The sequence below is a fragment of the Schistocerca serialis genome, chromosome 1 (assembly GCF_023864345.2).
Source record: "Schistocerca serialis cubense isolate TAMUIC-IGC-003099 chromosome 1, iqSchSeri2.2, whole genome shotgun sequence".
NCBI lineage: Eukaryota > Metazoa > Arthropoda > Insecta > Orthoptera > Acrididae > Schistocerca > Schistocerca serialis.
Genome location: NC_064638.1, coordinates 334,003,534 through 334,147,712, shown reverse-complemented (window position 1 = coordinate 334,147,712; position 144,179 = coordinate 334,003,534).

Below are 144,179 nucleotides of genomic sequence, written 5' to 3'. Positions count from 1 at the left end.
ATATAAAATGTAGACTGGCAATGGCAAGGAAAGCGTTTCTGAAGAAGAGAAATTTCTTAACATCGAGTATTGATTTAAGTGTCAGGAAGTCGTTCCTAAAGTATTTGTATGGAGTGTAGCCATGTATGGAAGTGAAACATGGACGATAAATAGTTTGGACAAGAAGAGAATAGAAATGTGGTGCTACAGAAGAATGCTGAAGATTAAATGGGTAGATCACGTAACTAATGAGGAAATATTGAATAGAATTGGGGAGAAGAGGGGTTTGTTGCACAACTTGACAAGAAGAAGGGAACGGTTGGTAAGACATGTTCTGAGGCACCAGGGGATCACAAATTTAGCATTGGAGGGCAGCGTGGAGGGTGAAAATCGTAGAGGGAGACCAAGAGATGAATACACTAAGCAGATTCAGAAGGATGTAGGTTGCAGTAGGTACTGGGAGATGAAGGAGCTTGCACAGGATAGATTAGCATGGAGAGCTGCATCAAACCAGTCTCAGGACTGAAGACCACAACAACAACAACCACATCCCTGTAATTTTGAAAATTAATCCTAGGAGACAAATAATCAACGCTTACTTTGCAAAATTATAAACATATGGTACTCTCTATTTTTTTTAAAAGTGCTGCCAAAATATGACCGTGAGGCTGAAACTATTTTACAACAAAATGACAAGAACAATATTGAAATCACTTGCCCTCACTAGGCACGTGCTTCTACACGTGCGTTCACCATCAGAACCTTTTAAGATTACTTGATTGAAAGTATAAGCCAGTGCTCTACACGTCTTTCAGCGCATCATCAAGACAGTCATGGAGAGACGAGGAACGCCTTTTACAGTCGATTAATCTTTTCGACCACAAACCGAGTGCATGTTCACGAAGCAACGCGTCTCGCCATTTATGTTTATCTCATACGACACAACATTACAATTTACACAAACGCACCAACGACATTATTTCCCCGGAATTACTGTCTTCGAAAAATTCAACATCATATTTGGCATCTTTCAGCATAGGGCCATTAGCCGTAAATAGTTCTGATTCTTTCTGCTGGCGGCAGCATTAATGCAGCCTATTATTTGCTGTAATTTTTCCTTTTAATGACAATTTCCTCTGAAAACTATGTTGCGGTCCGTATCCAAAGACGAGGTGTCATAGGTACACTCATCGAATACGAGAGCTGCTTTAACTTACGACAGTTCGATGATGACTTTTCATTTGATGCAGTTTCTTTTCTTAATATTTTTACTTCGATTAAATATCTTCACATTTCCAAATTAAATGATAAGGAAATTTTCTCATTTGGAAAAATTAAATAAATATAACCTAGTCTCTTTTGATGAGTATATCCTCCTTCAGTCTTAAACTTTAATTTCATCGTCTTTTGAAGTACTTTATGTCGTCTTTGTTGTAAAGCTGAAACTTTCGCTTCTTTATCAATGCACGAAGTCCGATATTTTGTCAAAATCCAATCACTTCGATGTCTGTACAACTGGAATTCTTTTTTGGTGTTAGGAAAAAATAACAATTAATGAAATAAAATTTTTTTTCTTTGTTGTAGCATTTTTTTCCTTTTTAGCACCTTTATTCTACATCGAGTGCGTAATTTGCATTTTATATGCATAACTGTTGATCTCAGTTATGAAATAAACAGTAGCAGTCTCAGCAATCTGTACTCCAGTCACAATATCTGAGTTGCAGGATACCATGCTCTTATGTGGTTTGCAAAATTTTTTTAATTCCGCGTTCGGTTAATGTTAGTCTATACTTAAATTACCATAAACTCGGTGCTTCTGATGTATCACATTACGTACAAACTGGTCCCCTAGCCAGATAAGAGCGTATTATTTTTCTGGCCTGGATATCTCCGTTGTCCGGTGTCACAAATTCCAGTATCTTGTCATATTGCGTTGCCGTTCTCGGTAGTGACCCATGTTTTTGTTGCGCCCAAGATACCGCGTGCGTGCTGACATATGTATCGGTTTATAAGTGTTTCCGCTGCACTACGTTTGTCACAACTGGACGAATCCGCTAAATTGATGCAATATAGCTCTGTGGTCTCCGAAATCTTTTCATTGACGACTTTATGCCACGTTGTCCTAACATTTGATGTAAGCTGGTTGCTTTGAATGTTCTTCCACGGGTCAGGCCAACTGACCTGAGAATACGTAGGTTCCATTCTCTTAGGACTTAACCTTTTCTTAATATGGTGGTACTGTATCGTTGTACTGCAAATTTTGTCGCCCTGATTTACGTAGATGTTTTCTACTATGGTGGTTCTGAGAAAGCTAAACTCTGAATTTATTTTGATAACAATGATGGGAGCTACTTGGCTTTCTGTCAGAATGTTTTATAGAAAGACTTTATAGAACTGAATTATGATCTCTTAAGGACATTAGTCTATGGACTAATAGTGCTTTGCTTATTGCGTCAGTGACTGTTAATCCCCTCCTACCTCCTTCAAAGGATAGTGTTAGTGTGCTGTATCTTTCTTTGATAGTATTTCCACGACATATGACACACCCAATATCCTGTAGTAGACTTTTGACTATTGGCACTGGTACTGGTAAAATAGACACTATGTAATACACGATGAATAAGATGAACTGTTTCACTAATTTAACTTTTTGGATCAAATTGAAACTCGCATGCAATGTAGCTGTCTGTTGGATATAATTTCGTTCAACATCGATTGACAATTGGCAGTTTGCATTCTTTCTATGTTTGATCTATCACTAAACGTCGTATTTTTTTCTGTGGGTAACCATTGTTGTTCGTCCAGCAGTAAAATTTCGCCTAATTTCATTGTCTTGGATCTGATACAGTTGATCATTGCTTATGTTGGTGCGCAGTAAGTGTTCAGTAAAAGGTTTGCTTACTTTGCCGACTCAAATGTCCTCAGAAAAACTGTAAATGCTGTAAGTAGGCTGTTTAGGTTTTTTTATTGGTAACGCCACCTCTGTATGAAAAATCACTGGCTGTGCTGTGTGCAGTCTGTGGGTAGTTTGCATTGTTGTCTGCCATTGTAGTGTTGGGCAGCGGCAGCTGGATGTGAACAGCGCGTAGCGTTGCGCAGTTGGAGGTGAGCCGCCAGCAGTGGTGGATGTGGGGAGAGAGATTGCGGAGTTTTGAAATTTGTCATGAACTGCTATATTTATATATGATGATATCAAGGTAAATACATTGTTTGTTCTCTATTAATATCTTTCATTTGCTAACTATCCCTATCAGTAGTCAGTGCCTTCCATAGTTTGAATCTTTTATTTAGCTGGCAGTAGTGGCGCTCGCTGTATTGCGGTAGCTTGAGCAGCGAAGATTTTTGAGAGGTAAGTGATTTGTGAAAGGTATAGTTTAATGTTAGTCAGGGCCATTCTTTTGTAGGGAATTTTGAAAGTCAGATTGCGTTGCGCTAACAAAATATTGTGTGTCAGTTTAAGCACAGTCATGTATAATTGTTCAAAGGGGACGTTTCATATGTCGACCCTTAGCCGAGGATACCTCACTGGAATCTTCTGATTTTTCCTTGTAGTTTGTGTAATTAGTGTAGATTTTGTTTATTGCTAGCGCGTAATTATAGAGAGAATTTCCTTTGTAGTTGTAGTTTTTCATTGTTGTACACAGTTGTGGCATGCGTGTAGATTTGCACCTAGTATTTCGCAGCTGCAATTAACTAGATATTATTTTCAGTGCTATGTTAATGTGTTCTCTTTTTTTTTCTCTTCAAATTGTGCTTTTCTGTGTTATCGTGTGAAATATTGTGACAATAATGGCGTGTGAAAAACGTAACACTAGGCTCCAAAGTAAACTGAGAAATAATAGTGACGACGAGCGTAGCTTGCCAGCACCACTGTGTAAGGAATTAACAGACGTTCAAAGTAGTAATTTGGTAACTGTGCATAGGGAAATGGAGCGGGCTGCAAACAATGGCGTAGACAGTGAAACAGGTAGTGAACAGGGAAGCATTATCGATCGATCGCTCGGCAACAGCTCGCCTCAGGAATCCGAAATGACAGGACACAATTTCGCAAATACTGTAGATTCAGGTTTTGGGTCATCACCGTTTTCTCAAATAAGTCAAGACACATTTTCTGCTTGTCAAAATGTGAATGTTGCCGGTGCAAATGCACTGCCGAAAAGTGTAGAGAAACAGATTCCAGATACTAATACATTATTATTGCAATTAATGCAACAGCCGGCCGAAGTGGCCGTGCGGTTAAAGGCGCTGCAGTCTGGAACCGCAAGACCGCTACGGTCGCAGGTTCGAATCCTGCCTCGGGCATGGATGTTTGTGATGTCCTTAGGTTAGTTAGGTTTAACTAGTTCTAAGTTCTAGGGGACTAATGACCTCAGCAGTTGAGTCCCATAGTGCTCAGAGCCATTTGAACCAATTTGAATTAATGCAACAAATGGAACAAAATCAGAGACAAATGGGACAAAATCTTAAAAAGTTAGACACAGTGGAACAAAATCTTAAAAAGTTAGACACAATGGAACAAAATCAGAGACAAACACAGCAAAAGCTTCAAAAGTTAGACACAATGGAACAACACCAGAGACAAACACAGCAACAGTTAGACGCAATGGAACAAAATCTTCACACCACGCTTGAACAAACACCTGAAGATTTAACAACTGAGTTACATAACATCGAATCGAAATATCAAAAAGTCTGTAATGACGTAAAAACACAAATTTGTGAGCATTTCCAACCTATTTTTTCGCGTCATGAAAATGCATTACAGAATCATGAAGCAGCCATAAAAGAACTGCAAACTATTGTTCATGAAAATCACAACACCTTGCAAGCTAAAATTGACTCAGTTGCATCTACCGATTCGGTTACGCAACTTGCAAAAACTCAAGAAAACTTAAAGGACACAGTAGATACGATTTCAACACAAATGGACACTTTGAAACTTGGTTCAGAAAGACACACTGAGGAAATAAGTACACTATCGGAGAAAGTAGCCGAACTTTCGGATCAGGTCACTAATCTATCTACGAAGGTAGATGATAATCTGAATGACACAGAAGAGTGCAAACAAATTAGGAAATTCAAACAAAATCAGAATCAGATTAATACGCAACACCAAAGAGAAATCCGGGAAGTACAAGATCAGCTGACACAGTTAATACAAGAATTACGTATTTCAGAGGATACTCACGCCCCAATACGGGAAGAGGAACACAGAAATACGGAACAGCCACAAAATAATAACACAGGGCATTTCGGAAGTTATGAAAGAAATTGGCAATGTGCACCGAATTTTGAGATGGAGCGGCCGACACGACCTAACAATGACCGATATGCGACTCGCCGACATGATGTTTTTCACTATAAGCTGTTCATTACTACACGTAAATTCAAAACATTTAAGAATTCTGGCAACGACATTCATCCACAAGCATGGCTCCATCAATTCTCGCATTGTTTTCCTCCCAACTGGTCGTTAGAACACAGATTAGAATTTATGTGTGGCTACTTGGAGAATGAACCAGCTGTAAGAATGCGATCGGTAATTCACGATTGCCACAGTGAAGGAGAGTTTTACCATGCCTTCCTCTCAGCATATTGGTCTCAAGCCACACAAGACCGAGTAAAACATAGCATCATAATGATGAAACGTTTCAAACAATCTGAATTTTCGAGTCTTGTGAAATATTTTGAAGACATGTTGCATAAGAATCAGTATCTTTCAAACCCATACAGCCCCTCAGAACTCATCCGCATTTTCTTAATCAAACTGCCTGAACATTTACGACATATTATTTTGGCAGGACGTTGCAAAGACGACATTGAAGCATTTCAGGGACTCTTACAAGAATTAGAAATTGACACTGACAATCGCGGAACGCGAAACCAGGAACACAACAATTACAGGTCACATCCGTCGCAATTCCGCGATGAAAGAAGTAATAACTTGACACGACAAGGCTATTCTCACAAAACAAATCGTGACCAAAACAGACACCACCCGTATGACAACCGTTGGCAGAGTAGTAATAACTACAGGGAAAGATCACCTCTCCGTGGTAATGACTATCACAGAGACAATAAGAGAAACAGACAATATGGGAACCAAAATAAATACTATCAAGGAAGACAGAATAACTTCAGACGCAGCAGTTCAGCGCGCAGTTACGATTCAGGGAGAAATTCTCCACCACTTGACCGACAAACAAGAAACTATGTTAACAACCGACAAAACGACAGACCTGAATTGTATCAGAACTGGCGGGATTCAAACAGAGCAGGGCCTTCTCGTCACGGTGAATTTGTAGAAGTTAGGTCTCCAAACCCCAATAACGGCGCGCGCCAACAAAGAGGCAGACAATGACTCGCACAGCAGGCAGCCGCGTGCGTCGGCTGGCTCCGAGAAAAATAACATAAGACGCTAGCCTTGAGAAAAATTTTAGCATTCTTTACCGATGTATACAACATGATAATTGCTTTGAAGTTGAAACTCTGTGCACTAGGAAGAGCAAAGGTTTACGCCACATTTCACATGTAAAACCGTTTATTGAAAGATAATCTGCTTTTTAACTTTGTCATTGCCATAAAACTTTTCACTTTACATTACTAGTATGCTTGTCAGACTTAGAATCTGTTAACATGCAACAATGTTTGAAGTTAAATATACAGTCAAGAACCAAGAGAACTTATTGAAACAGAAATGACGAATGCATTGTTATAGTGAACAGACGTCACAGTGTTATTGTGTGTGTACATTCTTGCTTGTTAGTTGCACGATTATGGAACGACTATAAGGCTTACATACTTAGAACATTTACCAGTACTGCTAATGAGATTTTAATGCAACATTTTGGTTTACTTGAAAATATATTCTGGATTTAAAGTACTTTCAGTGAGATACCAGATGGCACAGTGGTTAGTTTATGTGACAGCTACACGATTTTATCACGACGCTACTAATGAGTGACAATTTACAATGTTGCTTTTGCAGTGTTTCTGTTTTATATCTGTACAGTTTTCTGTTTTATTCTGGAAAGTAAAACAGGTTTTAGTAGTAACTTTTGTGGTATAGCTACAATGAGACTGCCTTTTCTGTAGCACAACAATACGTTATAGCACAGTACTTTCCTCATCACGGCAATAAGAGTAATAACTAAGACATTTATACGCAAAGCATTTCACTTTTGTGTATTATGAGGTAAGTACATTGACTTCTGCAGAACTTAGCTTTCGGAGGACGATAACTACGACACTTCCACACAGATTATGTTGCAACAAGACGCACATTTAGCGCTACAGTACACGTATTTGAGTGATTGATTTTGTACTTAAAACATTTATTTTTAAAGATTTTTGAATTACAAAGAAAGTTTTCCGTGATACATTTCATTCCATTGCTGTAATCTGTAACACCTGAGGGTATAATTACATTAATCCTCAGGGGGGTACACGCTTACTTTGTGTACCATGCGTGTGGCAACCACAAGGAACCCTAGCTAATATGGTATTTGCTTATACAACTTTACACATCGGTACCATATTTCTCTAACACACAAATTACACAGCTATCTGATCATTTAACTGAGAGATAAACATTTTTTTACTACATCAGTGACACATGTTTACGCAATACACAGTTGGGTAACTTCACACTTATGATACTGTATTTTGTCTTTACTTTGTAAACTGTTCATATTTTTTCGGAATCATTGTGATACTATGAGAGCTTTGAATGATGTATTTGGTAAGGAAGCATGATTTTAAAGTACGTTTGAGGTAGATGACACTATTGAAATGAGCAGAGAATTTTTTTTAGGTTTTGAAATTATTGGAGGAAGCTACGACGATTTTGAGATTTGACTGAGGTTTTATGATGTTATTATTACGACGACGATGTGTACTATGCTGTTGAGATATGTTTATGATCAATAAGATGATGCTACCGTATATGAGGAATAAGAAGTATGTTGGAAACCAAGAAGCGTACTTTAAGAGTTATGAAATGTGCGTAAATGCGTGACTGTATCACAATGCTGATGAATATTTTATTTGGACACTTATAGTTATAGGGTTTTGTTTCTACACATTTGCAACGCAAATTCTCGACCCGTGAAATTTTGTATATGAGACTGTCACAGTAGCGGAAACTGCTGTTGTAAATATTTCCGTAAGAAAGTTAAGTGACCACCTGCACGTAATGCGTCGTGGGCACGCAGCTGTGTCAGACGCCGGGAGAACAAGTCATTAGTGAGTGCCTCATCAGAAGCACAGGTAGAATAAAAGAAAGGGGAGGCCATTGTCCTAGCTATTGACATTTCCTTATTGAAAGCATACTGTGGAGCTCGTAATTTATGATATTTACTAAAATGCCTAATGAAATGATTAGAAACATTTTACATCTATTGTCTTTGTAGTTAAGAGATTGCTCATTTTGTTTAATATCTGGTTTCCAGCTGTGTTGCAGCATTGGTTTTATAAAATAAACTTAAATGCATCTGCTAATGTGAACACTTTCTGTCAACAGATTTATTAAATAAGTATTTTCTGATCCACATTCTTCGAAAAAGGAGCTCTTGGAATGGAGAGAACAATAAGAAGGGACTAATAACAGTAACTGCATCTATAATTTTCTTTTCAAGTACTTGGTAATTTCTTTTGTAGAATAATTTGTGGTGCACCACTTTAATTACATAGACATTAAGATGTGAATATACATTTCCCTTATCTGCATTGTTGTTTTTACTGTAATATTTTTTCTGCTTGAGCTATGTCATGTTTAGATATAAGCTGCTGTTTGCCAGGCATAGTGCTACTGAACTTTAATTTGTGTTACTCTGCTAAGCCAGATTTATTTTTTTGTTTGCTGCTCATTGCCTTATATTAGTTGTAATTTATGCTGCTTGCTTTGCGCTTTGTATTTTTTATCATTGCTGTTAGTATTAATTGTTTTGTGCTGCTGCATTGCCTCGTCCCTTAGTTTAGCATCTGAGCTCAGTAGATTTAAGTTAGCTTAGGAGGGGGTCATTCAGAAGTTATACAAAAAAAAGTACAGAAAACAGGTTTAGGTAGGATTTTCTTGGAAATAAATGTTGAGGTAAGAAATGTGTGAACATATAAATACAGAAAGCATGCTTAGATAGAATTTTTTTGGTGGAAACAAAGGATGAAATAAGAGGAGAGATATATGAAGTTTTGGGTTGGACTGCAGAACCACATGTTACACTGAAAACGAACCCTGTCCTTTCCTATTGGTGCTATCCCACTATGTGTTTGTGTACCCTTGTGTAGTTGTTTTCTTCCTGTCTCTGTGTAGTTTCATAGAATTTTTTCTTCTTTTAATATTAAGCTACATTCACTATGATGAGGAATACTGTTATCCTCAAATATAATTGGCATTAATAATATGTTATTTACCTTATAAATATGCTTACATATTATTTATTCTGTTTTGTGTTAATGCTCATGTGTGAAGTTGATGTTTCGAAAGTTATTCTGATCTTTTATGTATGTACTTATGTCACTATTTTTGTACCACTGATGTATATGTTTATTTCTATTCTTTTGTAAGGCCCCTATTACTACAAATGTTATCTGTATTATTATGTTCTTTAATGATGTATTTTGTACCTTTGTTATCGTATTTTTATGTTACCAAATTGTAATTGTTACCAGTTCTTCAAATTAAGTAACATTTCACTGCGCACGTTTCTGTTGGTCATAGTACATGGACAATATGTGAGAAGTAGGGACTGTTAGTGTTTGCACGTGTGTTACTAATTCAGCAAGGGGCTGGATAACAGCATTGCTGGTTCTAAGGACAATTCCAAAAACTTTGTGAGTGCACAAGTGGTGGTTTATGGACTTGCTATATTCTCCGCAAGACTCTTCGATGGTGAATGTGCACCTGCACAATCGCAACAGGTGGCTGCTGGCCATCTCTACAAGGACTACAGTGGGTCTGCATCTATGATGACCCACCAACGCCATTATTTCTACAAGGACTGCAGTGGGTCTGCACCTCTGGTGGCCCACCAACACCACAATCTCTACCAGGACTACAGTGGGTCTGCTCTGTGATGACCTACCTACCAATATTCTTCAAAACTTCGAATGACTCTGCTGTGGGTTTGCTCCATTGTGGCCCATTACCTGTCAGCATGTCAAGAGTCAGCACTGTCTTTCCGTTGGAAGGACAACACTACTTCTTCAAGACTGCATGGAAATCCACTACTTCTGTGTGCAATTTCTCTTACTAATGAGACTTTGCGTAAAAAAACCTGTAATTACTATTATGATGAATGATCAGGACTATCATTATGGACTGTGAGAAAATTTTAGCTTTTGACCAACATTGTATCAATAAGTGTGTGCATTTGATTTCTTTGTTATTGTAATTATAAAAAAAAATTTCAAATCTGTATTGGCCACTGCCCAATCCAATTTGTAAAATTTTTTGTGGGGAGCATGGGGGCTATGTAAGTAGGCTGTTTAGGTTTTTTTATTGGTAACGCCACCTCTGTATGAAAAATCACTGGCTGTGCTGTGTGCAGTCTGTGGGTAGTTTGCATTGTTGTCTGCCATTGTAGTGTTGGGCAGCGGCAGCTGGATGTGAACAGCGCGTAGCGTTGCGCAGTTGGAGGTGAGTTGCCAGCAGTGGTGGATGTGGGGAGAGAGATTGCGGAGTTTTGAAATTTGTCATGAACTGCTATATTTATATATGATGATATCAAGGTAAATACATTGTTTGTTCTCTATTAATATCTTTCATTTGCTAACTATCCCTATCAGTAGTTAGTGCCTTCCATAGTTTGAATCTTTTATTTAGCTGGCAGTAGTGGCGCTCCCTGTATTGCAGTAGCTTGAGCAGCGAAGATTTTTGTGAGGTAAGTGATTTGTGAAAGGTATAGTTTAATGTTAGTCAGGGCCATTCTTTTGTAGGAAATTTTGAAAGTCAGATTGCGTTGCGCTAACAAAATATTGTGTGTCAGTTTAAGCACAGTCATGTATAATTGTTCAAAGGGGAGGTTTCAATGCTCGACATTCGATTTTGTTTCCTAATAAGATCAAGCTTTGCAGTGGACTGTTAAGTTTCCGTAGGAGAGGTTCAAGGGCAGCTGCGTATTGTGGCACCGGTAGTGTGAAACCCTGACGCTTTTTCTTCCAATTGGCCAGCTAATTGTCCATGCTGCATGCTGACCACATACCCTCCATAGCGCTTGAGCATGAGGCTACAAGGCAGAGGATGACACGGCGGCCGCTCGACATCCCTTGGGCCTCCACGACCTGGACGAAGAGTTGGTTTTATTAGTGGTAACGTGTCACAGTATGGATTACACAACAGACTGCCCAGGGGATGGTATCTACTTTCTGTTTAAGTGAGGTGCATTTTTGTGAAAGATTTATCAGGTATTTGTATTTACTAAAGGTTTAATAAAACTTATTATTATTCTGAAAACTTGAATACGCCATGAAGTCCTTAACTCCATTTGTGAAACTGGGAATATTGCCTGAATCCCACTAAGCATATTCTGAATTGCATCACGTCTGTTGCATCCTGCCTCATAAACGCCATTGTTACCATTCGTACTCAAACTGCTATTCCCTATTTCTATTTCACTGTGGTTTCAAGAGCTCTTTCTGCTGATCGGGAAGGATCTATCATACAATGAATTGCGGAAATAACTCTCCAGAAATGAAAAAAATTCCCAAGAAGTCGTTAGCTCCACTTGTGCAGCTGGGAATATTACCACGCCATCTCTCAGCAAACACATCCAGCCAGCAGGATTATATACAACAACACTACAGTGAAGGTCTCCTTTTCAATCAGGCATACTTTATAATTTGCCACCATTTAGGAAGTGAGATGGTGTCAGTGCCATGTCACTCTCTCCGTAAGTGATGGGACTTGAGTTTACTGTGACTTATCTTCCTATCAAAAATGTACACTCCATTCACCTACCTGAGAGCGACAAAACACCTTTCTGAAGCAATGCTTGACATAGACCATCATGTATTCCCATCAGCCTGTGGCGAAAAAGAGACTCGCACGCCATGCGTTGGTGTCGTAAAGAAAAGAGTGGACTGTGTTGCTTTCAGCAGCGTATGTATATATTGTATTGAAACTGAAATGGACGCTGGAAATAAATGAGTCTGCTGAAAGTTACTGTGTTAAATTCCTTTATATACTAGTGAGAACAATAATGTTAATTGGTGCATGGTTCAAGCATGATGCAGTGTACGACAGGAAGGGATATCTACAGGAAACAAACAGCAAAAAGAACATGATGTGGGAGGTAGGGAAGGTGGTTGTAGATATTTCCCAAGAAACAACTGAAGGAAGTGGCAAATATCCAGAAAGAATTCAGTGGCATACCCTACCTCCCCATTCCTCCCTCTCTCCACCCCAGCCTTTTCACCAAACACAAAAATAAATGCTGCAAGTGCCTTATAATTCCTGCATACGCTTCTATTAATACCAAGAATGCTAAGTACAGCCCCAGCTTCTCTTGCCTGTATGCTGTTGGTGTTATATTTATTTCTACTCTATGACTTCGAGATTTGGTCTCCTATGGATTATGTGAGCACAGAGCAAGCAAGACTTCTGGTCTTTGGTGCTGCCAAAGAAAGACAATACTCTCTCTCACACATCCAGTGCTGTCCACGTAATGTTTGTAAAGTGGTGTCAGGAGTGGTGTGGTATATATATATCTTTTGCAGTGGTTGGCGAACTGATGCAAGCCAATCTGTCAGCCACGCATGACCAGATGTTGTACTGAGCAAGAGATCTGGAGAGCATACTGGCCACAATCACAGTCAAGCACACTGTGCATCTATGTAGGTGAGCACAGCATGGACAATATGCCGTCTAGCGTTATCTTGTTGTAATACAACGTCACAGAGACCTCGAAGATAGAGCACAGCCAAAAGCCTCAACACGTCAGAAACGTAACAACTTATGTCCAAATTACCGGCTGTGCAAATCAGAGATAACCATGTTGTATGCGCAGTGGCATCCTGTAGTATCAGACCAGAGGTTGGACCTGTATGACGATGATGAATGCAGCGTAGTAACGCTCATTCTCTTTGGTGGCACTAAACACGAGTACATCCATCATGATAGCGTTAGTCTGCATGGGAGATCGAACAATATGCCTGTCATCTCGAGCGTGACTTGCATCGAGCCATTGAGATGCTGGATGGCGTTGAGTATGAGCCTTCTAAACCATAGATTCCCTGGCAGTCGTGTGGTCGCTACCAAGGCAAACGAAAATATCGCAGAACTATGAATCACAATGTCAGTATATCACGGTACTACTACTGTCTAAGTCCGCCATTTGTTAGAGCTCTTTCTTACGTGAGACACGGCACTATCTTTTGACTGACAGCCAACATTCAAATACGATTTCTGAATGGACAACCCATTGTGTAATCTTCCTTATCTAAAGAAATCAGGTGGCGTTACCTGTGCCGACTTCATGCAACTACGCTGAAATGCCTAACAGGTAATACAGCTCATGTTAGTTTGACGGTTGTTGTATAACGCCTTCGCAGTGCCGCAGGTTTAATGGTCAGCATAGAGCACAGCAGTAGGCGTCCCTTGCGTAGGGGGTCACCACGCAAATTAACACGACACTGACTGGCGTGTCTTATCGAGGGAGGTGTTCCAGAGTATTTCACGTAATCTCAGACTTGAAAAGCTTGCGCTTCGCTTTGTGAGAAAGTTAAAGCGCTAGCGAGAGCAGCGAGTGTTGGCGGCAGAAGCAGGTGGTTGAGCTCCCCGGGCCGAAGAAGGGCGTGGGTGGTGGTGTCGCCATGGAGACGCGCGGCGCCACTGCCGGGGTGGGCTTTGTAATTAGCTGCCCTATGCTGCGCCTGCAGGGGCTCAACAGGCACGGGCAGCGGGCAGCGGGCAGCGGCCGCCATCATGAAACCACACGCCGCGCTCAGGGAGCGGCTAACGATCAGCTCACGGCCGCTGCAGCCTCTTTAATGAGTGCGCGGGACACGGCGAGGGGTGCGCCGCCTCTCTGTTTAGCTTTCACAGTTTTCAACCTGCAGCTTGAGTTACCAGCTGGGCAAACTCGATGGCTGAGAAACTGCTGACTGTTTCCTTTTAAGCAAAAATCTCTATTAATTTGTCTATAGAATATGAAATGCGTAAAAATCTATTCGTGAAGTCTTTAAGAGGAGATCATTTCCAGCTTTCAAACACTATTTTCGGAACCATGATTTGGCACAACAGATACACTATGTGATCAAAAGTATACGGACACCCCAAAAACATATGTTATTCATATTAGGTGCATTGTGCTGCCACCTGCTGCCAGGTACTCCAGATCAGCGACCTCACTGCTCATTAGACATCGTGAGAGAGCAGAATGGGGCCCTTCGCGGAACACACGGGCCGCGAAAGTGGTCAGGTGATTGAGTGTCACTTGTGTCATACGTCTGTACGCGAAATTTCCACACTCCTAAACACCCCTAGGTCCACTGTTTCCGATGTGATGATCAAGTGGAAAAGTGAAGGGACACGTAAAGCACAAAAGCGTACAGGCCGACCTCGTCTGATGACTCACAGAGACCGCCGACAGTTCAAGAGGGCCGTAATGTGTAATAGGCAGACATCTATCTAAACCATCACACAGGAATTCCAAACTGCATCAGGATCCACTGCAAGTGAGAGTTAGGCGGGAGGTGGGAAAAATAGGATTTCATGGTCGAGCGGCTGCTCAGGAAACACAGATCACGTGCGTGAATGCCAAACGACGCCCTGCTTGGTGTAAGGAGCGTAAACATTGGACGACTGAACAGTGGAAAAAACATAGTGTGAAAGACTGAATCACGGTACACCATGTGGCGATCCGATGGCAGGGTGTGAGTATGGCGAATGCCCGGTGAACGTCATCTGCCAGCGTGTGTAGTGCCAATAGTAAAATTAGGAGGCGGTGGTGTTATGGTGTGGTCGTGTTTTTCATGGAGGGGGCTGGCACCCCTTGTTGTTTTGCGTGACACTATCACAGCACAGGTCTACGTTGATGTTTTAAGCACCTTCTTGCTTCCCACTGTTGAAGAGCAATTCGGGAATGGCGATATCATCTTTCAACACGATCGAGCACCTGTTTATAATGCACGGTCTGTGACGTAGTGGTTCCACGACAATAACATCCCTGTAACGTACTGGCCTGCACAGAGCTATGACCTGAATCCTACAGAACACCTCTGGGATGTTTTGGAGTGCCGACTTCGTGCCAGGCCTTACGGATGTCTGCGAGAGTGGAAGCTGTCATCAGGGCTAAGTTTGGGCCAAAACCGTATTGAATTCCAGCATCACCGATGGAGGGCGCCACGACCTTGTAAGTTATTTTCAGCCATGTGTCCGGATACTTTGACTACATAGTGTATATGTCACGGGATGTGCGCCCAGTCATTTGTGTGTAGACTAACTTTATACATCAACTGAATAGAAATTATTAGTGCAGGAATTTACTTAATTTATACGTTAGGCAATAAGTTAGCGGGGCGTAGCACAAGGACAGTATCTTGTGATATAAGAGATTTCACTTTTGTTTAGGTCCAGTTATCATTTCGCTGATCTAATGCTGCTGCTTTCACACTTTCCATGGAATAGGCACAGTTAATCGATTACGATGTGTTCGTCATTAATTTTGTATCATTGCTTCTATTCCTGATGTGCCACAGATTATTTAGTATATCATTGTACACATATATCTTCTCGTTTCAGCTTGCTTTCTTGACAACAGAAAGTTCGTCTTTTCATTGTCTGTTATAGAGATCAGTCAATGAATTCTTTACTCGAATGCCAATTCCTGTCTGTTGTTTATCCTTTGTTGAAAAAACCTTCAAAGGAGGTTGTGTATCAGATTTTTAGCAATACTCAGTTTTCACTGAAATAAAGTGGCTGCACCACATCAGACACCTTACCATAGCAACGGATGTCATTTTTCATTCTGTTTTCAAGATGAGCTACTTGAATTTGTAAAGTTGACCATATCCATCTGAGTAGATCAGACACTTCATCATAAATTATATCCCTTGAATACATTGACCAAGATATATTAAATACAACCATTATATTGCTGAAGCCGGAGCTACTGAGGAATCAGATACTATAAATGCATAATCTATGATACCGTTTAGTCAATTTCTTGATTAACTCCGTACCTGGAAACGGACTGTTCATAACATTAGAAAACTGCACGCTTTCGTAAGTATGGGAGCTTCAATAGCAATGCAACTGTTACTGCACAGTAGAGATGAGCACCATACTCCTGAACTGATTAAAAGAACCAGATCTTTCTCAATAGCGGATAACGGATGATTTGCAGAAAATGAGTGGAAGCTCATCTGATTTCAACACGCGTTTCTGTTGGCTGTAATGAGCGGGAAGAAAATTCTGCGCTATGCTGCTGCAAAGGCGCCACACGTCACATTCTTAAGAAAACGTTTCCCAAGCTACAAAAATCTGTTGCAAATCTCATTTTCTCATTGATGAAAACAGAAAATAAATAAAACTCCGTTTTATTTCCAATTTATGGCTGTCTGGCAGTATCCATTCAGCCATCTCAGTAGTAATGCTAATTACGACATATGAAAGTAAGCACAACGAAACACTCAGACTGAGAGTGGAAAAAAATTTTATTTAGCTGAGAACCGAACCTGTGGACCTCACTTCGTATTCGGCCGCACTGACCACGCAGCTACCAAATCAAACGGAAGTCGAGATCATCAGAACGATACATTAGCGGAGAAAACACTTCCAGCATGTTTCCATTCTTGGTTTAAAAAGAATATCTCAAATTTCAGAGGCTCAATAAACGCGTACATGCTTTTGAGCGAGTAATTCTCATCATTTGACTTATCATCGGATTCGTAATGTTATGCAGCAATCATAAGAGCTGCGGTCTTCGGCCAGTGCGTGGTCGGAGGATGACGCAAAGCGATTCAGGCATCACTTCCCTCCCTATAGCTCAGCGCTCGCCACCACTCCCACCGATTGGACCACTAGCTCACTGCTCCCCACCACTCAAAGGGATCAGACTGCAAGGTAGTTCACTAGCTCATTGCTCCACTCCATTCTTAAAGATCGGATTGCAAACTAGCTCACTGCTCCCCACCAGGGCAACTAGCTCTCGTGGACTAAATTGCATGGAGCAGACCACACGACGACTTGAGGTATCACTCTGTTCTCTGCACTCTTGGCACAGTGAAACAGCCTGCAACTCGGCTTCATGACTGACCACGTCTCCATCCGAGTTCAGCTCTTAATTCATTGTATCCTTATTTGATTTGTTCTAGTCCTCATCTTCTTGTGTTGTTGCTCTTCCGTTTCCTTGTTGTGTGAATGTTCTTGTTAGGTGTTCTATTATGTCTGAGTCTATGTCTGTTGCATTTATAGTTGCTTTTGTTGTTGCATCGGTAACCTTTATGCACCTTTTAATTACTATGGGTGGACAGGGTACTACATGTAACGGTTATTTTAAAAATTACATGATAGTCTATGTTTAGAGGTTGTTCCATATAGGATTTGGTCTTTATATTTTATATTACTGTATTGAAATGTTACTGTATTGAAATGTTGTTTGATTGACTCTGTTTGCTTTCTGCTTGTAATAATTTTCATTTTCAGTGGCAGGATTTCATTTGTGAGTCCAATGTGCAGCGTCTCCAACATTCATGGACTGTTTTAGCTTTTCCGTTAGCCAAGGTGCTGGTGTTCAGGTTTCCAGTCTTTGGGGGAGCATATTTATTACGTAACAGAGTTAGTTTGGTAACGCTTTTGTGAGATGCTATTTCAGGTACGAATTTCTTTGCTTGTGGATTTCTGGCAAATACACTCCTGGAAATGGAAAAATGAACACATTGACACCGGTGTGTCAGACCCACCATACTTGCTCCGGACACTGCGAGAGGGCTGTACAAGCAATGATCACACGCACGGCACAGCGGACACACCAGGAACCGCGGTGTTGGCCGTCGAATGGCGCTAGCTGCGCAGCATTTGTGCACCGCCGCCGTCAGTGTCAGCCAGTTTGCCGTGGCATACGGAGCTCCATCGCAGTCTTTAACACTGGTAGCATGCCGCGACAGCGTGGACGTGAACCGTATGTGCAGTTGACGGACTTTGAGCGAGGACGTATAGTGGGCATGCGGGAGGCCGGGTGGACGTACCGCCGAATTGCTCAACACGTGGGGCTTGAGGTCTCCACAGTACATCGATGTTGTCGCCAGTGGTCGGCGGAAGGTGCACGAGCCCGTCGACCAGGGACCGGACCGTAGCGACGCACGGATGCAAGCCAAGACCGTAGGATCCTACGCAGTGCCGTAGGGGACCGCACCGCCACTTCCCAGCAAATTAGGGACACTGTTGCTCCTGGGGTATCGGCGAGGACCATTCGCAACCGTCTCCATGAAGCTGGGCTACGGTCCCGCACGCCGTTAGGCCGTCTTCCGCTCACGCCCCAACATCGTGCACCCCGCCTCCAGTGGTGTCGCGACAGGCGTGAATGGAGGGACGAATGGAGACGTGTCGTCTTCAGCGATGAGAGTCGCTTCTGCCTTGGTGCCAATGATGGTCGTATGCGTGTTTGGCGCCGTGCAGGTGAGCGCCACAATCAGGACTGCATACGACCGAGGCACACAGGGCCAACACCCGGCATCATGGTGTGGGGAGCGATCTCCTACACTGGCCGTACACCACTGGTGATCGTCGAGGGGACACTGAATAGTGCACGGTACATCCAAACCGTCATCGAACCCATCGTTCTACCATTCCTAGACCGTCAAGGGAACTTGCTGTTCCAACAGGACAATGCACGTCCGCATGTATCCCGTGCCACCCAACGTGCTCTAGAAGGTGTAAGTCAACTACCCTGGCCAGCAAGATCTCCGGATCTGTCCCCCATTGAGCATGTTTGGGACTGGATGAAGCGTCGTCTCACGCGGTCTGCACGTCCAGCAGGAACGCTGGTCCAACTGAGGCGCCAGGTGGAAATGGCATGGCAAGCCGTTCCACAGGACTACATCCAGCATCTCTATGATCGTCTCCATGGGAGAATAGCAGCCTGCATTGCTGCGAAAGGTGGATATACACTGTACTAGTGCCGACATTGTGCATGCTCTGTTGCCTGTGTCTATGTGCCTGTGGTTCTGTCAGTGTGATCATGTGATGTATCTGACCCCAGGAATGTGTCAATAAAGTTTCCCCTTCCTGGGACAATGAATTCACGGTGTTCTTATTTCAATTTCCAGGAGTGAATATGCATGGGGCAGCACCACGGGGAGGTGCAAGCTGAAGTACTGTTGCGTTCGAAGAAGAAACTACACACTTGAATTTCACAGTGAAGGGGCAGAATATTTATGTTAGTGTTCCCAGCATAATTTGTTTGATACTAGTCGAAACGAATTTTGAAAGGTCTGTTTCTAAATAGTCTTACTTTCGAAAGTCTGTAGAGGACACAAATTAGGCAAACTTTTTGTAAGGGATTTGATATCGACGAACATATATCTTTCTTATTTGTCAGCATTAGCACTGGATGTGAGCAGCATGGTCGATAATAAGTTCAAAATTGGTTCAAATGGCTCTGAGCGCTATGGGACTCAACTGGTCATTAGTCACCTAGAACTTAGAGCTAGTTAAACCTAACTAACCTAAGGACATCACACACATCCATGCCCGAGGCAGGATTCGAGCCTGCGACCGTAGCGGTCTCACGGTTCCAGACTGCAGCGTCTAGAACCGCACGGCCACTTCGGCCGGCCCGGTAATAAGTCAAAGTGTTTGTATGCCACTCCACCTCCTCAACTGTTACTTCTGTGATGTCTTAGGACAGGGGACTCTATGTTTAGGCACAGGAGAACACTCTTGGCTTGAGGCAGGTGTCCAAGTTCGTTAGAAGAAAGACATGGATGTCGATATCCTGAGATATATTGCGGAGTTCGTCGAAATGAGTCGACAGTCATGGCCAACTATGTTCGACAGAAACAATGCGAACACGCTGGTAGAAACAGTCGCTGCATGACTGGACAGGTCCGTAGCTCCTAAAGGACAGACTTCTGAGTTCATTTGCACTGCTTTTTTCGAGCCTTTATCCACACCATTATCCTGTCATCTCTTGTTCACACGCTATGTAGCCGAAATTCGAATATCACATTATTCAAAATTTTTATCTTTCAGTAGTGAAATCCTCGCATATTGTCAGGCTTGTCTGCACCAATTTCTTAATCACTATGACCGTCTCAGACCTTTTCGTAACTTCAGACTTCACGATGTGGCTCTAGGTTTCGCCGATCTCAACTTCCTACTTCCTACTCTATAATTCCTAATTATAGAATGTGCTGCATGTATATCTGCACTCACTTTAAGCTTTTACAATGTTAAAGAGCTATGTTATATAGTAAATGTATTAATTTTACCCGTGTGCTTTCAATGCTGCACAACAATATGTTATCCACATTGCCTTCGCCTAGAAGAATTACGAGCGTTGTTCGGTTCCATTTTACCAAAATGGAAGAGAAACAAAATTGCCGCTCCCTTCAGCAGGTGATTGTCATGGCTCCTCGCTCCTCATCAAACGTGAAGAGACATCTAAAATCGAAGCATCCTACAGTATCTCCGGAACTATGTGGACCAGGAAGCCTATCACAATCGCCGTCAATCGATGCAGAAATTCGAGAGATCATTTCTGGTGAACTGTCATCGCCGTTGTCTGCTTCCACCTCGTGTGAAGGATCCTCACAAAAACGGAAATCGAGTCTCAAGCACGATCCAGCCCATCAGCGTCGTAAGGTTCTGGACCAAGTCCTGATTAATTTCCTTCGTGGCATCCTCACCCTCAACTGATTTTCATTTACAAAAATCAATAAGAATTTTTTTTAATATTGTAAAGCCGTTCACATTAAGTAAATGCACGCCACTAGATGTACAGTTTTTCAAAATGATTTGCAGTAAAAATTAAAAATATTTCTACCACCGAAAAGGCAGTCTGCCGTACGTCTGATGCATGTGCGAGTGTAAGTAACGTTATTTTGAGAAAAGTGAACTGAAGTCGTATCTTCTAGAGTAGTGACAACTCGAAGACATTTCGCAAAAAACATCTCAAACTGGGCAAAACTCTGTTATCTCAAATACAATATCGATTTGAAGCAAACTTACTGAAATGCAAGAAAATTTAGAAAAAAAAAAATACAGACTAAAAATGGAAACAAGATGTCCCAACCAGATGGAACTACTTAGGAAATATTGAAAAGATTTACTTTAAATAAAGATCGCATAATTTCGTACCTCGCTATTTTAGGTTGAAAATCGACTTACACTTAAAAAATACAGACTGGGATATAATGCAGTAGGCTTTACAGCTTTTGAAAGTCTTTGATGAGGTAACCAAGAGGTGCCCTCACAGAAAACAGGTCTCAATAATGAAAATCTTGCTAGGGTTAACGGAATTGCAACTAAAGTCTTCTAAAGGATAAAATAAAGAATATTCTCAAGAAACAAAGACATTGGTTGATAACTTCCTTAAAGGGTTATTAAAATGGTTTGCTGCTATCTCCAGCAACGAAATGATTAGTCAGACAACGTTACTGGACCCCTGATCCAAAGGCAAAGATTTTCAGATCACTAAACGTTTCAGGACTGCTACATGAAGGCTGTTGCAAAAATGAAAGCGTTGGTTATTCAGTAAGAAAAAAACAGAGCTCATGTCTCAACCAGTTACCACCATTACATATGATACTTCTTCAGTCTGGTACGAGTTCAATGAAACTATCAGTCAACTTCTAGTAAGTCACAACACGGAAAATGCAGTAATTGTCGAAATGGATAAATATTTAGTGGAGGATATTGCCCTAGAAACATTGAATTGGTGGGAAACAAAAAAATTGCTGTCGCCAACGTTGTATCAATTGGTTCTAAAAGCATTATGTATCACAGCAGCATCAGTGGACTGTCAACGAATATTTCCAAAAGCAGTACCAATGTGTACTGAGAAGAGAAAGAGACTCACCTAGACTAAATGGGTCAAATTTTGTTCATAAATGACAATATTAATTGATTTATCTTCTAAGGAAAAATATACGGTAATACAGGCTGTAAATGATGACTGCACATACACTTCAGTTATAGTTGTAATTCTTTTGTGTTTTTTTCAATAAAAATATCAAAATATAACACGAATCAGTCTTTATTCTTAAAGTTTTTTCACTTGATAAAAATATTTAGAATTTGTTGTAGTATTTATAACTTTAGCAATAGACGAAATCGAAAACTTTTGTATCTGACAATTACTAGGGACATAACGCAAAATTATTCTCCTCTTCATATATTTTCTTACAACACAGGACAAAATCATATAAAAATACAAGGTTATTAACCTGAATTAAAAAGACAATCTACCTTTCTTTCACTTACTTTTATGAGTGAATGGTGAGTGGTGAGTCACGAAAACGAACTTGTTCATTCCATTGAGTGACCAGTTCTTATCAATCTCTCAAAAAGAACAGTTTTGCCCATCTCCAAGGCACAGTGTGCGTCTGTCGCCTCTAGCGTATGGAGCATGAACGAAGACATTCTAATGACAAGAAAATTTATTGGTGGAAATTAGTGAACTAAAAACAGTAAGAAATATGTCCCTCACACGTTCTCCTTACAGTGACAGAGTGAGTTAGGGCACTGAATACGTATTCTGGAGAACCTGGATTCAGTTGCTCTTTCAAGAATCAGAGTTTAGGCTTTTTGCTGTCGCTGTTTTTGACGAAGGCTCTCAGAAATTATCGATAGTATCCAACACGGTTTTTAGCTTCCGGAGAACCTGCAGCGATGTGGAAATCGAAAGAAACGAGCAGATTTTTTCCCGCAAAGGGGGTTTTGCAAACAGGCCCTACAGTCGGGCGGTGATGCTATGTGTCACGCTACACAGTTTACGTGAAACCGTTACTAATGACCTATTCGTATATCATAACGCGAAGATCGCTAGATTGCGAGACGATGATGTGAGTTCTCGGCTGGTCCACCATCTTTGCCTCATAAAATGCGATATCTGAAAAGTTAAAATTCGGTAACACATAGAACAAAGTTAAAATGATTCACAAACCATGGACGTAGACGACCGTTTCTCTTCCTCTCCCTCTCCTTCCCCCCCCCCCCCCCCCCAAATTAGGCTGATGGGTGTGGCATCAGGAGGTGCATCTGGCCACAGAATTAAAAATGAAACGTATCTGCCAGATCATGGAGATGGAGACCCCCATACGACGAGATAAAAGCAAAGGCAGATTATAAGTTACTATTATTGTCGCTGGTGTTAGTTAGCTTAATGTAGGCCTAAGCAGTGCCTCAAAAAGTTTTTTCGGACACAAAGACTTCGAAAATTGCAACATAAACGCAGTAAGGAAGCAGTAGTTCAGGTAAAATGCGTGGAGCGAGTTGAGAGACCATGGTGTCAACGAATTTAGACCCGTATTCTTCAGAAGAACAAGAAATAGACATAACATTAGCAATAAGTCAGTTAGTAAACCTATCTAACTTCTCCACATGACATGTGTCGTCAACGGTCTGTACATCCACTTGTAAAAGTTAAGGCCTCTGAAAACAAAGGCTTGTTACATCAGTAAAATCAATCGTGTAAAATGACAGACCGTTTTGAGAGCTACATGCCGACTTCAGTCCAAATAGGAGACTGATCCGGACTGTTTTGCCAATGTAGAGACCGTCATGACAATTTTTCGACTATAGGCTACATGTCTTATGGATACACCGTGTGAGTTTTTAGTGCCGTGGCTTCGATTACCTTCTGTATCCTTATGACACTGATTGTTGCTGATTCATACGCCTTTATGGGGCAGTTTCCCACTCCAAGTACAGGAGAGTGCTCTGAACCGCTGTTCTCTCCTTCATCCTCTTTGACAAGACGGTTCGCAGACCGAGGTTGACTTCTTTTTGACTTCTTATGCCGGAAGTCTTAGGCCGCCATTGATGACGATTTTTATACAGTATTATAGCACCGACTGTGTTCGAACCTGGCACACAGTGGTTTCTTATTATGAGTCAAATACACTTACCTTAGACTAAAGGTATCGCAGTACATAATATCTGAGTTACTAAAATAAGACTGGTAGTTCAGATAATCTATATATTGTGTGTGACAGCTTACTACTGAGGATCGCTGCAATAATTGTGAATAAAACACACACACACACACACACACACACACACACACACATACACCCCCCCCCCTCCCCCAACATTTACGGGTGTTAGGGGGCAATATACTACTGACCTGTGACTGTCTTTTATGTGATAAAATACTACACTGTGACTGGAACAGGGGTTCGTGACTTACTGTCATCCTGGTTTGTGATGTCACAGATAAGGAAGAGCGTGACGTGTCACGTGATAGATATGGAGATGTTGCTTGCCACCATCTTTAAAATCGGAGGTCAATTGCTTTCAACCGCTGCTGTCCGAGCCGTCACTTGACACAGTCCAATGAATGACGAGTGTGCATATTTGTTCCAGAATGCCCACTGTCTTCCTACTAATCCTACCTATGTGATCTAAAGTATCCAGACACCTGGCTGAAATTGACGTACAAGTTCGTGGCGTCCTCCATCGGTAATGCTGGAATTCAATATGGTGTTGGAGCACCCTTAGCCTTGATGACAGCTTCCACTCTCGCAGGCATACGTTCAATCAGGTGCTGGAAGGTTACTTGGAGAATGGCAGCCCATTCTTCACGGAGTGCTGCACTGAGCAGTGGTATCGATGTCGGTCGGTGTGACATGGCACGATGTCGGCGTCCCAAAACATCCCAAAGGTGTTCTATAGGATTCAGGTCAGGCCTCTATGCAGGCCAGTCCACTACAGGGATGTTACTGTCGTGGAACCACTTCGCCATAGGCCGTGCATTATGAACAGGTGCTCGATAGCGTTGAAAAATGTAATCGCCATCCCCGAATTGCTCTTCTACAGTGGGAAGCAAGAAATTGCTTAAAACGTCAATGTAGGCCTGTGCTGTGATAGGTGCCACGCAAAACAAGGGGCACAAGTCCCCCCCCCCCCCCCCCCATGAAAAACACCACCATACCATAACAGCACCGCCTCCAAGTTTCACTGTTGTCACTACACACACTGGTAGAAGATGTTCACCGCGCATTCGCCATACCCACAATCTGCCATCGGATCGCCACATTGTGTACTGTTATTCGTCACCCCACGCAATGTGTTACCACTGTTCAATCATCCAACGTTTATCCTCTTTACACCGAGCGAGGCGTCATTTCGTATTTACCGGCGTGGTGTGTGGCTTATGAGCAGTCGCTCGACTATGAAATCCAAGTTTTCCCACCTCCCGCCTAACTGTCAGAGTACTTGCAATGGATCCTGATGCAGTTGGGAATTCTTGTGTGATGGTCTGGATAGATGCCTGCCTATTACACATCACGACCCTCTTCTACAGTTGATGGTCTCTGTCTGTCAACAGACGAGGTCGGCCTGTACGCTTTTGTGCTGTACGTGTTACTTCACGTATTCACTTCACTATCACATCGGGGAGAGTGGACCTATGGATGTTTAGGAGTGTGGAAACCTCGAGTACAGACGTATGACACAACTGACACCAAATCACCTGAGCACGTTCGAAGTCTGTGTATTCCGCGGAGCTCCCCATTCGGCTCTCTCACAATGTCTAACGACTACTGAAGTCCCTAATATGGAGTACCTGGCAGCAGGTTGCATCGCAATGCACCTAATACGAAGAACGTATGTTTTTGTGGGTGTCCTGATACGTTTGATCACATAGTGATAAAGTTATTGTTATCATTGGTGTCTAATATGTACCGACTTCGGTATGCGGTATGTAAGTTGTTTTTTCTTTGCGTCTAACAGTCTTCTAGCAAGCACATTGCTTAATTTACTACCTGATGTTGGGTGCACGGTCGTAACTGCATCGCGAAGTGGACTACGTCTGGCAGTTCAGACTCTGCTTTTTCCTCCACAGAATCATGCGTCAGTACCTGACCGGCTGACCAGCCGAAAATAAACTTTAATGACTTGCTTCTGCCATGTTCGTGTAAATGAAGCAACTACTTATGTGGTGCTGTTCAATACACGATCCTCAGTCATCACTAGAAATATCTTTCTTACACCTCTAAGACAATGCATAGAGTGTAACGGGTGTAAGTGCCAATACCCTATATGTGCTATCTTAATAGATACACACTTCATTCTGTTGATTGTATTTTCTCTGTGTCAATCTTCCAGCAAACACGTCACATAATTTGGTACTTGATTTTTTCTGCACACTCGTAGTTGCACCACTAAGTGGGCTACACCTGTCTCTATAGACTAATCGGTTTGCTTCCACACGTCCACTCTTCAGCACTTGCCCTGAGAAAATAAGCATTAATCGCTTGCTCTTGCCATATGCACTCAGAGATACTATCCAACCTCAAAACATAGAAAGATATTCGCAATAAGGTGGACTGATAAGAGAAGATATGGGGCTTCCCGTAGAATCTGCTAGGAAAAGAACAGGTCGAAAACACTGGCTACGAAAATAGGTAATTTGATTGGACATGTGTTAATAGATCTAGGAACAACTTGAAGGCCTAGTAACTGCAGCGGGTAAAAGCTGTAGGGGAAGACAGATATTGGAATACTTTCAATATGCAACCGACAATGTTGCATGCGCGTTATTCTGTGAGAGAAAGAAACTGGCACAGGAGTGGAACTCGTGAAGGAGCTCTTCAAAAGACCCAGAAGAAAAATTACCCAAAAAAGTCGCAAATTGTTGCTTTTCTCGTAGCTACACATCTACATTACAAAATACTGAAAATACTCGCACCATAGTCTCGAAGGATGACAGAACAGAGGCAAAAACAAAATGATGTAATCAAATAAACAATGGGGCGCACGGTGCCGTCTCTTCCGTTTTATGTGGCAGTGGACATTTTTCAGCTCTGCGAGACCACTCTAAACGGCTGACCAAGCTATCTGGACTGGCTTGACACAGCTGCATCATTTCTGCTGCTACCGCTAACGTATTACTAAGGAAATCCTGAGTTTCAAATTCGCCTACCGAATGTCTGACAGTTTATGATACCGCATTATATCCGATCTTAGTGCCACCTAATTTAATCTGCTGCGTTTGAGATATCAAATTTCCTATTTTCTCGTAGTAGCTGATCTTCAAAGTATACAGCGCAATGTGTCTGGCATTCAAACAAGTTCATACCGACCAGGGCGCTATGATACACCTGAGTCCGTGGGAAGTTGCGCAGTTGGTACGGGACGTCAACATCAATGTAACTAACGTTGTAGATGTATCAGGATTGTATATCGTTTCTAAGGTCCATACAAATAGTGCTGAGGAAATCTAGTTTATAAATTTATTTCATTAGCTGTCTACTAGCAACATTTGCTCAATCCTTCCAACTCGTACAGTCATATTGTAACATATTGTTCAAATGTGTGTGAAATCTTATGGGACTTAACTGCTAAGGTCATCAGTCCCTAAGCTTATTCACCACTTTACCTAAATTATCCTAAGAACAAACACACACACACCTGTGCCCGAGGGAGGACTCGAACCTCCGCCGGGTCCAGCCGCACAGTCCATGACTGCAGCGCCTAAGACCACTCGGCTCATCCCGCGTGGCCTAGAACTTGTAATAGCTATAATTATTACTCTGCAAATAACGACGTGATGTTGTTCAGTATACTGTCCTCAGTCAATAAAAGAAAAATCTTCACTTACACCCGTTAAACTCTCAATATAGAGAAATGTTAACAAGTGAAAGTATATCTACTCCTCGCTGAGCTTTTTAAATCATACCTGAGTTACTCTTTACTTTCTCAATTACAAACTGAGGTATGTAAGCGAATACGCTAGACACATGTACGACGTCACTTCCATTTGTATTCATTGAAAAATTTGTGCAATTTGCGAGTTTGTGCGAATTGAATGAAATGTAACATTACGCAAGTGATTCGAGTGGGACTTGGCAACTTTGCCCTCCTCTCTACATGCGTCAGCACAGGCGTCAATTCTTAAGAAATTTAGAACAGTGTGTAGCACATCTATACCCAGAGGGGCTAATCCTCGGCGACCTCCTGCCATCAGTAACAGTTGTTTGGACGCAGCCTTCCGCCGGCCGGGGTGGCCGAGGGTTATAGGTGCTACAGTCTGGAACCGCGCGACCGCTACGGTCGCCGGTTAGAGTCCTGCCTTGGGCATGAATGTGACTGATGACCTTAGAAGTTAAGTCCCATAGTGCTCAGAGCCATTTGAACCATTTTAAACCCAGCCTTCCGCTTCCGTCACACACAGTGTACCTGAACTGCGAAAGGAGCAGGCGGACACTCAGATCCTTCAAGACTGAGTCCTCAGAAGGACCTGATGTATGCAGTTTGGTTGCAGACGGCAGACAAGAATCTGGAGTGGCCGGGCACAGTGGAATGTGGCAGCGAAGCGTCAGCTCCAGCGCTCGCCGCTGCCCAGCGAAGTCCCGCAGCGCTATCGCTCTTATCTGCGGGCGTTACTGCCGTTACTGCCGAAAGCGTGTGATGTACCGGCCTATTTATCTTTACAACACAATGCACCGGCACGCATGCAGAAAAACGATAGCGGCCCTCTCTGTCCGCCTCCATACCGCGACCCCCGCCCGTGCTCGGAACGGCCATTCAGATTGTCCGCGACCGGCTTTATCTATGCGGCCGTCGCTGCGACCGCTACACAGCTCCACGCCTGCGACAACAGCTGGAATTTTTATTGCGGCCGCCGCATATATATCATTACCCTCTCCCCGACACTTGCTGTGTATCCACTGCCCCTATTTGCTTTGCCTGCAATATTTGAAACCCGTCTTCTAACCCGACAGTTTCACCTCTTTCTCAGCGTATTTCTTAAACACACACGCGTACACTTGTTCATACACTCATTGAAATATACGACTAAGAGAGAGAAAGGCAATAATGAAAGGGTTGTATGGCATTTATGGCCGAAATACCAATGTCTGTGATGCAAGTCTTTTTAGATGATACTGCTTCGGCGACTTGGGTGTCGATGATGATGAAATGACGATGAGGTAAACACAACACCCAGTCCTCGAGCGGACTAAATCTCCAACACGGCCGGGAATCGAACCGGGGCCACCTGCATGGCTATCAGCCGGCCTGACAACTTTTTCTTCTTTTTCTAAATCAGTTTCAGGTTGGATGGTGGTGTTGTCACGATGCCTGCACCCTGCCTGTTACCGTGGTGGTCCCCCACATTGTATTGGTCTTTTCTATTTTTATCTTTATTTTTTTATTTTTCAAAATTTTCTCTGAATACTTATAACTTGCTACACAAAAATAGGAAAAAAACAAGAAAAAGAATCGGAGTTCATCCTACATGTCTTCCGCAAATTAAAAAAGAAAAGATATCTTTCCATTTGTTGCCTGCAAAAATTTAGTTTTCTTTTTATTAATTAATGAAGAAAAATAAGATATACAGGGCCACAAAAATTAAATAAACTGCGTAACAATATTGCTGAACGGGACCTTGACGAGAATACCACAAGAATTAGTGAACTCAACGGATACCTTTACGACGAAATACAAGGTTCTTCATTTTTGGTGAATAAGTAGAGATACTGTGTCAGGTGCAAACATTTCCAATATGCAGTGGTCCTATATTGGTGCACTATCTCTCCCTCCACCCACAATGTAATGAACATAGTGGCCCAAAAGCCATACAGCAGCATTTGACTTTTCTCATGGAATGTAGGAGGGTCTGGACGCAATTGGATACCAGACCGAATTAGAAACGCTAATTCTTTTTTAAGCGATGACGGGTAAGACTATATTCTAGAGCACCTACATTGATCCATGACACTATGTCCAATATGAAATAGGTGTTCACTGGCGAACAGCAGATTGTTTACATCGTGCCGCCCGGAGTGGCCGAGTGGTTCTAGGCGCTTCAGTCTGGAATCGCGTGACCGCTGCGGTCGCAGGTTCGAATCCTGCCTCGGGTATGGATGTGTGTGATGTCCTTAGGTTAGTTAGGTTTAAGTAGTTCTAAGTTCTAGGGGACTGATGACCTCAGATGTTAAGTCCCATAGTGCTCAGAATCATTTGAACCATTTTTTTGTTTACATCGTGATACCATGTGGACGCTACAGCCACTGGTGGACCAGGAAGGTTAGGATGAAACAGCACTTCCGTTCAGGTGAATACGTGGCTATAAATAAAATATGGGGACGGTTTTAGTAATGAATAAGAAATTAGGAATTCCGGTAAGCTACTATGAACAGCACAGTGAAAACAGTATCGTAGCCAAGATAGACACGAATCGCACGACTGCCACGGTAGTACAAATTTACATGCCAACTAGCTCCACAGATGATGAAGAAATTGAAGAAATGTACGATGAGATAACAGAAATTCTTCAGACAGTTATAGGAGCCCAATTTGGATTATGACGGCGGACTGGAAGTCGACAGTAGGAACAGAAACAGGAGAAAAAGTAGCAGGTGAATATGGACTCGGGGAAAGGAATGAAAGAGGAAGTCGCCTGGCAGAATTCTGCACAGAGGATAATTTAATCACGGCTAACACTTGGCTTAGGAAACATAAAAGAAGACTGTATACGTGGAAGGGTCCTGAAGACACCGGAAGATTTCAGATTGATTATATGATGGCAAGACAGAGATTTAAGAAACAGATTTTAAATTGTAAGATATTTCCTTGGGCAGATGTGGACTCTAACCAAAATTTGTTGGTTAAGAACGGCAGATTGAAACTTCAGAAAATGGGAAAGGTAGGAATACAAGGAGATGCGACCCGAATAAGTTGAAAGAACCAGGAGTTGTTGAGAGTTTTAGAGGGAGCATTAAACAACGGTTGGCTAGAACAGCGGAAAGGAATACAGTAAAAGGCGAATGGGTAGGTTTAAGAGATGAAATACTGAAGGTAGCAGAGGATCAAATAGGTAAAAAGACAAGGCCTACTATAAACCCTTGGATAACACAAGAGATCTGAATTTAATAGATGAGAGGAGAAAATATAAAAACGAACAAAATGAAGCAAAAGTTTAACAATGATGTTTATAGGAAGTGCAGAATGGCTAGAGGACAAATAGAAGTCTTTAGAAGCATATATCAGTAGGGGGAAGATAGATACCGTCTACAAGAAAATTAAGAGACTTTTGGAGAATAGAGAACCACCTATATGAATATCAGGAACTCAGATAAAAAACCGGTCCTAAGCGAAGAAGAGGAATCTGAAAGATGCAAGAAGTACATACAGGGTCTATACACGGGTTGCGTACTTAAGGGCAATATTACGGAAATGGAGGAAGACACAAATGATGATGAGATGAAAGATAAGATACTGTGCGAAAAATTTGACCAAAGTCGAAACAATGCCCCTAAAGTAGATAATATTCTGTTAGAACTACTGAGAGTCTTGTGAGAGACAGCCATGCGAAAACTCTCCTATGTGGTGAGCAAAATGTATGAGGCAAGCAAAATAACCTCAGACTTCAAGAAGAATACAATAATACCAATTCCAAAGAAAGCAAGTGCTAACAGGTGCGAAAATTACCGGACTATCAATTTAATAAGTCATGGCTGCAAATTACTTACATGAATTCTATGCAGATGAATGAAAATATTAGTAGAAGCGGACTCTGAGGAAGATATGTTAGAATTCCGGCAAAATGAATGAACACGCGATGCAATACTGGCTCTACGACTTCTCACAGAAGATAAGTTAAGGAAAGCCAAACCTACGTTTATAACATTTGTAAACTTATAGAAAGCTTTAAGCAATGTTGACTGGATAACGCTCTTTGAAATTGTGAGGGTAGAAGGGGCAAAAAACAGGGAGCGAATGGCTATTTGCAACTTGTACAGAAACCAGACGGCAGTTATAAGAGTCGAGGGGCATGAAAGGGAAGGAGTGGTTCGGAAGGGACTGAGATGTGTTTGTAGCCTATCCCCGATATTATTCAATCTGTACACTAAACAAGCAGTAAAGGAAACAGAAGAAGAATTTGGAGTGTGGTATTAAAGTTCAGGGAGAAGAAATAAAAACTTTGAGGTTTGCAGATGACATTGTAACTCTGTCAGCAAATTACTCAGAAGAGCAGTTGAACGGGAGGGTCAGTGTTTTGAAATGAGGATATAAGAAGAACATCAACAAAAGGAAAACAAGGATAATTGAATGAAATGAAATTAAATCAGGTGATTATACGGGAATTAGATTAGGAAACTAAACACTTAAAGTAGTAGATGAGTTTTCTATTTGGTTAGCTAAATAACTGATGATGTCTGAAGTAAAGAGGATATTAAAATGTAGACTGGGAATGGTAAGAAATGAATTTATGAAAAAGAGAAATTCGATAATATCGAGTATAGATTTAAGTATTAAGAATCTTTTCTGAAGTGTAACAATGCGTGGAACTGAAGATGGACGACAAACAGTTTAGACAAAAAGAAATGTAGTGATCCAGAATAATGTTGAAGATTAGGTGGATAGGTCACGTAACTAATAAGAAGGTACTGAACAGAACTGGGGAAACAAGAAATCTCTGCCACAACTTGACCAAAATGTGGGATCAGTTGGTAGGACACATTCTGAGACATCAAGAGATAACCAATTTAGTAGTGGAGGGAGGTGTAGGGGGTAAAAATCGTAGAAGGAGAACAAGACAAGAATACATTATTAAAACATCGTAATTTCATCAATTTACATTTGCCTTCGCTGATGCGGGCTCTAGATACAAGGCAAAAGACATCCAACGTAGCCTTGAGTACTGAAATCTCACAAAGCGTCATCCGCGTATGCGCACATCGAGATCGTCTCACCGAAGAGCGTAGATCTTTGTAATTCAGCGACGATTCTTCGAAGAAAGAGCTCAAGTGATAGAACAAACAATAAAGAACTAACAATGAAACTGAAAGCAGACTTCCCTAGGGAAAACCCCTACAGATGGTACAGTCACCGAATCTTGGATCTCTGCAGAGAGAGGCAGTGGCTCAAGAAATAAAGAGAATGCTCTCGTGGAATATCATAGAGACTTCATTATCGCCTTATTGCAGTCCGCTACTATTTGTCAAGAAAGCCGACAATTCGGTGAGACTCGTTCTCGACGCCAGGGAGATTAATAAGATTATCGTTCCAGTAACAACACGACCTGAAAACCTGGAAGAACAGCTGCATCGTTTTCATGGGGTGCAGTATTTAACTAGTGTAGACCTTCGTAGTTCGTACTGGCAAATCGCACTATCACCTGATAGTAGGAAGTATACAGCATTCATATTTCCAGGTAGGTCCTACCAGTATTGTTTTCTGCCGTTCGGATTGAACGTGAGTGCCGGTGTTTTCATAACTGCGCTCGACACTGTCTTAGGACCTGAGCTCCTTGACAAACTCACAGTTTATATAGATGCTACGTTAATAGCAACACCTACGTGGGAAACATATAGAGCTTTTGGAAAGAATGCTACAGAGGTTTTCAGCGGCTGGTGCCACAGCTAACCTAAAGAAATCAAAATTTGTGAGAAAAAACATAAAATTTCTCCGTCACATAATTTCACCTGCAGGGATAAGACCCGACCCAGAAAAACTGTTAGCTATAAAAAACTTCCCCGCGCCATGCACAAAACGACAGCTAAAGGCATTTGTGAGTTTGTGCTGTTTCTTTCGCCGCTTCGTATCGAACCAATTGCTCAATAGCCCCGCATTACGGGGCCTATTAAAGAAGGACAAACAGTGGATCTGGACGCCTAAATGCCAGACCGATTTTGATAAAATAAAAATAATAATATCGAACATCCTGACATGAGCAAAGATTTTTCTATATAGGCGGATGCTTCATTTTCGGGACTAGGAGCCTGTCTGTTTCAGCTGGACGGAGGCGCTAGCTCCGACAGTGTTAAGATAATTAGTTTTGCTGGCAGTACTCTATCAGAATGCGAGGGCAGGTATTCCACAATAGAATTACAAGCCCTTTCTATTGTTAGGCCTTTAAGAAATTCAACTATTATCTATCTGGCAAGCATGTACGAGTCTACAGTGACCATCAGACATTAAGCTTTTTACTCACTTGTAGGTTGCTACACAATCGCCTTGCGCGGTGGACGTTATTTTTGCAGTCTTATGATTTTGAAAATATATATGTGAAAGGCAAAGATAGCGTAATCACCGACGCACTGTCAAGATTACCACAAGGATTACCTGAGTTCGAAGAACCGCTAGAGCTAGTATGCATAGATGCTATGGGTCCTTTACCCTCTGCCAGAGGAGGTTTAAAATATGTTATTGGAGTATGTGATGTATTTTCAAAGTATGTGAAATTGTATGCCACGAAAACAACTGCAGCTGAGCCTATTATCAGACGTTTGCTAAACGACTACTTCCCGTCTGTTGGGAAACCACAGGTGATCTTATTAGATAACGCAACCAATTTTACATGCCATGCTTGGAAACAATTTCTGAAAGAACAATAGGTTAAACAGATATTGATATCCCGGTAGAGCCCGCAAGCCAACCCAATTGAAAGAATATTCCGTGAACTGAATAGGTTTATGAGGACATACGTACCCAACAAGCAATCTAAGTGGATTTAATATTCAAACGTTTTTGAACAGGTGGTAAATAATCTCCCAATATACGATACTGCAGTTACACCATCTGATCTGATATGCAATAAGAAAGAGAATAATGAATGGGTAAACCCTATCCAGTCTGTTCCTAGACAACCTGTAGACCTAAATGAAAAAATAAGGCAAGTATTAATCTATATAACACAACAAGCCCAACGCCGAAAGAAGCATTATGATAAACAGCTACATGGTGTAACCAGATTTGCAGCCAGAGAAAAGCTGTTACTTAAAACTCATGTGAAATCATCCTTGTTAGCCAAGAAAAACGCTAAGTGGCAAATAAAATATACTGGTCCGAACGTAATTGTACATATTCCGCACGACGGATGTTATTTACTTGCATACCCTCACAATGGCAAGATCAAAGGTCCGTATGCACACAGAGACTTAAGAAATTTCTACTATAATTAAGTATCATACGTCATACCTATTAACGCACACGTCTAAAATAAGTTACTGTAAAAAAGAGAACGAACCCGATTAGGATAAAGAAAGTACATCTTATGCAGCTAAGTGAACATTTCACTATTATTGTTTACATTTCTCAGTGAACGTGGACGCAAGACACAGGTAAGCTAGGACAACACGTCAGTTGGTGACTACCGATGTTTAACATGAAGTGTACTTGTAAGTTATGACGGAATGTTTTTGTTTGGTCACAGTGGTACTTTAATTTTAAGTTTATATACGGAGGTATCTGGAGCGAACTATTAGCACAGACCTCAGAACAATATAGATGTAAGTTATTTTTTTAATGCCATAAAGTACAGGGTAAGTTACAGAAAAATATTGGACTCCCTAAGGTACAAAGGATAAATATGTGACGCAAGTACACTATAGGTTGCTGAGAAAGTATTATGTGTTTTTGACGTATCCACACCACGATGTTTTATCTATAAATGTATCATATAAAAAAAGATGTATTTTCTTTTGTATTCTGCAATTATAAAAATTATTTCTAGCTGCTAATGAAAGTTTAGCGTACTATATATCACACGTACCGTAACTTAATCTATGGAAAGTGCCCCTAAGTATAGGATTCATGAATAACAACTTGTGTGATCTTACTGTCATACAGATAATTTTTTCCCAGCTTTATTTACATGGTTCAAGAATCATAAAAGAAGGTTGTATACATGGAAGAACCGTGGAGATACTAAAAGGTATCAAATAGATTATATAATGGTAAGACAGAGATCCCCCCCATGAACCATGGACCTTGCCGTTGGTGGGGAGGCTTGCGTGCCTCAGCGATACAGATAGCCGTACCGTAGGTGCAACCACAACGGAGGGGTATCTGTTGAGAGGCAAGACAAACGTGTGGTTCCTGAAGAGGGGCAGCAGCCTTTTCAGTAGTTGCAAGGGCAACAGTCTGGATGATTGACTGATCTGGCCTTGTAACAATAACCAAAACGGCCTTGCTGTGCTGGTACTGCGAACGGCTGAAAGCAAGGGGAAACTACAGCCGTAATTTTTCCCGAGGGCATGCAGCTTTACTGTATGATTACATGATGATGGCATCCTCTTGGGTAAAATATTCCGGAGGTAAAATAGTCCCCCATTCGGATCTCCGGGCGGGGACTACTCAAGAGGATGTCGTTATCAGAAGAAAGAAAACTGGCGTTCTACGGATCGGAGCGTGGAATGTCAGATCCCTTAATCGGGCAGGTAGGTTAGAAAATTTAAAAAGGGAAATGGATAGGTTGAAGTTAGATATAGTGGGAATTAGTGAAGTTCGGTGGCAGGAGGAACAAGACTTCTGGTCAGGTGACTACAGGGTTATAAACACAAAATCAAATAGGGGTAATGCAGGAGTAGGTTTAATAATGAATAGGAAAATAGGAATGCGGGTAAGCTACTACAAACAGCATAGTGAACGCATTATTGTGGCCAAGATAGATACGAAGCCCACACCTACTACAGTAGTACAAGTTTATATGCCAACTAGCTCTGCAGATGACGAAGAAATTGAAGAAATGTATGATGAAATAAAAGAAATTATTCAGATTGTGAAGGGAGACGAAAATTTAATAGTCATGGGTGACTGGAATTCGAGTGTAGGAAAAGGGAGAGAAGGAAACATAGTAGGTGAATATGGATTGGGGGACAGAAATGAAAGAGGAAGCCGCCTGGTAGAATTTTGCACAGAGCACAACATAATCATAACTAACACTTGGTTTAAGAATCATGAAAGAAGGTTGTATACATGGAAGAACCCTGGAGATACTAAAAGGTATCAGATAGATTATATAATGGTAAGACAGAGATTTAGGAACCAGGTTTTAAATTGTAAGACATTTCCAGGGGCAGATGTGGACTCTGACCACAATCTATTGGTTATGACCTGTAGATTAAAACTGAAGAAACTGCAAAAAGGTGGGAATTTAAGGAGATGGGACCTGGATAAACTAAAAGAACCAGAGGTTGTACAGAGATTCAGGGAGAGCATAAGGGAGCAATTGACAGGAATGGGGGAAATAAATACAGTAGAAGAAGAATGGGTAGCTTTGAGGGATGAAGTAGTGAAGGCAGCAGAGGATCAAGTAGGTAAAAAGACGAGGGCTAGTAGAAATCCTTGGGTAACAGAAGAAATATTGAATTTAATTGATGAAAGGAGAAAATATAAAAATGCAGTAAGTGAAACAGGCAAAAAGGAATACAAACGTCTCAAAAATGAGATTGGCAGGAAGTGCAAAATGGCTAAGCAGGGATGGCTAGAGGACAAATGTAAGGATGTAGAGGCCTATCTCACTAGGGGTAAGATAGATACCGCCTACAGGAAAATTAAAGAGACCTTTGGAGATAAGAGAACGACTTGTATGAATATCAAGAGCTCAGATGGAAACCCAGTTCTAAGCAAAGAAGGGAAAACAGGAAGGTGGAAGGAGTATATAGAGGGTCTATACAAGGGCGATGTACTTGAGGACAATATTATGGAAATAGAAGAGGATGTAGATGAAGATGAAATGGGAGATATGATACTGCGTGAAGAGTTTGACAGAGCACTGAAAGACCTGAGTCGAAACAAAGCCCCCGGAGTAGACAATACTCCATTGGAACTACTGACGGCCGTGGGAGAGCCAGTCATGACAAAACTCTACCATCTGGTGAGCAAGATGTATGAGACAGGCGAAATACCCTCAGACTTCAAGAAGAATATAATAATTCCAATCCCAAAGAAAGCAGGTGTTGACAGATGTGAAAATTACCGAACGATCAGCTTAATAAGTCACAGCTGCAAAATTCTAACACGAATTCTTTACAGACGAATGGAAAAACTAGTAGAAGCCAACCTCGGGGAAGATCAGTTTGGATTCCGTAGAAACACTGGAACACGTGAGGCAATACTGACCTTACGACTTATCTTAGAAGAAAGATTAAGGAAAGGCAAACCTACGTTTCTAGCATTTGTAGACTTAGAGAAAGCTTTTGACAATGTTGACTGGAATACTCTCTTTCAAATTCTAAAGGTGGCAGGGGTAAAATACAGGGAGCGAAAGGCTATCTACAATTTGTACAGAAACCAGATGGCAGTTATAAGAGTCGAGGGACATGAAAGGGAAGCAGTGGGTGGGAAGGGAGTAAGACAGGGTTGTAGCCTCTCTCCGATGTTGTTCAATCTGTATATTGAGCAAGCAGTAAAGGAAACAAAAGAAAAATTCGGAGTAGGTATTAAAATTCATGGAGAAGAAATAAAAACTTTGAGGTTCGCCGATGACATTGTAATTCTGTCAGAGACAGCAAAGGACTTGGAAGAGCAGTAGAATGGAATGGACAGTGTCTTGAAAGGAGGATATAAGATGAACATCAACAAAAGCAAAACAAGGATAATGGAATGTAGTCTAATTAAGTCGGGTGATGCTGAGGGAATTAGATTAGGAAATGAGGCACTTAAAGTAGCAAAGGAGTTTTGCTATTTGGGGAGCAAAATAACTGATGATGGTCGAAGTAGAGAGGATATAAAATGTAGGCTGGCAATGGCAAGGAAAGCGTTTCTGAAGAAGAGAAATTTGTTAACATCCAGTATTGATTTAAGTGTCAGGAAGTCATTTCTGAAAGTATTCGTATGGAGTGTAGCCATGTATGGAAGTGAAACATGGACCATAAATAGTTTGGACAAGAAGAGAATAGAAGCTTTCGAAATGTGGTGCTACAGAAGAATGCTGAAGATTACATGGGTAGATCACATAACTAATGAGGAAGTATTGAATAGGATTCGGGAGAAGAGAAGTTTGTGGCACAACTTGACCAGAAGAAGGGATCGGTTGGTAGGACATGTTCTGAGGCATCAAGGGATCACCAATTTAGTACTGGAGGGCAGCGTGGAGGGTAAAAATCCTAGAGGGAGACCAAGAGATGAATACACTAAGCAGATTCAGAAGGATGTAGGTTGCAGTAGGTACTGGGAGATGAAAAAGCTTGCACAGGATAGAGTAGCATGGAGAGCTGCATCAAACCAGTCTCAGGACTGAAGACCACAACAACAACAAGACAGAGATTTAGGAACCAGGTTTTAAATCGTAAGACATTACCAGGGGCAGATGTGGATTCTGACCACAATGTGTTGGTTATGACCTGCAGATTAAAACTGAAGAAACTGCCAAAAGGTGGGAATTTAAGGAGATGGGACCCGGATAAATGAGTAAACCAGAGGTTGTACAGAGTTTCAGGGAGAGCATAAGGGAACAATTTACAGGAATGGGGGAAAGAAATACAGTAGAAGAAGAATGGGTAGCTTTGAGGAATGAAGTTGTGAAGGCAGCGGAGGATCAAGTAGGTAAAAAGACGAGGGCTAGTAGAAATCCTTGGGTGACAGAAGAAATACTGAATTTAACTGTTGAAAGGACAAAATATAAAAATGCAGTAAATGAAGCCAGCAAAAAGGAATACAAACATCTCAGAAATGAGATCGACAGGAAGGGCAAAATGGCTAAGCAGGGATGGCTAGAGGACAAATGTAAGGATGTAGTGGCTTATCTCACGAGGGGTAAGATAGATACAGCCTACAGGAAAATTAAAGAGACCTTTGGAGAAAAGAGAGCCACTTGTATGAATATCAAAAGCTCAGATGGAAACCCAGTTCTAAGCAAAGAAGGGAAAGCAGGAAGGTGGAAGGAGTATATAGGGGGTCTATACAAGGGCGATGTACTTGAGGACAATATTATGGAAATGGAAGAGGACGTTGATGAAGATGAAATGGGAGATATAATACTGCGTGAAGAGATTGACAGAGCACTGAAAGACCTGAGTCGAAACAAGGCCCCGGGAGTAGACAACATTCCATTAGAACTACTGACAGCCTTGGGAGAGCCAGTCCTGACGAAACTCTACCATCTGGTGAGCAAGATGTATGAAACAGGCGAAATACCCTCAGACTTAAAGAAGAATATAATAATTTCAATTCCAAAGAAAGCAGGTGTTGACAAATGTGAAAATTACCGAACTATCAGTTTAATAAGTCACGACTGCAAAATACTAACGCGGATTCTTTACAGACGAATGGAAAAACTAGTAGAAGCCGACCTCTGGGAAGATCAGTTTGGATTCCGTAGAAATGTTGGAGCACGTGAGGCAATACTGACCCTACGACTTATCTTAGAAGCTAGATTAAGGAAAGGCAAACCTACGTTTCTAGCATTTGTAGACTTAGAGAAAGCTTTTGACAATGTCGACTGGAATACGCTCTATCAAATTCTGAAGGTGGCAGGGGTAAAATACAGGGAGCGAAAGGCTATTTACGATTTGCACAGAAACCGGATGGCAGTTATAAGAGTCGAGGGACATGAAAGGGAAGCTGTGGTTGGGAAGGGAGTGAGACAGGGTTGTAGTCTCTCCCCGATGTTATTCAATCTGTATATTGAGCAAGCAATAAAGGAAACAAAAGAAAAAATCGGAGTAGGTATTATAATCCATGGAGAAGAAATAAAAACTTTGAGGTTCGCCGATGACATTGTAATTCTGTCAGAGACAGCAAAGGACTTGGAAGAGCAGTAGAATGGAATGGACAGTGTCTTGAAAGGAGGATATAAGATGAACATCAACAAAAGCAAAACAAGGATAATGGAATGTAGTCTAATTAAGTCGGGTGATGCTGAGGGAATTAGATTAGGAAATGAGGCACTTAAAGTAGCAAAGGAGTTTTGCTATTTGGGGAGCAAAATAACTGATGATGGTCGAAGTAGAGAGGATATAAAATGTAGGCTGGCAATGGCAAGGAAAGCGTTTCTGAAGAAGAGAAATTTGTTAACATCCAGTATTGATTTAAGTGTCAGGAAGTCATTTCTGAAAGTATTCGTATGGAGTGTAGCCATGTATGGAAGTGAAACATGGACCATAAATAGTTTGGACAAGAAGAGAATAGAAGCTTTCGAAATGTGGTGCTACAGAAGAATGCTGAAAATTACATGGGTAGATCACATAACTAATGAGGAAGTATTGAATAGGATTCGGGAGAAGAGAAGTTTGTGGCACAACTTGACCAGAAGAAGGGATCGGTTGGTAGGACATGTTCTGAGGCATCAAGGGATCACCAATTTAGTATTGGAGGGCAGCGTGGAGGGTAAAAATCCTAGAGGGAGACCAAGAGATGAATACACTAAGCAGATTCAGAAGGATGTAGGTTGCAGTAGGTACTGGGAGATGAAAAAGCTTGCACAGGATAGAGTAGCATGGAGAGCTGCATCAAACCAGTCTCAGGACTGAAGACCACAACAACAACAAGACAGAGATTTAGGAACCAGGTTTTAAATCGTAAGACATTACCAGGGGCAGATGTGGATTCTGACCACAATGTGTTGGTTATGACCTGCAGATTAAAACTGAAGAAACTGCCAAAAGGTGGGAATTTAAGGAGATGGGACCCGGATAAATGAGTAAACCAGAGGTTGTACAGAGTTTCAGGGAGAGCATAAGGGAACAATTTACAGGAATGGGGGAAAGAAATACAGTAGAAGAAGAATGGGTAGCTTTGAGGAATGAAGTTGTGAAGGCAGCGGAGGATCAAGTAGGTAAAAAGACGAGGGCTAGTAGAAATCCTTGGGTGACAGAAGAAATACTGAATTTAACTGTTGAAAGGACAAAATATAAAAATGCAGTAAATGAAGCCAGCAAAAAGGAATACAAACGTCTCAGAAATGAGATCGACAGGAAGGGCAAAATGGCTAAGCAGGGATGGCTAGAGGACAAATGTAAGGATGTAGTGGCTTATCTCACGAGGGGTAAGATAGATACAGCCTACAGGAAAATTAAAGAGACCTTTGGAGAAAAGAGAGCCACTTGTATGAATATCAAAAGCTCAGATGGAAACCCAGTTCTAAGCAAAGAAGGGAAAGCAGGAAGGTGGAAGGAGTATATAGGGGGTCTATACAAGGGCGATGTACTTGAGGACAATATTATGGAAATGGAAGAGGACGTTGATGAAGATGAAATGGGAGATATAATACTGCGTGAAGAGATTGACAGAGCACTGAAAGACCTGAGTCGAAACAAGGCCCCGGGAGTAGACAACATTCCATTAGAACTACTGACAGCCTTGGGAGAGCCAGTCCTGACGAAACTCTACCATCTGGTGAGCAAGATGTATGAAACAGGCGAAATACCCTCAGACTTAAAGAAGAATATAATAATTTCAATTCCAAAGAAAGCAGGTGTTGACAAATGTGAAAATTACCGAACTATCAGTTTAATAAGTCACGACTGCAAAATACTAACGCGGATTCTTTACAGACGAATGGAAAAACTAGTAGAAGCCGACCTCTGGGAAGATCAGTTTGGATTCCGTAGAAATGTTGGAGCACGTGAGGCAATACTGACCCTACGACTTATCTTAGAAGCTAGATTAAGGAAAGGCAAACCTACGTTTCTAGCATTTGTAGACTTAGAGAAAGCTTTTGACAATGTCGACTGGAATACGCTCTATCAAATTCTGAAGGTGGCAGGGGTAAAATACAGGGAGCGAAAGGCTATTTACGATTTGCACAGAAACCGGATGGCAGTTATAAGAGTCGAGGGACATGAAAGGGAAGCTGTGGTTGGGAAGGGAGTGAGACAGGGTTGTAGTCTCTCCCCGATGTTATTCAATCTGTATATTGAGCAAGCAATAAAGGAAACAAAAGAAAAAATCGGAGTAGGTATTATAATCCATGGAGAAGAAATAGAAACTTTGAGGTTTGCCGATGACATTGTAATTCTGTCAGAGACAGCAAAGGACTTGGAAGAGCAGTTGAATGGAATGGATAGTGTCTTGAAAGGAGGGTATAAGATGAGCATCAACAAATGCAAAACTACGATAATGGAATGTAGTCGAATTAAGTCGGGTGATGCTGAGGGAATTAGATTAGGAAATGAGACACTTAAAGTAGTAAAGGAATTTTGCTATTTGGGGAGCAAAATAACTGATGATGGTCGAAGTAGAGAGGATATAAAATGTAGACTGGCAATGGCAAGGAAAGCGTTTCTTAAGAAGAGAAATTTGTTGACATCGTGTATAGATTTAAGTGTCAGGAAGTCATTTCTGAAAGTATTTGTATGGAGTGTAGCCCTGTATGGAAGTGAAACATGGACGATAAATAGTTTGGACAAGAAGAGAATAGAAGCTTTTGAAATGTGGTGCTACAGAAGAATGCTGAAGACTAGATGGGTAGATCACATAACTAATGAGGAAGTACTGAATAGGATTGGGGAGAAGAGAAGTTTGTGGCACAACTTGACTAGAAGAAGGGATCGGTTGGTAGGACATGTTCTGAGGCATCAAGGGATCACCAATTTACTATTGGAGGGCAGCCTGTAGGGTTATTATGATAAACAGCTACATGGTGTTACCAGATTTGCAGCCAGAGAAAAGTTGTTACTTAAAACTCATGTGAAATCTTCCCTGTTAGCCAAGAAAAACGCTAAGTGGCAAACAGGATAGAGTAGCATGGAGAGCTGCATCAAATCAGTCTCAGGACTGAAGACCACATGAATGAATGAATACATGGTTGAATGCAAGTACGATGTTGAGATATGATTTGAGAATGTTAACTGAGGCAAACATAGCACCGTGTCTTATAACGAAATGAAGGAGTATGTACAAGGTAAGTTACAGGAAACCAACCAGCCGAAAAAATGAGGTAACGCCGAAACAAACACAATTATTTACAGGTGGCGCTCGGCGAGATACTGCGAGACTTCAATCGGCGGAGAAAAGCTACTAAGTTACATTAATGTCACTATGACTGACGATTGACGTAATAAAACATTACCAAGATCACTGAGAAATACACTAAGTGACACTAAGTAACGCCAGAGGATTTTAATAATCTATTTTTTCAGTATGGAAGCACTAAGGATGTATGCTGACTTCAGAGAGATGCAATACACTTTTTTTTTGCTATGTTTATAATATTTTGTCCAATCTGAGCAGAAGATATTTGATGGAAGGAAAAGGTAACACAAACATGAACGCAAAGAAACACCATATGCACAAGCACAGACTTTAGAGGCAGTAGCGCACAGCAGCCAAGCTTCATTATTAATCTGTTGTTTGTAATACCTAGCAATTTAAGTATAGTGATTTATTTATGTATGTATTTTCTTATGTCTTTTTTTTATTATTTGTTTGTTTATGATATGTGTACCATGCTTTGTTACAAACTTGGGTGACGAAAGGATGAAAAATCCCCCCCCCCCCCCCTCACATAGTACCTCGCGGGTAGAAAATGAACAGATTTTGCCTCATTTGGAAACAACTTCTAAAAGCACTTATAGTGCGTTCATGTCCTAGTGTTGTCACTTCAATACATAAGTGCATCAATAGTACGACATAAAGTTAGAAAGTGCTGTTGTTCTAAGCGTGTTCTACTATGCTCTATGAGATGTCAGACAGTGTCGTGATCGCGAAATGTAGTATTTGAAGCACGTACTCTCAGAGAACACAATCATCTACCAATTTATGTAATAAAATGTTGTGAGCAAAAAGTACGCCGACATAGTTCCGTATAGAAACACAGAAACAAATAACGAACGTGGACATTTATCATAAAAGACAAGCTAGTGGGACGATGAGCTACAGTTTTGTTTCGGAACGAACTGGATAATGAACAGGACAGTGTATATTTACCCAGTAATAATGAGTTATTCAGTGTCAGTGACCTGTGAGCTATACGCAAATAGACAAGTGAAAATACGTTTCATATCACAAACCCTTTTTTTCGAGGTAAAAGAGATATAGTGAATCGAGGAAGCCTGCAACGGTACGAGTGTTTGTGCACTATATAGGACAGTGCGCCGTTGCAAGCCAAATGGTGATGTGCAGTACTTACCTTTTGTGTAGTAAACTTAGAAGGAAACCAGTGGTCCCTTCCTACAGCCAAGGTGTACGGCAAGTTGAAACAAGAGCGGTTGGTTTTCCGCAAACTCTGCGAACACCGCACGAGACACCGAAAAGTATGGACCGGGACGCGCGGCATCGCTTTACGGTGGTTGGCCCACGCAACTGCTGAGCTCCAAACGGCGCGCAGCGCGCCATCAAACTGATTGTTGCGTCTGGAGTTATGCGCTTCTGACGCATTATTGGCTAACGGCGTAACATAGGAGGACAATTTAAATGCAAAGCAATATCTACGTTTAAATGGACACCCAACAAAGTGCCAGGACATGTAGAAAAACAGTTTCCTGACACACTAAATAAAGTCTGACTACCACAGCTCATGATTCGCGTCCCACGTTACCTTTGAATAACGCATATTAGGTACTAATCCATGTGAATTTTTATTTGTTACATGTTTATATTACCCATGACGAGGCAACAGTAGAATACGAAAAGGATGTCACTAAGCAGATTCTGGGGTAGAAGAGGGAAGTAGTGGAAATCACAAGCAACTCTGAGCAAGAAGTAACGCCTCTTGCTGCCCCAGACATTTCTGCTAGCCCCACACCCTAGATCCGTACAAAATACGTGACTTCCCTGTAAAATTGTTTTACTCAAGAGACAAAGACTTACGAAAAATTAATTTTATTGTCAACATGCGAACGAGAAGGCTGTTTATACGGCGATATATTATGTATAAAACAATGTAATTGCCTTGTATAATGCAATGTACAAAGAGATAATAAAATAAATTTGTGTATACCGCAAGACATAAAAAAGAAAGAAAAGAAGAGAAAGAAGGTAAAAGGAGTATGTAACAATTCTGTGTATATTTATCCAGATGTGATGATTTTATGTGAAATACGATGTAAAGACAATGTTAAAGATTTTGTGTGTATAGTATGTAAGTTTATGTGTGTTTTACGAGTGATCTGTATATCCTAATGTATATGTTTTTTCCTCATTGCCATGTGTCATAACTGGCATCAAAACCATGTTTGTAGAATGAAGATATGGGAAGAAAGACACTGACAGTGGAGTCCCATTACGTGTGTATAACAGTCAAGTGTTAAGTGTTTGGGCTCATTGCCCGGAAAATTGACATTTCTTCGGACAATTCGTCCAAGGGGGCGATGAAAGGAACTAAAAAAGTCGTAAATTAATCTCAAAGATACAAGAAGAAAATTTGTTTGACTGTCATACCAGAGGAATACTCTGAAAAACTGTTTTATCCTTGATAGACAAAGGACTAATTTCGAGATTCTTTTATTACTTCTAGTATTAACTACTTTTTGTTCTGATGCGCTGGCGTAAAGACATACTGTATGATTTAATGTGTATGTGTGTGTTAAATGAAGGTATTAAATGATGAAAAATGTGTTTATGATTTCTGACAAGATCAAGGCTAAATCCCATAGCAATGGAGGACAAATTATTCCGTTAATTCGAGAAGGCGAAGTTTATATGGAGGCGACGATCTTCAAGACGGCGCTGCTCAACAATAGAGGTACTTGATTGTGCTCACTACTTTCCTTTGGTGGCCGCTAAGAGTAATTCCGATGTGTTTTTGCCGAGACATTCGCAACCTGCAATCTTCATTTTCTTATAAAAATAGGAGTCCGATAGAAAAAGAAATATTCTTAAATTTAAATAATTGCAATTCTTTCACACAGCTCACGGGGAATGATAGAACGTACACGTTCGCAATCTTCGAGTGTGTTACGACGTAATTAATTTACGAAAAAAAATTAAGATAGATCTTTCTCATCAGATCGCAACCACTCGCACGCGAATGTACGTACCCTCTGAATGTGTCTAGTCAGTCGTGCGCATTGTTCTAAGGTTTGTCTGTTGATATTCAGTGGATTGCATCTCTGCAATTAATTTTTGTTTATGCCGCAAATCGCACTTCACGCAAGTATCAAGCTCCATTTAATGTCAAAAATTCCGAAGTACGGCTGACTATGCAAACTGCTACAATAATTTCATATCTCCACAACTACAATAACACAAAACAACAATATCATGACAGAGAAGGTACGTTACACGCTGAAAAGTAGTAAACTTCGAATTATCACGTAACGAAACGTGTACTTAATATGTATGTACTCAAGCTGTCTTTCCCAAAACATTCAGTCATTATACTATGCGACAAATGACATACTGTCAAAAAGAACTGCAACAAATACTTAAATAACTACATAGCATCTCTTAACTATTTGAAAATATATAAACTTCATCATTATCATCATAAGCAAAGAAAAACTTCATTATTCATACTACCATTTTCTTCATATAACTATTCATCATCATTCATTATTTCACATATTACAGGGTTTCTCACTTCTAGCATATTTCATCACTAAAATTATAACGCGTAGTTTTGTCTGACAGTCTGCCACAATCGCCTCATATTCTGAAAGAAAAATAATTAGTCAAGACTGCTATCATAAGGTGTGTATAGTATATTCTTATTGTTAATTCCGATCTGTTTACTTTTCATGACAAAGTATTGCATCCCCTTTCTTTCATTCTGATGGTAAAATTTCCATTTCATAGTAAACCACTGTGGTTGTTTAATTTATTTCTTTTACACGGTATTGCTTTCTGAAAATGATGAATATGGATTAATATCTTGGATTTAATTCATATACCCATTAAATGAAAACTCGTTTCTAGTGATATGACTAAGCATACAGCATAGCATGACAGAAAACGTATTAGGTCAAAACCATAGACAATTGTCAAGCTTCAAAATGTACACACAATATCATAATGTAGTAGCAAGAAGTTGTAGAATAGTCTAGATATTGCGATATCATAAGGCAAAATTTCAAATTCAACAGGTGTTTTTTATAACTTACAGATATCGTAGTGCATACAGAGACAATTCTACTATCAATAGGAAAAACATTATATACACATCAAAAAAAATAAAAAATGTGCACGGTCTGAGGTGTAACGATAAGAAAAGCGACCTGCTAACCTTACCTTGCCGGGCACTTGCCAAGAAAAAATATGATCATCATTAATAAGTGTTCATATAAATATCTGCAAATGGCATTACAGTGTGACAAGTCATAAAGTATGTTTATTCAGTAAAGAGTTTAATATTGGGAATATAGTAATTGCCCTTGGTTTTCCTGGTTCTCAAAGTTTCGACATGTACTACATTCAGGTGAGGAATTATACGCATTCTATATGGTCCTGCGTATAGAATCTCAAATTTACTGCATCTACTCTTTCCTCTGTTGGATAAATAGTGTGTGCATACTAATATCTTCAGTCCAATGTGAAATTCACGGCGGGTACAAACCTGCTTTTGCTGTCTTCTCCGGCGGTCTGCCGCACGTTTGATGTTGTTGAGCGCAGTGTCAATTATTTCATGGTGGCATAGTCAACGAGATGTAGGAAAAGAAACTAATTCTTTACGTTTGTTGGATGGTTCAACATTTTTCAATATAACAGTCAGAGATAGCATAATAGATTCATGTGGTATGGAGTTAATTACATCCTGGAATGAAAGTATGTGTGTGTCCCAATCAATATGTCTTTTATGGGAGTATATTATAAGTAGTTTATCAATTTCTTTTATCAATCGTTCAAAAGGGTTCGAAGAAGCGTGATACCTGTGTATATAGATCGGAGAAATGTTTCTAGCTCGTAACATACATGTCCAAATCGCAGATTGTCGGAAATTACTTTCCATACATGCCCTACACGATAGAGAAATTTTTTTACAAATGCATTGGAAATAGATTTAGCAGAAGCTTTGCGTAACGGAGTGAAGGTAACAAATTTCGAAGTGAGCTCAACAGCGACAAAGATTTAACAAAAACCTCTATTAGATCTGAGAATCGGTCCAAAACTGCCTACAGCGGCCATATGTCTCAATTTAATGGGTGCAGTGGCATGTAACGGAGGATTATGTGAAGTCGTGTCTGATTTATCTTTCTGGCAGATTTTACATGACGCTAAAACTCGTCGAATACGTTTCTCGATGTTGGAAAAATAACGATTCTGTCACAGTGTAAGAAAATATTTTCTGGCTCCATAATGTGCGTAACTTAAATGAGTATACCAAATTAATTTGTTAACAAGCTCGTCTAAAATACATAATAATCAGTTGTTGCTGTCAGTGTGACAGCGACGAAACAGAATGTTGTTGCGTACAGTATAATTATTTCTAAGGGTAACGTTATTCCTATCTTGCACAAGGTGTTTAATTTCTTTCGATACGTTGTCCTTGCTCTGCTCTTGTGCTATGTCTCGTAATGTAGACGAAATGAAATTTTCGAATGCAACTTGTTGAATGTGCATAAAGCTAGAATTTGCTTGGCAGAAGTTGGTTGCGATGTCTTGCTGATTGTTGCTGAGAGAACGGGATAGTGCGTCTGCTACAATATTTTGTGTACCGGGAATGTGAACAACTGTAAAATTAAATTCCAGTAAATAAAGGTTCCATCTGCTTAGCCTGTCGTGTGTAAATCTTACGGAAAGTAAAAACTGTATAGCTCTATGATCTGTATAAACGGTAGTATGTCTTCCACAAAGAAAATGCCCAAATCTGGAAAATGCCCATACAATACATATGGTTTCAAGTTCTGTAACAGATTAATTGCGTTCTGCAGGTGACAGAATGCAACTTGCAAAAGTGATGTTTTTAACTACTGTATTACTGTCTTCTTCAATTTCCTGAATAATGTGTACGCCTAAAGCGGTGTTAGAACTGTCGGTGGCAATGGAAAAATTTCTGGTACGATACGGATGTGATAAAAGAAGTGCGTTCAACAAGGAATTTTTCAGCTTAAGACTCAGCTCAGACTGAGCTTGGCTATTCCAGGACCAAATAGCGATTTTACCCGTCAATTGGCATAATCTAGGGGTTTCTAAGGTAGAGTAATGAATAAATTTACCGAAAAACTTAATTAATCCCAGAAAGCTGCGTAGTTGTTTCTTCGTCGTTGGAACAGTAATGTCACGTAAAGCTTGAAGTTTTTCCGGGTCGGGCGCGATGCCTTCTGTTGAAACTACATGGCCAAGAAATTTTATGGAAGTTTTGCCAAAGTGCGATTTGCTATGATTAACTGTGAGTGCCGGCCGAAGTGGCCGTGCGGTTAAAGGCGCTGCAGTCTGGAACCGCAAGACCGCTACGGTCGCAGGTTCGAATCCTGCCTCGGGCATGGATGTTTGTGATGTCCTTAGGTTAGTTAGGTTTAACTAGTTCTAAGTTCTAGGGGACTAATGACCTCAGCAGTTGAGTCCCATAGTGCTCAGAGCCATTTGAACCATAACTGTGAGTCCTTGTGCTCAAAAAGTCTGCAACAATTGTTCAAGAATCAAATTGTGTTCAGACCAGTTAGCTTCTGCGATAAGGATGTCGTCTACATAAGTTTTGATGCTGTCTTCAAGTTCTGTCGGAAGTATAATATTCAAACCGCGAATAAATGCTGCTGAAGAAATTGTTAAACCGAAAGGTAATTTGCAAAATTGATAACAATCACCAAAACAGAGAAATGCTGTTACTTTCTGCGGTTCAGATGGAGCTGAATTTGCCAAAAACCCGATTTTAAATCTTATGTAGAATAAACAGCAGTACCAAGAAATTTCTGTAGAAGTTCTTCAAGTGTCTGTGGGCGATCCGTTTCATTGATAATAATGTCGTTGACATGACGCGAATCAAGTACGAGGCGATGTGATCCATCCATTTTCTTAACAATATGGAGCGGGTTTACTTACGGACTAACTGCCGGTTCAATAATTCCTTGGTCTAGTATAGCTTGTAATTCTTCCTTAACTGTTTCTCTGTGAATATATGGACAGGGATAATGTTTGGCATTAAATGTGTCGTACTGTTTAACTTGAAATTCATACGTAGAACCGGAACATAGTACCAGATATGTTGTCAAAAACTGGAGCTTGCTGTAAAAGAATTTTGCGTAGTTGAGTACGTTCGTCACCTGTATTAGCGTCGCTTTGTTTTACTTTATCAGAAATCATTTGCATAACGTTATAGTCGGCTTCGTCTCGTGTATTGTAGTTGTGTACATACTTATCTGTGAACAATGTGGAATGACAGTCTATGTTACGCGATATAGAAATGACCTCAGTCCGATTAATTGCCTGTTCTTCCGCAGATAAAGCGTGCTGAAATTCTAATGCCAAATGCACCTTTTAATCCTTTAACATTAAATAAGAATTTCGAAAGTCAATAATCGCATCGTGTTTTGCAAAAAAAAATTCGTACCCAAAAATAACGTCTGTTGTCAATAACGGACCAATCCAACAATTTGTGTGGAACGTGTGACCTGCAATACAAAATGATAAGTGTGTCTGTAACTTTACATCTACTCGTTTACCAGATACTGCTCCTTTTGCTTTAGTTTTGCCTAATGGTAACGTAGGATAGGTGTTCTCTTTGTTACACTCGTTGAAAGTTTCTTCATTTATAACTGACATAGGTGATCCAGAATCGATTAATGTTGAAAATGTGGATGATTCAATCGTTACTTCATCAACATGATGGGAAATGTTTTTTTGTATAACTCGTTTTTCATGTAAAAGAATGTCTCGGTGTCGTCAAAAGTAATAACATTTTCGTGAAGAAGATTCAGTGTGTCAAAAGTATTGCTTACGTTGCTGGAAGATGCAATCTCTGCTGCGTCTAGTCAAATTCTTTCTGACGTGCTGTTATTTGCAGGAGGATGCTGTGGCATTTCGACTATTTGTAGTGTTCTTTTATTTCGTCCTGACGTATTAGGATCAGGATGATATCGACGGCCTGGTTCATTCATGATAATCTGTTGTTGTGGATGACTCTGCTGCTGATAAGACCGACCGTTATTAAATGTACGCTGAAAACTGTGCTCATTACTTTTACTTCTGTCATGATAGTCATTACTATAAGGCTCGTTGCGATAGGAGTTGAAATGATGTGTCTTCTGTACATAGTGATTTCCTTGTTGCTGTGCGTTACTGTTTGGCGGAGCCGACGCTTTACGTGTATGCGGCGAAACATTAAAGCTTGTTGATCTTGCACATTATATTGTTGGTTAGGTATGCTAATCGGCTGGTTTTGTTGCTGCTGTGGGGAAAAGCCGCTATTGTTGCCAAAATGTGTTTGCTGTTTCTGATATTTTTGATGATACTGATAATTAAATTTTTGTCTGTTATTAAAGTTCTGGTGGTTGTCATTCCTGGAGCGTCTATCACCTTTGCTATTAAAACAGCGTGGCTTATCGTAATTTCTGTATGCTTATAGGCCTTGGTTATGATGTGAACATTTTTGTTTATGAAGAAATAGTCTGAATGCTGAACTTCCAAAAGCTGTAACAGATCTCTAAATGCCGAAATATTTTCTTTCTGCGGTCCTGTTAAAAGTGATACTCAACGATCGTGGTAATTTTGAAATATATAATCGGGTAAGTGCTGATTCACTGTATGGCTCACATAATTTTTGGTTTTTTTGTACTATGTGTTCAAAAAATTGCGTGACAGTGGGAGAATTTGAGTTCTCATAATTCGATAAGCTAATTAACTGATCCTTGATTCCGCGGTGTCGTCTTCGACCAATACGCTGACAGAAAAGCGTTCTGAAATTCTCCTACCGAATAACATCGTCTCGCGATCGGTCTCATACGAGTTGCCGGTTCGCATTCCAAAAAACTGCAAATAAATTCCAGTTTGTGTGTTGCGGACCAAGTTGGTGGAAAAGCAAAGCTAAATTGTTGTATCCAATCCAAAGCGTGATTCTGTGTTCCGTCATTTTTAAATTTCCTAACGGATAGAAAGTGCTTGTAATCAAAGTTATCGTCCCTGAATGTCTGAACAGGTTCAGGATTGTATGATAATCTGTTCGTCTGTGACTGTTCGGAATCTAAGCTGTGTGAGTGTGACAAATGTTCAGAATGTGGCATATGCTGTGATGTGTTAGAGGGTGAAACATTTTTATTTTCTGTCACTTCATGCTGTAAAGATGACAATTTTCTACTCAATCTATTGTTGGACGAACCTATCTCACTGATTGTCTGCTCAAAGTTTTCGAATTCGGGTGTTTGATTGAATGATATCGGTAACGTATCGTCTGATTTGGTGTCATTGTTATTTTCGATAACGTCAATCATATTCTTCAGTCAGTGCTTTTACCTGATCTTTTTAGTGTCACAAGCATTAATTTGTTTTTGCATTTTACGTGTGGTTTTGTTCATTTTCTTAATGTCTATTTTAATGGCATCAGGATCCTGTATTAAGTCTAATTGTTCATGTCTGTTGGTCACTGTCTGAAAGTCTACTGTGTATTTATTTTCCAAAGTCTGAATATCAGTGTCTGTTTTTGTTTTTAGATCGGAGATTTCACCATGCAATTCAGTGCTCAACTGTTTAATATTATTGATTTCGTCTGATACTGTCGCAATGTTGGTGTCTACGTATGTTTTTGCTTTCGCCAACAACTTACGCTTGTGTTCCTGTCTCTGTGTAGTAACTGTTTCCATGGGTTGTTCCTTTACTTTGTTCTGTTCCTGTATGAATTTACGGTAACGCATTTCATTTTTTTTTAGGTGGTGATTAAAACGTTCGTCCAATTGGCTGTTCTATTGTTCAAATTTCTTGTAGACTCTCGCATCCAGAGTGCGTGAAAGTTCTGTTGACATTAATTTAAACTCGTCGCGTAACTGTGCTGCGTTTTCTGAACATTGTTTAGCGACTGCACTGATTTCATCTCTAAGTAATTTAGTTGTGGCAGCATGTGTATTGCACATCTCTTCACTATTACTCCTGGCACAGGCCTTAATTTCCTCATGTAGTTGTTTTTTAGTTTCATTACATTGTTCCGCAACGGCTGTAATCTGTTCAGTAAGCTTTTCAATAGAGGTGTCAAGTTTTTCATTAATTTGTTTGAACGACCTGTCGTGGTTTTCATTCGATTGTTTGAAACATTCGTTAAGTTGTTTGTTCGATTCATTAAGTTGTAGCAGACTGCCATAACTTGATCCACGCCAAAATTAGCGACTCTATTGTCTGTGCTGTGTGATGGTATATCTGCATTTATCACGTTTTGTGTAACCATTTGGTCATTGTCTGATTCATGAAAAGGTTTGTTAATTTTCTGTGCACTGTTGGTCACTACATCGGAATCAAATAAATCTGACATACTTTGAGTACATTGTTCACCTTCGTTAGAAACATTTATCTGCTCACTGTGTACATTTTGCAAAATCAAGTGTGACAAACTGGGCAACGTTCATTGTTTTGTCGTTAAATTTAAGTGGACATAATTGAATTTGTTTGTTCATCATTTTTTTTCTGATCGGCACGTACTGATTATCTGTAACTGGAGGATTATCATTATGACACAGAGTGTCGCTAGTATTATCAGTCAAATTATTCAAGTAGGCTTTTTCACTCATTACGCATCGCGATGTACTGTTGGCAGTTTTCCGCGGCATTTTCACAAGTCTAAAGTGGGCACAAAATCAAACAAAGACAAAGCAAAAATGGAGCAAATACAATAACAACACAGAGCAATAAATTGCCGATGATCTATAGCGGAAGGGGTGACAAATTAGTAAAAGGGTTGCGCCATATGCAAAGTACATTTAACATTAGGTAAATAAGAGCAGATATGTAACTACTTGTCAGAAATTCACAAAAAAAACAAAAAATACGGTCCTGGCCGGTTTTCGCCATGCTTAACCTTCCAAGAGAAAAAATATGTATAAAATTATTTATAAAATTGTAGCATTCACATTAAGTGTAACCTCCCACCAGTTTATTATTCTGTAACCCCGCAATAATAACGTGACTAACCTCTCAATAAAAAATGTGACTCGTATATAACCTTTCAATAATTAACTGACTGCAGATATAAACTGGTAAATTTGGACGTCAGCAGCGCTGCGTCATGGCCCTGAAAGATCATTCTGAATAAATTGAAAATTCTTACTTCAATGAAGTCACCTGATAACGCGTATATATCTGCTCCTATAAGAAATTTTTCTGGCACAGCCCAGTGCAATGCTGACCGCTAGATTTGTGATGTATAAAATGAAACAACTGATTTTTCTTTAGGATAATCGGGATGACCATGGATGGGAGAAATTAGTAAATACTTTAAATTAAGATGAATGATTGTCAAAAGTTAATTTTTATAAGAAAGATTATTACTAAGAGATTTTTTTAAAAACATTTACATGGGGCTTCATATAACAATAGTACATATGCGCGAGGCTGCTTTTACCTTTCACTACATCGCTCAGGCACCGCCATCGCTCTCCACGACCGGCCCAGCCAACTCGATACACCAGACTCCCAGCTACAACTTACTCCTACTGACACACAGTTCCTACTGCAGCCAACACTGCTGTCTGGTCTGAGATGCTCTTATAGCTTACATATAGCAGGCAGCGCGTGAGCAATCCATCGAAATTAAATCTGCTCGAGTGAGTCAGCAAAAAATTCCTTAGTCATCGACCTCTTACGACATCATATCTGTAGTCTGCAAACTGCTGAATACAAAATGATTTTATTAACCCAGCTTATATATATATATATATATATATATATATATATATATATATATATATATATATATATATATATAATCATGACGTAACAAATTATGATACAGACATTTATAATTTTCTTGTCAAACCTCTCCGTTTGGTTATAGTCCACATACAAATGAGCTGCGCTAAATTTGAGATTAGTAGGATAAGAAGACCATGTGCTTCTAGGCTCTCAAAATCCAAAATTTAAAAATACTGCAGACCATTTATTTTCTCGGGTTTTTCTCTCGGAAATTTGCTGGAAGGATACTAAGTTTATGAAAAAAACATTAAAATGTTTTGTTTAGGAATTTGCGAATGTGTAAATTAACTGTGTATAAAAGTGCTATTCTAGCTGTGCTAAAAGCAACGATATTTTACAAAAATGCATGAGTTCTTACATATGAGCTGAGGAAATGCGTAAGAAAATTATAATCTTAATATCTACAGTTAAGGTAGTTACAAAAACATGGTGGAAGGTCGTCGGACTTTCATAAGCGAAAAGAAACAAATTTCGTTAAGAAACTCGATACTTTTAATGCATCCCATGCTAATCTTTTTAATATCCTTTCTAGTAAACAAGGCAAATGTTTTTGCCGAAATAACGAATGAAAGGATAATTGGGGATCATGAATGGAATCGATTATCAGGTACTTGAGAAAGAGAGAAGAGCATCCGAGCCAGCGGAGGCAGCTATGAAGAGGCAGGAGCAAAGAGTGTAGAGCGTAGAAAAGAAAGCATAACACGGAATGAGAGCTTTTAAGAGAAAACTCTGAGAGAGGACAAGTTACTCTCTCACCTATTTTTCGTACACAGAAAATTATTAAAGATTTTATTAGAACTCGATGCACCTTGAACGAGACTCTAGAAAGTTATTGGCCTGTGCAGACATTGATGGAGCCTGGTAGGGCGCTAAAAGCGTGAGGTATCTTTATGGTTCTTAGCTCGTAGGAATGGCATGTTGGGAGTTGGAAGCAATTGGCGGCGAGCCCATCCCTCAGTAAATCTTTCTGGACAGGCCCACAGCCGTACAGGGCAGACAGAGCAGCCCCTTACCAAGACAGGTCTCCAGAAGAACAGTGCCAAGCTACCTGCTGCAGTGCCAGGGAATGCCTGGGCTGGGGGAGAAGTTCAAAAGGAATGCGTCTACACAGTAGAGTCATAAACCGGGCACTGTGTGCAGAGTCTCGCGCAATAAAAATTCACATTTTTCGTGATCGCTGGTACTGTAAATAGGCCTGTGAACCACTTCCATCGGCTTCCTGCGTTGTGCAAGAAACTCTGGTGTCTGAGAAATGTTTAGAAATAGAGTCTTTGTTACACCACATCGCTAGCACTAACAAGCTCAAAGGCACATGTGATTTAGATAAAAATCTTTAAGATTGTATCTGTGTGCTTGTTGCCATGGTGAGCGAAATGACTTTGGAGAAAATCATCTTCGCATTCTATGAAAACTTACAAAAATCCAGGAACTGGTGGGTTTCTTTTCCTCCAGAGACGATGGTTTCTTATCTCTTGCCCTGGTTCCACATGAGTTTGTGATGTCGTGTGAGAGGGGAGTCCTGTGATTGGCACTTTGGGGAAAAACGGTTTTCTTTTTATGAAGAGTTGCCGGACTTTGGTCTGGAAGCACTGCTGGTCGATGCTCTGGCATTTGTGGCTGGTACTCGGGGCCTGTCCTGAGACAGATTTTACTTGCGAGTTGTTTAGACTGGGGAGCCTGTGGTGAAGTTCTTGCTGTACTACTCGTTTGACAAGGGCACACTTATTCGTTTTTGGTTTACCAGTCTTGGCGTTTGGTATCCTTGTCCGCTTTGTCATATAAGTGAGCCAAATTGGTTCTTGGTACGACCAGCGAACGGGTGTGTCACACACTGAAATATACCGTGATTTCAGGGCTCTGGCAGAGAATAAATTGCGATCTGTCTGCCTGATCACTACACTGTGAGATTTTTGAATTTCTTTTGTGGCTGCGATGGATTCACAGGTGCCACCTGTCGTGTCACCTCCACCGCACGCATCTCGCCAGCTGCAAGTTACACCGCCGCATGAAGCAAACAGGGTAACGTACTGCCGTCCCGGCATTGTCAGGGTGTACAGATCTCAATCGCCACTCGCTCTCAGCTGCATCTACGTAGTGAAACTACAGTAGATTTGATCAATCAAAGTCCGCTCAGCGTCAGATCAATTCAGATTGCGTTATCCACATTTTTAGGGCCAGGGTATTTGACTCACTTCTGCCACCCAGGATCCTTGTTCATTCTAGTCTTAAACCATCTGTTAGTTGCTGGTATTCAATCAATAACTTCTTTGGCATAATATACGTCTGTCTTTGTTTTGGGAAAATAAATGTTGTTAGTAAACTAAATTTTGCTTACATTCTCAATCACTGTACATAGTCCCCACAGGGTCATCCTTGAACTTCGTTTTCGCATTATTTTTGTCTTATAAACGTTGTACTCAGTAGTGTTATCCACTGAATTATTACAGTTAATACTAATTCAATAATTATGTTGACAGTACTTTAGTTAATCAGGTTTCTCAGTGCAATATTTTGGACGTTAGGAGCATATGAGCTTTGTGTGATCTTATGCCTTCTTCGAAATGTAGAGGGCTAGATGCAACACTTTTCCTGTGGACACATAATTAGACCTAGGTTCAATATTGAAGGTGAAAGTATGTTAATTAATCAGCAACTTCAATGCAATGCTATTACATATATAAGGAATGGGAATATAAGAAATGAAAGAGCTTTTTACGTGATTTTTCGCTTTTTATGAAATTCAGTGGCCGATATAAATGGCTTCCTGTTTTCGCATGGGTACAAAGTTACACGTAACTCAGCTTTCAAGCTATGGAATCAATCTAGGGATAACACAAACAGAAAAATACACACTACCCATAGTAGTTGAAACAATTTTTATAGTAAAAATCGCATTAACTAATATTTGTTACTGACGACGGCTTCCGATAATTGAAACTATACTGTGATTTTTAAAAATAAAATTATTGTAAATCGTGTTACACTACGAGTTTATCACTTATATTATGTCGTATTATAGTGGAGAATATATAGCACACTATACACAAAAACTAGAACCAAACTGTGTCCGAACAGACCTCGGAGAGCCCCACAATTCCGACCGACCGCCGTGTCTTCCTCAGACCATAAGCATCACTGAATGCGGAAATGGAAGGGCTTGTGGTCAGCACACCGCTCTCCCAGCGATTGTCAGTGTTAGCGACCGGAACCCCTACTTCTCAGTCAAGCTGCTCCTCAATTGGCCAGACATACTTCTTGCCAACAGAGATGGGCAGACCCAGACGGTCCACCATCGAAGTTATAAGCAAGCCCGACATTGCTTAACTTCGGTGATTTGACGGGAACCGCTGTTACCACTGTGGCAAGTCCATTGACGGACATTATACTCAGGTTTGTCAAAACTGGAACCACACATAGATAAAGAGCACCGTGCAAAAACAAGCATGTATCTTCATCTGTGTATCGTTATACTTTTGGCAAACGTATCGTAATGTGGTGTATATTCTCCACTCCTCCATAATGGAAGGCGATTTACAACCAAGAATTTTCTGAAAGTCAGAAGATGACGGTGTCGAAACCAGTCGTCAGTAGTCAGTACTAATTAAAGTAATCTTGGCTGTAAGAAGTTTTTTTCAATTTAAATACTGAGCACTAGCTCCATTTTGTCAATACGAGAGGCGCCCGTCAGTAGACTGTACTTTATAGTTTTACAAGGAGCCGTGTGGAATTGCTTGCCTACACGTCTCTTTAAACTGGCTGATGGTGAATGTGGAGCCTTAGTAGCTGGACAGTGGTTGCCAGCGCAGAAGGGAAGCGCCCGCAGTATAGGATTCCCAGAAGGTCAGCGGCGGCGGGCGCACTGAGGACACAGTTTAACCGCGACTGCGTCCCAAGCGACTGGCCGCACATTGCCTTTTATTGTCTGTCGGCACTGTATCCGCGCGCCCTGTTTTGATTGAATGTTTCGTGTAATGAAATTCTGGCGGCGACCGTCCCGCCGAGTCCCGGAGGGAGTAGGCAGCGGCGGCGGCGGCGGCGCCAGCGCTTTGCGAAGTAGAGCGTGTCTAAGTGGGCTTAGGCCGCGCGCGCGCGCCGCGGGACGTCAATGGAGTCTAATATGGCATCCGTGCAGCGCTAGCGCCGCCTTGTTTGTATTCGCCGCGGCCGCTAAAAGCCCGGCCCTGGCAGGGGGCCGGTGTCTGCCGGCTGCTGCCTGCTGGCTACGCGCGCGATGAATAGGCACCACCGTCACCAACGCAACGCCGCCGCCGCCGCCGCTGCTGCTGCTGCGGCCTTAAACCCACCCACCACCTTTGCGGATGAGCTCTGGCCTTCTTGCGTGCCGTCGAGTGTGCGACACGCCGGACGGCTACGCGTGCGGGTATTTCACCCGAATAAGGGCCGCACCTGTCTGGCTGCAGGGCTGGATGCCTACCCAGCTAGGCGACTGCCTCGCAATGCAGGGACGACGCTTCTGCAGCCCTCGGCTGCTCTGGACTGCAGTTCCGGTACACACACCCATTGTCTGTGCGCCTAACACGCTTTTGTTAGCTATTCCTGAAGCCTTCAAAGCGAGTGATTCAATAGGACACGGGCAACGCCTGAACTATATGAAGGAAGCTGAGGAGTAACAATTGCTGTTAATGTACCGGGTGATCAAAAAGTCAGTATAAATTTGAAAACTGAATAAATCACGGAATAATGTAGATAGAGAGGTGCATTGGCGCACATGCTTGGAATGACATGGGGTTTTATTAGAACCAAAAAAACACAAAAGTTCAAAAAATATCCGATAGATGGAGCTTCATCTGATCAGAATAGCAATAATTTGCATAACAAAGTAAGAGAAAGCAAAGATGATGTTCTTTACAGGAAATGCTCAATATTTCCACCATCATTCCTCAACAATAGCTGTAGTCGAGGAATAATATTGTGAACAGCACTGTAAAGCATGTCCGGAGTCATGGTGAGGCATTGGCGTCGGATGTTGTCTTACAGCATCCCTAGAGATGTCGGTCGATCACGATACACTTGCGACTTCAGGTAACTCCAAAGCCAATAATCGCATGGACTGAGGTCTGGGGACCTTGGAGGTCAATTATGACGAAAGTGGCGGCTGAGCACACAATCATCACCAAGCGACGCGCACAAGAGATCTTTCACGCGTCTAGCAATGTGGGGTGGAGCGCCATCCTGCATAAACATCGTACGTTCCAGCAGGTGTTTATCAGCCAGGCTGGGGATGTTGCGATTCTGTAACATATCGGCGTACCTCTCACCCGTCACGGTAGCAGTTACAAAACCAGAATCACGCATTTCCTCGAAGAAAAAAGGTCCTATAACGGAAGATGTGGTAAATCCAACCCATACCGTGAATTTTTCGTCGTGTAATGGAGTTTCCACGACAGTTCTAGGATTTTCGGTAGCCCAAATTCTGCAGTTGTGGGCGTTGACAGACCCTCGGAGCGTGAAATGAGCTTCGTCGGTCCACAACACGTTACTCAGCCAGTCGTCATCTTCCGCCATCTTTTGAAACGCCCACACCGCAAATGCTCTCCGCTTCATTAAATCGCCAGGTAACAGTTCATGATGCCGATGGATTTCGTACGGATAGCATCGGAGGGTACCAACCAAACAGTATTGTATGGAACGCCGGTGCGACTTGCCACTGCACGAGCGCTGCCTTCCCCGTGCATAGACGAACACGCTACAGCCTCATTTCTTCCTGAACTGTCTCAGCAGCATTACGCCTTGTGCTCGGTCGGCCACTACGGGGTCTATCGTCTAAACAACCCGTGGCTTCGAACTTCGAAATCATTCTCGCCACAGCTGCATTTGTCAACGGACCTTTACCCGTTCGAATCCCCTTCCTATGGCGATAGAATCGTAACGCTGAACTAGCACATTCCCCATTCTGATAATACAACTTCACTAAAAGCGCCTTTTCTGGTAACGTAAACATGCTGCGACAGCTGGCACATCTGATTCTCTCCCTCATTACAGCTCCTTTTATACATGATTGTCATGCTCAGTCCAGCGCCATCTGTCGGACATTTTGTGAACTTTTTTTGTTATAATAAAACCCCATGTCAGTCCAAGCATGTGTGTCAATTTTTACCTCTCTATCTACATTATTCCGTTGTTTATTAAGTTTTCAAATTTATACCGACTTTTTGATCACCCTATACTTGTGAAGAAATGTTCGATCATGTACAGTCATGGAAATGAGTATTCATACAGTAGGTGGTGACAAACTACGATGGTATGTTGGGATATTTAAATCGCCCACATCGCCGATACGAATAAGTACAATGATGTAGCGTCAGATAACCATTTTCTTGGTAATGAAGCTTCCCGTATGCCATGAATCTATTCTGAGAAAATAAAATATGTTACACTCCACGGTCTACGACAGGGCAACATGTATTCATGCAGTGAACTACTTTCAACCAAACAAACGACTGACGCAGCCTCGAAGTCCATGCCACCCTTGTGTAGTCGTGTGGCGGCCGTGAAGCAACAGCACGTCGGACGTGGGTACCGTGGAACAGCAGAATGGGCCGCAAGCGAAAGGAAATGACCATTGAGGAACGAAAGATCGTTGTCGCCCAATATCTTCAACACAAGTCGTATGCCGAAATTGCGAACATCATAGGACGAAGCCGAGCGACTGTGCAATCTGTCATTAAGCGATATAAGAACAGACATGTAGTAATAGACAATGAACGACACGATCTTCCACAAGAGAGACTAGAATGCTAGTAAGAATCATCAAGCAAAACCCGAAAACGACAGCGTCTGCACTATCCGTATATGTACGTGACCACTTACGAAAGGACATCGCTCCAAGGGCAGTTCGTACCATTCTCAATCGTTCGGGCTACAGAGCCAGGGTCCCGAGACGAAAGCCCTACATCAGCAAAAAGAACAGGATGTGGCGGATGGAATTCGCGAAATAACATGTATCCAAGACAGCAGACTTCTCGGATACTGTATTGTTTAGTGATGAAAGCAAATTTAATATCGTGCGCAATGATGGTAGGATTTTGGTCTGGAGAAGACCGAATACAGACATCGACCGAAACAACATTCAACCCAAGGTGAAGCACGGAGGTGGTGGAGTGATGGTATGGGGCTGTATGTCAGCCTCCGGTGTCAGAAAATTAGTGTTTGTGGAAGGTACCATGGACAGAGTGTTGACGCCTTGGGTCTTCCTAGAAATTATTACTTCCAACAGGACAATGATCCCAAACATACGGCGCAAATTGTCCGGCTGTAGTTGCTGTACAACACACCACACACTCCTAAAACACCAGCTCAGAGTCCGGACCTGAATCCCATCGAACACTTGTGGAGTGAGCTGTAAACACGAGTGAGAAAACACGACATCCGTAGTAAGGCCTCTTTGAAAGAGGCTCTCTTTCGAGAATGGGAAGCTATCACTTCGGAAACTACAAGAAAATTGGTCCATTCCATGCCACGGAGGTTACGAGAAGTAATACATCGGAAGGGTATGCATAAGAAGTATTAAACATGTTCTGGCTTTGTTAGAAATGTCATTTTCTGTTGGTGTATGAAAAATACCAGCGCAGTAAACAACATGGTAGACGTTTTTGTATTTTGTTTTGTAAACGCTTGTTCTTTCTCGTTCTATACAGGGTCCTACAAAAAAGGTACGGCCAAACTTTAAGGAAACATTCCTCACACACAAAGAAAGAAAATATGTTATGTGGATATGTGTCCGGAAACGCTTACTTTCCATGTTAGAGCTCATTTTATTACTTCTCTTCAAATCACATTAATCATCGAATAGAAACACACAGCAACAGAACGTACCAGCGTGACTTCAAACACTTTGTTACAGTAAATGTTCAAAATTTCCTCCGTTAGCGAGGATACATGCATCCACCCTCAGTCGCACGGAATCCCTGATGCGCTGATGCAGCCCTGGAGAATGGCGTATTGTATCACAGCCGTCCACGATACAAGCACGAAGAGTCTCTACATTTGTTACCGGGGTTGCGTAGACAAGAGCTCTCAAATGCCCCCATAAATGAGAGTCAAGAGGTTTGAGGTCAGGAGAGCGTGGAGGCCATGGAATTGGTCCGCCTCTACCAATCCAGCGGTCTCAAAAAAATGGTTCAAATGGCTCTGAGCACTATGGGACTCAACTGCTGAGGTCATTAGTCCCCTAGAACTTAGAACTAGTTAAACCTAACTAACCTAAGGACATCACAAACATCCATGCCCGAGGCAGGATTCGAACCTGCGACCGTAGCGGTCTTGCGGTTCCAGACTGCAGCGCCTTAACCGCACGGCCACATCGGCCGGCCCAGCGGTCTCCGGATCCGTTGTTGACAAGCGTACGAACACTTCGACTGAAATGTGCAGGAGCTCCATCGTGCATGAACCACATGTTGTGTCGTACTTGTAAAGGTGCATGTTCTAGCAGCACAGGTAGAGTATCCCGTATGAAATCATGACAACGTGCTCCATTGAGCGTAGGTGACAGAACATGGGGCCCAATCAAGACATCACCAACAATGCCTGCCCAAATGTTCACAGAAAATCTGTGTTGATGACGTGATTGCACAATTGCTTGCGGATTCTCGTCAGCCCACACATGTTGATTGTGAAAATTTACAATTTGATCACGTTGGAATGGAGCCTCATCCGTAAAGAGAACATTTGCACTGAAATGAGGATTGACACATTGTTGGATGAACCATTCGCAGAAGTGTACCCGTGGAGGCCAATCAGCTGCTGATAGTGGCTGCACACGCTGTACATGGTACTGAAACAACTGGTTCTCCCGTAGCACTCTCCACACAGTGACGTGGTCAGCGTTACCTTGTACAGCAGCAACTTCTCTGACGCTGACATTAGGGTTATCGTCAACTGCACGAAGAATTGCCTAGTCCATTGCAGGTGTCCTCGTCGTTCTAGGTCTTCCCCAGTCGCGAGTCATAGGCTGGAGTGTTCCGTGCTCCCTAAGACGCCGATCAATTGCTTCGAACGTCTTCCTGTCGGGACACCTTCGTTCTGGAAATCTGTCTCGATACAAACGTACCGCGCCACGTCTGTTGTCCCGTGCTAATCCATACATAAAATGGGCATCTGCCAACTCCGCATTTGTAAACATTTCACTGACTGCAAAACCACGTTCGTGATGAACACTGACCTGTTGATGCTACGTACTGATGTTCTTGATGCTAGTGCTGTAGAGCAATGAGTCGCATGGCAACACAAGCAGCAAAGTCAACATTACCTTCCTTCAATTGGGCCAACTGACGGTGAATCGAGGAAGTACAGTACATACTAACGAAACTAAAATGAGCTCTAACATCGAAATTAAGCGTTTCCGGACACATGTCCACATAACATCTTTCCTTTATTTGTGTGTGAGGAATGTTTCCTGAAAGTTTGGCCGTACCTTTTTGTAACACCCTGTATACGAGCATAGCTGCATTGGCGACTGGCCAATATGTATAGTGCATATCAAATTAGTGTTTCTGGTTTCTTATTGTCAATAAAGGCAGTTTACTTTTCCATGCTCTAGTGTATGAGTACTTATTTCCATTACTGTATATGGGACTGCAGTTGTGATGAATCATAGGAATTTCTTCTATAACAAAAGAACTCTAGGAGCTGCCATCTGCTGGGCTAGAGGCCCATATTAATTCATCAGGGTGCAGACCGAAAACCCGTTCGGCGTCATTAGACGCAATAAAACAGTATTCGAAATTTGCCATTTATTACTGAAAACACAATTTATAGCTGCTTCTTCTGTGCCTACTTGTGGCAACTTAATCCGAAGGAGAATCAGATGACTCCAATGACAGACTCACCGCTGCCGAGGGTGTTGCCTCAGTTCGTAGTGGAAGTGCATGACTTCCTGATGCGATAGCATTGCCGCCTACTGTGGAGGTAGACACGTCCAGTCCACCGCACAGGTTTCGAAGATGGCGGTGACCACCACGTATATGTTTTGATTCACACGCTGTTTCTGGCAGTTCTCGATCCCTCTCAGAGCACTGTCCGCCTTGACCAATCAGATGGACTGCGGTGTTCGTTGCCGTGTAGTCACGCTGAATGCTGAACCTAGCCTATGGGTACAGATTGCTGTACTGCTGGTCTTCAGACCTGTCCGTTGCTGGAGTTTAGGGCAACTTCTTCCCTGGACCAGAGTCGTATTGGTGGATCCTCTGTTTGCCCACCAGCGCTGTCTGCTGCGCAATCGTTAGTACTGGATGCTGGATTGCATCAAATGTTGCCTCGGAAGGTTGATCGTCCCTTAGGGCAGCAACTGTGAAAATAAAGCTATAACAAACCCACAGAAATTATGTAACCACGCCACACAGCAAATCGAGTCTGAAAAACATGAACACCGTCGATACTACTAATCGACTAGGAAAAGCTAGTGGGTGTCGGGTACTCTTGTGGCTCAGGAGAGGCTCCTCTCTACGCTGTCATTTGTAATGACAAAATTGATTCCACTCTTTCCGAGTCGTCAGCGGTCTTCAGTTCCGTTACATCTGGTTAAAGAACTTGTTACGGGGTCTTTACTGCTTAGTCACACTGTCACTAGTCGTTGTTGCGTCCTACCTCGTGTCTCTTGTGTAATGTTGCAGGAGTAACGAAGGCGATTTGGTCTGCTCTGTTCTAACAATTTTCCGCTGAGTTGCTCACAGTCTCTCTTAAAAGTGACGAGGTGGCTGTTTCGCCAGAACCAATAACTGTGCTGAAATGTTTACGCTTCCCGGCTGGCTGCTGGCTTCACTATCGCGTAGTTGACGCTGTTAGAACTTTGAAAAAAATTTTCTCTCACATTCCCTCACTCTTTTGTCACATAACAGAGCTCTATAATTTTTTAGTTATAATTGGATCCACAATAATCTGCTGCTTTCCTTCTAATAATTGGGATCAGAATGTCCATCTGTCTCCCGCGTAATTTTTTTTTCAATGAATTAAATTCAGTACTGCTTCATGCAACCATAACAGTGCTGTTATGCCTATTGTATGAAGTGGTTTTGAAAGCACTCTTTTATGTTTGTCAAAAGCCACGGCCAATTTTTTCTCAGGGCGCTATCGCCAGAATTATTTATACGTATCCCTACGTGAAGACATCCGTCTTACTCACGACGGATAAAAAATCTTTCTTTAATATTAAGCAATAATCCATTTAAACAATGCAAACAATGCTTAATTATTTTTTCTGTGAGGCTGGGTGTGCCAGGATAGCTGCCTATGTGCAATGGCAGCGTAAGCATTTATAGTTATTACTATTAATAAAAAAAACTGTACCTCTGGCCTAATATCAATTGTAAAATATTACAAGACGCCGAATTCCATCTACTGAGATTATTTCAAAAATGGTTCAAATGGCTCTGAACACTATGGGACTTAACTTCTAAGGTCATCAGACCCCTAGAACTTAGAACTACTTAAACCTAACTAACCTAAGGACATCACAAACATCCATGCCCGAGGAAGGATTCGAACCTGCGACCGTAGTACTGAGATTATTCTTTATAATACTTTTAGCATTAAATGACTGTTAGAAACGTACATAATTTTTGTCATCAATGGCGTCGCTACAATAGTGAGCCTACACAAAACGGCCAAGGCAACATTTAACTATTACATACTGAATTACATGCAGGAGAGGTACTCACGACTGACAAAAACACATATTACAATTATTAAATTTCATATATATTCAACAAAATTACATTACTACTACAGATAATTGTATAAGTTGCAGACCGTGAACAATCAGCGTCCGTCAGCTAGAACACCACAATCGATAAGACAATGAAACAAAGAGTACGCTCATTCTTCTTGTACAAAGGGACAAAGATAATAATAATTGCTATTCTAACAACGCAAATAGCGGTTCTCCATGGTTGAGTATCAACGACTGATTTATACTCTTTTTTACCGGAAGCTATGCTATAAAAGCCGCCTGGAATTCCGTTTGCATAGTTACGTACAGTCTTGTAAACGGCGTTCCACGATATCACATTTCTTTTTATCATTTGTCTACGTCCAAATACGTGACAATAGATGTATTTGGTTTGATTATGGTATTAATATATTTTAAGTTTGTCTGCGTCCAAACAGATGACTGGAGACGTACTTGATTTAATCATTGCATTAATATATTCTTAGCTTATCTGTGTCCAAACAGGTGACTACAGATTAATGTTGTTGTTGTTGTTGTTTTATCAGTACATTAATATGTTTTAAGTACGCCTGTGTCCAAACAGGTGCCTACATACACATGTGATTTTAATAGTTGTAATAATGTAGGTGCTTTCTTGCAATTCTTGCACATGGATGATTTCACTTTAAAGTTGAGTACAGCATTTTTTTTAAATTACTTCTCCTCGGAATGATTTCTTTTATGCTCCCCAATTTGGGTAAAAGGCACTGGGAAACCGAGAGGAAAGCAGGGCAGATCTATAAAGACTGTACTCTTATTAAACATTTAAATACATGGATACAGACAATATTGTACTTTAGTTTTATTCGTCGTTAAGTTTTCTACAAAAAATAGAACGTCCCTCGTCAATTTTCTTTCTTGGTAAGCTGGTGAAGTGTAGAGGGAGTGGGCGCCGGATTGCGCCCCCTACAGCGCATACTGCAGATTACGATGCCACAGAGGCGAGCGATCAGCCGACGCGCGACGTACTCAACCTCGTACCGGACGTGCGTTGTCTCTCTCCCTCCTTGCAGTTGTTTTACGCGACCGCTCCACAGGAAAATTTCATGAAACGCAACAACAATAGCAGTATCAGTTCGTAATAAATAGATAGATGTTTGTTCCTGCGGATGGGGAAAACATATGATTATTTGTCCTGTTTTATTGCTTCATCCAGTACCAGTTTATGTCGTTTTGTGTATGAATTAATCTTCCATTCGTTAATACGTACGATGTCCACTGTGTGACATTGTTTAAGTACAGTTCGTCACACTCCTGTTGAAGTTTATATTTCAGTTTCTTATTGCTGTGTGACACTATTCCAATTCACAGTTTGTCTCACATTAACGTTCATACAGTTGCTGTACCCCAGAGTAGGTTGTTTACACATTCCCCCTGCTTCTGTTACACACCGCACTGTTTGGAATGTCACGCTTGCACAGATTGGCTGTTCTATTCCCTTGCACGGGTAGATTCACATTGTTGACTTACTCTACTCCGAACATTGGCGATATATTGATTTTCTGACGTCCGTTTAGATCAGCTGTTCTTCGACTGCGGCTTATCGCGGATGATGCTGTGGTATACAGAGAAGTTGCAGCATTAGAAAATTGTAGCGCAATACAGGAAGATCTGCAGCGGATAGGCACTTGGTGCCGGCAGTGACAACTGACCCTTAACATAGATAAATGTAATGTATTGCGAATACATAGAAAGAAGGATCCTTTATTGTATAATTATATGATAGCGGAACAAACACTGGCAGCAGTTACTTCTGTAAAATATCTGGGAGTATGCGTGCGGAACGATTTGAAGTGGAATGATCACATAAAATTAATTGTTGGTAAGGCGGGTACCAGGTTGAGATTCATTGGGAGAGTCCTTAGAAAATGTAGTCCATCATCAAAGGAAGTGGCTTACAACACACTCGTTCGACCTATACTTGAGTATTGCTCATCAGTGTGGGATCCGTACCAGATCGGGTTGATGGAGGAGATAGAGAAGATCCAAAAGAAGAGCGGCGCGTTTCGTAACTGGGGTATGTGGTAACCGTGATAGCGTTACGGAGATGTTTAATAAACTCAAGTGGCAGACTCTGCAAGAGAGGCGCTCTGCATCGCGGTGTAGCTTGCTCGCCAGGTTTCGAGAGGGTGCGTTTCGGGATGAGGTATCGAATATATTGCTTCCCCCTACTTTTACCTCCCGAGGAGATCACGAATGTAAAATTAGAGAGATTCGAGCGCGCACGGAGGCTTTCATGCAGTCGTTCTTCCCGTGAACCATACGCGACTGGAACAGAAAAGGGAGGTAATGACAGTGGTACGTAAAGTGCCCTCCGCCACATACCGTTGGGTCGCTTGCGGAGTGTAAATGTAGATGTAGATGTAGATGTAAATAACGTCCTCGTCCGAAACACACTTATTAGTTAGCCACGGTCTGTAAGCTATTTACTACATTTAATCTTAATACACTATAAGAAAATCAACTTATCTGCCGTTGTACCGTTTATACTGTTTCATGAGCACTATTCGTTACACTACACGTCCCGTAAATGACGTATCTTTAGGTCACACTGAATCCAGTTTATTGACGTAACGTTCATTCGGGTCTATGCACACACAGTCACTGTTCCTCACAGTCTCTTGTGGCACATTAAACCGTTCATGAAAACTTCAACACTTTATTTACTTTACGAAACACACAAGGTATTCGTTTGTACATTATAACACATTTCAATGCACATTAGCTGTTGGTGGCATTAGTACCTTCCTGTTACATATGCTTGGCCAATTAGACAGTTTTTTGGACTTTTCGACACCGGTCTGTTTTATACAATAACTCAGCTTGTCACATATTAAGATACATATAAATGTGTATACACTGAATACAGGTTTCCTGAATATGTCTCTGCATCCGTGATATTTTTTTAAAATCACTGTGCTTGACAGTCCGGTTCACTCAAAACGTGAACGTATCTTAATGATACCCTATCTTCATAAATTCGATAGATACAACTACCTAGTTTCTACCTATCGATCTTTAATTTTTTTTCATTCAGTTGATTCATGGCTTGTACCGTTACGTGTACTACGCTCATGAACATTTAATAAGTTCTTTACTCTTTTTAATTATACACGTACCATTGCACTTTTCATTACATATTTCTAACAAATTCTATCATGAAGTTAAGTACAAGAAACTTTTACTACTTACTGGGATAAAAGTTTCATCTTGACTACAAATAAATTGAAAATTCAGTAATGAAAAGAAATATTATTAGGCCTAAAATAAGATCTATTACACACAAACACATTATTTATAAAATTTCTTCAAATCCTTATATGGGTATGAATCCACTGGTTTCTTATTCTCAGGATTAGTTAGAAAATAACTACATCCATACGGTATCTTTTCGATTTTATATGGTCCACTATACAATAATTGCCACTTGGGCGCTAATGACCGTAGAAGTTTTGCGCCCTAAAACCAAAAACAAAAAAAACAAAAAATTGCCACTTATTATTTCTTTTATTTACCAGAGAGGCCTTCAGGTGGTTCTTTAGAAGTACCATCTCTCCTGCTTCAAACTCTTGTACTTTCCTTAACTGTTGGTCATGCTTCCGTTTCCTAATTTCAACACATTTCTTAGAGAAGTCAAAGCTTTGCTAATCTTCTCTTCTCTAGTTGACTGCCGACAGTTGACCTTTGACAATGAAGTTACCCACTGATCACTTTCATCCTCAGACAACATCAATTCTATTGGCGTGTATTGGGCGGCATAATGTGGTAAATTGTTAAATATGTTCTCAAACAGGTTTACATATTCAGTCCATTTTGTATGGCTCAAATTGCCCTGAGCACTATGCGACTTAACTTCTGAGATCATCAGTCACCTAGAACTTAGAACTAATTAAACCTAACTAACCTAAGGACATCACACACATCCATACCCGAGGCAGGATTCGAACCTGCGACCGGAGCGGTCGCTCGGCTCCAGACTGGAGCGCCAGAACCGCTCGTCCACACAGGCCGGCTGTATTAAATAGTAACGGGTTGTTATAAGATTACATTGAAGGCTCTATTATTCCCCATTCTGGCATCTGGCATCTTACGTATCTCTAGTTTTACTGCCTCCTTTTTCGACCATGGAACGGAGTAAGTAGCGTTACAAAATATCTTCTGTGGCATCACATCAATATTACACGCATCTGATGACCCCTGGTCTCTCAGAGAATACCTCTATATGTTCCTTCAATAGCTGAGATGATTGTAATTGTTGCTCGGGTGTCAGATATGCGGATTCCTCTACTATATTGCTTATTGCTTGACAGGACTCTGTGGCAGTAACATTCTCTACACCATGATATCTGTGATCTCGCCTCCCAAAACACTGCTACATATGCAGTATTTTTGGTAGGTTACATTTCGCTTTAACATTCCGACAATACCTGCCATGTATAGCTTTACCGCGCAGCAATTCCAGTTTCTCTCTCACTTCTCTATTCTCCAAACTGCAAATGCCTTAAGAGAGGTCCACATAGGCATTCCTTGCTCTCAAGAACTCACAACCCAGAATACAGGCGACTCTCAATCTCTTTACAACCAGGAACGTGCAATTGAATGCTCCATTTCCCATAAATACGTCCACCTGTACCCGGCTCTTCACTACCTGTGCATGGGCACCAATAGCACCCGACACCTAAAATTCTGAACTGGCAACACTGGCACTTCATGCAATTGGCACAATTTTCTATAGAAATCATGACTTATCACATTAACCGTAGCTCCAGTATCAGTCATGATAATGACCGGTATACCAAGAAATTAAGCATGAACCACAGCCTGTATCAACTCACTATCTATTTGGTTACATCTCTTATTCCCTGGTAAAAGTTCCTCTTTGACTCTAACACCATTGTTATATCTTAACATATTAACTACGTCATGTTTCTCCTCACTCTCTTGTGAGCTCTCCCTCCGTCCCACGGCCGACAACGGATAGCTAATTGCGGGCGTCTTTAGTTTGTCAAATAGGTTGATGCAGGACGACTGTCATTCGTCATATCAACTATTCTCACACTTTGATTCTGATTCTCCCAGGCTGGGTTGTTTGAGTACCTGCTTGACCAAGTGCGTTCCTATTGTTGCTATTGTTGGAGTACCTTTCTGTGTTATTCTGACTATCCTTACTCTGATACCATGGCGTTGCACGTCTATTCTTCCCCACTGGCCTAGCGTCTCGCAGCGGCTCTTGATGGCCATCTCCTGGGTCATTTACATCGGACTTGATATAACAATAGAACAAATTTAGTTGTAACAAATTACATATGCGCGCGGCTGTTTTTACCTTATACTACATCGCTCAGGCACGACCGTCCCAATCGGCTGACTGCGAGCTACCACCAAATTGTCTGCAACATGGATTAGTTTCTCTGTAACATCTGGTGGAAGCCTGGCTTTTAATAGCCTGATTAATCACGATTTGAAATTGGCTCGTCCCAAGATCTCGTTTTGTTGATGTACTTTACGAAATACTTTCTTAGGCTTACTTGTTTAGGCCTCTGGACTATGTACTTCCTTTCTAAGTCTTTCCTGAATACTAGGCGACCAGTATTTAATTAGAAATGCCTCCTCAAATTGTTCACAGGTGTAGTTATTTTCAGCTGCATCTGTCGCCCATAGAGCAGCATCTCCTGCTATGTGCGAAACAATAAACTGTTTCTTTTGTTTCTCTGTCCATGCTCTGGGCAGAATGTTTCGAAAACTCTTTATGAATACAACCGGGTGAATATTTTTCTTGTTGGTGGAGAAGGTTTGGAACTGACGCTGTTTAATTATACTCTCCTCCATCATTATTGAAGATACAGTGGGCACAGCCCCCGCATCATTCAACGGTTCACTGTTAGGACTACACGTTCCTGCCCGTCCCCCACAAATTGTATTATAGGTGGCAGAGAACGGCGGATTTTTCGGGTAAAACATGTGAAACAGGTACACAATCGTCCTCCATTCTCATGTTATTTACTCTTTCCTGTTCTGTCTGATTGAGCTGACCAGTCGAGTGAACTGCATGAATTGCGCATGTCACTTCTGTTCGTATTTTATTATCTATCGTTTCTCTTCGTTATCTATCCATTTTTCTACTTTCCCTATGACCTTTTTTGTATGTTCCGCGAGGCAGTTCTGTATTCTTTCTTCATTTCCTACCGCTATATTTTCTACCCTCTCGGTTATGTTCTGAATATCTTCCTTCATGCTAATCTGCTCTATTTACAGATTTTGTACGTCTGTTGTTAAGCTGGCTGCCAAATTTGGCAAGTCCTGTTACAATTGTTTCAAACCGGCTATGCCTGCTTTCATGACTTGTAAGTATTTAAGCTTTTCATATATTCTGTTTTCCCTCTCTTTTTCCCTTTCTTCCCTTCCTCTTTCTGTCTCCACCTGCTGTGTCTCCCTTTCTGTATTCTTTCCATCTCTCTATCTCTCTCCTCCCGTTGCTTCTGAAACTGATCTAACTTCATTAGAATTGCAGCCACGGCGTCGTGACCAGACGCGGCGCACGTAACTGTTTGCTTAGTTGCTGGCGCGGCTGTTTCACCCGCAACAGTTGGCAACACGCTGCTATCAACGCTACGCTCCATTTCTGCGCGCTGATGTGCATTTTCTACTTCATGATCAGTAATATGTTCCTGCATGTTCCTATTGGACGTAGATCCCTCGGAGATTTTCTCCAATTCGTTATCACCATCCTCTCTTCAATCTGCTTCCATATCAACTTCTATCCTAATCTTATTACATAACGTCTTTGACTCTGGACGAGACATTACTCTATCAAAATTATTTTCACATGTCAATCACCACAAAAATAATAATACCATATAACATTTCTAATTCTACATAAGTTCACAGCAAATATAAATTTTCCTGCCTACTTGAATTACTGTTTACAAAGCACTATCACGCGGTACGAACCATGAATATTAGCAAACAACACGACACACGAAAGCAAGAGATATTTTCAGAAGCCGTTACCTTCGTTTTTATTGTCGTCTTTATTCTTATTCAAATATGTGGTTATTCTCTTCACATCGAAAATAATATTCCTCGTACACATGAAACAGATTACATATAATACATTAATACATACACATATACAAATTTTCTAGAACATCGAGCCCCACTTTGGGCGCCTGTTTTCGTGTAATGTTTTTTAAATGAATGAAATTGAGTACTGCTTCATACAAAGATAGCTGTGCCGTTATTTCTATTGTATGAAATTGTTTTGAAAGTACTCTTTTATGTTTGTTAAAAGCCACGGCTAATTAGTTCTCAGGGCGCTATCGCCAGAAATATCATACGTATTCCAACGTAAAGATATCCGTCTTACTCACGATGGATTAAAAATCTTAATATTGTAAGTAGGCTGTTTAGGTTTTTTTGTTGGTAACGTCACGAAACGCTCTGTATGAAAATCACTGGCTGTGCTGTGTGCAGTCTGTGGCTGGTTGGCATTGTAGGAATATTCGCTATTGTAGTGTTGGGCAGTTGGATGTGAACAGCTCGCAGCGTTGCGCAGTTGGAGATGAGCCGCCAGCAGTGGTGGATGTGGGGAGAGAGATGGCGGAGTTTTGAGAGCGGATGATCTGGACGTGTGTTCATCAGAAAGAGTAAATATGTAAGACTGGATGTCATGAACTGATAAATGACTTTTGAACACTATTAAGGTAAATACATTGTTTGTTGTCTATCAAAATCTTTCATTTGCTGACTATGCCTATCAGTAGTTAGTGCCTTCAGTAGTTAGAATCTGTCATTTAGCTGGCAGTATGGGCGATCGCTGTATTGCAGTAGTTTGAGTAACGAAGATTTTTGTGAGGTAAGTGATTCATGAAAGGTATTGGTTATTGTTAGTCAGGACCATTCTTTTGTAGGGATTATTAAAAGTCAGATGGCGTTGCGCTAAAAATATTGTGTGTCAGTTTAGTGTTGATCGGAGTAAGTAAAGAGAGAAATGTCTGAGTGCGTTCAGTTCTGCTCAGCTGTTTGAAAATCAAATAACGGAAGGGGTTTACGCGATACTCCATTTAAACTATGCAAACAATGTTTAATTATTTTTTCTGTGAGTCTGGATGTTCCAGGATAGCTGCCTATGTGCAATGGCTACGTAAGCATTTATAGATATTACTATTAATAAAAAACTGTACCTCTGGCCTTATATGAATTGGAAAATATTACAAGACGCCGTTTTCAGTTTATCGAGATTATTCTTTCTAATACTTTTAGCATTAAATGACCGTTAAAAGAACTTACATAATTGTTGTCATCAATGGAGTCGGTACAATAATGAGCCTACACAAAATGGCTGACGCAACATTTAATTATTGCGTACTGAATCATATGCAGGATAGGTACTTACTACTGACAAAAATGCATATTACAATTAATAATTTCATATATATTGAACATAATTCTATTACTACAACAGATAATTGTATCTGTTACAGACGGTGAACAATTAGCGTCTGTTAACTAGAAGATCAGAATCGATAAGATAATGTAAGAAAAAAATACGCTTTTTCTTCTTGTACAAAAGTACAAAGATAATAATAATTACGATTCTAAGAGCGCAGATAGCGCTTTCCATTGTTGAGTATCGACGACTGATTTATACCCTTTTTTACCGGAGGCTATGCTATATATCTTATCTTTTCCACTACTGCACAGTTTCGGCTGAGCAGCTGAGTTGTCATTTTCAAATTTTTGTTATATCCCATCAACCGAACCGGACGTGTTTGTCTGTGACCTAAATATGTCTGTCTGAAGGGTTGCATGACAAATTAGAACGTGACTACTCAGCTGAAACTGAGCAGTAGTGGAAAAAAGTTGTATAGTAGGGACACCTGAATGAGGTGGTGCAGCTTTTATTGACCTCATTTTGAGGAGGGTGATGTTCGTTGCCCCTGGCCATCCTGATTAGTTTTTTCAATTGTTTTCCTACACCGCTTAAGGCAAATGCCAGGATGGTTTCTTCATCAAGGATTCAACGACCACCTGCGCTTAGTCTAAGCTATTGATTTTTATTGTATTAACGTGTAAACTCGTATATTACGGTTACATGATCCTAGGTAGAAGGAAAGAAATAAACAGAAAAATTCTGAAATGCAGATATGGCAGACTGTTTTGAGTCAAAAGTCTCAGAGCCGGACGGTGTGGCCGTGCGGTTCTAGGCGCTTCAGTCTGGAACCGCGTGACCGCTACGGTCGCAGGTTCGAATCCTGCCTCGGGCTTGGATGTGTGTGATATCCTTCAGTAAGTTAGGTTTAAGTAGTTCTAAGTCCTAGGGGACTGATGAGCACAGATGTTAAGTCCCATAATACCCAGAGCCACCCAAAAGTCTCAGAGTAGTAAGGCATGGGCACATCTTAACAACATATTAAATAAGGTTTTCTCGAATGAATTAGAAATCTACGAGAAAGAAAGAAGATTTAGAGCACTCACAGCGGAGGCCCAAGTAGCTACCTAGCAGAATTTTGTCGCAGTGACGTAAACACTAGCGTGCGGAAACGAAGCTGTAGATGAAATGGCATGTAATAACACAGGACCACTAGCAAGAGGAAGTTGCTGAGTCAGGAGTTCTGAGGACATGGTGCAGCTCACTGGCTGCAACGAAAGCCTCTCGTGGTTCATCACGGTGTCCCGTGTCCAGAGCCGCTGAGCGGCGTCGCCAAGTAGGATCAGGGGACACGACGTACGAAATCACCAATCCAGCTACCTACGTGATAATGAATCACCTTACTTCGTCTGCGGATGGCGGTCTCTCTCTTGGATTCCACGATCCGTTTGCAATTTCCAGGATACGACATAATTACGAAAAAAATTCCTCTGGAGAAACTTTCCTATCACTTTAACTATGAAATACGAGGAGAGTGGTTGTAAGAGGTCTATGACTAAAGAATTTATAGCTAGCGAATTCGAGAAGATGTAATTTCGATGGATTGCTCATGCGCTGCCTGCGATATGTAAGCTATAATAGAATCGCAGACCAGAGAGCAATGTCCGCAGCTCGTGGTCGTGCTGTAGCGTTCTCGCTTCCCACGCCCGGGTTCCCGGGTTCGATTCCCGGAGGGGTCAGGGATTTTCTCTACCTCGTGCTGACTGGGTGTTGTGTGATGTCCTTAGGTAAGCTAGGTTTAAGTAGTTCTAAGTTCTAGGGGACTGATGACCATGGATGTTAAGTCCCATAGTGCTCAGAGCCATTTGAGCCAGAGAGCAGTGTGGCTGCAGTAGGAGCAGTGTCTGCAGTAGTGGTGGTAGCTCACAGTCCGCCGGTTGGGAGGGTCGTTCCTGAGCGATGTAGTATACGGTAAAAACAGCCGCCCGCATATCTAATTTGTTACAACTACATTTGTTCTATTGTTATATCAAGTTCGATGTAAATGTTTTAAAAAATCTTTTAATAATAATCTTTCTTATAATTTACTAATTTCTGCAATCCATGGTTGGTTGGTTGGTTGGTTGTTTTTGGGGAAGGAGACCAGACAGCGTGGTCATCGGTCTCATTGGATTAGGGAAGGATGGGGAAGGAAGTCGGCAGTGCCCTTTCAGAGGAACCATCCCGGTATTTGCCTGGAGTGATTTAGGGAAATCACGGAAAACCTAAATCAGGATGGCCGGACGCGGGATTGAACCGTCGTCCTCCCGAATGCGAGTCCAGTGTCTAACCACTGCGCCACCTCGCTCGGTGCAATCCATGGTCATCCCGATTATCGTAAAGAAAAATCAGTTGTTTCTATTTATGGATAACAGATCTAGTGGTCAGCATTGCACTGGGCTGTGCCAGATAAATTTCTTATAGGAGCAGATGTATACACGTTATCCGGCGACTTCATTGAGGTACGATTTTTCAATTTATTCAGAATGGAATTTTCAGGGCCATGACGCAGCATTGCTGCAGTACAGATTTATCAGTTTAGGTGCTCAGTCAGTTAATTATTGAAAGGTTATATGTGAGCCACAATTTTATTGAGAGATTAGTCACATTTTGTTATTGGTAGGTTACGGAATTAATCTGTTGGTACGTTACACTTGGCGACAGCCGGCCAAGATCGTATTTTTTTGGTGAATTTCTGAGAAGTAGTCAGTTATCTATCTGCTCTTATTTACTTAAAGTTAAATGTAGTTTGCATCTGGCTCAAATGAGTCACAGCGGAGGGTCAAGTAGCTACCTAGCAGAATTGACTAATTTGTCACACCATTTTTCCCAGATCATCTGAAATTTATTGCTCCTTGTTGTTATTGTACTTGTTCCATTTTTACTTTGTCTTTGTTTGATTTTGTGCCAACTTTTTTGACTTGTGAAAATGCCGCAAAAAACTGCCAACAGTACATCGCGATGCGAAAAGCCGACTTCAATAATTTGACTGACAATACTAGCGACACTCGGTGTCATAATGATAATCCTCCAATAACAGATAATCAGTGCGTGCCGACCACCAGTAATGATTGTAATCTAAATGATGAGCAACCAAATTTATTGTGTCCACACTAAATTTAACGACAGTTGATGACGCGGCATGCTCAGCTACAATGAACGCTGCTCAGTTTGATACACCTGATTTCCAAAATTTACGCAGTGAACAGACAAATGTTTCTAGCGAAGATGAACGATGTACTCAAAATACGTCAGATTTGTTTGATTCCGATGTAGTGACCAACAGTGCTCATCCAATTAGCAAACCTTTTCATGAATCAGTCAATGACCAAATGGTTACACAAAACGTGACAAATGTAGATACACCGTCACACAGTGCACAGAAGAGAGACGCAAATTTTGTCATGGATCAAGTTGTGGCATTATTGCTACAACTCAATGAAAAACAAAACTATTTCAAACATCTTCATAAAAAACAAGACAACAATTTCCGTGCAATGTCATGATACTAAAGAACAGCTACGTGCGGGAATTAAGGCTTTTGCTAGGAATGGTAGTGAAGAAATTAGATCCGTTGCACAAGAATTAGGTAATACACATGCAGCCACAACTAAATTACTTAGAGATGAAATTAGTGCAGTCGCTAAGCAATGTTCAGAAAAAGCAACACAGTTACGCGACGAATTCAATGTCAGCAGAACTTTCACGCACTCTGTATGCGAAAGGCGACTAGAAATTTGAACAACAGAACAGCCAAATTGACGAACGTTTTAATCACAACCTACAAAACAGTGAAACGCGTTACAGTAAATTCGTACAGGAACAGAATAAAGTAAAGAAACAACTCAAGGAAACAATTACTACACAGAGACAGGAACATAAGCGTAAGTTCTTATCGAAAGTAAAAACATACGTAGACACCAACATTGCTACAGTATCAGACGAAATCAATACTATCAAGCAGTTGGACACTGAATTGCATGGTGAAATCTCCGATCTAAAACCAAAAACAGACACTGATAATGAGATTTTGGAACGTAAATGCGCAGTAGACTTTCGGACAATGACCAACAGACTGGAACAATTAGACTTAATACATAATCCCGATGCCATGAAATCAGACGTTAAGAAATTGAACAAAGCCACACGTAAAATGCAAAAACAAATTAATGCTTGTGAAACTAAAAATGACCATCAGGTAAAAGCACTGGCTGAAAAATTTGATGAATTGGCCAGTCGTGTTGACGTTATCGAAAATAACAGTGACACTAAATCAAACGATACGTCACCGATTTCGTTCAATCAAATACCCGATTTCCGAAGTTTATAGCAGACAGTCACAGAGATAGGTTCGTCCAACAATACATTGCGTAGAAAATTATCATCTTTACAGCATGAAGTGACGAAAAATGTTTCAACCTCTAACACATCACAGCATATGCCACATTCTGAACATTTGTCACACACAGTCATAAGTCTCAGCTAATGTACAGAGAGTACGTGACTTAGATTCCGAACTGACATAGACAAATAGATTCTCATGCAATCCTGCGCCTGCTCAGACATTCAGAAACGATAATTACAAGCATTTTCTATCCGTTACGAAATGTAAGGTATTTAATAATAACAGAACATATAATCACCACTTGGATTGCATTCAACAATTTAGCTTTGCTTTTCCACCAACTTGGCCCGTAACGTACAAACTTAAATTTATTTGCAGTTTTTTGGAAGGCGAACCGGCAACTCGTATGAGACCGATCGCGAGACAATGCTACTCGGTAGAAGAATTTCAGAATGCTTTTCTGTCAGCGTATTGGTCGAAGACGACACAGTGTGGAATCAAGGATCAGTTAATTATCTTAACGATTTGTGAGAACTCAAATTTTCCCACTGTCACGCAATTTTTTGAACACATGGTCCAACAAAACCAATACTTAAGTGAGCCATACAGTGAATCAGCTCTTAGCCAATTATGTACTTCAAAATTACCACGATCCTTAAAGGTATCACTTTTAACAGGACAGCAGAAAGAAATTACTTCGGCATTGAGAGATCTATTACAGCTTTTGGAAGTTCAGCAATCAGATTATTCTTCCATGAACAAAAATTTTTCGCATCATAACCAAGGCCAACAAGCATACATTAATTACCATCAGCCACGCTATGTTAATAGCAAAGGTGATAGACACTCTCCAGTAATGACAACCACAAGAACTTTAATACAAGACAAAATTTTAATTATGATCATCACCAAAATTATCGGCAACAGCAAACATATTTTGGCAACAATAGAAGCTTTTCCCCACAACAGCAACAAAACCAGCCGGTTAGCACACCTAACCAACAATATGATGAGCAAGGTCAAACAAGCTTTAATAATTCGACGCCTACACGTACACGTCGGCTATACCAAATAGTAATGCACAGCAACAAGGAAGTCACTACGTACAGAAGACACATCATTTCATCTCCTATCGCAACGCGCTGTATAGTAATGACTATCAAGACAGACGTAAATGTAATGAACACAGTTTTCAGCGTACATTTAATAACAGACGGTCTTATCAGCAACAGATTCAACCACAACAACAGATTATCGTGAGTGAACCAGATAGTCGATATTATCCTGAAGCTAATACGTCAGGACGAAATAACAGAACAGTATAAATAGTCGAAATGCCGCAGCATCCTCCTGCAAATAACAGCACGTCAGATAGAATTTGACTAGATACAGTACAGACTGCATCTTCCAGCAACGTAAGCAATACTTTTGGCACACTGAATCTTGTTCACGAAAATGTTATTACTTTTGACGACATCCGAGTCATTCTTTTACATGAAAAACCAGTTATACAAAAAAACATTTCCCATCATGTTGATGAAGTAAAGATTGAATCATCCACATTTTCAGCAGTAATCGATTCTGGATCACGTTTGTCAGTTATAAATGAAGAAACTTTCAATGAATGTAACGAAGAGAATACCTATCCGGCGTTACCATTAGGCAAAACTGAAGTAAAAGGCGCAGTATCTGGTAAAGGAGTAGATGTAAAATTTACAGACACACTTAGCATTTTGTATTGCAGGTCATATGTTCCACTCAAATTTTTGGATTGTTCTCTTGTTGACAACAGACGTTATTTTAGGTACGAATTTTCTGGAACAACATGACGCAGTTATTGAGTTTCAAAATTCCTATTTAATGTTAAAGGATGAATAGGTACAACTTGCATTAGAATTTCAGCGCGCTTTATCTGCAGAAGAACAAGCAGTTAATCGAACAGAAGTCATTTCTACATCGCGTAACATAGACTGTCACTCCACATTGTTCACAGATACGTAAGTACACAACTACAATACACCAGATGAAGCCGACTATGACGTTATGCAAATGATTTCTGATAAAGTAAAACAGAGCAGTGTAAATACAGATGACGAACGTACTCAACTACGCAAAATTCTTTTACAGCAAGCTCCAGTTTTTGACAAAATACCTGGTACTATGTCAGGTTTTATGTATGAATTTCGAGTTTAACAGTGCGACACATTTGAAGCCAAACATTATCCCATTCCATATACCCACAGCGAACAAGTTAAGAAACAATTGCAAGCTATGCTGGACGATGGAATTATTGAACCGGAAGTTAATCCATACATAAACCCGCTCCATATTCTTAAGAAAACGGATGGCTCACTTCGCCTCATACTTGATTCGCGTCATGTCAATGAAACAGATTATCAATTATTATCAATGAAACAGATCGCCCACAGACACTAGAAGAACTTCTATAGAAATTTCATGGTACTGCTACTCATTCCACATTAGATTTAAAATAGGGATTTTGGAAAACTCAGCTCCATCCAAACTGCAGAAAGTACATTTCTCTGTTTTGGTGATTGTTATCAATTTTGCAAATCACCGTTCGGTTTAACAATTTCTTCAGCAGGATTTCTCTGCGGTTTGAATACTATACTTCCGACAGAATTTAAAGACAGAATCACGACGTATGTAGACGACATCCTTATCGCAGAAGCCAACTGGTCTGAACACAGTTTGATTCTTGAACAACTGTAGCAAATTTTTCGTGCACAAGGACTCACAGTTAATCTTAACAAATCACACTTTGGCAAGACTTCCATAAACTTTCTTGGACATGTAATATCAACAGAAGGCATTGCTCCTGACCCTGAAAAACTTCAAGCTTTACGTGACATTACTGTTCTAACGACGAAGAAACAACTACGCAGCTTTCTGGGATTAATTAACTTTTTCCGTAAATTTATTCATTACTCTGCCTTAGACACCCCTAGATTATGTCAGTTGACGGGTAAATGCGTTATTTGGTCAAGGGATAGCCAAGCACAGTCTGAAACATTCATTGCTGAACGCACCACTTTTATCACACCCAGATCCTACCAGAAATTTTTCAATTGCCCACCGACAGTTCTAACACTGCCTTAGGCGTACACATTTTTCAGGAAATTGAAGAAGATGGTACTACAGTAACTAAAAACATCGCCTTTGCAAGTCGAATTCTATCACTTGCTGAACGCGATTTATATATCCAGGTATCATGCTTCTTCGAACCCTTCTGAACGACGGTTGAAAGAAATTGGTAAACTATGTAGAATATACTGCCATAAAAGACATATTGATTGGGATACACACATTCTCTTATTCCAGGATGTTATTAACTCCATACCAAATGAATCTACTATGCTATCTGCGATTGTTATATTGAAAAATGTTGAACCACCTAACAAAATTAAAGAGTAAGTATCTTTTCCTACATCTCGTTGACCACGCCACCATGAAATAATTGACATTGGGCTCAACAGCATCAAATATGCCGCAGAGCGCCGGAGAAGACAGCAAAAACAGGTGTCTACACACCGTGACTTTCACATTGGACAGAAGACATTATTACGCACACACTATTTAACAAACTGAGGAAAGAGTATATGCAGTAAATTTGAGATTCTATACCCAGGTCCATATAGAATTCGCAGCATTCCTCACCCCAATGTAGTACATGTCGAAACTTTGAGAATCAGAAGAACCAAGGGCAATCACCATATTTTCAATATTAAACCCTTTATTGAATAAACATACATTATGATTTATCACACTGTAATGCCAATTACAGATATTTATATGAACACTTACTGATGATGATCATATTTTTTCTTGGCAAGTGCCCGGCAAGGTAAGGTTATCAGGTCAATTTTCTTGTAGTTATATATCAGACATTGGACATTTTTCATTTTTTTATGTGTATATAATGTTTTTCCTATCGAAAGTAGAATTGTCTCTGTATGCACTATGAAATCTTTAAGATATAACAAACACCAGTTGACTTTGACATTTTTGCCTTATGGTATCTCTATATCTTGACTAATCTACAGTTTTTGCTACTACATCATGATATTGTGTGTACATTTTTGCATTGAAAATTGTAAATGTTTTTCACCTAATACGTTTTCTGACATGCTATGCTGTATGATTAGTTATATCTCTAGAAACAATTTTTCATTCAATGAATATGTGATTTAAATGCAAGATATTAATCCATATTCACCATTTTCAGAAAGCCATACCGTGTAAAAGAAATAAAATAAACAACTGCAGTGGTTTACTATGAAATGGACATTTCACAGTTGGAATGAACGAAAGGAAATAGGAAATACAATACCTTGTCATGAAGAGTAAATGGATCAGAATTAACAAGCATTAACAAGAATATACTATACACACTGTACGATAGCAGTCTTGACTAATTATTTTCCTTTCAGAATATGGGGCGATTGTGGTAGGCTGTCAGACAAAAATACACATGTTAACTTTAGTTATGAATTGTGCTAGAAGTAAGAAACTCTATAATATATGAAACAAGGAATTATAATGAATAGTTGTATGAGGAAAATGGCAATATGAATATTACTAATGAATAATGAAGTGTCTATTTTTTGCAGATGATAGTAAATGATGATGAATGGTTGTATGAAGAATAAGGTAATATGAATAATGAAGTTTGTCTTAGCAGATGATGATAATGATGAAGTTCATATATTTTCTGTTAGTTAAGAGATGCTATGTGCTTATTTAAGTATTTGTTGCAGTTTTATTTAACAGTATGTCACATGTTATATACCATAATGACTGAATGTTTTGGGAAAGACAGCTAGAGTACATACATATTAATTACATGTTTAATTACCTGTTAGTTCGAATTTTACGACTTTTCGGCATAATATGAATACATTTCTTCTTTCAGCTCAATAATCCACTTTGTATTATTTCCAGGAGAAGATTTCATAATATTAATATGTTACAAGCACTTAGTTATTAAACCTGTTCTAGTGCTAGCATTTTTTTACCCAGTTGTGTCTATCATTCATGAATGTGATCATATGTACTCTACTTGTTTCATAACCTTGCTACAGCTGACTCATGACGAATGATGTTATTAATCCTTATTTCCAGCAATAAGTCAAAAACAAATATTTACGTACCCCAGCAATTGACTATCGATCTCAATGCAATGCATTGCTAGCACAAAAAAATTATTATTACCAGTCCCAACTATTACCAGTATACAACTAAACAATGCTAAGAGTTGAAGATATATTTCTAGTCCATACCATAATGCAAATTTTTCTAAAGTATTGATTGCATTATGTGTATGTATTATTGGACTAAACATCTTGAGTACTAGTTCCAGTGTCTCACATTTTAAATATGCCTTATGTCACTTGCATGATATCAAATTTACTCACTAGCAGCTTGATGTTACATGCAACAACTCCTGTTTTAAATGATGACTTCTGAATAATGCATAATTCATGCTTTGTAATTAACCAACGACTGCCAATAGTTACTGTAATGAGATGACTTATGATGCCAATAATTACTGTAATGAGATAACTTACGAGTAATCATTTTTAATAGTACACTAATGCTTTGTAACTAGCCAATGAGTGCCAATAATTAATCAAATATAATGATACACTAGTGTAGTTCTGAATAATGAATAGCATAAGACTTAATGTGTCCTTCACTTTCTGACTTAATTACCACCAAATACTGCAATATTCGTATGTCAAGTCCATCTTCATGATCATGGAGCACTATATTTGGTTTTTGCACTAATTCTACGTTGATGTAAGAGTATGTATTCTACAAGAATGTGATGTTGAGGTCAAGCTGTCTACCATTGTGACCGAAGGAGATGTCATTATGGTCCTACTGTTTGGTGTACCTAATGTACTACCAAAATGATAACATACAATATCAATACAACATTTCAGTGTGTTGGATACACTCATAAATACTTCAGGGAAGAGAACTTCCGATTGTCTCATTTGGTGTTGTGCTTCTGTGGAAAGATATGGAATTTCAGTGCAGCTATGTGGAACCTGCTGTGCTACAGCCATGATGCTATCTTTCCCATCCCTTTCCTAGCTCTTATAAAATGCTAAACACTTATACACTGCATGTGCACTCTGTTTCATTTTTTCATTTCTTAATACGTTCTGTACTTATATTATTTATAAAAAATGTTATATATATATGTATATACTCTGTGACTGTAGACTTGGTAAACTAAATACATTATAGAACAAAATTGTTGCTCATGGCTAGTCCAATTGGCTCACCATCACTGCCAAATTTTTACCCCCCACGTAAGAGGTCCATGACTAATGAATTTATTGGTAGCACACTCGAGGATATGTAATTTCGATGGATTGCTCATGTGCTGCGATATGTAAGCTATAATAGAATCACAGACCAGAGAGCAGTAGGAGTAGTGTCGGAAGTAGTAGTGGTAACTCACAGTTGGCCGGTTGGGGCGGTCGTGGCCGAGCAATGTGGTATAAGGTAAAAGCAGCCACGCTCGTATCTAATTTGTTACAACTAAATTTCTACCATTGTTGTATCAAGTCCGATGTAAATGTTTTTAAAAATCTTTTAACAATAACTTTCTTTTAAAATTAACTTTTCACAATCATTCATCTGAATTTAAAGAAATTACTAATTTCTCCAATCCATGGTCATTCCTATTATCATAAAGAAAAATCAGTTGTTTCTTTTTATACATAACAAATCTAGTGGCCAGCATTGCACTGGACTGTGCCAGAAAAATTTCTTATAGTAGCATATATATAGGCGTTATCTGGCGCCTTCATTGAGGTAAGATTTTTCAATTTATTCAGAATGAAATTTTCAGGACCATGACACAGCATTGCTGACGTCCACATTTACCAGTTTAGGTGCACAGTCAGTTAATTATTGGAAGGTTATATGTGAGCCACAATTTTATTGAGAGATTAGTCACATTTTATTATTGGCAGGTTACGGAATTTATCTGCTGGGAGGTTATATGGTGACGGTTTAATAGTGGCAATGTTATTTGTTTGAAATGGAACGCTGTTTGGACTATATAAAATTGATCGAGAATGTATGCAAAATTTAGTTTACTAACAACATTTATTTTCCCAAAACAAAGACAGACATAAGGTATGGTAAACAAATTTTAATTGTATACCATGAACAACTAAGAGTTGGTTTAAAACCTTAGTGGACAAGGATACTGGGTGCCAGTAGTGAGTCTAGTACTCTGACCCTAAAAGCATTGATAACGCAATCTGAATATATCTGATGCTGACCAGACTTTGATTGATACTCTACAGAAGTTTCTCCATATAGATGTAGCTGAGTGAAAATGGCGATTGAGATCTGTATGCTCTGACAAGGCTGGAATGGCAGTACGTTACGCTGCTTCGTTCAGCGATGTAACTTGCAGCTAGCGAGATGTGTGCGGCGGAGGCGAGACGGAGGGCGGCACCTGTGAATCGATAGCAGCCACGTAAGAAATGCAAAAATCTCACGGTCTAGCAATCAGGCAGACGGGTGGCAATTTACTCTCTACCAGGGGCCTGAAATGACGGTAGATTTTAGTGTGTGACACACCCATTCACTAGTTGTACTGAGGACCAATTTAGCTCACATATATGACAGAGTGCACAAGGATACCAAACTTCAAGACTTGTAAACCAAAAACGAATACGTGTGCCCTTGGCAAACGACTATTGCGAGACGTTTGAAGTCATACTGTTCTACACTAAGAACTTCAAAACAGGCTCCCCAGTGCTTCCAAACCAAAATACATTTTCCCGCAAAGTGTATGAGCGACACGGCCTTCACTCTGTCTTGAGCCAATCACAGGACTCTAGAGCCGGTAAATCTCTGCTCCCACATGACAGCACAGACACATGTCGAACCAGGGCACGACTTAAGAAACTAGGATCTCGGAAAAATAAGAAAACCGCCAGTTACCGGATTTTTAAATTTTTGTGGAGAGGGAAGACGATTTTCTCCAGAGTCCTGTCGCTTCACACGCCAACAAGTGAATATATACAATCTTAAAGATTTTTATCTAAATAGCCTGTGCCATACACTTTGTTAGTCCTAGCTATGAGCTGTAATAATAATTCTACCTCTAAACGTTTTTCAGACGTTATACAACAAAGGCGGCCGATGGAAGTGGTTCACAGGCCTATTTGCAGTATCGGTGAACACAAAAACTTGTGAGTTTTTATTATATGTGGCTCTGCACACAATATCCTGTTTACGACTCTACTGTGTAGACGCATCCCTTCAGTTTGTTGTCCCCAGTCCAGCCTTCGGCTGGTGCAGGTATTGCGACTTTGTTCTGCTGGAGACCTGTCTCGACAAGGGCCTGCTCTGTCTGCCCTGTCCAGCAATATTTACTGAGGGATGGGATCGCTGCTAATTGCTTCCAAGTCCGAACATACCGTTTCTACCAGCTACAAACCATAAAAATACCACATGCTTTCAGCGCCGTACCGGGCTCCATCAACGTCTGCTCAGGCCATTAAGTTTCTAGAGTCTCGCTCAAAGAGTTTCAGGATGTATGTAAACCTTCAATAATTTTATGTATATGAAAAATAACTCAGAGAGTAACTCGTCCTCTCTCAAGTTCTTTCTTTCATATAATTTAATTTACTAAAACATTAAAATTTTTATTTGTATTCACTTCTGATGTTCAGTAACTTAGTTTTCCTATTAAGCATTGGAAATATTCCATACAATGAACACAAATTACTATTTTCTGGACACAGGATGACCGATTGCATCTGAGGACCAGACCACAGGAGGTTTGGATAACAAACACCGCTAGCAGGTTAAACAGACAGTTTCATGTCTTATTGAAAGTATAATTATGCAATTAGAAAATATGATGTGCAATAAGATCTATATTACACACTATTAAACACAATGTACCTTGATAGTAAACTGACATGTTATTCTTATATAAAATAATAGATATCTCATACACTGCTGGAAAAACCATTAAACATCATTATGATACGAATGGGACAAAATCAAACTGTTGTACATCTACGTAAACGATTAAAGTTTCAGATCTATGTGATGCTGGAGCAGGAGGTTTTTCCTCACACTAGCTAAGAAAATCTGTTTCATTTCAATTCAGGGTGAAGATCGTTATAATCAAGCCCATGGTTCAGTGAAACGTGAGCCCTGTGCTTCCTGACATATCACCATATGATTGCTCATAAATTATAGTCACTTTCTGAGATGCCCCAATGTAAAAGTGAGCTATGGAAGAATCGTTGTTTGCTATGTAGTAGGTAGATGACATTATTTCTAGTGTGTACTGACTGGTTTATTGTTTTGTTAAGAGTGAACGCTGTTAGTGTGTAATAAAATAAATATCCTGTTGTCAACCAGTGGGAAGACTTTCGTTTTGGTGCCACTTCTATGATCTCCTCATTTCATAAAATACTTCTGCGTAGCTTTCCGTTTAGGATAGTGATGTGTAGTTGAGGAATTTTTCCGTACCTGAGTAAACTAAAAACAAAATTATGACGGGCACAGGGAATCAGACACGATAAGACATAGGGCTTCACGTAGCACCCTTGCTAACTAAGTCACGGTAGTGGGCAGGCAGCTACGAGCAGTTGTTGTTGCATGACAGATGCGTTCTGACCCAATAATTAGCTGCTAGTAGTTGAAACTGTGATAGGAAGGAGTCAGCTTCTCACGGACTATGAAATTATCAAGTAGTTTAAAAAACTTTGGAAATAGTTCTGAATTTATTGTGATTATTATGATTCCCATTAATTATTGTAAATTTGTTTATTAATGTGACTGATGGTACCAATGGAAAGCAAGATATTAAATGAATATTTGTTTATTAATGTGACTGATGGTGCCAATGGAAAGCAAGATATTAAATGAATATTGTAACCTCTATTAACAGGGTACAAGGTAGCGTGAGAACTGTGACTGTACAGAGGAACTGAATTGTATGATTACACTGAGAGGAATTTGCAGTGTTCAACTATCCAGTTTCTGGGACTGGGAAAACCAGAAATGTTTTATGATAATTATGTTACTTAAATAAGGAGTTATTTTGATATTTGTTGATTTTGTAAATCTGTTAATTTCGTAAATCGTTCATAAGGGCTTTTAAGTTCTGATTCGTCATATGTAAAAGAATCACGACTGCACAGTTTAATACTAACATCGGATTGGCTACGATATGTATCAACGAATCAGAGGACAATACGTTCGCGCGTATTTAGTGGGACAAAGGTCTGCTTTGTGAAGTCGAAGAGGCAATTTGGAGCTCAGCCATCATCATGTTTTGATGGAGACATAAGGGGCTCTGACTACATGTGGTAATTTTGCAGAATAACGATTACAATTTGACCGTGGGAAGCTGCAAAGTGGATGTGATGCTGCGAGAAAAACTAACATGTGAAACTCTGGTTTTAATATGTAATCTGTAAATTTCGAATAACCAAAATCCGCGTGGCATGTTATAGAAGACGTGACGCCAGAATGGTCGTAGTGCCCAAATTGTGTAATATTTGAATGAGATTTCTGTCATAGATAATCCATTTGGTAAGCCAATTGGTAACAGATTTAGTTAGTTACCAGAAATTGCCTATTACGAGTAATAGTGACTGCTTGTGAGTGTGAAAACTCGAACACAAGATTAGTACAGATTGGCAGTGTTTTGTATCAAACAAGAAAATCGAATGTCGAGCATTTACAGTTGATCTAAGCACATTTGTGATGGCCAAAGGCTAGATACCGCAAGAAAAACCTTTACTGAAACTACTGCGCACCAACATAAGCCATGATCAACTGTATCAGATGCAAGACAATGAACTTAGGCGAAAGTGGTTACCCACAGCAAAAAATATGAGGTTTAAAATGCAAACTCCCTATGGCAATCGATGTTGACCAAAGTCAGACCCAGCAGACAGTTACATTGCATGCGAGTCTCGACTTGATCCAAAAAGTAAATTTAGTGAAACAGTTCATCTTATCCAGCGTGTATTACGTAGTGGCCATTTGGCCAGTACCTGTGCCAATAGTCAAAATTTTACTATATGGGATTGGGTGTGTCATACGTCGTGGAAATACCATCAAACAAAGGTACAGCACACTAACACTATCCGTAGAAGGAGGCAGGGTGGGATTAACAGTGACTGACGCAAAATACAAAGCACTATTAGTCCGCAGACTAATGTCCTTAAGAGATCATAATTCAGTTCTACCAAGATGACAAGTCATTTTAAAAGCCTTCAGACAGAAAACCAAGGAGCTCCCATCATTGTTATCAAAATAAATTCAAAGTTCAGCTTTCTCAGAACCATCATAGTAGAGAATATCTACCTAAATCAGGGTGACAACGTTTGCAGTTCAACGATATGGTACCGCCATATTAAGAAAAGGTTAAGTCCTAAGAGAATGGAACCTATGTATTCTCATGTTACTGACCTGACCCGTGGAAGAACATTCACAACAACCAGCTTACATCAAATGTTAGGACAACATGGCGCAAAGTAGTCAATGAAAAGATTTCCGACACGACAGAGCTATAATGCATCCATTTTGCGGATTCGTCCAATTGTGACAAACTTAGTACAGAGGAAACACCTATACATCGATGCATATGTCAGCATGCATGCGCTATCTTGGATGTAATAAAAACATGGGTCACAATCGAGAACGGCAACGCATTATGACAAGATATTAGAATTTGTGACGCCGGACAACAGCGATATCCAGGCCAGAAAAATAATATGATCCTATCTGGCAATCGTACCAGTTTGTACGTAACGTGATACATCAGAAGCACCAAGTTTATCATAATTTAAATATAGACTAACACTACCCGAACGCGGAATTATCATAAAAATTTTGTAAACCACACAAGAGCATAGTACCCCTGCAACTGAGATATTAGGACCAGAGTATAGAATGCTGAGTCCGCTACTGTTTATATCAGATTTTGGATTAAAACTCTTACTCATTATATTACTTGCATAGAAAATGCCAGTTACGCACTCGAAGTGGAACAAAGGTGGTAAAAAGGAAAAATGCGACAGCAAACAAATATAATTTTATGCACTAATTGTTATTTTCTCCCTAAGAACAAAAAGATTATCCGTAATACACATACATCTAAATAAGTTTTACATCACCTCGGTTTCGAGAGTTCCTGAACCTGTACAGAAAATTGGAATAGAGATCAACATAAATATCATTTACGTCCTTTTATTGCTCATGAAAACCACACATTGAATGTTGTGCCACCATACAGCGAGACCTTCAGTGGTGATGGTCCAGACTGCTGTACACGCTGGTACCTCTTATACCCAGTATGACGTCCTCTTGCATTGATACATGCCTGCATTCGTCGTGGCATACTATCCACAAGTTCATCAAGGCACTGTCTGTCCAGATTGTCCCACTTCAATGACGATTCGGCGTAGATACCTCAGAGTGGTTGGTGGGTCACGTCGTCCATAAACAGCCGTTTTCAATCCATCCCAGGCATGTTCGATAGGGTTCATGCCTGGACAACATGCTGCCCACTCTAGTCGAGCGATGTCGTTATCGTCAAGGAATTCATTCAAAAGATGTGCACGACGGGGGCGCGAATTGTCGTCCATGAAGACGAATGCCTCGCCAATATGCTGCCAATATGGCGACGATATGTTTGTACTTTCGGTCGGAGGATGGCTTTCACGTATCGTACAGCCGTTATGGCACCTTCCATGACCACCAGCGGTGTACGTTGGTCACACATAATGCCACCTCAAAACAGCAGGGAACTCCACCTTGCTGCACTCGCTGGACAGTGTGTCTAAGGCATTCAGCCTGACCGAGTTGCCTCCAAACACGTCTCCCACGATTTTACGGTTGAAGGCATGTGCGACACTCATCAATGAAGATAACTTGATGCCAATCCTAAGCGGTCCATTCGGCATGTTGTTAGGCCCAACTGCACCACGCTGCATGGTGTCGTAGTTGCGAAGATGGACCTCGCCACTGACGTCGGGGGTGAGGTTCCGCATCAGCCTACTGCGCACAGTTTGAGTTGTAACACGACGTCCTGTGGCTGGACGAAAAGCATTATTCAACATTGTGGCGTGGCTGTCAAGTTTTCCTCCGAACCATGATCCTTAGGCAACGGTCGTCGGCTGCAGTAGTAGGGCGGCCTGTTTGAGGCATTTCATCGACAGTTCATGTCTCTCTGTATCTCCTCCATGTCCGAACAACATCGCTTTGATTCACTCCGAGACGCCTGGACACTTTCCTTGTTGAGAGCCCTTCCTGGCAGAAAGTAACGATGAGGACGCGATCTAATCGCGGTATTGAGCGTCTAGACATGGTTGAATTACAGAAAACACGAGCCGTTTATCTCCTTCCTGGTGGAATGACTGGAAATGATCGGCTGTCGCGACCCCACCGTGTAGCAGGCGCTAAACATGCTAGGTTCTTTACATCTTTGGACGGGTTTAGTTACATCTCTGAACAGTCAAAGGGACTGTGTCTGTGATACAATATCCACAGTCAACGTCTGTCTTCAGGAGTTCTGGTACCCGGGGTGATGGAAAACTTGTTTTGATGTGTGTAGAAGCCGCACCGTAACAAGTGGTGCGACAACTGGGAAATTAAAAGCTGTAGAAGATCAAAGTCGCCGAAGGCATCACTTTAGAAAGAGGACAGTGTAACACAGTGAACGAACGATAGCATGGGATAGTGCACGTGAGAGTGAGATAGAAGTTCAACCCCGAGAAGACTTGAACTTTATGACGGCAAATAAATGAGAAGTATCATCAAGACAACGAAGGGCACAGCGTAGAACTGGACAAGGCAGCGGCAGTTGTTGCATCCGATGGCCAGAGATCAGAGCAGTGCTGATGAAACACACCGAGAACGAGAACCATGAAACTGGTATAGCTGAAGGTTGAGATTGTATCAGGAAAGACAACTTACTGCGATCACAGCAACCAACAGGAGATAAGTGTAATTTATTTTTTGTGTGCTTTACTAAAAGACTTGAAAGGATGGATGGAAGTTATACGTTCGTAAATGTGAAAGAAGGGGATAAGATACAGTTTAGTATGAGTACCAATACAACAAGCACACCTGCACAATAATGATATTTCAGTTGATGATGTAAGTCAGTTATCTCAATTTCTGAGGTTAGGACTGGAACAAATTTTTCGATAAATGCAACTATGGGAGACATGTTAAATAGTGACAGTAACCGGTTGAGTGATTTTAGTGATAATAGTCTATTTGATGTTAGTCAGTTTAAAGTAAATGAGGAAGAATGGTATGTTTCCTCTTTCAACAAGCAGAACAGCGAACTGTACAGGGAGGAAATGTTTGCTGCATTGATGGGCACTATGAAAAACAATTTAATGGTAAGGAATGAAAAATTTTCTGACGTAAAAGGAAATCTAAATAAAGAAGAAAAATGTTCTTGATAAGAAAATCGACCTGTAGTGTAGCAGTACTAATAGTTTGGCTTGTGGACTTACAAACTTTAAATCTGAATTAATGTGAAATTGGAAAACCCGGAGTCCATATTAAAGAAAATATGAAAAAAAATGCTTTTGTTTTATACTAAGATTGACGAAAGGATTTCTCAACTTGAGAAAGATTGAAAGAAAGCATCAGAAAATGTTGACAGTCAATTACGCAAGATTATCAAAAAAGTGACTATTGGAAACAAATAAAGAGTAGATCAAGTTTTCCAATCAAGCTGAGACAGCAGAAATTAAACTGAAAGAGCTCGACAGTAAATTGTCTAAAGTAGTACATTACCTTATAAGTGGTTCTGACTGTGGGGATTGTAGTTTGGTGACAGAATCTTCTGAAGTGTCTTTTATTACACCCAGACAGTTTTTGTGCTTTGATTAGTCTGGAAATGTGCTTCGAAAACAGTTTCGTAATGCTTTTAAAAACGTTTTGCCTACTTTGTGGATATCATAGACAAAGGATCGGTTTTATTGCGTCTAAATTCTTGAGTGAAGCTAGATCATGTGATGTTACTCTTACTGAGCAGTAGATACGTGAGAAACATTTAAGGAAGCATTTTCCTGAGAATATTTGGCTAAACAGAAGCAAAAGGAGTTGGAAATTAGCTTCTGGGCAGGTAATAAATTTAATCCCTGGAAGAAAAGTGCAAAAAGAGGTTCTTTACTGTTAGCTACTAACTTGTCATATTTGACTCATAAATTAGAGCCGGAACAAATAATTGTAGGACTGTATGTGAAGTTACCTATGAACTGGCGTAACGATGCAATTGCTGCTTCCAAGAATGACATAAAGAAATTTATACTTATTTGGAAATGTTAGAGAAATCATTACACGAAGAGGTAGACGCTAACATGAACTTTTGGCCCCAGGAGAACGTAGAAATACGTCAAAACGTTAATGTAATTAGAATGGGCGTGTCTCGTAACGATAACAGGAAAGCAGACGTTAAGCGACATATTCCAGCAGATAGATCAGTTAACAGCGAGTATGGATCTGTGCACAGGTGGTGTTCTCCGAGAAGCGACGATGAAGATTTTCAAACAGACAACAGGTGGGGGTAAGAGAAGAAAATGAATCACAGTCTCAGAGTACGCTAAACCAGATCCCGTCCCTGTAGGCGCTGTCATTTGCAGAAAGAGTAACAATAATTATAACCCGCAATCAATGCCCTTTTTGTATAGTAACAGTCAAATAAACGAATTTGAAGGTAATGAGAGGTATCATACAACCTGAAATTAATGGGACAAATGAAGTTAGGACATTCCTGTTCAATGGTGGCTTTGAAGAGTTTCTTAACGGGGTAAAATAATTGAACACTGCAATATAGAGAATGTGGTAGATGATTTAAAGGAAAATGATAAATCATCAGACGTACTGGAAAGCGTGTACAGTGAAATCGATGACGAATCTTGTAATGGAAAAGGGGAGAACACAGATAATGAGCGGTTATAGAGGTGAGGCGAGAAAAAGGTAGGATTAAATATTGGAGGCTGTTGGCTAAGACTTCTGTGCAGCGATAGGAGATGCGCTCTCAGGTTATAACTATAATTGGGGACAGTCAATTAATAAAAGTTTAGGGGAGGATGGAGATGTCGAAGAATTAGTGAAAAAAATAATTACTAAGGAAAGAGAGGAGATGAATGTGAAGAAGTGTTTTGATAAGTCATCAGTAGATAGATTAATAAAGTAAAAGAGGGTAAATCCTGTCAATATGTGTGTAATCTCCATACATTGAGATTATTTTGACCGAAGGGGAGTTGGGCACGATTTACTGGAAGAAGTAAATAATATTAGGGAAAAGAAAGGACAAAAAATAATTTGTTTGAGTGTGCAAGGTGAAGATATACAATGTTTAACTGGCAGTAGCATTGATTTTATACTGTCATTCAGAAACTGTTGGATGCTTTACCTAATAAGGAGAATTGGTGATAATGATTGTCATCCGTATACAAATAATTATAGCCACTGTAAATGAAAGCATCCTATTAAATATGAAGTGATGTTACCTATTAATATAAATGGTGTTTGATTTTACCACAACTTTCCGATACTTTCCGGTATGAGCTTTGACATGTTGAATGAGAAAGATGTCCTTAAAAAACAAAAAGGGAAGTATGATTTCAATGATGATTCGGTGATTTTGGAAGTAAAAATGAGAATAGTTAGTATACTATTTTACAGAAATAAGAAACTGACCTATGAGAAAAGGGACAATATTCCTATATGATTTTGTAGGAAAAAGGAAGACATGGAAGGTAATGAATGTGGTGAAGAAGTGGATGTGATTCAGAGGAATTAGAAATTATTCATAATGAAATAAAGGTATAAGTGAAGGATTTGCAAGCATAAGTAGCAGCAGAAGGTAAATACCTCAGGGGTCATTTCCTTCTTTGCCATATCAGATGATTGTCGATCAACAAAAACTCGAGTAATTTGCCAGACTGTTTCATTTTCCTATGATATTGTCAGTCATCGTCTTCTGTCATTCTGAACTTGTCTATAATCTTTATCTTCTTCACTGTCCAGAAAAAAGTAAAGGCGTTACGGGGTGTTGTTGTGCTGAAGTTAATTGTTGGGAGTGTAAAGAAATTCTGAGTACAGAAAAGTACTAAGGAATTTTTAATAGTAGTAATAAGCTGTATGATTAGCAAAGAAAATAATTAACGGGCAAATACAGTAATTTCTTGCTGAGAATGATGGGTTGTGTTGAAAAATAGGCATTGGATACTGTAGTGATGGTTAAAGATCACTACAGGTGGAATGTGAATGAAAGAATTACTAAAAGAAAATTAATGATGGAGTGATGCGACTTGTGGTAGAAGGAGCTGATATTGTGACGGAAAGTAGACAGGATGTTGTGGAACAGTGAAGTAAATCATACCTGACGTGATATATCAGGAAACTAGCTAGTATATGTAAACTAACTAATTATAGAATAAAGTGCCGTTTATAGAAGAGTGTATTGTTATGGACATAAAACCTGCTGGATGTCGATAATTTAAATTAACTGAGTAGTATGATAGAGTTTTAGTGGGAACATTGGACACTTATCCTAATATGAATAAACCCAAATGTCACATAGAAAGACTGGAGAAAAGTTATGCGAAGAATTTTGTAGATAATTACATGATTATGGTTTAATGTCTTTCTGTATTAGGTCAAATATTTTAATGTAATGATTTTGAGAACATCTTGACCTACCTATAATACACGTGACTGTTTATAAACTTTGAAGATTTAAATTCAATGAGGAGAATCAATTAAATGATTTGAAATTATAATTAAAAATAACGAAAAGAATAATTTAAAGGCAAATACACGTACTACTACTTATCTTTCAGGAAGATACTGTGTAAAATAGTGGTCTCAGACGAATAAGTGATTTCAGGTCAGTCGTCATGTGACTGCATCCTGGACTGTATGTTGAACAGAGATGGAGCGTTACGGACGCCACACAAATATAGTGCCGTAACGATGGAAGAAAAACGATTTCAAATGTAGGACGCTAGTGAATTGCAATATATAAGGTAGGAATGTAACTATAATTATTCACAGATGCATAACTGAGAGAAATATGCAGAGAAACGTGAAGGTGAAGAGAGAAAAATGCAGAGAGTATAAATAAAGAAATATTTAGAAATATTAAAAAAAACATATTAAGTGAAAATGCTACAAGTGATCCGAATTGCTCTCAAAACAGAACTTAATTTGTTGCTTGAAAAATAAATTGTATATTTATGAATTGGTAAAGAATGTCAGAGAAAATGAGTTTGTGAAATAATTGAGTAGGTTAGTTTAAGAGCTGCCAGTTCTGGAGTAAGAATTACGTATTCCAGTCACTTAAGTTTGTGTCTTGGAATTTATCATATTTGGGAAAATGTAGTTATGTTTTACAATTACTAAAAATTTGTTTGCAAATCTTTCTCTAAACGAAAGGGGTGTGAGCTGTAGCACCTCATATCGCGCCTATGTTAAGTAAGTGACGGCAGCAGACAAGAAGCTTCAGACAATGAGTCATGGTTATCGCACGACAGATGCGCTCTGGTGCAGCAGATAGCTGCAGGTAGCTAAGACTGTGACCGAAAGATATCAGCTTATTACGGACTAAGAAATTATAAAGTAATTAAAATTTATTTTGGAAGCTAAACTGCAGTTATTTGCGATTATTATGACTGTCATTCATTATTGTTAATGTTTTTTATTAATGTTGTAAAGCTGTGAATGGAAAATATTGTTATGTCTATTAACTCAGTACACCTTAGCGATAGAACTGTGACTGTCATAGAAAGTGAATTAAACTGTCTGGGGAATTTTGAAATGTACAACTAGCCAGTTTGTGGGACTGGGAAAACAAGAAATATCTTACGGTAATTCTGTTATTTAAGAGAAAGCTATTTTAATATTCGTTGAGTTTCCAAATTTGTTCATTTAGTACATTGTTCATAAAAACTATAAAGTTGTGATTGATCAAACGTAAAAGGTGCAGTTTAATACTAATATCGTATTGGCTGTGATGTGTATAAACCAGTCAGAGGTCAGTATGTCCGTGTGCATTTTGTTGACTAAAGAACTGCTTTGTGGAGTCTAAACAGGCAGTTTGGATCTCAGCCATCATCATGTTTGGATGCGGATGTAAGGAGCTCTGAGTAGATGTGATAATTTTGCAGAATAATGATTAAAAGTTGACCCTGAAGTGCCACAAAGTGGAGGCCAATGTTTGAGAAAATAGAACACGTGATATTCCCATTTTAATGTGTAAACTGTAATCATCATCTGTGAGGTGTGTTAATTCACACCACCAGTGTATTGAACGCAGTCACGTTTGATGCTGCGAAATACGGATAAAATTAAATTAAATGTATTTCATAGTTCTGTTCTTGGTAAAATTAATGATCTCTTGTTTTTAACCAAATATTTTGGCAAACTGTGATTCAAGTCAAGCAAGGTGCTTTTGAAATCACCCACTGAGGAGAAACAAGTCATAGGATACCTTCCAATGTCATGTCGGCCCCCCTGTTGTCCGGCGTAGTAGAGCAATTCCACGTGGCATAGACTCAAAATGTCGTTGAAAACCTCTGCAGAGGTACTGAGCCATACTTCCTGTATAGCCATCCATAATTGCGAAGCCGGCCGCAGGTGGCCGAGTGGTTCTAGGCGCTTCAGTCTGGAACCACGCGGCAGCTTTGGTCGTAGGTTCGAATCCTGCATCGGGCATGGATGTGTGTGACGTCCTTAGAGGTTTTAGAAGTTCTAAGTTCTAGGAGACTGATGACCTGAGATGTTAAGTCCCATAGTGCTCAGAGCCATTTGAAGCATATTTGCGAAAATGTTGCCGGTGCCGTATTTTGTGCCCCAACTGAGCTCTCCATTATGTTCCGTAAACGTTCACTAGGGTTAATGTCGGTCGATCTGGGTGGCCAAACGTTTAACTCAAGTTGTCCTGAATGTTCTTCAAATCAGTCACGAACAACTGTGATCCAGTGACATGGGGCATTGTCATTCATAAAAATTCCATCGCTGTTTGGGAACATGAAGTTCATAAATGGCTGTAAATTGTCTCCAAGTAGCCAAAAACGTAAAGGATCCAGTTAAATCCATGGAAGCACAGCCCATAGCAGTATGGAGACACCATGTCACACACTGCCTTGTTGACAACTTGGGTCCATGGCTTCGTGGGGCCTCCAAACAACTCGAATCCGATAATCAGCTCTTACCAACTGAAATCGGGACTCATATGACAAGGCCACGGTTTTCCAGTCGTCTAGGATCCAACTGATACGGTCACGAGCACATGAGAGGAGCTGCAGGCTATGTCGTGCTGTTAGCAAAGGCACTCGCGTCGGTCATCTGCTGCCATAGCCCATTAACGCCAAATTTCACCACAGGTTCGTCATGCGTCCCACATTGATTTCTGCGGTTACCTCACGCCGTATTCCTTGACTGTTAGCACTGACAACTCGATGCAAACGCCGTTAAATGGAGGCCGCTGGCCACTGCGTTGTCCGTGGTGTGGGGTAACGCCTGAAAAGTGAAATTCTCTGGATATTCTTAACACTGTAGATCGCGGCATATTGAATTCCCTAAGGATTTCCCAAATGGAATTTCCCATCCGTCAAGCTGGAACTACCGTTCCGCATTCAGAGTCCATTTATTCTTGTCGTGCGGCCATAATAACGTCGGAAGCCTTTTCACATGAATCGTCTAAGTATAAATAACAGTTCCGTCAATGCACTGCCCTTTTATACCTTGTGTAATGGGTACATACGCCGCCACCTTTTTATGTCAAAATCATTATCACATGAATTTTTCACCTTAGCGTATTGTGGGAAGACCTCTTTAATCTTTTGATATCCGTTACTTAGCAGAACACTGGTAAAATCTTATTTATTTCTAGTTAAGAGTAACATTTTTTTCGCTGGCGCCCTGCGCCCTGCAAGAAAATGTTCTGCTCTATTTGGCGTGTAAAGTACATAGTTCCTTCATTCTTTCTAAGACGTGTTGCAATTGTTTCCTATGTATGTTATGGACTACTGAAGAGTGTGATTCCCTCTCTTCGTATACTTCGCGATTCTAAATTTTTACGGTAAGTTTCTCAGTAATCCCATTTCTCCTACTCCTCATTACTTTCGTCTTTCTCTCAATCTATATTCTGTGCTTAGTAGACCGTTTATTACATAGGTCCTGTAATTCTGCTTCCTTGTCACTGCGCAGAGGCATGTCATGTGAACCTCCGACACTGAGTGCTGGACGCGGTTGACTGAAATGCGGGAAGTCCAGAGTTCTATTCCCAGTACGACCGTGGAGGTTTCTTTGGTGGGGTGATTGAAACTAGATGCACTCAGCCTCGTGTTGTCAGTTAAGGAATTACTCGACCGATTAGTAGCTGTTGTAAGGTGAAGAAACTGAGAGAGGCATGTGCTTACCACATTCCCGTCCATACCGCGCCCAATGACGTCATGGGCAGAGGTTGACATGGTGGTAGGCCGGATCCTATTGGCCCGGCTAGAGCCAGAAGAGAAACTTTAACTTTACTTTTATAGCAACGTCCTCACCCTGAATCATAATCCCACTCCTGAACATTTCTTTTATTTACCTCATTGCTTTTTCCGATGTAGAGATTAAACGTAGGAGAGAAGGTGTGCGTCCTGCCTTACACGATTTTCAATCCGAGGACCTTGTTCTTGGTCTTCCATTCTTATTGTTCGTGGTTGGTTCTTATCCACATTTTACGCTGAAGAGAATAAATCTGGTACACCTGCCTAATGTAGTTTAGGGCACCCGCGAGCACGCAGAAGTGTCGCAACACGACGTGGCACGGACTCGACTAACGTCTGAAGTAGTGCTGGAGGAAAATTACCATGAATTCTGCAAAGCTGTCCATAAATCCGTAAGAGTACGAGGGGGTGGAGGCCTCTTCTGAACAGCACGTTGCAAGGCATCCAGATATGCTTAATAATATTAATGTCTGTGGAATTTTGTTGCCAGAGGAAATGTTCAAATTCAGAAGCGTGTTCCTGGAGCCACTCTGTATCAGTTCTGGGCATGAATTTCAGAAGCCCGTTGGAATGCACAGTGGACAGGAATGGATGCAGGTGATCAGACAGTACGCTTATGTATGTGTCACTTATCAGAGTCGTATCTACACGTATCAGGGGTCCCATATCACTCCAACTGCACACACCTCACACCATTATGCAGTCTCTACCAGCTTGAACAGTCCGCTGCTCATATGCAGGGTCCATGGATTCATGAGGTTGTCTCCATACCCGTACACGTCCATCCGCTCGATACAATTTGAAACGAGACCCGTCCCATCAAGCAACATGTTTCCAGTCATCAACAGTCCATTGTCGGTGTTGACTGTCTTAGGTGAGGCGTAAAGCTTTGTGTCGTGCAGTCAGTAAGGGTACACGAGTGGGACTTCGGCTCCGAAAACCCATATCGATGATGATTCGTTGAATGGTTTGCGGGCTGACACTTGTCGATGGCCCAGCGCTGAAATCTGATGCAATTTGCCGAAGGGTTGAACTTCTGTCACGCTGAACAAGTCACGTCAGTCGTTGTTGGTCCCGTTCTTTCAGGATCTTTTTCCGGCTGCACCGGTGTCAGTGATTTGATATTTTACCGGATACCTGATATTTACGGAACGCTCGTGAAATGATCGGATGGGAAAATCCCCACTTCATCGCTACCACGGAGTTGCTGTGTCCCACAGCTCGTGTGCCGACTATAGCACCACCTTCAAACTTACATATTGATAACCTGCCACTGTAGCAGCAGTAACCTATCTAACAACTGCGCCAGACACTTGTTGTCTTTTGTAGGATCTGATGACCGCAGCGCCGTATTCCACCTGTTACACATCTCTGTATTCGAGTACGCACGCCTATACCAGTTTCTTTGGCACTTCAGTGTATATTACCCGTCTTTACTTAAATCTCAGACCTATTATTCTATTAATTTCGAATGTGTTCGACCATTTTACAGTGTCGATCGCTTTTTGTAGCTCGACAGTTCGTACTAAAGTGTTTTTATTTTTCATAAGTCTTGCTCGTATTATCAGGCGGAACGTCGGATCTGCCTTTCTGAAGCCTTCAGTTTCCTTAAACCCACACTGATTGTAATCTGTGAAATCTGCACTTTTCATCTCCATTATTGTGGATATTATTCTCATCAGTCTTAGATTCCTTAGATTCATGAGATTTTGAGCTCATTGTGCTTCAGGTGTCACATTTATCTGACTTTTTTATCTTCTAATCTGTGTGGATGATATTTTTTTCGTTTTTGAAGAATGTAAACAGATGAACTACATATCGTGCGCAATTTTTGTGGTTTGGGGAGTGGGGGGAGGGGGGTGGCCTTCAAAGGGGTGTGTGTGTGGATGAGGACATCAAAGAGATGAGGCTGTAGGGAGAAGATTGCGAAGAGAGTCATTGATGCTACTGCCATATGAGATGGGGTGCCGTTTTTTTTCGAACCAGACATCCCCCACATCTAATTTTTCAACTTGTGGAAGAATCAACTCCTCAGTTACTTGGACATAACGTTCATAAATTATCGTATTAGCCAAATCCCTCTCTTAGAAAAACAATGGGCCAATAATGCAAATTTTGAATAATGTACACCGAACAATCCCACTTTCTGTATGCAGTGTCTGCTCATGAAGATCTCGAGGATTTATTTATTCACGCATCCAGACAAATGAATATGTGCCTGTTCACTGAAAAACACAAGGGCATCATGAGGTAGGTTTTCAGTCACGACTTCACATGATGTTTTCGAGAAACAAACCAGCGTCGAATAAGTGTGTGCATCGCTGCCACTTTGTGTGGATGAAATTTCAAGTCCTGATCAGGAATTCGCCTCACTGTGGAATCAGAAACTACAGGAGCATCTGAATGTTTGCGTGCAAATCGCTTGGGTGAGCTCTACATTCCCGCGCCGCGTAGTCTTAGGCACCTAGTCATGGTTTGTTCGGAGATTCGGGTCCTCCCTCGGGCATGGTTGTGTGTGTTGTCCTTAGCCTAAGTTAGTTTAAGTTAGATTACGTAGTGTGTAAGCCTAGGGCCCGATTACCTCAGCATTTTGGTCCCATAGGAACTTGTCACAAATTAAAAAAAAAAGGAAAAAGAAAACTATCTCTAAATTGCCATATTTACTTCTGTACGTTTCCTGGCAATTGTTGAGGGTCCTGATAACTTTTTCTGCACACTATCAGTATCCATAAACGTGTCCGCTAACATACGATTTTCGATCAGGAAAACGACCTGAAAACGCGATATTAAACTGTTCTCTGTATGCACGCTGGGTTGTGGTGATCGAGCGGCCATTGGAAAAGTAAGTCGCCAAAGCGTGCTCCTATTTTGGCCACTGCATGATCGTTACTAATTTAGCCTTAAGATAAACGTTAAGGTCCGACCTTTCAAATCTGCCCACCCTCACACAACAGTGAGTAACGGCCGCTGTGTGGCGCATTTCAAAGAAGTAAGTTCCCGCGCCGCAGCCTGTACGCTGGGACACCGCTGGACGGCAGAGCTCCGGGTGGCAAGTATTGCAGCAGCCTGGTGGGGCCGTGGCTGAGGCTGCGTCTGTCCGCTCTGCATTCCGCATGCAAAGGCCGCCGTCCCCGCGGAGCTTCCCGAAGAGGCGACCGAGATATCGGAGTTCGGACGCTCCTTGAATTTTTATGCTCCGGACGCGCCGTGGAACCTAACGCACTCGCCGCATATATCAGCTGACGCGCAGCCGCATGCTACGCCGTCTTGCCTTCAACCACGGACATTGGTGAATCTCCGCAAGTAAATATTCACTTTTTCAATTTTTATACGTTCAACTTTTGTGTCCCTGATATGATCCATAAATGCCACGTGTTTTTAGCACGTTCTGAAAAGTATCAAGTAGCTGAGTAAAAATAAATCGAAGGGAACAAAATTACTTTCCCCAGAAAGTTCGCTGAGTGAAAGAGGAGTCGAAGTAAAAAGTAAGTGAAAGCGACTCTCAGCTTATGTGCAGAGGCTCGATCGTTTCTGAGGAAATGATGGTCAATGTTTTCGAGGTGATGTATGTGCCTCTTCTTCTTTTTTTGAGTCATCTGCCTTCTGACTGGTTTCATGCGGCCCCTCTACGAATTTCTATCCTGTGTCAACGTCTTCATCTCAGAGGTAGTACTTGCAACCTGCGTCCTCAATTATTTGCTGAATGTGTTATCTCCGTCTTCCTCTACAGCTCTCTCTAGTACCAGGAAGTCATTCCCTAATGTCTTAACAGGTCCTATCGTCATGTCCCTCCTCCTTGTCAGTGTTTCCCACATATTCCTTTCTTTTCCAATTCTGTACAGAATGTCCTCATTCCTTACCTTATCAGTCCACCTGCTTTTCGACATTCGTCTATAGCACCATATCTCAAGTGCTTAGGTTCTCTTCATTTCCGATTTTCCTCCAATCCATATTTCGCTACCGTACAATGCTGTGCTCCAAAAGTAGTCCATTTCTGATCTCCCAGCTCCGTCCGTCATTTGTTACTTTGCTGACTTCATGACCATCGATACTGATGTTAAGTGTCTCGGTGTTCTCATTTCTGCTACGCCTCATTACGTCCGTCTTTCTTCGATTTACTCTCAGTCCATATTCTGTACTCATTAGATTGTTCATTCCATTCAGCAGCTTATTTAATTCTTCTTCGCTTTCACTCAGGACAGCAATGTCGTCAACGAATCATATCGTTAATATCCTTTCGCCCTGAATTTTGATACCACTTTTGAACCTTTCTTTTATTTTTATCATTGCTTCTTCGATGTATACAGACTGTGTAATTGAGACGAAATACTACAATATTGTCTTACACACTTATTAATCCAAGCACTTAGTTCTTCGTCTTCCATTCTTATTATTACCTCTTGGTTCTTGTACATGTTTTATACTACCAGTCTCTTCCTGTAGTTAACCTCCATTTATCTCAGAAAATCGAATATCTTGCAATATTTTACTTTGCCAAGTGCTTTTCCCTGTTCGATAAATCCTATGAACGTGTCTTGATTTTTCTTTAGCCTTGCTTCCATTATGAACCACAGCGTCAGGATTACCACTTTGGTACCTTTACCTCTCCTAAAGCGGCCAGCCGCGGTGGCCGTGCGGTTCTGGCGCTGCAGTCCGGAACCGCGGGACTGCTACGGTCGCAGGTTCGAATCCTGCCTCGGGCATGGGTGTGTGTGATGTCCTTAGGTTGGTTACGTTTAAGTAGTTCTAAGTTCTAGGGGACTTATGACCTAAGATGTTGAGTCCCATAGTGCTCAGAGCCATTTGAACCATTTTTCTCCTAAAGCTAAACTGTACGTCATCTAAAACGTCCCCAATTTTCTTTTCTAGTCTTCTGCATATTATTCATGTTTGCAACTTGGATGCACGAGCTCTTAAGCAGATCGTGCGATAATCTCTCACTTGTCAGCCTTCGGAATTGTATGGGTGATGATTTTCCGAAAATGAGATGGTATGTCGTCAGTCTCATACATTCTACACATCAATGCGAATAGTGGTCATTGAAATGTCCACAGTGAGACACTTTCTGTCCTACCTTCCTACTCATAACCAATCCTACTCCCATGATGGCATTTTCTGCGGCTGTTGATATTACCCTATACTCATCTGACCAGAAATCCTTGTCTTCTTTGCACTTCACTTCACTGACCCCTAATGTATCGGGACAGAGCCTTTCCATTTCCCTTTCGAGATTTTCTAGCTTCTACGTTCAAATTTCTGAGATTCCGCGCCCCGTCTGTTACAACGTTATCCTTTCGTTGGTTATGCAGTCTTCTTCTCATGGTCACCTCCCATTATGCAGTCCCCTCCCGGAGATCCGAACAGAGGACTATTCCGGAATCTTTTGCCAATGGAGAGATCATCATGCCACTTTTTCAACTACAGGCTCCATATCGTGTGGATACACGTAACGTGCCTTTAATTCAGTGGTTTCCATTGCCTTGTGCATCCTCATACCGTTGATCATTGCTGCTTCTTCGGCCTTTAGAGGTAGTTTCCCATCCCAAGGACAAGAGAGTGCCTAGAACCTCTGTCCACTCCTCCTCTCTGTTTGACAAGGCCTTTGGCAAAATGAGGCTGACTTCTTATACCGGAAGTCTTCGGCTGATAATGATGATTACTAATCAAAATTTTAGGTGTGGCGGGTTTGGGACCGAGGCCTGAGAACATTTTAAGTGTTAATCGAAGACACTGCCCCTTGATCATGTTTGCCCCTTGGCGCAGGGTAATCTCAGTCTACTAGGTGATACAGTGTCTGGCGCCACGACATCTCAGTTTAGAGCCCTGTGTTCGAAACACGATTAATGTTGTTGTTTATTTACGGATTTTCATTTATCTCTCCATGTCCGTGAGGGATACTGCACTGATGTTTCTTATCACGTTAGGGGAAGCGCATTGTATCAAGTTGTAAGAGGTCCATCATTAAAGGATTTGCTGCTAACGCAATCGAGCAGATGTAATTTCGATGGATTGCTCACGCGCTGCCTGCGATATGTAAGGTATAAGAGAATCTCAGACCAGAGAGCAGTGTTGTATGCAGTAGGAGTAAGTAGTTGCTAGCGAGCAGTCGTGTGTATCGTGTTGGCTGGGCCGGTCGTGGTGGAGCGATGGCGGAGCCTGAGCGATATAATATAAGGTAAAAGCAGCCTCGCGCATATGTAGTATTGTTACATCAAGCCCCATGTAAACGTTTTAAAAAAATCTCTTAATAATAATCTTTCTCATAAAAAGTAACTTTTGACAATCATTCATTTCAATACTAATTTCCCCAATCCATGGTCATCCCGATTATTGCTAAGAAAAATCAGTTGTTCTTTTTATACATGACAAATCTATCGGCCAGCATTGCACTGGGCTGTGCCACAAAAATTTATTGTAAGAGCAGATATATATGCGTTATCCGGCGACTTCATTGAGGTAAGAATTTTCAATTTATTCAAAGTGATCTTTCAGGGCCATGACGCAGCACTGCTGACGTCCAAAATTTACCAGTTTAAATTCACAGTCAATTATTGAAAGGTTATAAGTGAGTCACATTTTTATTATTCCTAGGTTACAGAATAATAAACTATTGGAAGGTTACGCCGAATGTGAATGAAATAAATAATTATGTTGTTTTTTTTACTGTTGGGAGGTTACGGAATTTATTTTGTGGGTAGGTTACACTTGTTGACAACCGGCCAGGGTCGTATTTTCTTTGTCAATTTCTGAGTATTAGTCAGATATATATCTGCTCTTATTTACCTAATATTAAACGTAGTTTACATCTGTCGCAACGTATTTACTAACTTGTCACTCTTTCTTTCACAGATCATCGGCAATTTATTGCTCTTTATTGTTATTGTATTTGCTACATTTTTGCTTTGTCCTTGTTTGATTTTGTGTTAACTTTGATTTGTGAAAATGCCGCGAAAAACTGCTAACAGTACATCGCGATGTGCAATGAGTGAAAAAGCCGACTCGAATAATTTGACCGATATTACTAGCGACACTCAGTGTAATAGCGTTAATCCTCTAATTACTTATAATCAGTGCGTGCAGATCACTAGTAATGATTTTGATCCTAATGATGAACAAACAAATTCAATTATGTCAACAGTAAATGTAACAATTGATGACGCGGCACGTTCTGTTACAATGAACGCTGTCCAATTTGACACGCCTGATTTGCAAAATTTACGTAGCGAACAGATAATTTTTTCTAACGAAGGTGACCAATATACACAAAACACGTCAGATTTAGATTCCGGTGTAGTGACCAACAGTGCACATCCGATTAGCGAACCTTTTCGTGAATCAGACAATGACCAAATGGTTATTCAAAACGTGTCACATGCAGATACACCATCACACATCATAGAAAATAGAGTCGCTACTATTGGCATAGATCAAGTTATGGCAGTATTGCTACAACTTGATGAAAAATTCAGACAGTCGAATGAAAAACAAGACAACAATTACAAACAACTTAATGAAAAACTAGACAACAATTCCAAACAGTCGAATGATAAACAAGACAACAACTTCAAACAACTTAATGAACAGATTACAGCCGTTGCCGTGCAATGTCATGATACTAAAGAACAATTACGTGAGGAAATTAAGGCTTGTGCTAGGAACAGTAGTGAAGAAATTAGATCTGTGGCACAAGAATTAAGTAATACACATGCAGCCACAACTAAATTACTTAGAGATTAAATTAGTGCAGTCGCTAAACAATGTTCTGAAAACGCAACACAGTTACGCGACGAGTTTAAATTAATGTCATCAGAACTTTCACGCACACTGGAGGCGAAAGTAGACACGAAATTTGACCAACAGAACAACCAAATTGACGAACGTTTTAATCACCACCTACAAAACAGTGAAACGCGTTACCGTAAATTTATACAGGAACAGAATAAAGTAAAGAAACAAGTCATGGAAACAATTACGGCACAGAGACAGGAAGACAAGCGTAAATTATTTACGAAAGCAAAAACGTACGTAGACACCAACATTGCGACAGTATGAGACGAAATTAATACCATCAAACAGTTGAACACTGAATTGCATGATTAAATCTCCACTCTTCAAACAAAAGCAGACACTCACACAGTAAACTTTCAGACGATGACCAGCAGACTTGAACAGTTGGAATTAATACAGGATCACGATGCTGTTAAAGCAGACGTTAAGAAATTAAACAAAACCACCCGTAAAATCCAAAAACAAATTAATGTTTGTGACATTAAAAATGACGATCAGGTAAAAGAACTGAAAAATTTGATGAATTGGCCAGTCGTATTGAAGTTATCGAAAATAACAATGATATCAAATCAGACGATACGTCACCAATTTCTTTCAATCAAACACCCGAATTTCAAAATTTACAGCAGAAAATCAGTGAGATAAGTTCGTCCAATAATACATTGCGTAGAAAATTGTCATCTTTACAGCAAGAAATGACTGAAATGAAAAATGTTACAGCCTTTAACACGTCACAGCATACACCACTTTCCGAACATTTCTCACACTCTCACAGCCAGTATAATTTAGGTAATTTACAGAGAGTACGTGACTTAGATTCCGAACAGACACAGACAAACAGATTATCATACAATCCTGAACATGTTCAGACATACACAGACAATAATTTTGATTATAAGCACTTTCTATCCATGAGAAAATTTAAGGTATTTAAGAATGACAGAACACAAATTCACCCCTTGGATTGGATACAACAATTTAGTTTTGCTTTTCCGCCAACTTGGCCCATAACACACCAACTTGAATTTATTTGCAGTTTTTTGGAAGACGAACCGGCAAGTCGTATGAGACCGATCGCGAGACAATGCTACTCGGTAGACGAATTTCAGAATGCTTTTCTGTCAGCGTATTGGTCGAAAACGACACAGCGCGGAATCAAGGATCAATTAATTAGCTTACCGAATTATGAGAACTCAAATTTTCTCACTGTCACGCAATTTTTTGAACACATGGCACAACAAAACCAATACTTAAGTGAGCCATTCAGTGAATCAGCACTTATCCAATTATGTATTTCCAAATTACCATGATCGTTAAGAGATCACTTTTAACAGGACAGCAGAAAGAAATTATTTCGGCATTTAGGGATCTGGTACAGCTTTTGGAAGTTCAGCAATCAGACTATTCCTTCATAAACAAAAGTTTTAACGTCATAACCAAGGCCAGCAAGCATACAGTAATTACGGCCAGCCATGCTATTTTAATAGCAAAGGTGATAGACGATCTAGGAATGACAACCACCAGAATTTTAATAACAGACAAAATTTTAATTATCACTACCGTCAAAATTACCAGCAACAGCAAACGCATTTTGGTAACAATAGAGGCTTCTCCCCACAACAACAACAAAACCAGCCGGTTAGCATACCTAACCAACAATGTGGTTTGCAAGGTCAACCAAGCTTTAATGTTCCGCCGCCTGCACGTAGAGCGTCGGCCACACCAAATAGTAACGCACAGCAGCAAGGAAATCACTACGTACAGAAGACACATCAAGTCAACTCGTATCGCAACGCGCCGCATAACAATGATTATTATGACAGACGTAAAAGTAATGAGCACAGTTTTCAGCGTAACAGTCGGTCTTACCAGCAGCAGAATCATCCGCAACAAGAGATTATCATGAGTGAACCAGACAGTCGGTATCATCCTGAACCTAATACGTCAGGAAGCAATAACAGAACAGTACAAATAGTTGAAATGCCACAGCATCCTCCCGCAAATAACAGCACGTCAGAAAGAATTTGACTAGATACAGTACAGGTTGCATCTTCCAGCAACGCAAGCAATACTTTTGACACAGAGAATCTTGTTCACGAAAATGTTATTACTTTTGACGACATCCGAGACACTCTTTTGCAGGAAAAACCAGTTATTCAAAAAACCATTTCCCACCCTGTCATTGAAGTAAAGATTAGATCATCCACATTTTCAGCAGTAATCGATTCTGGATCACCTATGTCAGTCATAAATGAAGAAACCTTCAATGAATGTAACAAAGAGAATATTTATCCTACGTTACCATTAGGCAGAACTATAGTAAAGGGGGCAGTATCTGGTAAAGGAATAAATGTAAAATTACAGACTCACTTATCATTTTGTATTGCAGGTCATACGTTCCATTCAAATTTTTGGATTGTTACCTTATTGACAATAGACGTTATTTTAGGTACGAATTTTCTGGTACAACACGACGCAATTATTGACTTTCAAAATTCCTGTTTAATGTTAAAGGATGAGAATATACAACTGCCATTAGAATTTCAGCACGCTTTATCTGCAGATGAACAGGCAATTAACCGAACACAGGTCTTTTCTACATCGCGTAACACGGACTGTCATTCCACATTGTTCACAGATACGTACGTGCACAACTATAATACACCAGATGAAGCCGACTATGACGTTATGCAAATGATTTCTGATATAGTTAAACAGAGCAGTGTAAATACAGACGACGAACGTAGAGAGCTACGCAAAATTCTTTTACAGCAAGCTCCAGTTTTTGACAACTTCCCATTCCATATATTCACAGAGAACAAGTTAAGAAAGAATTGCAAGCTATGCTTGACCAAGGAATTATTGAACCGACAGTTAGTCCGTACATAAACCCGCTCCATATTGTTAAGAAAAAGGATAGCTCACTTCGCCTCGTACTTGATTCGCGTCACATCAGTGACATTATTATTAATGAAACAGATCGCCCACAGACACTAGAAGAACTTTTACAGAAATTTCATGGTACTGCTGTTTATTCCACATTAGATTTGAAATCGGTATTTTGGCAAATTCAGCTCCATCCGAACTGCAGAAAGTACACAGCATTTCTCTGTTTTGATGACTGTTATCAATTTTGTAAACTACCGTTCGGTTTAACAATTTCTTCAGCAGCGTTTACTCGCGGTTTGAATACTATACTTCCGACAGAATTAAAAGACAGAATAACAACGTATGTAGACGACATTCTTATTGCAGAAGCTAGCTGGTCTGAACACAATCTGATTCTTGAACAACTGTTGCAAACTTTTCGTGCACAAGGACTCACAGTTAATCTTAGGAAGTCGCACTTTGGCAAAACTTCCATAAAATTTCTTGGACATGCAATTTCAGCAGAAGGTATTGCGCCTGACCCGGAAAAACTTTAAGCTTTACGTGGCATTACTGTTCCAACGACGAAGAAACAACTACGCAGCTTTTTGGGATTAATTAACTTTTTCCGTAAATTTATTCATTACTCTGCTTTAGACACCCCTAGATTATGCCAATTGACGAGTAAAAACGCTATTTGGTCCTGGGATAGCCAAGCATAGTCTCAATTTGTCAATCTGAAACAAGCTTTGTTGAACGTACCACTTTTATCACACCCTGATCCTACCAAAAATTTTTCCATTGCCACCGACAGTTCTAACACAGCTTTAGGCGTACGCATTTTTCAGGAAATTGAAGAAGACGGTACTACAGTAATTAAAAACATCGCTTTTGCAAGACGCATTCTGTCACCAGCTGAACGCAATTATTCTGTTACAGAGCTTGAAACATTATGTGTTGTATTGGCATTTACGAGATTTAGGCATTTTCCTTATGGAAGACATACTACCGTTTACACAGATCATAGGTCTATACAGCTTTTACTTTCAGCTAAATTTACACATGACAGATTAAGCAGATGGAAACTTTATTTACAGGAATTTAATTTTACAATTGTTCACATTCCCGGTACACAAAATATTGTAGCAGACGCACTATCCCGTTCTCTCAGCAACAATCAGCAAGACATAGCAACCAACTTCTGCCAAGCAAATTCTAGCGTCATGTATATTCAACAAGTCGCATTTGAAAATTTCATTTCATCGTCATTATGAGACATAGCACAAGAGCAGAGCAAAGACAACGTGTGGAAAGAAATTAAACACCTTTGGCAAGATAAGAATAACGTTATCATCAGAAACCATTACACTGTACGCAATAACATTCTGTTTCGCCGCTCTCACCCTGACAGCAACAACTGGTTATTATGTATTCCTGACGAGTTTGTTAACAAATTAATTTGGTATACTCATTTAAGCTAGCACATTATGGAGCCAGAAAATGTTTTCTTATACTGAGACAGAACTGTTATTTTGCGAACATGGAGAAACGTACTCGACGAGTTTTAGCGTCATGTAAAATCTGCCAGAAAGCTAAATCAGACGGTACTTCACATATTCCTCCGTTACATCCCATTGTACCCGTTAAATTGAGACACATGGCCACTGTAGACATTTTTGGTCCAGTTCCCAGAACTAATAGAGGTTTTTGCTACATCTTTGTCGCTGTTGAACTCACTTCGAAATTTGTTACCTTTACTCCGTTACGCAAAGCTGCTGCTAAATCTGTTTCGAATGCATTTGTAAAACATTTTCTGCTGCATGTAGGACATGTATTGAAAGTAATTTCTGACAATGGACCACAATTTCGATCTGCGATATGGACACGTATGTTACGAGCAAGAAACATTTCTCCCATCTATGTATCAAAGTACCACGCTTCTTCGAATCCTTCTGAACGACTAATGAAAGAAATTGGTAAACTATGTAGAATATACTGCGATAAAAGACATATCGGTTGGGATACACACATACTCTCATCCCAGGATGTAATTAACTCGATACCAAATGAATCTACTATGCTAGCTCCGACTGTTATATTGAAAAATGTTGAACCACCTAACAAAATTAAAGAATTAGTATCCATTCCTACATCTCGTCGACTACGCCACCATGAAATAATTGACATTGCACTCAACAACATCAAACGTGCCGCAGAGCGCCGGAGAAAACAGCAAAAACAGGTTTGTACACGCCGTGACTTTCACATAGGACAGAAGATATTAGTACGCACACACTATTTATCCAACAGGGGAAAGAGTAGATGCAGTTATTTTGAGCTTCTATACGCAGGTCCATATAGAATTCGCAGCATTCCTCACCCCAATGTAGTACACGTCGAAACTTTGAGAACCAGAAAAAGCAAAGGCAATCACCATGTCTCCAATATTAAACCCTTTATTGAATGAACATACTTAATGATTTATCACACTGTAATGCCATTTCCTGATATATATATGACCACTTATGCAATTATATTTATGTGACTACTGACTGATAATGGTCATATTATTTTTTTTTTTTTTTTTTTTTTGGCAAGTGCTCGGCAAGGTAAGGTTAGCAGGTCGCTTTTCTTGTCGTTAGACATCAGACCGTGCACATTTTCCATTTTTTGTGTGTGTATGATTGTTTTCCTATCGAAAGCAGAATTTTTCTCTGTATGCTCTATGAAATCTTTAAGATGTAACAAACACCAGTTGACTTTGACGTTTTTCCTTACGATATCTCAATATCTTGACTATTCTACATATTTTGCTACTACGTTATGATACTGTGTGTACATTTTTTTGCACTTGAAAACTGTCTATGTTTTTGAGATAATACGTTTTCTATCATGCTATGCTCTATGCCTAGGCATATCACTATAAACAAGTTTTCATTTAATGAGTTTATGATTTAAATGCAAGATATTAATCCTTATTCATCATTTTCAGAAAGCAATACTGTGAAAAAGAAATAAATTAAACAACCAAAGTGGTTTATTATGAAATGGAAATTTTACCATCAGAATGAAGGAAAGAAAATTCAATATATTGTCATGAAGAGTAAATGGATCAGAATTAACAAGCATTAACCAGAATATACTATACACATCGTATGATAGCAGTCTTGACTACTTATTTTTCTTTCAGAATACGAGGCGATTGATGCAGGCTGTCAGACAGAACTACAGATGTTAATTTTAGTGATGATATATGCTAGAATTAAGAAACTCTATACTATATGAAGGATTGAATGATAATGAATAGTTGTATGAAGCAAATGGTAATATTAATATGAATAATGAAGTGTCTATTTTTTGCAGATGATAACAAATGATTATGGTAATATGAATAATGAAGTTTTTCTTTGCAGATGCGAATAATGATGAAGTTTATATATTTTCTATTAGTTAAGAAATGCTATGTAGTTATTTAAGCATTTGTTGCAGTTCCATTTGACAGTATGTCTTATGTCGCATAGTATAATGACTTGAATGTTTTGGGAAAGACAGCTAGAGCACATACATATTAAGTACACGTTTCATTACCTGTTAATTCGAAGTTTACTACTTTCCAGCATAATGTACATTTTTTGTTTCAGGGCAATAATCCATTTTGTATTTTTTCCAAGAGAAGCTTTTCATGATATTAGTATGCTATAAGCATTTAGTTATTAAACCTGTTCCAGTACTTGCATTTTCTTTACTCAGTTGTGTATCATTCATTAATGTGATCAGATATACCCTACTTGTTTGATTACCTTGGTACAGCTGACTCATGACGAATGACGTTATTAATCCTTATTTCCAGCAATAAGTCAAAAGCAAATATTTTAATGCTCCAGCGATTAATTATCGATCCCAACGCAATGCACTGCTAGCACAAAAAAAATTATTACCAGTCACAACTATTACTAGTATACAACTAAATAATGCTACCAGTTTAAGATATATTTCTAGTCCTAAAGATAATGCAAATTTCTCTGAAGTATTGATTCAATTATTTCTATGTATTATTGGACTAAACACCTTGAATACTAGTTCCAATGTCTTACATTTTAAATATGTCTTATGTAACTTACATGATATCGTATATAAACACCAGTAACTTGATGCTACACTCAATAACTCCTGTTTTAAATGATGACTTGTGAATAACACTGAATAATGTTTTGTAACACTATATGAATACTTTGTAATTGGCCAATGAATGCCAATAATTACTGTCATTAGTTGTCTTATGAATGCTAATGATTACTGTAATGTGATGACTCATGCATAAACGCTGTGGCAATAATTAACTCATTTTGAATGATGACTTCTGAATAATGCATAAAAATGCTTTGTAACTGTCCAATGAGTGCCAGTAATTACTGTAATGAGATGACTTATGATTCCAATGATTACTGTAATATGATGACTTATGCATAAATGCTATGCCAATAATTTCTGTAAATAATATTTTGTTGTACTCTATATATGTTATGCCAATGATTACTGTAATGGGAAGACTGATGATGCCACTAATTACTGCAATTAGATGACTTATGAATAATGTTCTGCAATACTTCATACATAGTACAGAAATGTTTAGTATAAAACCAATGAGTGCCAATAATTATTCAAATCGGTTGATACACTAGTGTAACTCTGAATGATGACTAGCATAAGACTTAATGTATCCTTCACCTTCTGACCTAATTACCAGCAGTTACTGTAATATCCGTGTGTCCTGTCCACCCTCATGATCATGGAGCACTATATTTGATTTTTGCACTAATTCTACGTTGATGTAAGAGAACGGATTGTACAAGAATGTGGTGTTGACATACCAAGCTGTCCACCACCTTGAACAATGGAGATGTTATTATGGGCCTACTGTTTGGTGTACCCAATGTACTACCAAAATGATAACATACAATATTGATGCAACATTTCAGTATCTTGGCTACACTGATAAATGCTTCATGAAGAGAACTTCAGATTGTCGCACTTGGTGTTGTGCTTGTGTTGAAAGATATGGGCTTTCAGTGCAGCTACGCACAATCCACTGTGCTACAACCATGATGCTATCCTTCCCATTCCTTTCCTAGTTATTGTAAAATGTTAGACACTTATACAATGCGTATGCACTTTATTTCATTTCCTGATGTATTCAATTCCTGTAAAAATGCTAAAGACTTACACAGTGCAGGTGCACTTCATTCCATTTGTTAATATGATCAGTTGTCCTAAATACGATAAAGATATTTACAGTGCATGTGCACTCTATTTCATTTCTTAATATATTCTGCACTTATCAGTAATGTATATACTCTGTGACTGTAGACTTAGTAACTAAATAGATTATAGAAAAATTTGTTGCTCCTGGCAAGTCAAATTGACTCACGATCGCTGCCAAATATGGGATCGTTCTACTTCGCTTATCGATACAAAGTTGTAAGAGGTATTCACATAACAACAGCTGCTTCCACTCGTGACTCAATAACAAAAAGGACATCGCTGCTTACATTCCACGCAGTGCACAACAATAGCTGGTCTACAAAGTGTTTTGCTTCTCTTTCTCATTTCTAAAAAAAATCTGATGGTTCCTTTTTTTTAATAATATCACGAGAAAGAGCTATCATATATCGCAGTACAACCACTCTTTGGTGTAAAAGCTATATCGTAGAAGAAGACACACTGTCTCAAAGCATAGTTAACAAGTTCCAAGTAAAATTCAGAAAAATATAAATACAGATCTACGGATGACAGTGTCAAATGACACTTACACGATATGATCAGTAGGGCATTGAAACAAGTGCTTCTCGTGAAAGACAAATGGTATGCATGAAGGAAAATTAGCAACAGCGTCTTGTCTCTGCTGTTTGTGTAAGTCATCCGTGTGGGCATCTGACTGTTAACGAAGTTCTGTGAGCTAGAACCCACTTCGATGTAACACACCTAATGCTCAGAATCGATCCAAGGCTATGCACGATGCATAACAACAGTCACTATATTTCTCAATGAACGTTTATAGAAGACAGATTTTACATAATAGGCGTTTTACTATTATTTGTAATTTATACCTCGGTTCCATTGCGAAATTCGTCGGGTAAGTGGAAACAGCTGGTCACCGACAATGCCTTTAGGTTCCATTTAAAATGAAATTTATTAATAGGTAATGTTCATTAGGCTACCGGCAAGGAAATGAAAATGTTTGTTTGTGAATAACAGCCAATTTTTCTGGACGAAATTATATGACTTAAAATGTTTACGAAGACTATTCTTATTTCTAGTATTTATTCCTTGAATTGAGCGGTTCATTTGAAAACGAGATATATTATTTATGACTAATATACCGACGTATATATATATACTGGGATGCAGTAGCTACTATCGACATTTCCTTGAACAGGCCTCTGCAGAACTTCCTTGAGTTCGCTGCTCAGATAATCTGTGTTAAATGCTTTTGGATCGGGAAAACCTTAGCTTGACTTCCAAAGTTATTGTTAGACATTATGAAATGAACGTAAACTAAGTATACTAGCTTGTCTATTTTTACATCAGCTCTCTGTGACTGCACCCCCATGGCAAATTGAGACTTACGCAACTGACCATTAAAATTGCTACACCACGAAGATGACGTGCTATAGACGCGAGATTTAACCGTCAGGAAGAAGATGCTGTGATATGCAAATGATTAGCTTCTCAGAGCATTCACACAAGGTTGGTGTCGGTGGCAATACCTTCAACCTGCTGACATGAGGAAAGTTTCCAACCGATTTCTCATACACAAACAGCAGTTGACCGGCGTTGCCTGGTGAAACGTTGTTGCGATGCCTCATGTAAGAAGGAGAACTGCGTACCACCACGTTTGCGAGTTTGATAAAGGTCTGATTGTAGCCTATCGCGATTGCGGTTTCTCGTATCGCGATATTGCTGCTCGCATTGGGCGAGATCCAATGACTGTCAGCAGAATATGGAATCGGCGGGTTTAGGAGGGTAATACGGCCTCGTATCACTAGCAGTCGAGATGACTGGCATCTTATCCGCATGGCTGTAACGGATCGTGCAGCCACCTCTCGATCCCTGAGTCAACAGATGGGGACGTTTGCAAGACAACAAAGATCTGCACGAGCAGTTCTACGACGTTTGCAGCAGCATGGACTATCTGCTCGGAGACCATGGAAGCGGTTACCCTTGACGCTGCATCACAGACAGGAGCGCCTGCGATGGTGTACTCAACGACGAACCTGGGTGCATGAATGGCAAAACGTCATTTTTTCGGATGAATCCAGGTTCTGTTTACAGTATCATGATGGTCGCATCCGTGTTTGCCGACATCACAGTGAACGCACATTGGAAGCACGTATTCGTCATCGCCATACTGGCTTATCGCCCGGCGTGATGGTAAGGGGTGCCATTGGTTACACGTCTCGCTCACCTCTTGTTTGCATCGACGGTACTTTGAACAGTGGACGTTACATTTCAGATGTGTTACGACCCGTGGCTCCTCCCTTCATTCGATCCCTGTGAAACCCTACATTTTAGCAGGATAATGCACGACCGCATGTTGCAGATCCTGTACGCGCCTTTCTGGATACGGAAAAGGTTCGACTGCTGCCCTGGCAAGCACATTCTCCCGATGTCTCATCAATTGAAAACGTCTGGTCAGTGGTGGCCGAGCAACTGGCTCGTCACATTACGCCAGTCACTACTCTTGATGAACTGTGGTATCGTGTTGAAGCTGCATGGGCATTTGTACCTGTACACGCCATCCAAGGTCTCTTTGACTCATTGCCCAGGCGTATCAAGGCCGTTATTACGGCCAGAGGTCGTTGTTCTGGGTACTGATTTCTCAGGATCTATGCTCCCAAATTGCGTGAAAATGTAATGTCAGTTCTAGTATAATATTTTTGTCCAATGAATACCCGTTTATCATCCGCATTTCTTCTAGGTGTAGCAATTTTAATGGCCAGTAGTGTGTTTAGGGCCTCGACAGTGCTTCCCAGTTTAATTTTTTATCAGTTTTTAACTGCAAGAAATTAACATAGTAAATTTCATCTGTCTGCTGCTCCTCACGTTCTTAGGAATAATCTTACAATGTTTCTGACTGTATATATAGGATTTATTTCCACATTTTCGTGGTAAATTACTAGCTGAAAGCCATCTACCAACGTCCTTGAAAATTTTATTAAACGATCTTTGTAAAATTAGACTTGATTTTCGATTTATTGCGAGGCATGTATCATCTACAAACGAAACCTACCTGGTAACGTTACCGACAAAAGGTCATTAATATACAAAAGAAAAAGGGACCTAAAATGGAGAATTATAAAACTCCATTTGTAATTTCTTCCCTGTTGTATGTACATCTACATTCATACTATGCAAACCACCATGAAATGATGGCAGAGCATCCCACTATACAAGTAATCAGTATTTCTCCCCGTTTCATTCACGTATGCAGCGTGAGAAGAATTATTGCTTAAGTGCTTATGTGCGTCGTGACGACACCTATGGAAGTGTTACGTAGGGCAGTATATTTCTAATCATCATATAAGTATGGTCCTCGAAACTCTGTATGTAGACTTTCTCGAGGTAGTTTGCGTGTATCTTCAAGAGTCTGCCATTTCAGTTTCTTCAGCATCTTTGTGACACTCTCCGACGGGGTGGCCGAGCGGTTATAGGCGCTACAGTCTGGAACCGCGCGACCGCTACGGTCGCAGGTTCGAGTCCTCCCTCGGGCATGGACGTGTGTGATATCCTTAGGTTAGTTAGGTTTAAGTAGTTCTAAGTTCTAGGGGACTGATGACCTCAGAAGTTAAGTCCCACAGCGCTCAGAGCCATTTGAACCATTTGCACTATTTATGCTACCCTTCCCTGTATACCCCTGTTAGTCCTACATGCTACGAGTTCCATACACTTGAGGAGGAGGAGGGAGGAGGAGATTAGTGTTTAACGTCCCGTCGACAACGAGGTCATTAGAGACGGAGCGCAAGCTCGGGTGAGGGAAGGATGGGGAAGGAAATCGGCCGTGCCCTTTCAAAGGAACCATCCCGGCATTTGCCTGAAGCGATTTAGGGAAATCACGGAAAACCTAAATCAGGATGGCCGGAGACGGGATTGACCCGTCGTCCTCCCGAATGCGAGTCCATCCATACACTTGAGCAATATTAAAGAATGGATTGCGCGAGTGATTTGTAAGCAATCTCATTTGTAGACTGACTACATTCCCCCTGTATTCCACCAATAAAACGAAGTCTACCAACGGCATTACTCACGACTGAGCCTGTGTGATCATTCTATTTTACATTCCTTCAAAGTGTGATGATGACTTATAGTTTGATACGGTATTCTTTTCTATTGACACTTTATGTTTTCTGTCAAATCATACGATTCGAACCTTTTTGCTGTCCTTTCTGTCAAACCGTACTATTCCAATTTATTTGAGAGCTTATAGTTATTTATACAGACAAGCGCCTTTGGTACATCTGCATGTCCGTAATTCTGCACATTACAGAACTCTCCATTCTCATTCACTTGGTCCATTGGAAATGGAAATGAAGTCCCACGCTTCTTGACAGAGCGTAGGGGAACGATATAGGAGACCCGCACCGCCGTACTAGGCAAGTTCCTAATGGAGGTGGTTTGCCGTTGCTTTCCTCCGACCATGATGGGGATGAATAACGATGATGAAGACCACCAGTCATCTCGGGGCACGTGAAAATCCCTGATCCCGCCGGGACTCTAACTCGAGTCCCCGGGCTCGGGAAGCGAGAACGCTACCGCGAGACCACAAGCGGTGGACTTCGTCCAATCGGAAATAAAGTCCTGAAATCTCTTCTTCGGATGAAATTTTCAAGTAAACTTTTATTGTTCCATTGATTCTACAGGGTCGTTTCTTACATAATGCACAAGTTGGCAGGAGTAATAACTGAATAAACCACAACAACGATATTTACGTAAGCTACAACTGAAGCTACAAGAAGATGCGACTTTTCGCATCACTAAACGCGCTCCATTTGGAAGCAGCTTGAAACTGAGCGTTAATGAATCACTGAGAATGTTACTGTTGAAAATACAAGGTCGTACATGAAGTGCAAAACTTTGCATCACAAATGCGCATTAATAACACCACTACAAAGAAATGTGCGAACGTGGGTCGGGACTCATACCTCTCACATCTACAGCAGAGATATCTGTCCACCAAAATTACGAACAAAAATTGTAATTTTAATGTTTAAAACTGAAATTGTTCACGCAGTAACGACCAATATATTAAATGGTTTTGAGCAATAAAAAGATTGGACGCAGACAATCTTGACTTTGAGCACACTCACACAACAATAAGAAGTAAATACGGGACTAAGAGGACATGTATCAACATTAAATTATAATAAAAGCTTAGACTTTAACATGAATGTAAACCAAGTCAACGTTGCTTGATTAAAACCTAAAACCATAAACTAATCAAATAAATTTTTATGCGAAACTTTATACTTGTATACTATTTTATTAATTAATATGAATTATGAAACGTACCCAGTGAAGATATTTAGAAATAATGCCTAATTCATGATTTATTATTCAACTGTATATTAATCGCAATGCACGGTGTGTGTGAAGTTAACAGGTGTTTAGTGCTGCTCGTAGACGCAGACGTGCTCTTAACCCATTAACGCTGTCGATCCCATCATCGTTAGACAGTTATTAAGGACTCATGATTGATGTGTATACATCATCCGATCTGTCAGTAATAAATATGTTTGTAGTTAATGATTTCGTTAATTTTTCAATCCCACCGTTGTCGTAGTACCTATTAGATACTCACAGTGCAGAAGGTAAATGGAAGTTGCAGCACGCTCTTGGAAAACAGGTGAACACTTTCTTTGCTCCTTTTGCCAATGTTGACTTGTAACAAAGGGGAACAGTCTGATTCATTATAATCATTTTTTTCTGCCAGATTCGTTAGGACGCCTTCCAATGAATTGTGAATTCCGAGTTAATGTATATAACAGCGATAATTTTTTGCGATGCCGTTTATAAAAGATAGAAACATTAAATAAATTATCACTCTTTCCTTACAATATTTTAAAAATTGCATACAAAAGTATAAAAGTATGTTCGATATTCCTAGATTTTTTAAAAATGTTTCGATGCTTCACCAAATTTCGGGTTAACGGGGACAATGTGATAATGCGTACGTCTTTCTAAAACAACTTGCGAATACAAGTAGGCATGTGCTCCAATTAAATGTGGTATTGTGACTTTTATTCTGTAAGTGTAGGATGATAAGATATACTTAATTAAAGTTTATAAGGTGTTGTAACAACTTTTGTCATGTAAGTAAGAAAGCATCGTCAGAAAGTGCGATTTTTGCTGTATAAAGAGAATAAATGCGGATGAACTCTTCCAGTCTGGCACGTCTGTTGAGTTGGGGTTCAGCTGCTCCAATTGCAGTTATGAACAGAAGATCCCCTTGTTTCCTTTGGCATACAGTAAAATAGATACTTCACGCTTCGTAGAACGATCTAAAGGGCGTTCATAAAGTGATGAGGTTCGTCCGAGTAGCTGCTCCCGACAGACTGTATACCTAGTGATGAAACTGAAGAAGTGCCGCAGGGAATCAGGCGGGAGGCGGCACGAGCAGTCACATGTAACTACGTGTATCTATCTGGCACAGTAATGTCGCACAAAGTGTAACGGGTTTCCCAACGTTGTAAATGGCCAATAGCAACGCTGGCGAAGCCAGTTGTCTATGTGAACAACACCACACGGACAAAACAATATTGAACTAAATGGGTTATCAAAACTCGAAGCATACCACATTGAATGTCTAGCGAAAATAATCGAAATGAATAAAGTCGCTACTTTAAAACAAGGTCTCAAGATGTTACGCAAGTTTTACTGATGTGCATTTTGTTAAATATGATAATTAATTACTGTTGTTGAAGTATAATACAGGACCGTGCTATATGTTAATTGGAAGGTATTCTCGTTTACAACAACATGTCATTTCCAGATATTAACTGACATTATTGTTATTTAAATGTTGATTGCAAGAGCTATTAAAAGTTGTGCTAATTTAAATGTGGTCAGTTGCATGTTCTAGAGGACCCCACAATTGAAAAGAGAACCAAAAGTTCTTTTGTCTGGAAGGCATAAATAATTGGTTAAATAATATTTTATGAAAATTCGCTGCCATTTAACGCGAGCGCATTTGGCAAAGTATTGTGGCTTATTTATTTATGAGCAATACTTAATCTGTAATTCTTGTGAATGATCAGAATGTTATCGCATATTTATAAAATTAATTTATAGTATATTAGCTTAGACCGTGAAGTGGTAAAGTTGAGTCAATAGATGTCTGCAGAACGCTCAAACGATGTTTTTTGGTGGGGATGACCCTCAGACAATGGAAAAGCAGACAGTAGAGGAAAACTGTGGAAATCAAGGGGAGACTGAGACTTTGGAGCGAAGACCCCAAGGGAGTGATTCCGGACACTTTACGTCAAGTGCTGGAAGAAGGCAGACCTGCCTATATATAGTAAAGTGCGTGGTTCAGACGTATTGGTGATTGAGTCTGCCAACTGAACTGCCGCTAAAGTACTCTAACTTCTTTTGGGGTTTTATACACTCATGCTCATAAATTAAGGATAATTGCAGAATGTGGTGCCACACAACGTGGCACTACACAAAACTGGCGCTAATAGCATAGGCACATAGGGAACACACACGACACAGATCTGTAAGTCCACGATATTGGTGATAAGTTGAGAAAACCGTCCCGAAACACATGTCCTACAAAACACCACTGTTTTCTGCGCATGTACCTCGACATGAATATGGGATATGGAGAAACGTACACAGGCAGCACAATGGGTTGGCATACTCAGGATCAGGTGGTCGAGCTGCTGCTAGGGTATAGCCTCCCATTCATGCACCAGTGCCTGTCGGAGCTCCTTAAGTGTCGTAGTGGTTTGAAGACCTGCAGCGATACGTTGACCGAGAGCATCCCAGACGTGCTCGATGGGGCTTAGGTCTGGAGAACAGGCAGGCCACTCCATTCGCCTGATATCTTCTGCTTCAAGGTACTCCTCAATGACGGCAGCTCGGTGGGGCCGTGGAGAAAGGTGGGACCCACTGCATCCCTGAAAACGTGCACATGCTGATGCAAAATGACGTCCCGATACACCAGACCTGTTACAGTTCCTCTGTCATAGACATGCAGAGGTGTACGTCCACCAATCATAATCCCACACTATCAAACAACGACCTCCATACAGGTCACTTTCAAGGACATAAAGGGGTTGGTATCTGGTTCCTGATTCACGCCAGATGAAAACCAGGCGAGAATCAGTGTTGAGACTGTACCTGGACTCGTCCATGAACGTAACTTGGGACCATTGTTCCAATGACCAGGTACTCTGTCCTTGACACCAGGCTTTACGGGCTCTCCTGTGACCAGGGGTCAGTAGAATGCACCTTGCAGGTCTCCGTGTGAATAAACCATGTCTGTTTAGTCGTCTGAAGACTGAGTGTCTGGAGACAACTGTTCCAGTGGCTGTGGTAAGGACCGGAGCAACGCTACCTGCAGTACTCCTTGGCCGTGTGCGGGCACAGATGGTGAGATATCGTTCTTCTTGTGGTGTTATACACTGTGGACGTCCCGTACTGTAGAGCCTGGACACGTTTCCTGTCTGCTGCAATCGTTGCCATAATCGTGAGATCACACTTTGTGGCACACGGAGGGCCTCTGCTACGTCCTGCTGTGTTTGACCTGCCTCCAGTCGCCCTAGTATTCTACCTCTCATGAAGTCATCTTCTCTTTGAGCCATTTTCAACACACAGCCACCATTAGCACGTCTGAAAACGTCTGCATACTTACTCGCTGCACCGTACTCTGACATGCACCAACACATCTCTGCGTATGTGGACTGCTGCCAGCGCCACCGTGCGACGACCGCAGGTCAAATGCACCGCATGGTCATAGCCCGACTTGATTTAAACCCTCAAACAGCCCACCAGAGCGTTGTTTCACCATGTATCAGCATTATCCTTAATTCATGAACATGGGTGTATTTCTAAGGGTCTGGATGCTCTCCAGAGTAGGATTCTAACATTTCCCACTTGTATTACGCAACTGAAGACAGACAGAGTATAAGTTACTACTCATTGTATCGTGTGTGATAATCTTTGAATCATCATAATGAACTCTGAACTGTTTTGAGCTGGTGAATATTTCGTACTGCTGTAATTATGAAACTGACTTAGTTTCTGCCTATCTGCGATGACTGTTTAGTTTGGGGATTGTGCAGCCATTCTCGTAATGTTCTCAACGTAACTTTACTGCATTTGATAAGGATATTTTCTATCTGTATTTTCATCGATTATCGTAGGAATGAGCTGCGTGGCATGAAAGCAGACGCGAGACGCGCCCATCTCGACTCTATGCGTGACAGACTGTTGCGATCCGTCGCTCGCGTATGGGGCCACTTCGAACGGGAATTATTTCTTTTTAACTTTAATTTGGTTTTACAATAATTAGAACTGTTAATTATTACCGGTGACTTGGAAGCGAAGAGTTTAATGGTGTTTGCTGAAGTTCTTTTCCTTGAAGATTGTGGACACATAATTATGTGTGCCGTACTGTGAGACAAATGGCTGATTGTTTAGTTGTCGACAGAGAGAAGTATTGGGAAACTACAACTGAGTACTTGGATTTTATGAGAGGAGTATACTTAACTAGCAGAGGGAGGACCAAATAGAAATTATGAACTGTGTTATAACTCTATTCAAATGTGTTCGACCATAAACTATGTTTTCAGATTTATGCTACGCGGAAACGGAAAGTAAAGGCTAAGAAAGAAAACGTGCATTGCAGCGGCAGTTTAGTATTATAAATTCAGTAATTTTACATGTTACTGGTTATCGATTGGAGTAAATGTGCAAATTTCGGAATGATGATTTGAAAGTGGATATACAGTGTCTCAACTGGCTTACAAATCTATTAAAATCATTCTGACGTGTTCTGTTGCTACGGAAATCTTGAATAAATTGAAAGGAGATTCAGTATCAGCTACACAGCATTGATCTACACTCCTGGAAATGGAAAAAAGAACACATTGACACCGGTGTGTCAGACCCACCATACTTGCTCCGGACACTGCGAGAGGGCTGTACAAGCAATGATCACACGCACGGCACAGCGGACACACCAGGAACCGCGGTGTTGGCCGTCGAATGGCGGTAGCTGCGCAGCATTTGTGCACCGCCGCCGTCAGTGTCAGCCAGTTTGCCGTGGCATACGGAGCTCCATCGTAGTCTTTAACACTGGTAGCATGCCGCGACAGCGTGGACGTGAACCGTATGTGCAGTTGACGGACTTTGAGCGAGGGCGTATAGTGGGCATGCGGGAGGCCGGGTGGACGCACCGCCGAATTGCTCAACACGTGGGGCGTGAGGTCTCCACAGTACATCGATGTTGTCGCCAGTGGTCGGCGGAAGGTGCACGTGCCCGTCGACCTGGGACCGGACCGCAGCGACGCACGGATGCACGCCAAGACCGTAGGATCCTACGCAGTGCCGTAGGGGACCGCACCGCCACTTCCCAGCAAATTAGGGACACTGTTGCTCCTGGGGTATCGGCGAGGACCATTCGCAACCGTCTCCATGAAGCTGGGCTACGGTCCCGCACACCGTTAGGCCGTCTTCCGCTCACGCCCCAACATCGTGCAGCCCGCCTCCAGTGGTGTCGCGACAGGCGTGAATGGAGGGACGAATGGAGACGTGTCGTCTTCAGCGATGAGAGTCGCTTCTGCCTTGGTGCCAATGATGGTCGTATGCGTGTTTGGCGCCGTGCAGGTGAGCGCCACAATCAGGACTGCATACGACCGAGGCACACAGGGCCAACACCCGGCATCATGGTGTGGGGAGCGATCTCCTACACTGGCCGTACACCACTGGTGATCGTCGAGGGGACACTGAATAGTGCACGGTACATCCAAACCGTCATCGAACCCATCGTTCTACCATTCCTAGACCGGCAAGGGAACTTGCTGTTCCAACAGGACAATGCACATCCGCATGTATCCCGTGCCACCCAACGTGCTCTAGAAGGTGTAAGTCAACTACCCTGGCCAGCAAGATCTCCGGATCTGTCCCCCATTGAGCATGTTTGGGACTGGATGAAGCGTCGTCTCACGCGGTCTGCACGTCCAGCACGAACGCTGGTCCAACTGAGGCGCCAGGTGGAAATGGCATGGCATGCCGTTCCACAGGACTACATCCAGCATCTCTACGATCGTCTCCATGGGAGAATAGCAGTCTGCATTGCTGCGAAAGGTGGATATACACTGTACTAGTGCCGACATTGTGCATGCTCTGTTGCCTGTGTCTATGTGCCTGTGGTTCTGTCAGTGTGATCATGTGATGTATCTGACCCCAGGAATGTGTCAATAAAGTTTCCCCTTCCTGGGACAATGAATTCGCGGTGTTCTTATTTCAATTTCCAGGAGTGTATATCAAATTTAAGTTTTCAAGTAATTTTGGGTGACCGTCATTCTCTTCGATTCAGCACAATACACGGATACACATAATCAGTGAGTAGTCGCCGACCTATATGAAGGTATGTCTTTGCAGTTCCGTCACTTCTCTTGAGCTAGTAGCATCAACGTCGTCAACAGCGTCACGTTATGCAACAGCACTGCGTATTTTCCTTTGGTGTTTGAATACTTGCTGACACTTTCGAATGAGAGATTCCAAAAATTAACGGAGCTCGCGGATTTCTTACAGTTTTTTATCCTCATCGTGCACGATATAGTCAAATAATGTTACAAAAACTAGTGCACGGATTGGAAAAAGTAATTTAGAATCCCCAGTCCCGTCTAAGGTTTCCGGAAATTTCCCGGGGTTCTGGCTAATGCTGGAAGCGATATTCCTCCCCAACCCTACCAAACATTCTCAACTGGGATCCCCTCTGACCCATTCCTAGCCTTCCGGAATATTTTGCTGCAAGGAAGGAGGTTGTGCAACAGCCTGTCGAGCTATGGTGAGGAGGTGAATAAGAAGCAGGTGAATTCAGAAACGGGAAGCCCCACTTAAGTGTTCGCAATTTTAAACCCTTCCTCTGCGGAACAATATCATACAATAGCCCGAGAATCTCTCATGATCAGAGACTGGGAAAAACGAACTTTTCGTAACTTATTTCAATGTACATTGTTGCATCACTTACGTGGGTAACTATGCATAATTCACCTGCCTCATCGTAAAGCAATACATGATGACTGTATTTAATACGTTTTGTTTTTCTGATATACTTTATTACTAATAAAAAAATTAATGTTCATGCTTTGTCGATTGATCGACAGTATGAATTGGATATGTGTGTGTGTGTGTGTGTGTGTGTGTGTGTGTGTGTGCGTGCGCGCGCGCCACTACTTTCGACTATAATAACAACCCAGAAGAGTTATAGAAACAAAAGCTGAGGGTACAATTTGAGTCGCGTTGCCGTATAAAGTTTCGTGAAATGTGTCGAGTACTGAAACATATAGATATATCAATTCTGTTATATTTAATAAAATTGTAGGCGAAGACGTCTCGTTACATGCGTTTATATTTCTAACAAAGGCCCCTTTATTTAACAGATATAAGGATGCTTTATTACTCGCACTAAATTGCAAATGTACACGTTCCGAAGCATCGCAATAGTACATTACCTTTCTTTTAATACACTTATTGTGCAAACTACACTTGGCAATTCTAGGCGCTCTGCAACTTTCTTGCAATCCAAACGTTAGAGCTAAGACTGTTTATGACAGAAATATCTGAGCTTTTGGAAATGATAATTAATAAACTAAATTGTAATTCAAAAGTGCCGAGTGAAATTATAAAATGTTAATATCACTATATATAGAGAGAAGTCCCATTTTCAATTGGCACGTCATGTGCGTTTACATGACCATTTTAATACAGCTTCATATTGTTTGAAACATTTCGTGTGAATCCAGTTTTTCTTTAATCACCTGAATATTATTGTGTTATGTGAAAATGATCAGCTTCACATGCAGCTGTACAAACAAAATTTTTACACTTATTGAAATATTTGCATGACTGAACGTTTATACTAAAGAAAAACCAAGAGCCGTCGGATTGTAGAGAGGAAGCCTCGTGTACAACCACGAGGGCTAACTTACGATGGCCACTGCAGTTTTTGACGTCTTTTGAGATTGTGCTTCGGAATCAGTTTCTTGATGCTGTAGCGGAGGACAGGAACATTAGGATACATTGTCCTGTCGACGATTGTGTCTTTGGAGACAGAAGGGTGGGAAAGGAATTCAAGAGTGTACTTTTCGACGATATTATCCTGTCATTTACTTTCGACGATTTACAGAACAGCAGAAACCTTGAGTCTCGATAGAGAGGCGGAGATCTGAACCGCCACATTCTCGAATAGGAGTCCAACGTGTTAACAAAGGCTTCTTCTCACTCACTGTGACGTAGCGGCTCGCATTCCAAGACTTAAAATTTGCTTGAACCGTAATGCAATTCAGACACTTGAAAGACTTACAGAGATTTATCAAACTGTAGGTAGCTACATATCGGTATTTCATTTTATAGCGATTTAGTCGAAAAAAACCTTGAATGCCTGCGGTCCAAAGTGGTTGTAGTATTAAATTGAGATTGTAAGGCCAATATTCGACTTGTTAGTGAGTTCTGATCTTATGAATTCTCATTTATTCAAACACTAATAGGATGAATTGATTATAATTATTTAATAACTTGTATTGCGGTTATTTTATTTATTGATATTTATGCAATCGAACATTGATTATTCATACATTTCAATGAGTGGCTCAGTTATAGATTTACGAGTTCGTTTGCCGCACTAATCGCAAAGGGTTTAGTCACTAGACAAATGAACAGAGAGACAACTGCGTACAGGGTTCCAAACTTCTTCCACAACCCGAGGCACTTACGTGTATATTGGTACTGCTGTTAGTGGCGATAGACTTACAAGTTAAATACGCCAGTCGAGGAGGCGAAGCTGATCCATTCTCACTGCATATGCAATTTATCCTAAAAGATGGTGAAGGCGGTCTATTAAAGAATGCAAGCCAACTCTGGCAAGGCGCCAGATTATCATGCTATCGGCAAGTACATAACTTTGATGAATCGGTGGTTTCAGAAGAGAGGGTAATTTTATATAAGTGATGTAATTACGGTTTAATAATTTCAGGCAAACGTTAATGCTGAAAAATAATATTTGCTTACCACTATAGCCTCTGTAACATTGTAACTGTATTTAAAATCACTTAATTTGCTATAAGCATATAGAGAATTACCCGTTGGAAATACTTTGAAATAAAGGAACATCTCATAACTCAGGAAACCTACGAACACTGAAACGAAATATTATTCCTGTAATGGGTGACAGCACCTGTTAAATTTGGTACACATCAAGCTAATGTCTAGAAAGAAATCTGGAATACGATAGTAGCTCTGTTGACAAGTTTGGGAAGTCAGCGGCGTCGCTGTAACCCATAACGTTGTACTAGGCAAACCAGAACTCCACCGATAAACTTTCAGAGGCGGTTGTGTGGAACAAAACAAGAGAAATATATCTAGGTAAACGTGGGCTCTAAAATGTGTGTGTGAGGAACTATGAACACATATTGATGTTCGCTGCCTGAAACACATCTGAAAAAGTGGCCACAGCTGATAAGGCATGCATTTTTGCTTGTTTTGTACCATATTATTACCTCTCAAAATTAATTGGTGGAGTTGTGGTTCGCCTTTACAACAATATATAGGAGGACCAACTGCTGCTGAGAGAATTCTAGGCAAATGGTGAGCACTTGTACAGGGGATCGTCAACAAGTATTCGTCTGATCTGCCCATGAGAACGGTCTAAGTGATTCAAGACTCACAAAATGAACCGTACATGTGTAAATCAAGGAGATTGTTTTGGGCACACGAAGTTGCTACATAGAGGATATTGACTGGATAGTTGATGTTCCTTAGTCGAAATTCCGTTGCGTACGTTAACAGCGCACAGACAACGAAACAGTTCTAGTGCCCCCACTACAATTCTCAAAATGGTCCACAATAACACATGAAGAAGAATTAAGTGGCGACAAATAGATTGTCATTTCTTGCTTTATTCAGTGCGTGATTCCATCTGGAGACGAAACAAATGACAAGGATACGATGTATCATCCACTACGCACTGTACAATAATTCGTAAAATACATGGTTCAATGTAAAATGTAGACAGGTGAAGATTATTACATATTGGAAGAAGACCACAGTATCTTCATGGTGCTTTTCGTTTTTCCACATGGTGAAAACAAAGAAATTACATTTTGCATTGAAATTAAAACGGAAAATAACTCTAGAGATAACTAGCTTTGTGTAAGAAATATCACTGGAATTGTATATATTATACTGTCAGTCCCTTCAATATAAAGGCTCCTCGCACTCATATTTGGATTCAAAATAAATTCAATTTTGAGTTTTACTTTGTATATTAACGTCCTCATCAGCAGCAAGTGAGACACCCTGTGTTTTTGAGCAGGTTGTGAAATTTAGAAAATCTGTGGTAAGGACTACGGGACCAAACTGCTGAGGTCATCGGTCCCTAGGCTTAAGCACTACTTGATCTAACTTCAACCAACTTACGCTAAGGACAACACGCACAGCTATGCCCGAGAGAGGACTCGAACCTCCAACGGGGGGAGCCGCGCAAACCGTGACAAGGCGCGTTAGACCGTACGGCTACCCCGCGGTTGTTATTTAAGGGGCTGACGAAATTCTAATTTAGAAGTGCAGGTACGTGATGTAGTTATCACAGCCAACAGCTCATTCTTGAAATTAAGAATGAAATTTTTGTAATAAACAAAGAATTCGTAATACCTGCAACCATGTGACGCGTAAAAATTGTTCTGTTATACCAGACGTTGCAGTAGCGGCTTGCATTCATGATGAGAACGTCACCAAAAAATTAACAACGAGAATTTGCTTTTTTCAGCAGCGTTTGATTAACTGATTAGTAAGTGAGTTTAGCCTCCCGCCGCTGCAATTATCAGCTTCGGCAACTGTACATATAACCCAATGTTTGCTTCGTTTATCACTGCTCTGCTTAGTATCAACACCATTAGCACTGTAGCACTATTGTGAGTTTCCTGTCAAATGAGTTCAACTAGGCTTCGTAGCCTCATAGTGCGCTCACCACTAGATACTTTCAGTCCCGTCCCCTATTTCCAATAGATTGTAGTTGTATGCTACACAATATGTGGGGGTGGGTAATGCGGTAAACATCATTGGCCATTTGTGACGTCGCACTCATGGAGTTTCTTGGTAGTGTTGCATATCTTTCTACCGTAAATTGTAGCATCTGAAAAAGTGCTCTCGTTACTCGTCGCAACTAGTAGATAATCATGTTTATATCTTTCTTTCGCTGTTCATTAACACTTAAAACCATGGTGCACAGAAATACTGTCGATTGACTTGTTTACTTGTGCTTAGTGTAAAACTTACAACTATAAACAATTGACATAATATCAAATAATATAAGTAAAGAAAATTAAAAATCTTATCGCTACTGTGCATAATTTCTTAAGTATTTATGTGGGTACAGCCTTGTACTTTGTTTCTTTCTCATCCACCCTTGCACTTCTCTCTGACCTCTTGCCTTACACTCTGGTGCACCGTCCACGGGGTGGGGAAAGTATTAAGGCAGTAGATATTGTGCTGATAATCTTTGTCAGCCCTACGTTTATTGGGAAAGCCATCACTTTCTTTGGCAACAAAGTGACTAGTTCGGCTTGTTTTGTTGAAGTAAGGCACCGCGAGTGTGTTACCTTGTTATGAATGCGGTTCGTGCTGGATTCCACATTCACGTCACTAGTCATAGCTTCACATCATCAAAATAGGAACTTAGTTCTTCAATATACAGAGTTTCTTCCGTAAAATTCTCATCCCATTAACCTGGCAGTATCTTCCAAGCCGTGGTTTCGTTTTGAAAAGATCGACAATGACTTCCTTGCCATTAACTGTCAAAATCCAGTATCCGCGGGGAAATTCAATGACGCTGTTATTCTCACACATAAACTCTGACCGTATTATGCAGGACGCAGATAATACCTTCCCTATTAGGAATGTGCGATTCACTGCTCAGTTTCCTAAATTTAACAAACATGCGCCTGCAATTCTAAATTATGAGATTTCGCTCCAAAACCTGCTCATATCCTGCAGTTTCACACAGAAAAGGTTGGTCCACGCACCGTTTCACTAATCTTTCTATACATTTCTCATGGCACGTGTGTCAACAATAACAGTAGCAGGAATTCTGTGCATTGTCGCAGTGACAGCGGCTTGCACTATCTCTTCCGCTTCTTCCTTACACGCCTCAGTGACACTGCGTAATTCCTTTCGAATGTCTAAACCATCATTAGATCACAGCACGTGTATACTGTTATGAAATCTACTGCCTTCGCTCCATTCTGCGACGCTCATCGGAAGGCTGCGTACAGTCTCATCCACCTTGTTGACCCGTTAGGTGCTTGTGGAACATGACTATCCGTCACTTCCACCATCCGAATAGCTTGGTATTTAGGTGGTGACCAGTTTTGGTGGCCACGTTGAGCAGATTGTCAAGATTGGGCTTTCGCCAACTCCTGTCTTCTGATTGTTTATATGGGGTGGACCTGTATTATTTACACGTTGTTGCTCCCTTGTGTTTCCTTTGTACTGTTTTGCCAGTTCCGATTTCCGTTATAGTGCGGATAGTTACTGAACACAGGTCAAAACCTTTGGTCACTTTTCCGTCTCTTGTTACAGTGCCGGGCGTTGCTTCGATTCCGCAGTCTGTCTGTGTTTAGAGGCCTGCCGTGCTAAACCGCGTTGTTACGTGCCAGCTGCCGTTCATAGCGTGATTGTTGTTGAGTGTTAATGACGTCACGATCGGACTGGCGTCGTCGCTAGAAATGCTCTTTAAAGCCTCGTGTATGAGGTCTAATGTATCGTTAACCGACTAAGACTGATCCAGACCCACCTCCTGCGCTTGCATTTATTTCTCTTTTGTGTGTGCAGGTAATTTCATTTCGGCAGTTTGATTAAGTCTTTGTGTTTCATGAACTTATTCCAGTAACTCATCTTGTTCACATACCATTCAAAATATTTCCTTACACTGCTCTCCTTTACGTTCTATGGTCCAGGATCATATAGTTCCTTTTGACGATTTCCTGAATCGATGCAGGTCAGTAGCTGTTCAAGAAAGCTTTCTCGAACACATCATAAAATCATTCCGCTGTGTCTGTAGCCCATAGGGCTGCATATCCTACTGTTCTCCTCATATATGAAGGCGGCCCAATTTACAGCTGATCTGCACACCCCCTCCACTAGCCAGTGGCAGCCAATAATATTCATTCTCTTTCCGGGCGGCTAGCAGAGAGTTACAGCCAGAGAGCGAGAATCTCGCTCCTGCACGCTGCACTGTTGCCGTACTTCCCGACAACCAAATTATTCATTCAACTGTCAATTATTTTTGTTTCCATTTCGCCTGCAGCAGAATGTGTATCTATAAATGTTTAAGTGCGATAAAAAGAAGTCAGATGACGGAAATAAATATGAATGCTTGACAAGCGCGCGAGGTGGATTATTTACCGCATTTATAACTTTTTAAAACTTGAATTTGAAAGCAGGTCTCACACTGTTGACATTTTGAAACACAAGAACGGACTGCAGAACCATGCGGTGTCGGCAAGAGAACTGTAAAAAGAATTGTGAACGGAAGTGTCAGAGCTGTAGGAACCGTAGAAACAGTTTGTTTCGTATCGCCTGGAAAGCATCGAAATCGCAAGGTACCTGTAACACAAATGGATAGGTTTAACAAAGATGTTTTAAAGTGCTTCATGTGAATGATGAATGCCAGACATCATAAAAACGTGTTATAGTTATGTAGCTTCGTCAATGTAAAGAATTTCAAAAGATTTTGGTTCCAGATACGTTAAGAAGAGAGTTTTTAATTCAAAGAAGAGACAAAGGTGCAGCACAAACTATGGCCCATATAAAGATTCACGATACAAGAGAAGGATGTAGTTCAGCAGCGTTTTATCTTGATGAAACATTGCTCAATCAGAATCATTCGAAGAAGATCTGCTGGAGAATGAGTGATGGTACTGTCAGTTTTAAAGGTCTCATAGGTATAGGTTCTCGGATAATTAATAAACTCGTATTTACGTGTAAGAAAAACAGCAGTGATTACCATTCGAAAATGAACACTGTCGTTTTCGTGACGTGATTCACATATATTGTCATGACCAAAGTCGGTCATTGCCAATTATAATTCAGATGTTATAGAGAAAGCATCAAGTACAAACACCAGAAAAGCGGATATTTTCCTCGGCTCAAAAATAAAAATTTTAAAGACCGTATACACCAGAGTCGTGCCCATCCCCTGCAGCCCGTTAATTTATACAAGTCAAGTGACCAAACGTACAAACTTGACTTCCTCGCACGTGAACGGGGTAACACAGTTTTGCATTTATCCCAGTGTCACTGTCAGTGTAGCCCATAGAATTAGTTTGGGCTTTGTGGGAGAAAAAAACAAAACATTCATAATAACATACAGCGTATAGCTTGTGCATGAGACAATAGACAATGTGGCAATAGACATCATTCAACCTGCCGCGTGCGCACTGTCCGTGCGGCATGCTGAAAAACTTCAGAAAGAAGAATTTGACAGGGAAGTAAGTGATGATGGATATAAGCCTTGAACCTATCGTCGTAAATTCACAATCAGATTATTCAGAAACAGATTCAAATGGAAGTGACGATGGTATTACGGTATACGCTTTGAAACACAGTAATAATATTTCTTAGTTCCACAGACTCGTTTAAAAATCTGTTTTTCAACATATCAGTTGCATACAGAATAATGAGAACTTCCCAGCCTTTTTGATTAGGACTTTGTATCCTTTTAGTTATGCAGACAACAACGTTCAAAAAAATTGAACAACGAGAAGTTAAGCTTCTCCCATCATGTTGTATGCTTGAACAACACGCGAGAATACAGCCGGATAAATTCGTCAGAAGTCCGATATTTCCACGTGTAAACCTCTGTCATTTTCAAGGCACGAACTGGATAAGGCCCTAAAATGACACTAACTGTTACTTGTCGACATATCGGTGGCTTCCGACCTTATCAGTCAGCACTCCCTGGAGTTATTAGCAGATAATGGTTAATTATTTGCTTGTTCAATGGATTATAAATGCGATCTCTCACTGTAATATCGAACGTGTCAGTTTACACTCATAATACCCGTTAACAGTGAAAAGTATGACAATTTACTGATAATTTTTACGATAGTCTTTTACATTAGTCTTTTATACCACTAATTCTTTTCTACACGCAGCGATTAAACTCCACTTTAGTCAAACACACGCATCCACAAACACCTCACATATTTTTAAAAATTCTATTAAGTAGAAGCAGTTGTCAAGCAAATACAGGGTGATTCAAAAAGAATACCACAACTTTAAAAATGTGTATTTAATGAAAGAAAAATAATATAACCTTCTGTTATACATCACTACAAAGAGTATTTAAAAAGGTTTTTTTTCACTCAAAAACAAGTTCAGAGACGTTCAATATGGCCCCGTCCAGACACTCGAGCAATATCAACCCGATACTCCAACTCGTTCCACACTCTCTGTAGCATATCAGGCGTAACAGTTTGGATAGCTGCTGTTATTTCTCGTTTCAAATCATCAACGGTGGCTGGGAGAGGTGGCCGAAACACCACATCCTTAACATACCCCCATAAGAAAAAATCGCAGGGGGTAAGATCAGGGCTTCTTGGAGGCCAGTGATGAAGTGCTCTGTCACGGGCTGCCTGGCGGCCGATCCATCGCCTCGGGTAGTTGAACCAATTTCAGACGATAAGGTTTCATAACTAACCTTTTTCGTAGGACTCTCCATACAGTTGATTGTGGAATTTGCAGCTCTCTGCTAGCTCTGCGAGTCGATTTTCCTGGGCTGCGAACAAATGCTTGCTGGATGCGTGCTACATTTTCATCACTCGTTCTCGGACGTCCAGAACTTTTCCCTTTGCACAAACACCCATTCTCTGTAAACTGTTTATACCAACGTTTAATACATCATCTATCAGGAGGTTTAACACCATACTTCGTTCGAAATGCACGCTGAACAACTGTCGTCGATTCACTTCTGCCGTACTCAACAACACAAAAAGCTTTCTGTTGAGCGGTCGCCATCTTAGCATCAACTGACGCTGACGCCTAGTCAACAGCGCCTCAAGCGAACAAATGTACAACTAAATGAAACTTTATAGCTCCCTTAATTCGCCGACAGATAGTGCTTAGCTCTGCCTTTTGTCGTTGCAGAGTTTTAAATTCCTAAAGTTGTGGTATTCTTTTTGAATCACCCTGTATAATGATTCAATTTGTGATTGAAGTTCATTTGGTTACTTATAATGCGGTACAAATCGTAATACATGGTAATTATTGCAAGCAGTTTCAATGGTTTTATACTTAGACAATTGTCATTTTGAGGGAAATTGTACTTCACGTCTTGATAAAACTGTGCCAGCTGTTCTCGCCTCCCGACATCACTCACACTAAACCTGTGGAGCGGTGGACGCAACGTCGTCAAGACGTGAATTAATATTTCTCTCATGGCGATTGATCGAAATCGGTTTTAATATTTAGTATTCCTCTCGTAGATTTGAACGTCTAACACAATGTACCGTAGGTAAACGAGCCTGGCTGTTGCCCTCAGCAACCTGTTCGGCAACATGGTCTTGGTTTGCCCGTTCTCTGCTGTCTTGCGTGCGCCGTTCTCATCCCCTACACGCTTCCTTTCCGCTTCGCCTCTATGCGCGGAAGCGCCGTGTTAGGTGAAACGGGCTTTAGTGTATATGATGTTACTGTTCGCTAAGGAGTGAGGCAATACGTATATGTACCTTCTTTTGAAAACTAGACGAAAAACTAGACGAAAAGTCGTTTTCGAGCCGTTCGCGCACCCGCCAAAGCTTAATTTAATTTTCTTTCCTTGTTCCATTACTAAATTTTGGAACTGGTGTGAGGGTTGCCGCACAGATGTTTCCATTGCATACTGTGCTCTCTTTACCTCGGCGACAACTGCTTTATTGTTCCCGACACACTTTCTTACACATTCTGGAGTAAGTTGCTTCGGAAGTTTTTCAGTAAGACTTCCGTTAATCTGATCTGCCTATTCTTTTGCTACTTGATCCAGTCTCAATTTAAACTGCTCTGCTAATTTTATCTGATCGGCCTGTTCTCTGGATACTTGATCAAAAAATTATCTGTCAAACGCGTATCGCCGCGCGGGATTAGCCGAGCGATCTTACGCTCTGCGGTCGTGGACTGTGCGGCTGGTCCCGGCGGAGGTTCGAGTCCTCCCTCGGGCATGGATGTGTGTGTTTGTCCTTAGGATAATTTAGGTTAAGTAGTGTGCAAGCTTAGGGACTGATGACCGTAGCAGTTAAGTCCATTAAGATTTCACACACATTTTAACATTTTGAAACGCGTGTCGAGACTGTTTACTAATGTTTTAAATATTTTTCATTTGATATGATTGATCCTTGAATACCTGTTTTAAAGTTAATTTAATATTGTCATCCTGACTCTTACCAATTTCACTCAATTTCGTGTCAATGTCCTGTGAACTACGATCAAAACTACGCTTCGTCACATTTCCTATTTTCTGACGTAGCATCGTGAATGCATATGTTACCGGAGATGATTGTTGAACTGTTTCAGTGGCGACGGATATACCTGTACCTCGCTCTCTGTGGCGGCCGCATCTTTAATTTCAGCATCACATTCCGCTATGTAGCTGATTTCGACATTTTTTGGATTAATATTTCCCTTGCATGCCTTATTTTGTGTATTTTACCAATTTTTGTCGTAACGTAACTAAATGCTCCAAAATTTTATGTCAATCGTCTTATTCAAGCTTGCCTACGTATGAGCAGTGCCCTTACCTATAACGAAATTCGTCACAGAACTTTCAGCAGAAGCTTGCCACGTAAGACAACAGAGCAAGGCTGTGCCGACAGTTGATCCGCGCACTGCAGAAGCAGCCATCTTAGGTCACAAACCTCAAACACACATCAATTACCACAATACCATATTTTTCTGATTTGCAAGTTGTAAAGAAAGTACCTCATGGATTATGAAATGAGTGCGGTAAAATCTCAAGATCTACTACATAAAAAAAAAACTGTCTCTTCAAGCATTACCTCACCTAGTATTTTTGGTGGTTGTTGAGATGGTTGCAGTACTATCGAAATATAGAGTAGTCTCCTCTTTAAATTCCAGTACTTACAAATTGTTGCTTACTTTGATTTCCTTTTATTATTACTTTCTCTCTGTGTTTTTCTTTGTGTATCTGGCTCATCAGAGTAATACAAATAACAAAGGAAGTTTTTAGAATGAGATTTCCACTCTGCAGCGGCGTGTGCGCTGATATGAAACTTCCTGGCAGATTAAAACTGTGTGCCGGACCGACACTCGAACTCGGGAACTTTGCTTTTCGCGGGAAAGTGCTCTACTATCTGAGCTACCCAAGCAAGACTCACGCCCCTTCCTCACAGCTTTACTTCTGCCAGTACCTCGTCTCCTACCTTCCAAACTTAACAGAATCTCTCTTGCAGGTGAGTGCAATTCGGTGCAGTGCAATTCTAGGTGTTCCCTCTGTGGTCCGCTCCCACTGGAAGCGTTCTTAGGCATAGCCTTTGCGGTGTAGTGAGGCAGGCCAAGTGCTGGTGTTTCTTATTCGTTCCAGCACAGCTGTCCCTGCATTGGCGTTCCGTTTTCGATCTGGTGCGGTCCTAGGTGTCCCCTCTGTGGTCTCCTCCAATTGTAAGCGTCGTGCAACATTCTGTCTTCAATCTGGTCAACCTGGCGATCTGCCAGGGTTAGTTCCCTATGTCGACACTCTCAGTTGTTCATTTTGCAGAGTGTTGCTGCTGCCTCTCGTTGTGTTTTGAGCGACACCGGGCCAGGATTCTAGTCCCCACTGAGTTGATGCCCAGCGTCACAATTCGCGAGTTTTTCTGCTACATTTATCTCTGTAGACTCTTTTATAACACTGTGGCAGTATCGTGTTGGCAGTGCTAGAACTCTCGTTTTATCATTGCTCATAGTATGGTTGACTTCCAGACACTACTTGGCAAGGGCTGACTTAGTAGCCTGTGTTAATCGGGTGTGCCCCTGATGTTCTTTGCATCTGGTGTCCACTGTCCAAGTTCTTTATAGTGCAGACATGGCTAACAAACCCCAGACAGAGCATCATCAGCACTGGAACGAAAATGAAATCAGGGACAGACTGCAAAGTGGACACCTGGAATCTCAGTGGACTGAAAACTAAATACCAAAGTGTGGACAGGTCCAACGTTCGGGAGACGAAACACCAGCGCTCGGCCTGGTACATCGAACCAAATGTGTAGCGCCTGATAAGGTCTCCCGTGGGGACGGATCGCAGGGGAAGAACCCAGAACCGCGCAGGCCCGAAAATGGAACGCCAGCTGGTTGACAGTCGCACCCGACAAAAGATGGAAAGCCAGCCCTCAGCATGGCGCACGAGAGCGAGGAGGGAACGCCTAAGGACGCTTCTAGCGGGAGCGGACTGCAGACGGAACGCCCGGGAGCGACCATGGAGGGGGGAGGACGTAGGTACAAGTAATGGACCGCTTCGACTCGCCAAGCAATCTTCGACTACGCCGCTGTGGTTTGGGGCAACGCTGCAGCGACCCAGGTCGAACGACCACAACGGCTACAGAACCGGATCATGCTGCTGGCACTACACCTGCCTCGGGACTTCCCGTCGACCGACCTCAACCGGGTATCAAACATACCTGCCGTCCACGATAGGTTCCGCCAAGCTGCACAGATCTTCTATGAAAAGACCGCCCAGTCCACAGATCCGCTCCTCCGAGCATTGAGTCACCGCGTGCAGCGTCGTAACGCAACCATATGGCCCCACCTGCTTCGCGACCAATAAGTCGCAAGTAAGATAGGAAGACACCGCCGCCCAGCAAAACCAGTTGGCACTTGATGAAGACAAAGAGTCATGTAGCCCAGAAGACGCTGATATCTGGCAGGACAAATGGTTCAAATGGCTCTGAGCACTATGGGACTTAACAGCTGAGGTCGTCAGTCCCCTAGAACTTAGAACTAGTTAAACCTAACTAACCTAAGGACATCACACACATCCATGCCCGAGGCAGGATTCGAACCTGCGACCGTAGCGGTCTCGCGGTTCCAGACTGATGCGCCTAGAACCGCACGGCCACACCGGCCGGCTCTGGCAGGACACCCAGCACACAAAGATGTCGACACATCTCCAGGAAAGTTTACCCAATCAACCTTAAATGCTTCTACATCTGAAGAGTTTGTATTACTTATTAAAGTGCAAATGCTAACCTTACCTTAAATTCGTCAAAATACATAAAAATTGGTTCATTAACATTACAAAACACATCAGCCCTATTGGTGGCCTAATTTACAGTTTAAAGCGGATTAGCCGATAAGAACTACAAAAGAAAACAATATTATTCTCACATTTAAATTCACCAGAAACTCATTTTCTGAAGTGAAATGAAAGCATCTGAATCCTATACTGTTACATGCAACACAATTAACTTCCTACTGAAGAACAAAAGGTTTGTCTTCTTCTACTGATACTGCTAACTTATGTTGTCACACAGTGGGCCCTACAGTGGTAAGCAGCCAAGGCAGTGATAGATGGTGCAAACAAATAGGCATTCACAAATTTAAATGGTATTCTAGAACCAGAAGCTGACAGTGTAGGTGCTGCAACTTTACAGTGGATGCCACCTACTGGATCTTAAAACTGAGCTGTAACAAGTTAGCAGATAATGTATATGTGTATTGGGTGTCAGCTCCTGGAGTTGTCAACTACAGTGAAACTATTACACGTAGCCTCAGTGAGACTGTGGCAAGGTGTCCACGATGTTACGGCAAAACTATAAGAAATTGCCCCATATTGCAGTGAAACTCTAACTAGTAGCCTTGATGTTATAGCGAAATCTCCATTGTGTCCATTTACAGATGTAACCTCTTCCCAGTTTAAACACTAGCTGGTCTAATTGTTTTCCGGTGTCTCCACAGATACTGTTGACATGGTAACTCTCATCTGAATGGACATGTATTACCTTGATTCGGTTAGGTGTGACATGTTTGAAGAATGTGTCAATGTGTATGTGTACATGGCATTAAGTGTAATACTGATGTCAACTAGGAAAGCAGAGATATGCTCTCGCAAGTTGGAACTTGTTCCATCAAAAACAATTAACATTCTGCAGTTTGGCACTGATTGACACCAACATGTCAAGGCTTGTTCCTACAAGGAAAACAGAATACCAGCCACTGCAGATGGCAGCTATTAAGGTGGCAGCTCCAGGGTATGGCAGCTTCTGAGGTCATATACAACCTGATAGTTTAACAAGTTTCCATGAAACTGTTACAAGTTGCCCTGAAACTGTAACAACTTGCTCTGAAATTTGGGAACTTGCACCAAAACTGCAGCAACTAATCGAAAAACAACAAGTTATTACAGTTTCAGGGCAACTTGTTACATCCGTTATTATAGGTTATCTGTCTTCAGCTGACTGCAATGTAATTAAGAAAATTACACCAGACGCATTTCGCTTTTCTTTATAAAGCATCTTCTGTGGCATTCTTTCAATTGGAAACATACGTTTGCACATCAATTTTTGGATTCATTTAGGTTAAGAACACCGTTCTACTTATGAAGCTAGTGTGTAAGCTATTTACGGTGTTTCTTTATTTGGTCTGCACCTTTCCCTCTTGCTAGAAGTGGT